The sequence below is a fragment of the Chelonia mydas genome, chromosome 2 (assembly GCF_015237465.2).
Source record: "Chelonia mydas isolate rCheMyd1 chromosome 2, rCheMyd1.pri.v2, whole genome shotgun sequence".
Lineage (NCBI taxonomy): Eukaryota > Metazoa > Chordata > Testudines > Cheloniidae > Chelonia > Chelonia mydas.
In genome coordinates, this window is record NC_057850.1 from 165255638 (window position 1) to 165399816 (window position 144179).

At 42.6% G+C, this 144179-nt stretch overlaps 1 protein-coding gene across 3 annotated transcripts; it reads right to left on the reverse strand.

Moving 5' to 3' along the window:
• Positions 1-8309: 8309 nt before the first annotated feature.
• Positions 8310-111696, reverse strand: RAMP3 (receptor activity modifying protein 3). Of its 3 annotated transcripts, XM_043540500.1 has the most exons (6): positions 111002-111696; positions 108006-108199; positions 79881-79910; positions 71256-71388; positions 11081-11332; positions 8310-10071 (listed from the first exon to the last, which is right to left on the reverse strand). In XM_043540500.1, exons 3-6 carry the CDS (start codon positions 79897-79899, stop codon positions 10029-10031), a joined length of 447 nt encoding a protein of 148 aa, XP_043396435.1. In that variant the 5' UTR covers positions 79900-79910; positions 108006-108199; positions 111002-111696; the 3' UTR covers positions 8310-10028. The 3 variants fall into 3 exon arrangements, with proteins under 3 accessions (XP_043396435.1, XP_043396434.1, XP_043396433.1); XM_043540499.1 differs by lacking the exon at positions 108006-108199 and having other exon boundaries at positions 111002-111595; XM_043540498.1 differs by lacking the exons at positions 79881-79910; positions 108006-108199; positions 111002-111696 and adding an exon at positions 77128-77285.
• Positions 111697-144179: the final 32483 nt, after the last annotated feature.

Below are 144179 nucleotides of genomic sequence, written 5' to 3' on the forward strand. Positions count from 1 at the left end.
TGAGGTCCGGGACGGTGTAGGTCTGGTCTGGGTGGATCACGTCCTCCAGCACAGACCCTAGCCGCAGCGAGATTGCTTTCTCTACAATTTTGTAGTCTGTGCTGAGGAGCAAGACGGGACGCCAATTTCGTAAATCGTGGAGGTCCCTCTTCTTCGGCAGTGCTTGCACGAAAGAGGGAGGACCCCGCTCTGCAGAGACTCAGCCCAGACGGTGACTAGGTCTGGGCTGAGGACATCCCAAAACACGCGGTAGAACTCCTCAGTCAGCCCGTCCATGCCTGGAGACTTACTAGTGGGCATACGACGGAGGGCTTCCGAGAACTCGGCCAGAGTGAGAGGCAACTCTAGCCGATCTCGGTCGCTCGCGCTGACTGTAGGGAGCGCCTCCCAGAGCACTCTGCAAGCGCCAGGGTCGGTCGGATCCGGGGAGAAAAGACTTGTGTAGAAGGCTCGAGCCCTCCCGCTCATCTCCACCGGTTCCGTGAGGGGGGTGCCATCTTCTGCCAGGAGGCAGGTGACGTGTTTCTTGGCCCCCCTTGTTTTCTCCCAGGCATAGTAGAAGCGGGAGCCGTGATCCATCTCCCGAAGGAGGCGGATGCAGGATCGAACAAAGGCGCCCCAGGTCCGATGGTCCTCGAGGGCTCGGAGCTCCTCCCGCTTCTCCCGGCACACTCCGCAGAGGAGCAGGTCCTCAGGGCTGGAGACGCCTCTCCAGCTCTAAGACCTCCCGTTCCAACTGCTCTATCGCCGCATTTCTCCGTCGGCTAGTGCCCCGGGTGCAGTCGCGGCAGAAAAGCCTGGCGCACACCTTCCCCAGGTCCCACCATCGCCGCGCCGAGGGAAAGGCACACCACTGCCCTTGCCAGGCCAGCCAGAATTCCCGGAAGGATGTCAAGAAGCCCTCATCCTCCAACAGGCTGTTGTTAAAATGCCAGCAGGCCGGCCCCGGCCCCGGCCCCGGCCCCGGCCCCGGCCTCTCCGCACAGAGGGAGGCTGTCACAGTGGCTAGATGATGGTCAGAAAATGGGGCCAACTGAATGCTGGAGGAGTGGGCTCATGAGAGATGGAAGCATGATAAATAAATGCGGTCCAACCGGGAGTGGTTCGACCGATGGGCTTCCACCTGGACAAAGGTGAACATGGAAGTGTCATCCGGGTGATAGTCATGCCAGATGTCCACTAGGGAGTGATGTTCGACTATCTTCCGGAGGGTGTCCACGGCAGCCGGACTCTGCTCAGTCCCCGAGCGGTCCTGTTCCTCGAGGGTGGTATTAAAGTCCCCTCACCAGGCACTCGTGAGAATCTAAGGTGCCGAGGAAGGCGGACGCCCGCTGGTAGAATTGCAGCCGCTCCAGGCCCGATGTCGGGGCATAGACGTTAACGCGGTTAACCACGAGCCCCTCCATACGGACCCGGAGATGCAGCAGGTGACCTGGCACGGCCTCAGCGACCCCTAGCACCTCGGGCCGTAGGTCGGGGGAGAACAGGGTCGTCACTCCAGCCTGTCGAACCGTGGCATGGCTAAAGTAGACCCTGTCTCCCCACTCTAGCCATCAACTGTCTTCGGCGGTCAGGTCCGTATGGGTTTCCTGCAGGAAAACCACAGAGTACCCTCCCTCCTGAAGGAAGGAGAGCACTGGGACCTGCGGAGAGCCATCCTACAACCCTGGGTGTTCAACGTTGCAATGGTGAGAGGTGTCATGGGGAGGGTCGGGGGGGTCCTCACTGGCAGGGATGCTCGCATCTCCCAGCGGGCCGTGCAGCAGTCCATGACCCATCCCGTAGGTGAGTAATTGGTCATGGAAGACGCGGACCCGCCAGTAGGCCTCGGCATCCTGCTTCCCCGTCCCTTTACCTTCCCCCATGAGGGCCCTTGTGGCCCGGAGGATTTGAGAAAAGTCCCCCCATCGCTGGAGAGCAAGTTGTACCTTGTTGCGGGAGCCAAGGACATCCTCTAAAAACTTCCGCATCTCTCCTTGCAGCTCATGGGGGGGGTGGGGTTACGGTTTCCCGGTTGTTCCCCGACGGGGCCCTTGGTGCAGCCCTGTGGTCCACTAAAACGGATAAGTAGGGTGCAGACCTCCGACGGGGTGCCTGATGGGTTGGAGCTTCTAGGCCAGCCTCAAGCTCTGGGGCGATAGGGGGCGGTGGAGGGAAAATAGCAGCTGCTAGTGGGTCGGGGCAGGAGAACACAAAGGCCACTCCCTGGGGGTCATCAGTTGGGAAAGGGAAGGAGACAGCCCCGGGGGTGGCAATGACATTGCAGGCGGTAAATTGGATAGGGGTAGGGGCAGGGGCAGGGGCAGAGGTGAGGTTCTGGGTTTCAGGAGGCAAGCAGCTGGATGGTGGCACCTCCCTATCAGGCTCAAGGGTTAAGGGGGTGGGGAGGGAGCTCTCAGTGACACTCAAGTGCACGCTCTTGGTGGACTTAGCGGCCACAGCATCAGGAGGTGGATTATCTTCTGTAGGGCCCCCGCCCGGAAAGGAAGTCGATTGCTCCGCACCAACGGGGGGTGCCCCTGGCGACTCGTGTCCCGGCCGCGTGGCGCCGGCTGTCACCTGAGCAGGCTCAGTGGTCGTCAGCGGGGTGCCATCAGCGGCCGGGTCAGTGGAGGAGTCCAGGGGCTCCTCAGAGGTGGGAGCGGAAGCAGCAGTTAAGGAGAGGGAGCATGGGGAAAAGAGGGGTGGAGTGAGGTCGCCCAGATCGAGATTTGCTGGCAAAAGGTCGTCCCCCCCGGGCGACCGGGGTCAGATCTAAGGCCTCAATCTCCTCGAACATGGAGGAGAGGACACTTTCCGCCGCCCTGGGTTTCTCCCCGCCGGCACCCGCCACGATGGTTGCCTCAGAGTTCCCGGGGGCTTCAGGTAGCGTCAGGACAGAAGGGGCTTCCTCGAGGGCCTCGGAGGGGAGGGTCTCCCACGGAGGGGAGACACTACCCTCCGGTGCTGCCACATCTTTCCCGGCTGACACCGGTGGATGGGACGCACTTGTGGGCAAAGCAGAAAGTTCAGCATCGGTGCCCCCCTTCCTAGTCTTCCGGGGGGCCTCCGCCTCGGGTAGATGAGGTTGAGCTCGAGCCTTCCGCTTGCCTCACTTCCCCTGGACTAGGGCCCAGCCCTCCATGGCATCATCTGGGGGCTGGTTAGCAGGGGTCGTGTCAGGGGGTAAAGGCGATGGCTCAGGGACTTGGTGCGGGGAACAGTGGGGCAGCACAAGAGAGGGAGGATTCTCCCTGGGGCAGGCTCTCTCCCATGCATGGCGGTATCTCTGCCACACCCTCCTCCATAGGCCCCACTAGATTGTCAGCAGTGAGGGTGGGGCTCTCCCGCTCGTCTGGGCATTGTAGAGGAGGTGCCCCTTGGGCCTGAGTGGGAGTAGCGGTGGTCCGAAGAGGAGGGGGGGCAGGTTTGGGTACCGGGTGGTCAGGGGCATCAGCAATGATGGGGCCGATGTCCTGCCAGGTCTCGGGGATTCCAGGTACCCCTCCTTGCCGGGCTAAGTGGCAGTCCCTCTGGACATGCCCTGATGCCCGGCAGAGGTAGCACCGGGCTTCCCCTGTGGAAAAGTACACCTGGTAACGGGCCCCCTGGTGGGGGACTAGGAAGGACCCTTTGAGCGCCACTCCGTCACGTGCCGCCAACGGCAGTAAAAGTTGCACTTGCTGGCGGAAGAAAAAAATGTGACAGAGGGTGAGGTCCTTGCAGCCCAACGGGAGAGGGCTGATAACAGAAACAGGTTTCCCCAGGGTGGAAAGGGCGGGTAGCAGGGCAGCACTGGGGAGAAAAGGAGGGACAGAGGTCAGGACCAGGCGGACGCCCAGGTCCTCTAGTGGCTCTAGGGGGACAAACACCCCCCTCCCCACAGCCAGGCCCCTCTCCACTGCTTCCTGGGCGGCAGCCTCCAATGCTAAGAAGAAAACGACCTTCCCGTACATTTTGGAGGCCGCCACAATGGCCGAGGGCCCCACCACCCTCACCAACGCCCACACGTAGGTCTCCACGTGGGGTGAGGCGGGCACCAGGAGGCATCGGACACTATGCTTCCTTGTCATGGTGGGAAAGGGGCCCCAGCCGCTATTGATGGTGGCGGAGGCGGTGGGCGGGAGAGATGACAAGGCGGCAGGCGGGGGGGCTGCCGCCACCTGGGCATACATCCTGGGGGCTGAGGGAGAGACATCCGCAGAGCTGATGGAGGGGGTAGCGGGGGAGGACGCCGTGGTCGATGGCGGGGCAGCAGCACTGAGGGTGGCCCCTGCCACGGAGAGCCTGGTGGTTTTAGAGGGGCCCTTCTTCTTCCTGCCCTGGCCTTTCCCGCCAGCTGCAGGGGCTTCCCTAGAGTCTGGGGAGGCGATGGGCATGGCAGCGGCGGAGGTCACCCCGGTGCCCTCCATTGCCGATGCCCCAGCGGGGGTGGTGACAGGTGATTAACAGGAGTTGGGGTCAGGTAGAAAGGGACAAGCTGTGGGATGGACAATTCGGGGGGGGGGCACATGAACCACCATACACTTGTCCAGAGAGTCCTGTTTCGTTGGCTGGTGCTTCTGGCCCACGCGGTGGAATCAGGGCGAGCAGCTGAGTCCAGAGGCAGATGTTAGACAGCCAGCAAAGATGGTGGAGTGGGGGGGGGGGTGAAGATCATAGTGTGGGGGTTGGGAGGACACAGATGGATCGGGGGGCAGCTCCGTGCCACACCCCCTGTGTCCCTACAAACACAGTTAAGACACAGTCAAGGCCTCCCCCCACACGAAAGCACAGTTCGAAAGTTACTCAGTCTTAGGCCCCCTCCATGGCGATTTGTAGATTCCCCAGGTGGTGATCCTCTGGTGGACGGCTTTTTCTCTGTCTGTTCCGGTCTTTCTTTTTTGCATTCCAGAAACGCCGGAGCAAGTGATGAGTCCTCTTGACCGGAGACGGGTCTGCAGACAAACAGAAAGCGGCTGGGTCTGGGGGCTGGGTCCTTCCACTCCCACCCTCTGGGGAAGCGGGCCGGCAGGCCCCCCCTCTCTCGGGGGGGGGGGTTCAGCTGGAGCAGCAGCAGCGTCCGAGGGCAGGCGAGGGTGGGGGGGCTAACAGCCAGCTGGCAGCCGGCCAGCACTTTAGCAACAACAGAGAAAGAAAAAAAAAACAACAAAAAGAAAAGAAAGGGGGAGAGCGTCTAGCCCGGTCGGGGGGGGGAAGCCAAAAGCAGGGGCAAAAAGCAAGGAAAGCCCAGGCCAGAGGGCAGCAGCAGGAGAGCAGGCTAAGTAGGTCCCTTTTCCCTGGGTAAGGTAACGGGGAAGTTTCCAGAGCAATCAGGAACCTTCTGGAGACAATTAAGACAGACAGGCTGATTGGCTGCAGGTGTTCTAATCAAGAAGCTGCTAGAATCAATTAAGGCAGGCTAATTAGGGCACCTGGGTTTAAAGAGGCGCTCATTTCAGTTTGTGGTGTGTGTGAGGAGCTGAGAGTGAGAACGCAGACTGTTGGAGGACTGAGGTGTACAAGCATTATCAGACACCAGGAGGAAGGTCCTATGGTGAGGATAAAGAAAGAGTTGGGAGGAGGCCATGGGGAAGTAGCCCAGGGAGTTGTAGCTGTCGCACAGCTGTTCCAGGAGGCACTCTAGACAGCTGCATTCCACAGGGCCCTGGGCTGGAACCCAGAGTAGGGGGCAGGCCTGGGTTTCCCCTAAATCCTCCCAGCTCCTGGTTAGACACAGGAGGAGTCAACCTGGACTGAAAAATGGCCAAGCTGAGGACTGCCGTGAAGCAATAAGGAGAGCAAATCCACCAATAAGCGCAAGACCCACCAATGTAGAGCAGGAACTTTGTCACAATGTATAGTTGGGATTATGTTTTCCAATGTGCATTACTTTGCATTTATCAACATTGAATTTCATCTACCATTTTGTTGCCCAGTTACCCAGTTTTACGAGATCCTTTTGTAGCTCTTCACAGTCTGCCTGGGACTTAACTATCTTTAGTAATTTTGTATCATCTGCAAATTTTGCCACCTCACCATTTACCCCTTTTTCCAGATCATTTATGAATATGTTGAATAGGAATGGTCCCAGTACACACCCCTGGAGAACACCACTATTTGATCCAGCCAGCATGCTATGTGGGGAACCACCTAAGCTAGCCAATAGGAGATGCTGATGAGAGAGGTGTGTGCTAATCCCTGCCCCCTCACTGAGATAGGTGCCTCCCTGCAGATGTAAGGGCCTCTTTTTCAAAGTGATCCACAACCAGGAACCCATCTCCTGAAGTCAGCTGGTTTAGGTGCCTAAAGTGGTTCATGCAGGAATGATTTTGGCATCTGCCCTGTTCCACACAACATGGCTGGAGGAGCAGGGTGTTCCCCCCATTTAACTCTTTCCGCACACAACAATCAGAGGAGGTGTCCACCTTTATGATTTTTAGCCCAGCGGTTAGAACGTTCATCTGGGATGCAGGAGACCCAGGTTCAATCACCTCCTGTCTGCCAGAGTGGAGAGGGGATTTGAACAAGCGTCTCCCTCAAGCATGCTCTAAACACTGAGCTATAGGACATGCTGATGGGGGGGCTATTAAGTATTTATCCAAAGAGGAGCAGTTATTGGGCCAAAGAGGGAGAGAGTGACTGATTCTGTGGCCTGGTGATTAGGGCACCCACATGGGAGGTGGGAGACCCTACGTCCTGCCCCCTGCTCTAACCTCTCTCATTTATCCACAGTGAAACAGCTTCAACAGGAGAGACCCTACCCACTCACCTAACTGTCCTATATGTCAGTGGTTGGAGCTCTCAAATGAAAGGTGTGGGAAATCCTTGCTCAAATCCTCTCCCCCCATCCCTGCAGAGATGCGGGAATTGAACGTGGGTCTCCCACATGCCAGGTTAGTGGTTTAACTACTGGGCTAAAAGTTATAAAGTGGGCTCCTGATTTCTGGCCAGATTTTGAGTGTGACCCCATCTCCCAGCGGGAGCTCCTGCACACACACCCCCACATTCCCATCTGCACCCCTTGCACCAAATGGGAGCCGCCCAGGTAAGCACTCCAAACCCAAACCTCCTGCCCCAACCCTGAGCCCTCTCCCTCATTCTAGCTCCTGGCCAGACCCTGCACCCCAGCCCCAGCCTGCTCCTTCACCCCCAGCCCTGTGCTCAGTGCACTCCCACCCTCAGCTCAGTGCAAAGAGAGAGGAAGAGAATGGGCCAGAACCAAGGAGAAGGTAGGTACCCACTCTATGTGGGCAGGGCCGGGACCCCAGACCCGCAGCGGGCTGAGTGGGTCCAGCAGCTGGGACTCTGGCTGACAGGAGCCGGCAGATGGAACCCCTGAGCAACAGCAGGCTGAGCCGCTCAGCCCACTGCCGGTCTGGGGTCCCGGCCGCCGGCCCCGCACAGCCCACTGCCGGTTTGGGGCTCTGGCTGCCGGCCCCTTGCCAGCCGGGGTCCCGGCCACAGGCCCCGCTCAGCCCGCTGCTGGCCTAGGTGAACGGAACCCCAGACCAGCAGCGCGCTGAGCAGGCCAGCGGCGTAAGATCAGCATTTTAATTTAATTTTAAATGAAGCTTCTGAAACATTTTGAAAACCTTGTTTATTTTACAATACGACAACAGTTTAGTTATATAATATATAGACTTTTATAGGGAGAGAAATCTTCTACAAAACATTAAAATGTATTACCAGCACGTGGAACTTAAATTAAAGTGAATAAATGAAGACACGGCACACCACTTCTGAAAGATTGCCAACCCCTGCAGTAGAGCGTGATAAAACTGTATCACTGCAAATATAAAAGGTTACTGCCAATTAATTACACTACTCTGTGTTGTGCTCAGCTATTCTTGTTAAACAACTGATGCAATAGAAAAGATGCCACCAAATGGACTCAATTCTAAAAGCTCTCCCTGCATTCAGCTGCCGTTGATTTTTTTTTTTTTAATTTATGTCAATCTGGCACCTATTGTACCCATGACCCTGATTGCTGCAGTATGTGAGCACCTGACAGTCTTTAATTATTTATCCTCACCTTACCCCTGTGAGGTAGGGAAATGCTATTATGGCCATTTTGCGGAGAACTAGGATACCTACCATCTATTAAAATCATGAGAGTTGGTACCAAGCTGCTTTTGAAAATCCCATTAAAGGCTAGATGCACAAAAGGATTTAGGGGCCAAATGCCACTTTTAGAGGCCTACATCCCAGAATCAGACCCTGCTGGGATTCACAAAACCCCCCATTCAACAGCCACAGAACCCTACAGGTGCCTAAGCTTACTCAGCACCTACTAAGCATCTGTGTCTGCCTCCTCGTACCAGTGGTACTAGTTGTCTTTTCAAAACTGCTTAGTAAGGATGCTATTCCTCCTCTGGTATTAGCGCTGTCTTCTGATTTTTCTTCTCGGTGTGTTCCCCTGTGTGAACTCTACTCCAATTCTAAACAGGATTTTTGGACTGTGAGTTTGGGTATTTTAGTCTGTCCATTTTCCTCTGAGATTCTGTTGTAATATAAAATTAATTTGCAACTATCAAAAATAGCCTTGGACCCAGAAAAGGGTTGCTTGGCACAGGACCCAGGAAGCTCTAAACAGAAGTGGAAGAGAGATTTTTTTTTTTTTAATGACTTGTCCCAAATCACTTGTAGAGTCAGGGTGAGAACTCAGGCATCCTGACTGTTTCCTTCACTAACCATGGCCCACATTCTCCCTCCCCAACTTAATGTAAGAGAAGTCAAAAGATTTACGTATCTCAGTTGCTTCTTATTAATATAATGGAGTTGCTAGAGGCTGGACAGCCTGCTCTCTGCTTCTCTGGGGGCTAGAAGTGCTTCAGCAGGCTCTTGGCAGTCTTGCCTTGGATGGACTGACTGCCAATGGCATTTCCCACTTGTTTCTTTAGATGCCCTCACTTCATTGTCAACAATAGTGGAAGGTCCTAATCTGTTTGCAAGAGATCTTGAGCAGGATTATATCAGGTTTCACATCCAGGGCAAATTGATATTTCTGTGTCTGCAAAATTGTCTTTTTTGAGCATTATTAGCTGAGAAGCAAAAATCTGTCATTTTTTTTCATACTCTTTTCCTACCTCTCTGATAGGATGGTACCAATTCCGTTTCATTTCAAATGATATAATCTAGGGCATAATTTTCAAAAATGCCTAAGGGACTTGGTCACTTTTTTGAAAGTTTTAGCCCTAAACTATGGGGAAAATGTGAAACAAAACAAATGAAGATAATCAAATGGAATCTGGAAACCAGTTCATTTAAAGATAATTTTTGGTTTAAAAGCATAATAGTTCTCCTCTGGGGAGGCGTAATCCAAACACAACATACTTTCACCATCATGTAGTTTCCAAGGCCAGTCTAGGTTATGCACAATGACAATAACATACCAGGCTCCTTAATAGCTGTTTCTTACCTTTATGTTAAATATAATAAATGTTTAACGCATATCACTTTTCTTCTTCAAACATTTTACAAATATTAACTTCTTAGCATCAAAGAAGAGAATGAATCAGCATCTATTACAATATACATAGGAAATATCTGACCTAACCAGTCATTCCTACCAATATAAGTAATCCAGTAGGAATGCAAACATATCTGCATTATGTTAAAATACTGGGAAAGAATGTGAAAACCAAGATATATAGCTATAGATACTGTAACTTTCCACATATATGCAATTTTCATATAGGGAGCACTTCTGTGTTGAGACCCAGCAACACTTTGTTCACATGGACCCGCATCCCAACCATTAGATCAAAATCTTAAAGAAGACTATCTAACTAATACATGTGGAAGACACAGCTAGCTGTACTTTATTTAAGTGTGTGAGGTATGAAAATGTATATTCATGAACAAAAGATCTTGAACACTTGTACAAATGAAATATTTGGCTGGCAGGACACTTCATGTGACAGACAAGAAAAGTTTACAATAGGGACTAAAGTTATTTTATTTGGAGCATTCTGTATCTAAATATTTCATTACAGAGGAATATGATGAATATAGACTTGTTGAATGGAATCCGTTTCCATTTCTCTGCCCTCTGTCAATTCCAAGCATCATTCAAACTGCCTTGCTGTTAACAACATAAGCTTCCACATTCTGTAAGTGATGAAAAATGAAGTATTCAAACACTGAAAGGCACCTCAATTAACATAGCTTCTTATCTATTTTTATTTACAAGACATCACTTGCACAAAAGATTCAGGGTGAAGTGAAAATGAGGAGCACATAGTGAATACGCTCATCAACGTAAGAATAATAATTAAAAAAATAAAATGATGGGTCTGGCATATGACAGTTCCTTCACCAGCCCTTGGTAAATTCATGGTCAACCCATTTCCTCTCATTTTCCACCTCTGGGGAAAAGCCTGCATCCTTCCTGGAGTGTGTTCTCAAGTCAGCAAGCTCTAAGAAGTCATCTTTAAGGACATTTTAAAAACTACTTAACCTAGCACAGTCTCTTCTCCACAAGGATAATCCACTGGCCATATGAATTGTTTCTTACCAAGACAATACTTCCAGTCCTTGATAGTGTGTGGTTTTTATTCACCACCAAGAGTGTCCCTCAGCAACATCCATGTTAAGTTCCTTTGGTGACGAACTTCCATTCAAGTCACAAGGTTCACAAATGAAAACCTCAAGTGTCCAGCAAAAAAAATTTCAAAAGATCCCCATTGTCAATATTACAAATTAATCACTCATTGTGTATATACACACACACATACTGGAAAACTAAGCTTATTCACAAGCTTTAACTTTGGGTAAGAAACTTTACCTCTGCTGAAGTTAGCAGATTCACTTGCCATCATAAGTCTCCCATTATCCAGAATTAAATGTGAATTCCATTACACATTAGCTGTGATTATCAGTTTTGAGGGGTTGGAAAGTGTCTTTGCATAAGCAACATTGAAAACCTGCAGTACCGAAGCACTGACTTTTGGTAGAGGCAGAACACTTTTCTGAATACAGGGCAGTTTCCTCCCGTAGTACCTGACAGGTTAGAACACTGCAGATCTGATATTTCTGATTCTTCTTTTCTTTATGCAAAAAAAAAGAGAGAGAGAGAGAGAGAGGAATGGGATGAGAAAAGCCAGGAGACATGTCTTACACTAGAATGTCACTTCTCTTACTGCACCACACCACTAGAGATGTCATGGCAACCATCAGCAATACTGGGATTAAGATCAGAGTTATGAGAATTTCATCCGGTGGATCTTCCCAGGGGACTTTTTCTGATGTGCAGTTTGAAAAGAACTGTTTATGAATTCCAATGATGAAGCCCTGTGCGAGTCGGTTTGGCCAAAAGCATCTCGCGGCGCTGGCTTCCCGTTCTGTGCAGAGGCTGAAGTTGTCGTAATACCTAGAGAGAGAAGAAAATCGAAATAAGTCTGAATAAAAAATTATTTTGTTTCTCTTCAAAAAAAATTAGTCTGCAGTAATTTGGGGGTTTTTTTAGATATTTCAGATGGGCTGTAAATAGATCTTCTCCCTGGTTTTCTCACCAGATAAAAAACCTTTTGGAATTCCAGGTTTTTTTGTTCTAAAACATGGTTTATCAAATAGTAATTTTGGACAACATATTGGCATTTGCAATAAAGTGTTTTTGACATTGCCTTTGTATAGGATCTTTGTCTGCCAGTCTGTTCAACCTCATGGTGTTTTTCATTTGATTTATATGGGTTTTAGTAGAATTGACGACGGTTATCACGTCTAATGTATATGGTTGTACCTACAGTGTAGATATTTCTGCTGAAGGAAATAAATTGAATCTCTGGGTGGTCAGCACCTTGGAAAAGCAAGCAGTGTGCGACTTGCCAGAGATGAGAGTGAGTCAGATACAGTGTAGTTGTAGCCACGTTGTTCCCAGGATATCAGAGAGACCACATGCACCTTGCCACAATGAGTCAGAGGCAGAGTTGAGAATACTCTATTCCTAACTCCTAGTCCTCTGGTCAGGCTTCTAAAACAGGCTGAATAAAATCCTGGCTCCACTGAAGCCAATGGCAAAGCTCCCAGTGATTTTAATGTGGCCTGTAGTTCATCCTCTCATTTTAACTCATGTAGAATTAGAATGCAGTTCCCTTGGCAGAGGTATCAACAATACCCATAAAAATCTAATGTGGCAACTGCAACAAACTGTGAGTGAATTATAAATAATTCGTGCATCGTCTGTTGTTGGGCAGGAGGCTGAGGCCAAGTGCAGTCCCAGCATGAGATCATGAACCGCTGAATAATAATTTCAGTCCTGCTGTACATGGATGCAATAATCAGAAAATGGGCAAATAAAAATTAAATAAAGCATTCTTTTTTTTTAATCTTAACCTGTCCCGCATCAGAGTTAGACTCTAATGCCTGTCTACACCCTTAAGAGAGATCTACTACACCCAGTAGCACAGAGCACTTAATTTCAGCACTGTAGAGCATACAAAAAGATGCACCTAATGTTCAAAAGTAACCAGAGTTTGTATTTATGAGTCCAGGCTATGCTAAGAGCAAGGAAACACTAAATTAAATATTTGGAAAGATTGTTGTGATGGGATCGTGAGCCAACGTGATTTGAAAAGGGGTAGCGTGGCCAGAGGTAAGAGGAAATTAAGAAGTTGAATTGTGTCTGGACAGCATATAGAGAGGGGAAGGAAGGAATTATTGTCTGTTGTACTTTGCAATGTTCCCTTCAATGATGTGTGATTTAGCAGAACTATTTCAAAGGGAATGAGAGACTACCTGATGCCTTCAGGGACAGCATGCTGCACTATTGTCGGTGAGCCCCTGCCTCCACCCAATACATGAGTACAGTAATTGCCTTTGAATGACACATTTCCTGCAATAGGAAAATAACGCCCCTGGGAACTGATGGTGACTCAGTCCCGGGTTGTGCAGTAGTGGAGGTGAACCACTCAGCACTGGGGTCAAGGATTGTACTCCATTGTATAAGGATTGACATTGCCATGTAGGGGCAGAACACTACATGGATAAGGTCTATGGCTACCTTCTTAACGTCATGTGCATAGGAGAAAACAGCAGCTTTGTAAAAAGGCACAGGTCAAAGTCCCTACCCCTTCCCCTTCCTACTGGGGCTGGCACAGTTTCTAAATCACTGCCTGTAGCTTCCTATGCAAACACCAGGTCATTTAAGGGCCAGTGTAAGACCACACCCAGATGCCCTGGCACATCACCACTAGCATGAGAGTGTAGGCAGTGGTTCTCAAACTGTGGGTTGGAACACCAAAGTGGGTCACAACCCCATTTTAATGGGGTTGACAGGGCCAGAATTAGACTCGCTGGGGCCCGGGGCTAGCCAAAGCCTGAGGGCTTGAGTCTGGGGCAGCAGGGCTCTGCCCCCCCTCCACACACACACACACACACACGGAGCGGCAGGGCTCGACCAGGATCATGTAGTAATTTTTGTTGTCGGAAGGGGGTCATGGTGCAATGAAGTTTGAGAACCACTGAGTAGAGTATACAACCATTTTAAGAAGAAAAAAGGAAGCTTTTGTGATGGTTGAGAGCAGCAGGGCACTAACAGTAAAGAAGTTAAAAATAAAAGACAAATAATATCCTCTAATTATTTTAATAGTGACCTTCTTCAGACATTCCAATAGCTTCCATCCTTTATGTCCTAGACTAAATTAGAATCTAAAGAGGACTAGCTGTATATGGAAGAGACACTCCCAAAGGACTAGAAGAAGAATACAACAACTCAGTTGTTTCCCCTGTCTGACTACGCTTCAGTGCACCTTCTGAACAATAGAATCCCTAATGGAAAATTGTAGATAATTGAATAGGGATGAAACCAATAGGATTCTATAGAAATTTAGTATGCTACAGAAATGAAATAGATATCCACGGATAGTAAGGATGCTTCTAGAGAAATTACTCCAAAATCCTGGAGATCATAATAATAATTTTGTATAGTGCTTATATCTAAAAGCACTTAAAAGAGGACAGGATCATTATCCCCATTTTACAAATGAGGAAGTTGAGGCGCCGTGAGGTTAAGTGACTTGCCTGCGGCCACCCAGCAGGCCAGTAACAGAGCCAGGAATAGAAGCGTGGTCTCAGGTCCTTAAAAGTACTGAGGTGATGCTCCACTCAGTGCCCCACTGCCTAGTGGACTCATCAGCCCTGAGTTAGGCCCAGGCTGTTCAGACAATGCATGGGGAGAGTTAAGCACATAAGGAAGGCAGCCTCTGAAGCCAGCAAGCTGAGCTGTGAGCCACCGCAGATAGCAGGGACTGAAAGAGCAAGGAGAGGAATGGGGTGAAGAGAGGGGCTGGGGTGCCAAAGCGTATGTCTACACAGCATTTTGGAGCTCTAAGAATTGTGGTGTAGATAGCATTTGAAGGTGTAGTTCAAGCTCTGCAGACTGGGGACAGTGATTGGCCCTAGAGCCCAAGCTCCAGCCTGAGCTGCAACTCCAAAGTGCTGTCTACCCAGCAGTTTTTAGAGCACTAGCGCGAGCCCCGCTAACCCAAGCCCGTCACTCTGGGCTGGACGCAGCGTAGACATACCCTAAGGGGCCAGCCTAGTGTGCCAGGCTGATGAACCAGAGATAGGTGCTTCCCTCTGCTTGGGATCTTCAGCCACAAACCCTCTCATGGAGCTGGGTGCCTAAGCCAGGTCAGCTGCTTAGTTAGCCTATGTCCAAGCAGCCAAAACCATGTCTCTTGCTCTCTGACTCTGGCCCTATGTTTCCCTGTGCTCCCATGTGTATTCTGTGCAGGAGCTGTGCTCCCCAAGCCCCACATATTGATGACCTGCATTCTTCCCTCCTGCCATGAAGTCTGACAGGTATCAGGCTTAGGCAGTTGTAGAGCCCACCTATGGCATCAGGTCCCGTTAGCAGGACTACTGTTCCCCCGCCTAGTCTGAGACTCCACTTTGGGGCTTCCAGGGCTTTGGCTTGAGAAAAGGCTCTGAATTGCTTGTTAGCAGCAGGGCAATCACAGCACTTAGGTGGCTTTACAAATGCCAACAAGTTTAAATTTAGGCACCTTGGGGACTTAGGCACCTATGGAATTAGGCAGCAGCTGAGAGATGGTTTTGAAAATGTCAATGGCAACTTAATGGAGGATTTAGGTTCTTAATAAGGCAGAAAGGTGGCTAAATAGCTAGAAGGACCGGGGCCCCAAGCCGTATCCATTGGGCTATGCACTGCCCCCTAATGGACAATAGTACTTAATAATAATGGAGGTGTGCAGGAATGGGTATGTATAGTGAATATAAATTATTCTATAAATCTAAGTACTATATTCCTACAATCAAATTCTACAGGATGGCTTACAAATTCTATAGAAAAGTTATCATTCTTTTCTAAGTTCTGTAGGACTTTTTCCACTAGTGTTGGCTGATTTCAGCAAAAATTGACCCACTGCTTTTGTATTTGAAGTCTAATACAGTCCAAAGAAATTGAACTAAACAGCTGCTAAGTTCTCCCAAATGGTAAGATAAAAATAATTAGGTTTGGTATAGTGTGTTCAAAAGGTTGAATCCCTAAAAGCCAATCCACACCCACACGTTATCGTAAGCAGAATTCTGCAGAACATTTACTTAACACCTCATGCCTTAAAATACTAATGTTTTACCTACATTATAACTGCTTTTGCAACACATAGTTGTGAGACTGAACATAACGAAAAATCTGAACTACCTGAGAACTGTGTCTGTGAGTAATACTCCATTAACCTAAATACTTGTGTATGCTTTCATGAGAAACTGCATATTTTGTCACTTTTGAAATTATTACCAATATATGCTAGCAAACAGCTTTTCACAGCAACAAAAATCGCCAAATTCCTCCTTGGAATAAATTGCAAGTTCTCAAACATTTGCCATACTCGCAAAACAATTACATTGTTTTCAGAGCACAAATAGCTTTTCTTTTTCTGCACTTGAGGCTTTCCGGAAAACAAAGAATAATACAGATCACAACTGCAATATGGTTAATTTTTTGAAAGACGTGAAAACATGAATTTTCAGTGATTTTTTTTGCCTGTGGTGAAATTTTAATGAATATTCATACATGCAGTCTCAGATTACTGTTTAATTTATATTCACTGGTGCAGAAATGTGCATTTGTCCTGATAAGTGTTCTCAGGAACCTCCATGCGAAGGAACAGAAGATGAAGATGTGTCATGTACAGTGTTATGTGTCAAGCCACATCAGACAAATCCACAAATTTGTTTGTTGGAACTACTGAACAAACTAGCAGAGAAATCCAATAATATTCTATCACACATGCAGCATGCATGCAGTCAGCTAACTCTGTGGCGTCTTCCCATATTTGTGACTATGGACTTACTGTTTGACTATACACCTATGAACCTCAGACACTTTGCAAGAAGCATAAGAAAGTGCTTTGCCTTACCTGGGTAACATATTTTAAGAAAACTTTCACCATAATGTCACAATCTACCTTATATACAATTAGCTTCATCGTTATGTTATGCCCTAAGCTCCCTGAGAGTTCTTTAAATCAAGGCTCTGAAATTGGATAGCAAGGTACATAAACCATGAGCTTATTGATCATATTTCCACTCTGAGTATTCACACATTACAGAATGAATAAACTCCCAAAGTCCTGTCCCAGCATTCTCTGGGTTTACTCTAAGTCTTGGAATGGATTTTCTAGAGACAGTCTCTTCTTTTGTTGTTCCGAAGTCTCTCATGTAGCACTCTTAAATTAACAGAGAAATGAAATCCCTTCTTTGTATTCCTCAGAGTGGACAAGCTTCCTCATTCAGCTAACCTTCAGTTTATAGATAAGTAGTACTAGTATTGTAGAACTTTGGAGTCCTAGTCATGGGCAGGGCCGGCTCTAGGTTTTTTGCCACCCCAAGCAAAAAATTTGCCACCCAAAGCTCCGAGAGCGCAACTGCCCAAGCAAAAAAAAAGGTGACCAGAATGCCGCCCCTGGAATTGTGCCACCCCAAGCATGTGCTTACTTTGCTGGTGCCTAGAGCCGGTCCTAGTCATGGGCTACACTAAGCATTACATCCCGAGGGCAATAGATGAGCTATAATCACCCCAACCATGGCTACCTGCACCTCTAAAAACAGCTGCTTGAAATTCTAGTTACAGCACTGACATCTGTGTACCAATTTTCTTAATTAATCCAAACACTTCATGCCTCTCAACTAACAGTATACGTTAATCAAATACATGAGTCTCCATCCCAGAAAACACAGCTCCAACCTAGAAATGTCATCCTCACATAGTCACATAACTAAAAGTGGGTTTCAAATCAGGTAATCAGGTGACAGTACAAATTTATCCCTATTGCAACTCTATTTGCTTCAGTGGAATTACATCAGGAATGAATTTGGCCAACCGTGTGCCTTTTCATTTAACATGAATTCAAGCTAGAAATGAATTCAAATTAGAAACACAACTATATAACAAATATCTAGCACAATGTTTTCAACTTGCCTTCAAGAAAAAACTTGTGGTTGTCAGAAGAAAAAAGTTCACATGTTTCAAGCCATTTACCCAATAATAGGAATTGCTAAACCAGTCTGAAAAAAATAACAGCTTCCCTTCAAAACAATATTCAGATAAAAGTCTTAATTTTTATTCTTTCATTTTTGCACGTCCCTGCCAGAACTAAAACCAGAAGTACTGAAATAATAATAATTATAAATATCGTACCATGAGAAAGGCTGGTCTTATGTTATTTCCACTGTAGTGGAAGCAGGAAATACCAAAAAAACTCACAAGAAAGCTTCTTCTTGTGTGATTCCTAGCCAAATGTTGCAGAATTAAAGGGTGTGAATAGTTTAGATAAAACTTTAAATTAAGGATCCAACCTTTCAGTTGATTATCTCCTTAGGTTTCCCCATCACGACATAAGGAAAGTTTAATTTTCTGTTTTACAATTCCACAGCTATATTGGACAAAGCAGACACTGTAAAAATGTGGAACGCTTCTGTACTTCTTTCATGTGAACATTTAACCAAGTGAACTTGTGACTGCATGTCACCCTCCTTCACTTAAATACCACCAAAGATAAAGTGATTCCCTTTGGTCAAAAGGAGCAACCTCATACACAAATCCAGATCACCTGCTGCAGGAACTTGGGCAAGTCACTTCCCTGCCTGTGCCTCAGTTTCCCCATCTGTAAAACAAGGATAATAATACTGACCTCCTTTTAAAAGCACTTTGAGCGCTAACATTAAAAAGTGCTATATAAGAAGTGAGGTATTATTATTAGACTGTACTTCCCTAATTGAATCATATCTTCCGTTATGTATCATGGACACAGAATTCAGCCAGAAGAAAATAAAACTCCACAAAGCACAGGGAAGGAAATTAACATGAAAGTGAAAAACAGCCAGGTTAATGAGACAATCATACATTATAGTTGACTGTTACTACATTAAATTATGGATGACATTATGACAGATTTACACACTCGGGTCTGAAAACCATAAATACACTTGGTCTCCTTTTGAGATATTTACACCTGAACAGACTGCTAGAGAATGAAAAGTGGTTGACTAAACCTAACGGAGAATCTTAATATACAAAATTTAGTACCAAACTGTTGTCAGATACCTAAAGATATAGGGGAATATGTAAATATAAAGAGCAGCTCTTCATTTATGCAACATCTCTGATACCAAGTGCCCAATGTCTATTGAACAACAGAAGCGCCTATATTCAGCAAAGGGTAGAATCAGGAAGAAAAATGTTTGATACAAGTTAAGTATCATGGTATAAAAGATAATTTAGCAGTGGAGGGATTGCATTAAAACATCAGCATTTACTAGACCCTGGATTTTGCATTCAAACCTGCCTGAGCTGTATCCTGGTGATTATCACTATTAAACACCACCTGTCAAGTAGGGATCACATGTTTAGATTTGGACTAAGTCAGAGGAGATTCAGATTATTTACTAGGGCCAGTGGTATGTCATGTGGTTGTGGGAGGTCACTGATTCCATGATTTATCAGGTTTTTGACCCAAAAAACCCTCCAAAAAACACATTGCAGGATCTAATTCTCACCTCCTTACACACTGGTGAAAATCAGGAGTAAATAAACTAGAAGTAAAAGGTATTGCATCAGTGTAAACAGATGCAGGCCCCAATCCTGCAAACACTTAAGTATGTGCATAGTTATGCACAAACGGTCCCATGAGAGTTATCACCGCCATCAGATGGTAATGAATGATTGGGGCTAGCAGTGTGACTTGGTAAATGATATGAAAAGAAGTGAGTAGGTCATGAAAAAGGGGAAATTACAGGTTGTATTATTTGAATCAAAACATTCCTTTTTGCCTAATAAAAAATGTTTAAAAACCATCTAATAACCTTTTAACATTGTAGACCATTTAAAGCCCATCACAATGGCATGTCTTGTTTTGATAGATCATGCTGTACATACTTATATCACAGCATTTGATCAGTCTTTGGGCATCCTTGACATCAGTGGGATTCCTGAGGTCAATAAAGTTACACACCTCCTTCAGTGTTTTCATGTGGCAGGGCCCCAATCCTGCCAGGAAGATCAGAATCTGGCCCACAGAAGATTATTTGGCTTAAGAGCCATGTCTACAGAGCTGCTGCCTTTGCAGTTGAGGCAGAGAAGCAGTATGTATTGGACGAGCCGCCACCACTCTATCCCCAGCAGGACTGCCAAGGCTGAGTTATTTTGGGTACAAAATTGAATTCCGTGATGCCAGGAGGTTGATAATACCTTGCAAATAACAATGTTTATTAAAAGAGTGTGCCAGTTTTAAGTGGTTTAAACTTTTAGAGGCTATTAAAGTATCTGAACAGTTTATCGAAAGAAAGGCTATTTTGATTTAAATGAGACTGCTCATAAATTCACTTTCTTTTATATAAATTCATTACAATTGCCTTTTTCTCCCCTGAAGAACTCTCCCTCTCTTTTTCCTACCACTTACCCTGACAGACCACTAGCCCCAGTCATTACCATCAGATATATGGCTATTCACTGACCTGTGTGAAATGAGTTGGTTGTCTCAGGTAAGTTCCTATAGTAGTAGACACAGGGGTGCTGGAACAATTTTTATAGTATGGATGCTGAGAGCCATTCAACAAAATTGTAAACCCTGTATATAATGGCATTCACTTCAAGCTAGGGACACTTCAAGCTAGGCAGCACCCCCAGCAGTCCTCATTCTAGCACCTATGGGCACATGTCTACATCACAATTGTAACTAATTAGCACTCTGGTTGGTAGTTGTAGTAGAGAACACCAGAGGTGGAATAGAAGACTGACCTGTCCTTTCCACACAAAATATGGTTCCTGTAGGTGAGGAGCACTGCTCAGGCAGCTTGGGAGTTTACACTACAGGTATGTTTTCATTACAGCCACGACCGTGCCGCAGTTGTGCCGCTGAACCATAGACACTTCATGCATCGACAGAAGGTTTTTTCCCATTGCTGGAGCTAGTCACCTCTCTGAGAGGCTAGGCCAATGGAAGAATTTTTCCGGCCTAGCTGCATCTACAATGGGGGCTACATCAACCTAACTACGGCACTGGGGCAAGAAATTTTTCACAGCTCGGTCAATTGAATTAAGTATAGACCAAGGCTACTTCTGCATGTGCTACACTATAGATATACTCTTGGCCATCTGTCATTTTGGGGCCAGATTATGGCCGGACCCTTTGTGGGTGTGTAAACCCCGTCTGCACCCTTGAATTCCCCTGAATACAGGTCTGTTCCTGGCTAGCACCCTGACTGGCACTTGCCTTCCAAATTAGGGCAGGGATGAACTGGATGGCTGCCGAGGAGTAAGCAAGCTGCAACAACCTAAGGAGTGATACAGGAGCAATACTGGCCAGGACTTTCCAGTAACTTATGCCCAGGCCACCTCTCTGTGGCACTGCAGTTCCACACCACCCACCACTCAGTCCCATACTTTCATGGCACAGTGTAGCCCTTGGTGACATAACATTATTTCTTTCCAACAAAATGTACAAAGAAAAGAACGTACAAAAATACTTGTGATGGCCTGGAATGCTAAGCATAGCTAGTCAGTCCCATCCCCTTGCCTTCCAAATCAAGGGCTTGCTTTGTTTCTTGGAGCCAAGTCAGGGGTTATAACATTGCAGTGCTACAGGTGCACTCCTCTTCCTTTCTTTATGATGAGACTGGCTGTGACGAAGTGGGGATTTTCCCTTGTTATGTTGTATGTGAGCCTATGTGCGTCTTACCGTTTGACATGAATGCTGTGTGTGCCTCCGTTTCCCTGTGTATTGCACCAATGTCTAGGTGGTGAAAATAAGCATGTGTGACCTTTGTGGGGGTTGCTCCAGCTGTCTGCATGGATGCTATAGCCACCCCTTCATAACCTGAGACCCATGAGGGGGATGCGACCAGGTGACTCTTGGCCTGGGAAGTGAGACAAAGGCCAGAGGAGGAGCAACAGGCAGGGCAGGGGCCAGGCAGCTGAAAGCAAGTCAGGCTCAGCTGGCTTGGGGTTCAAGGGCTCCCCTCCCCCGAAGATGGACTTGGCTGAAAGACACTGATTTCTGTGGTAACAAATTCTGTCCTACATTATGTTCCTGTAGACTAATAAACCTTCTGTTTTAGCAGCTGGCTGAGTCTCACATCTGACTGCGGAGTTGGGAGGCAGAGTCCTCTGGCTTCCCCAGGAGCCCTGCCCGGGCAGACTCGCTGCGGGAAGCACACAGTGTGGAAGCGGATGCTGAATGCTCTGAGGTCAGACCCAGGAAGGTCGAAGCTGTGTGAGCTTCTTGCCTTGGAGATAGTATGCTCAGAGAGAGGAGACTCCCCCAGAGACCTGACTGGCTTTGTAGGGAGTATTTCCAGAGCATCGCCCGGTGACTCCATGACACTGCCTCAAAAGCTTCAGAGGCAATATCTTGATCTAGTTTGAAGCTATTATTTTCTAAATTATTATGCAAACTGTTTCTTTATCACAAGATACAAAGCTTTCTCATGAATTCTGCAGGGGCACAAATAATCCAAAGCAAGGGAGTGGGTTGAGCTACTTCATAAAAAAGAATCTGGGATTAGTTTTTAGGAGAAAAAATGCATCAAGAAAGATATATATAAAAATATACTGTTTAAAGGCACACGCTAGTCAATGAAAGAATTTGGAAAGCTTTATACCCTTCTCCCTAATTATGCCATAACCTGATGGGGAAAACGAAGACTTTTTTTAAAAACTATAAATTAAGATTCTGTGGCCTTGGGAAGCCAGATGATAGGGTTTTTTTCTAGTTTATTTAAATTAAAAATACTTCCTGATATTTGAAAACATTAATTTTAGGCTACACAGAGGTTCACTGAACACACTATTTGTATTAGAAATGTCCATGATCAGACAAATATCTCCCTAATTTATTATATATATTACCCATGATATGTCAGGCTTCTAAACTACACCTATTTCAAAATTAAAATAGTGGCAATGCGTATCTTTCAACAAACAAGGAGACATATATTTCCTGTCTTGGAAAGTTCTAGAACAAATAGTTGTGTCCAGTTCACCTCTATGTATCCTAAAATTAATATTTTCAAAGATCAGGAAGTATTTTTAATTTAAATAAGCAGAGAAAAATCGTCTGGCTTCCCAGGGCAATTGAATCTTAATTTATAGAGAAAAACTACTTTCATTGACTAGTGGGTGCCTTGAATCAGTATATTTTTACATATTTCTTTATAGTTACTTTATGTAACAGTGCTCCTGGTCAAGTTATCTGTGGGGACCAGAGCCATGACACCTGGATCTAAAATCAGCATCTTGAACTGCTTGAGCTAAAGGCCCAGAACCATGAGTTTAGAGACATCTGCAGATTCATAAATCTGTATACGTGGTCCTGCCACAAGAGGGAAATAAGAGCTACACTGTGTCAACATGGGTTACTCGTGTGGCTGATTAAACATAAACACTATAGATATCTTTCACTGCTAAAACAGGGTAAATAAAAATTTCCCTGCAACAAGACATTTCAGCTTCCACATGCCCTATGCCAACATAAGGAAAAGACAGGGTTTGTCTGATGTTAGTTTTAAGTCATGACTTCTCGGGAATCAATGCTTTAAATGCAGCAGAATTAAATCATAATTTGCTTGTAGACCACCTGTGTTCACTTTCAAACCACAGCCTTTTGAAAGTTCAGCTGAAACACCATTTTTGATGACAGAGCAGCCACTCGTCAACCCTCAGTTGAGATTGCAATTAAGTTTCTGTTTCAAGCCTATTTAAAGTTCTGAGGCATACTAACGCTTTTTGGTTGTTTTTAACCAAGATCATTTGTAATCAAATATACTCTGGCACACAGCAGCCACCCCGCTATTTGAATTTAGAAAGAACTTAACATGTAAGACTGAAAATAGGTTTGAGGACTGCATTTGGTACTATTTAACAAAGTCTGTTCTGGTCCTTTACGGGCCAATATTACGGTAATACTAACATTTGACAGAGCACAGAAAATATGGCACTGAGAGGGGAGATGTTACTCAGCTGAATGTTGAAAGAAAGCAGAGTCATTTAAAAAAGACTAAAGTTTGAGAATAGAAAAAGAGTTCCAATTCCTGAACCTTGAGCAGAAAATTTCATAGAAAATGTGAGGACGGCTGAGAAGGGAAGGAGAGAGGCAGAGGGAAGGACGAGGATTAATTAGAACTAAATTAAATTAAAAATACGTTAGCCAATCAGAATGGCAGCGATTCTGTTCCTTTTTCTTGGAGCCCCCCTGCAGATGGATTGCTTGGGGGTTGTTTGTTGGGGTTGTTTGTTTAAATTGTGTACCACACAATGCTTGCATTAGCTGCATGATTGGCAACCCTAAATAATGGAGTCCCCCATTTATTTACAGAACAGCATGGGCAGTGGCCCACAAACTTGCCCCCCACACTGCCCACTTCTGTTCCCCAACTCTAACCCTGATGTAACACTTCTAGGGATAGGGATGGTTCAAATTCCGTGGCTTACTCAATTTATCCTCTCTGCTGAGGCTGCCAATTAGCTGCTATTGTGGCAGGGCCTCTGCGATTGTCTATTGGGAACTGAATGCAAACACCAAACTTCTTTTGCACAGCCATTTCTGTCTGTTCTAGTCACCCCCTTGCCTACCCACCAACATCTAAACCTTCCTGAAAGTAGATCATTCACTCAGAGAACCAGAAGCACACTCATCTGTATTCGCCTAGGACACAGACACTTATTTTTGGACCATCTTTTATAACAAAATATATCTTACACGCATACAATATCTCTCAGCCTGAAGAATCCCAAAGCCCTATATACATATTATATATATGCACACATGCACATACATTAAGGCTTGAGCTACACTTAAACATTAAATTGACATAAATGCTTTGGTGAGGGGGTATGAAAAACCACATCCTTGACCTGTATAGACACAGCTATGTCAATGGAAGAATGCTTCCATCAATGTAGCTACCATTGAGATTGCGTTTACACTATGGGGTTATGTGGGTATAGCTTTGCCAATGTAGCTAAGCCTGTGTAGTCTCCATAGTGTAGGCATACTCATAAGCTTCACAAATGTGATGGGAACATCCATGTGGTAAAGTACAAATGTGATAAACTACTGACTCTGTGACTGCATGATACATTTATCATATACCATCTCACCGGCTCTCTGCCTATTAATTTATTTCCCTGGACAAAATTGGGATATGTAGACTCCACCACAGACTCCCTGTGTGATATGGGTTCCCCCACAGACTTAGTGGGCAAATCACTTAACGTCAGATGCTTAAATGTATTTTAGGGACTGAATATGCAGATAAGCAGATGCAAAAGCACCTAGGTGCCTAACTACCACTGAAATTTATGAGAGACACCTACGTGCTTCAGAAAATCCCATTAGGCGCCTATCTGCATCTTTAGTCACCTAAATACCTTAGAAAATCTGGCCCCAAATCTCTTTGTGCCACAGTTCCCCATCTGTAAAATGGGGATAATACTTCCCTACCCCTACCAAAGGGGTATAGTGAACATAAACCCATTAAAGGCTGTGTGGTACTCAAATACTGCAGTGTTGGGGGTCATATAAGTACCCAAGGCAAATAGTTGAATTTTACCTGACTGTACCTGGAAAAACTGTTTTATACTATGCTCGTCATTCATAGATTCCAAGGCCAGAAGGAACCATTGTGATTTTCTCATCTGACCTCCTTTATAGCACAGGTCATAGAATTTCCCAAAAATAATTCATAAAGCATATTCTTTAGTAAAACATTCACTCTTGATTTAAAAATTGCCACTGATGGAGACTCCACCATGACCCTTGTAAATTGTTCCAATGGTTAATTACTCACTCTTGAGAGCGTATGCCTTACTTCCAGTCTGAATTTGTCTAGCATCAACTTCCAGCCATTGGATTGTTATTCTTTTCTCTGCTAGACTGAAGAGCCCAATACTAAATATTTGTTCCCCGTGTAGGTACCTTGAGACTGCAGTCAAGTCATCGCTTAACCTTCTCTTTGTTAAACTAAATAGATAGATTTAAGGAGCTCAATCAGCATAAGGCACGTTTTCTAATCCTTTAATTGTTCTTGTGGTGGCTGTTCTCTGAACCCGCTCCAATTTATCACTGTGGGATCTGAGTGCTTTACCAATGTTGTAAGTAAGCATACAACAAAGGATCTCTCTTCTCACAACTCCCCCTGCTGTGCTGCACAAGCTACAGGTAACAGGTTAAGCATGAAAACATGTAAGGCTGTCAAGTACAGAAAACAAAGAAAGCCCTATCTCCTACAACTTTTGCTATAAAAGGCATGAATTCAGATTAGTTTCTGCATTGCTTCACCAAAAATCTGTACTTAACAACCCACACATCTAAGCATCCTTGCAGTGCGGGACAGACCAGACACTACCAAAGGAAGAAGAAATAAATAAAAACAGCAGTGGGGACTCAATAGCTTTTGAAGACTCCCAGTTTCAAATGTCGTTTTAGTTAAAACAAAATCATTGCTTCCTAAACAAAGACTGGGGAAATATATTATGTAAAGACACGTGAATGGTATTTGAGATCATCACCTTTATACGCACCATTTCAATAGTTAATATTATTACTGATGTTTATATGTTAGTAAAATAAAACATAAATAATAAAATACTAATAATGTCTAGCTCTTATAGAGCACTTACTATCCATAGATCTCAAAGCAACAGGTTAGTATCATTACCCCTTTTTACAGATGGAAAAACTGAGGCAGAGAGAGGTGAAGCAATTTGCCCAAGGTCAACCAGCAGACTAGAATCCATGTTTCTTGAGTCCCAGTCTAGTGCTTTATCCACTAGGCAACACTAAGGCTAAGTAAGGGGGTGGCTTTTAAAAAAAGAGCCTAAGGGAATTAGGTGTCGAACTCCCACTAGAAATCCCAGCCTAGTTAAATATGTCAGGCTGCTTCTGCTATTGGATCACCTCTTAAATAAGACAATAAAATGAGAATGAAAAAAAATTCACCTTTATCCCAATTCTATGGCCCATTCAGAACTCTGAACGAAACAGAACATTCTTCTTCATGTGGAAGCAGATATGCACGTTGTAGTAAGGTCTCCAAAGCAGAGCACAGAGACCTCACTGACAGATATAGCTGAGCACTTTCAAAAGTATCCTTAGTTAGGGTTAAATTCTACCATTGCTCTGGAGCTGGATGCGGATGTGGGAGCAGAGTGGTGGTTTTCAGTGTGAGGCTTATTGAGCCATTCTGCCTATGCAGGGTCAAACAGCTCAGGCAGAAAGGAGAAGAGGCCTGGAAGCAGTACACTCAGCAGCTCTCCTTACAGTCTCTTCAAAAAGGAGAACTGTGCACTCCCCCAGTACCTGCTGCCAGAAAGCAGAATGTTTTCAGGGAACTGGGAGTTCCGAACCACCAAGCCCTATAACTTCCAGGGGTGTCAGCTGGCCATGGAACTGCTATATCTAGGTTTGGTTCTGTTTCTGCATGGATGAGCTGGAGGGCAAAGTGAAAGACTCCCTGCACACCTGTCATCTTCCTGCCACATCTGCCGTACATACCAGGGGGGAAATTTTGCCCATGGTGAGTCCATAGCAAATTAGAGAGCCTCATCTAAACTTTTCATCCAGAGGCATCAGTGAATAATCCAGGCCATAAAAGAAGTAGTAATAGATTGAAATATATCTATCCAGGTTCTTAAACACAAAAAAAAAAGACAAATCATTCCCCAGGACTAGGTAGCTAAGTGATGCCCCACGTATTAAAACAGAATTAGTCACCATCAAGTATGCGGGAGTCAACCCTGGCAATGTGATCAGATGCAACAAGATTGTCAACTGAGACTCGAATCTGCACATCTGAGCAAAAGAAAACATGAACCCATTTGAACCATCATTTGTAATGTGCTAAATTAAATCAGAATATCATGTATCGTTGTCTCATGATGCCAGTCCAGCTAAGCCAGCCTCTGGATGTCCATCCAAAGAGCATGAGTGGCAAGAGAGGACAAGCTACAAAGAGAAGCCATCCCTAGAACACAGGAAGGAAAAGTAAGCTGCCCACTTCTGAGGCTGGGGCTCTCTCCTGCTACCACCTGAACCCAGCCCCAGAATGAAGGCTGTACTGAGCTAGCATATTTATTATTTATGCATTAACCCCATCAGGGTGCTTGGCATGATTCAAAACACAGAAGCAGACAGGACCCTAGTCCTAAAGAGCTTATAAACACCATCATATTAGGTTCACACTCCACCAAACATTGTGGCTAAACCTTGAATCTGCACCTATTCAGATTCTCTCATTCTTAATTACAGCAACAGCTGAGCTCTCTCATTATGTAAGACAAATTATCTTTCAACATGAGCAGTTAAGATTTTAGAAGAGAAAGCATCTGTAAGCCCTTATCAATTGTGTGTTACATAAAAGCTGAAATCATGACTTTTCAGTATTGCCTGCTGTTTGAGATAGAGGAGGCTGCTCTGTATTTCTCTTGTGTTAAGATGAAAAGGGGGATTGATGGATTCCGTCCAAAGAGAGTTTGTTCAAATTCATTTATGTCTGAGAACGTTCACACACTCAGCTGAACTAACTCAGAAACTTGAAACAAAGCTCAAATGAAACCACCAAAGATTGCCTTGTTCCTAGTCCTACCCCATGCAAATTTATCAAGTTTGATGTGTTTTTCACTCCAAACCAGAAGTCAACCTAGGCTCACACAAAACCCAGCCTAAACTCAATGAATAGGTTGAAAAACTGGAGTGAATTTTGTGTTTCATTGTAAGTTTTGCACAACTCCAGCTGGAAGACTGGTGACCTCCCAAAACTCCCCACAGCATCATGGGTTAAACATCATGTACCTATCCTATACAGTGAAAGTTGTAAATAATTATATGAAAAATAGCATCCAAGACTCTCTGCTGAAATGACTCTCTAATTTCTATGGTACCTGTTTTTTGCCATGGTCAAAAAAAAATGGGAAAAGCCTACAAAAATAAATGTATATTCAATAATCCTTGGGCATTTTGATGATTTGAAATCATGATTTCTAGATCCATCAAAAAGAAGGCAGTAAAGGCAACCAGATAAAGCGAATTTAACAATTAGTGATCCTGCCACAACTATTTAGAACTCAGTTTTCACATCTAGTCTCTTTCTCCCCTCCCCCGCAGCGTCTTGTAAAAAAATTTTTATTTTGAGGTCTGGAAAAATGTATGGTCTGCAATAAAGAAATGAGCTGGGAAAGAAATAATGCAAATGAACAATACACCAGACCTCTGAATTCAGTCACACCTGAGGAAGTGTTCGTGATTTCTGTATATGTGGGGTATTAAAGTTTTTATTTAGATGGAGGCCGGTCAGTGTGCATCACCTCTTCAGAAAAATGGGAGGAAACTTTCAATTTATGCTCAGGAAACACACTCCCAGGCACACACAAAAGGAAGCTGGGGCTTGAAAACCATCACTTATGAAAGATATCTATTCTAGGGTTACTGTTATCGTGGTGAGTGGAAAGTCTAGCTTCTCACATCACATTTCTGTGACCATGGAGTGGTGTCATGAGACATTCTCTCCTTCTTTACATATGACAGGATGAAGCCTGATGTACCAAAAGGAACAACTCTCCTTAATAAATTGAGGGTAGGTCTTTTAGTTAAATACCTAACTTGCTTGTGAGATGATACATTCTTCCATGTTTGAAAGGAACCACATTTATCCAACTATTCACATTTTGCTGATGTGTTCGAGCATGTGATATATAACGTTTCAAATAGGCATCACTACGTTGCACTAGTCTTCCACTTCCTTTTTCTTTGCGCAGAAGCAAGTTTTGACTGTTGGGAAGACATGTTGTGCTGTGTTAGTTTTAGGTTATGCAAGATTTGTGTGGATGCAGCTTCAGTGGAGAAAGGGAGTTATGTGAGCAGCAAGAGAAGTTGCTCTCTGCCTTGGGTTCTGATTAGAGTCTATTCTTTAGGCATTGCTGTTGGGCTGAAATTCTTGGAAGAAGGGATAGCCCTGCATGCTGTTTGACCATCTCATTTCAGGACTGGTATACGTATTAATAAAGCAAATCACACTATCAGGGTGATTTGATTACAGTGTATAAATACCTTCACAGGGAAGAAATACTAAGTACTGAAGGGCTCTTTAATCTAGTGGAGAAAGATATAACAAGAACCAATTGCTAGAAGTTAAAACCAGAGAAATTTAAATTGGGAATGAGGCACACATTTTTAACAGTGAAGGTGGTTAACTGCTGGAACAAACTACCAAGGGAAGTGGTGGATCCTCCATCTCTTGATGTCCTCAGATCAAGGCTGGACAGCTTTGTGAAAGATATGTAATGAATATATATCAGGAGTCCACATTTATGGCCCACTGAACAGTTTTAAACTTAGTCTCTTTAATTTGATAGATACCTTTTTCAGACTGAGACGTCTGCTCCTACTGCAATTTGAATCAGTAACACAACTACATGAGCTAGAGGAAAGTTTCCACTTGGCTGCACTACCAGGATCCTAGAGGTCACTAGAAGTCACCACAACTTTTTGGTAAAATATTTATTTCATTCATTCATTCCATTTTCATTCTTCTGAAGACTGAGTAAGCAGGACTGCCGCAATACCAGGACGGCTGATGCAGTGCTTTGTCAGTCTCATCCTCTTCCAAATGTATTCAAAGCAACACTACTGAAAGCCTGAGGAATGCCTTAGCAGCATTTGCCCAGTATTAAAAAGTTGCATTGTTACAAGGACATCTGTTGTCTCATTGCTTCTTGCATACCAGCACAGCTGAAAGTAAATGAAAATTAACAACAGGAGGAAAAGGGGTCTGACATATTTGTTGACGACATCTCCTGATCAGCAGGGTCAGATACAACAAAACTGAGGGAACCCGAACAATGTGCATGAAGGCTAAATGTCGAGTTCTTATTGTTCCAATATATATGTTTTCCTTCCTGGCTAATTTGTGAATGTGCTAACTGCACAGAATGCTATCTCTAAAAGGAAAACATTCTACATAAAGATTGCAATGCAGCTGCTGACTTTGACTTCTCAAACACCCTACCCAAATATGAACTAACTCATACACTTGTCATCTTTTTCCCTGTTTGCCTTGCTTTGTCCTTCTGGGCTAAATGCAAAAACAGATGGCTATGTTGCAGAAGTAACATTTCCAGTTACACATACATAAGCAGGTATTTATATACACAAGCCTGTTTTGCAAATTGCACCCAACTATATTTTACAGGTATTATACCAATTACCTGTTATCTGTGCATATGTATTTTACACTTGCAGTCCAGTGCCCTTTTTTCCAATGTGGCTTTTTATATTTAAGAATAGTGTTAGGCAGCCATTTAGACACAGTCACTGAAGGATTATGAAGAAGTAGAGTTTTGGGGGCTGTAAAGAAGTGACAGAATCAGGTCAGCAAGGGACCTGATCATCTCAGACAATGTAAAGACGTCTTGTGGTATTACCTCTCAGAAAACAAAATTTTAATTGCTCATGATAATACAAAATAAGTGTTAAAAACAGCTGCCATCTGTTGTCAAAGGACACTATAACTTAAGATGTGCGTTTGTTCACTACAAAAGCCAGGGCCATCCCTAGACCAAATGGCGCTCCAGGTGAGGAGCATATTCAGTGCTGCCCCATCCATTTGTTAAACTTTTGAATACCTGCCCTAGCACCCAAGCCCGGTGCCCCAGGCAGTTGCCTGCGCCTAAATCCGGCTCTGGCAAAGGCCCTGACCCTGCAAGCACTCATGGGCTATAATTTATGCATGTGAGTAGTGTTATTGAAGTCAGTACTTCAGGTTAAGCATGCACTTAGGTATCCAAAGAATTCTGGCCTAAATTCCATTGTAAGTTCATTAGATGATGGCTAGTATTTTCATACAAGAGTGTATCATGCTAATCAATATTGTCTCATTGTTTCCTTATATTCTTCCATCTGTCTCTACCTGTTGTCTCGTGTTTTATACTTTGATTGTAAGCTCTTTGAGGCAGGGACCATCTTTTTTGTTCTGTGTTTGTACAGCACTTACCACATGACCTGTCCATGAGTCTTGGCTCCTCATAACTATGATAATACAAATAAATAATAACAATCTACATTTAACTTGCATGGAGTACTTGATGCGAGCTATCCCAGAACACTTTACGGAACTCAATACCAAACAGCAAAAACTGAAGTATAAATTAAGGAATGAATATGCTCTATGGTGAATATGTTAAAAAAATAAGGGTTGAATTCTGCCTTGATTTGCTGTGTCACATCAAGATTATCAGCACATTTTGCAAAAAGGGTACAGCAAGAGAGCATATCACTCAGCTGATAGCATGGAGGACACCATGGAGTGAACTTGGGGTGCTTGCTGGTCAGTGGAGAATGAAAATACCACCTGAAGATGAGGTGAGGATTCTCAGAGAGAGGAATATTGTCATGGAGCATAAATCATGTCACTTACATCCACATCCACAACCAGGAATGGATGACTAGGACAATCGCAGGGGTCCCTGAAGGTGTTGGATAGACATTATAAGTCACAGCGTCAGGGTGTCTTAGAAAAGGGACAGTGTAATGTCAATATTTTCCCCTCGTGTCAGTGAAATGAATAACTGCCAGAGCCCAGGTTTGAAGTATCTGAGCATAGTCTCTGCCACTATGCTAAACTGGTGCTTAATGCCAAAGATAATTTATAAAGATTATTGGAAATAAACTGTTTTGTAAGTAAACTGATCAACAAAGGATCTTGTTTGTGAGAAAAAGAAAAATTTCTCAGGGACAATTATCGCTAAGAAACAATGTTCTAATTCCTCTTTGCTGTCTCTGGGAAGGGCAGATGTTATCACTAACAAAATCTTTGATAAACAGTGAACAGAATTAATTTGCAGCCTGGCAGCAAGGGAATCTGCTATGGTCCAATTAACACTTTTTAAATCTATCATGTGCTACAATTTTGTTATACCTGCTTTAAGGAAACAGAAGATCAGACTCCTGGAATTAGAGCTGTCAACAGCTAGAACAGAGTTATCGGAAAGAGGTCCTACAAGTAGCCCTAGTAACTGCAGAAGCCTGTTCTGTCTCCTAACCTTCAAAAGTCGCCAAGCACTGAATACACTTTCATGTAGAACAGATAATGCATCACCACCAAATCTGTCAAGGTTTAACATAAAAAGCCCTGGATCAAAACCTAACACCAGTCCTCTCCCCACCTGCCAGAGAAAAGTGAATGCCAACCATCCATAGTAAAAGAGTTTTCCAATTAAATTAGCCTCTGCAGAGACAGCAGCTAGAAAGCACCGACTCTGCTTACAAGATCTATTAGCCCTTGAACCCCTTCTACTGTGGGCAGGGATAAAACACTTTGCTTCAAACAATGATTAATATCCCTGAAGAAGCTTAAAAGACAAAACAGGCCTGTTGGGGATGCAAGAGGTCGGATCAAGGTGCACTTCTGAGCTAATAAATTTTTTCAGTCTATTTCCTAGGGCTTTGGGGAAAGTTTTTTACAATCAGAGCAGCCATAGGGGTTTCCTGTTTGTCAGCTCACTGATACCTTCTTTGGGGTGTGGGGTGGGAGGAACAAATGAGCTATCCCTCTTGGCGACAAGGGAGAGAGGCAACTGTCTTTCCTTGTTGCTTTTCATGCAAACCAGCATTAAATCACATCCCAGAGAAGACCAAAAATGCCTTATAAAGCTCTGCAGAAAAGCCACCAGTGCCAGGAGAGGCTCTGGTAGTCAGCTCACAAAGGGCTGCTGTCAGTTTCTGAAGAGCTCAATCCTCTTCAAGTCCTTCTGCTTGCAAAGCTGAGATCCTCAAGATAGTGCTAGATTTAGACTGATGTGTGCCTCTGCAGAGTTCAAGTCCAAGTGCTCTGAGTGCTAACATCTGGATCCTCACAGGTTCACTTAACCCTGATTCCAAAGGTGCAATTGTCACATGGCTAGTTATCTTCTACTCTGCATGTTTCTTTTCTGGCCCCAAGAAATATTGAGCAGATGCTTCAACCTCCTTAATACTGACCTTTAACAAGAGCACCTTGGGTCTTGCAATCCAACTCCATGAAGATCCATTTCTTATACTTCCAGCACTCATCAAGTGCCTTTTCTGTCTGTATTATTTAATTCTCTCTAGCTCAGGGCTGTCAGATCTTTTGGCTTGTCTACATGAATCCAGACTCCACCCTATGAGTGTGTGATTTGTGGAGTTGCCCTACTGTGGTTCACTCTAACTTCCCCATGTAGACCCTGCTAGTGTGCACGGATACAGTCCTGTTTCAAACAAGACCATGCCAATGTGCACTAAGGAACATTTAGAGCGTGCCAGCAGGGTCCACATGCAAGAGTTAGAGTGCAGCACACTGATGTGCTCTACAGATCTCACCCCCGTAGTCCAGATTCCAGTGCAGCAATCCAGCAAAACCTCGCATACAGGTGTAGAATCACTTAGTTGTGTTTCAGGTGCACTAGAGAGACATAAGTCTGGCAGACGCTTGAATGGATCCACATGAGGGAAAATGGCAGTGAAGAACACTCACCTGGCAGCTGGAAAGCAGATACCAACCTAGCAAGTCAGAGAAAAGGAAACTTTAAATAAGTCAAAGGATGAATGTCTATTGTGGCTGACAGACAGACAGACAGAAAGAAAGCAAGCAGTGATACCCTGGCTTCTACGCTTCCCTTCCTTCAGGTTTTTTATTCAGCTTGTGACAAGTGGCTACCGTGTCTTTATCCAAGAAGAGAAAGTTAGATCAAGAGTGTGCTGGGTTTCAAGAGAAATGGAGAATTTCATATTTCTGTGTGGACGTGAATGGAAAGCCCACAGGTAGCTGTGGTAAAAGAATGCCACATTCAAAGACAAGATGAAGCAAGCCGTGGTGAGAAATGCGATAAGTACACAGGAAAATTACACAAAGATAAATGCACTGAATTTAGCATAATCTTTTAAATCAATCAGTGCTTATTAATACTCATCATATAAGTGATGTTGCGGTTAAGGTGAGCTATGTGACTGTCCATGAAATATCTGTGTCATCATAACTAGTATCTGAAGGAGAATTTTTGAGAAACTGTATGCTAAAAGCTGCAAAAATTGTGTATCCAGATAAGTGGCAAGTTTTTGCAAACATCAGCCTCTCAAGAAACACAATTACTGAAAGAATCAATGATTTAGCTGAGAATTTGAACAGTCAACTCCAGGAAAAAGCAAAGTCCCTTGCTGCTTTTTTCAGCTGTTATTGATGAAAGCCCAGATGTAAGTGACATGTCTCAGCTAACGGCGTTCATTCATGGAGTTGATGAGAACATATGCATAGCAAAGGTGCTAGTAGAATTGGTGCTGATGAAAGACACAACAGCAAATACAACAGCAACTGACCTCTTCAACAACTGGGTGGAAGCTCTGAACAAACTGGATGTAGATTGGAAAGAGCTGTGAGCCTGGCCACCCTCAATGGAGGGCAAAAAAGCTGGAATTGTGATAAAATTGAAGGCCAAATTGCAAACTACCAACCATAAACCAGCAGTTTGGCAGTTTTCACTGCATTTTACATTGAGAAGCTTCTCTTTAAAAATGACTCATGTTAAAACTGTGAATTTTATTTGAGCTGGGGTCTCTACTACCACCAGTTCAGTCAGCTGTCGGGAAAAAGTGACATTCATCAAGAACCGCTGTATCACACTGAAGTTCGGTGGCTAAGCCAGGGAGTTGCGTTGAAGCACTTTTTTGAATTGTGTGGTGAGATCCAACATTTCATGGATCAGAAAGAGAAAGATGTCACTTCAGTACCAGACAATGGCTTCAAGAATTTGCTTTTATGGAAGATATTACAGAGCAGTTGAACTCGCTCAACACAAGGATGCAGGTGTGCAACCAAGCAGTAACAGAATATATGACAACATCTGAAATTAAGTTTCAGCTGTGGGAGAAGCAACTTTCCCAGCATAACTTGGCACCTGTTCCCATCTTGAAATCACTGTATAACACTGTTGGACTCAGTTTGATGATATCATATAAAGGGACCTGGGAAAAACTGATGAACTGAGAAAGCAATTTTAAGAACAATTCTCTGACTTCAGGAACCTGAGTTTACAATTTTCAGCACACCATTTTCTGTCAGTCTGCGTGATGTACCAGAGAAGCTCCAAATGGAATTTATTGAACTACAGTGTGACATTCTGGGGCAAATTTTTTAGTATTGGTGTTCCCGAGTTTTATCGATCCTAGGATAATATTATCCCAAACTGAAATCCTTTGCATCAAGAATTCCTTCCATGTTTGGGAACACATACACATGTGAACAAGTTTTCTCCATCATTAATATCAACAAATCTAAACTATGTTCTCAACTAAGTGACACACACCTGAACTCGATACTCAGGATAGCCTCAGCCTAGTCACTTGCTCAAATGTTGATGCATTGGTTCTAGCTAAAAGGTGCCAAGTATCAGGGAGCAGCAGAAGTAGCCACTAAAGTCTAAAATAAATGTAAGTAATTACCAGCCTGGTTTATCTTTATCTATTTCTATTTTTATAACTTTTGCTAAATGTGTCCCATGCCAAGGGTCAGGATATCAATTTAGGCCCACCATATGAAATGAGTTTGACACCTCTCCTTAACTCTTCCATGCTTGGGTGTGGGCTCAGTGATACCTGTTCTATTTATTGCTAACAAATATATATATTAAAGTGAACCTTATCCCCCACCACCACCACCACCTCAGAGAAGTACGTGGATTTGGTCCCTTCTCCACAAAAAGAGTTAAAACTGTCCAATAAACTATATATAAAGTTTAATATTTAATGTGCCAGTACAGACAATGTTTATGGATGGAGGACAAAATAAAACACAGTAGCCAGACTATGATCAGGGAACCCATCAGGGACAGTGCAATATATTTATGGGATTTTTTTTAAGACATAATGCCCATCCAGCCTTGCTAAAGGAAAACAACTAGTACTGCTATCCACCACCAAGTATATTGTCTCATCAGAGGGTTAAAACTCCTCTACACCTCAACTGACTTGCCAAGCAGAAGACAGCTGGTTAAAACATAATAGGTAAAGTTCTTAATGATTTCTGTCAGTCCCGTCATCAGCTGCAAAATTAAAAGTATCCCTGCTATCAAACCATCATATGCCAGGTAGTTTGCTGAAAGAGCTTTCAGGCCTTCAATGTTATATTCTCTCTCCTTGCCCACAGGAGCATAAACATCAAGCAAAATGAAGTGACCAAAAATCAGCATGAATAATTAATTACCTGCCTCTAAAAAAGTCCCCCTAGGAGCTTCCCCCACCTGGTTGCAGCCTCTAGACAAGCCCAGTTATCAAAGTTGGGTGGACCCAGCTCAGGTCCCTATCTCTTAGCCCTTGTTGTAAGCTCCGCCCCTTCTGAGCCTTCTTATATTTCTTTACCATGGGGAGGGGGAGAGGGATCAAAAGGGAAGCAAATGTTCCAATGTGGCTAAGAATAAACTCTTCTCAGGGCCAAGTCAAGAGAAAAAGGCCAGCAATACCCACTTTTACTTTGGGGAAGCTTATGTAGCAGCTTTACAGGAGTCCTTGTGGCTGGGTAGCTGAATCAGGCTCTCTCTGTCGGCTTACCCTGGGAGTTTGCTGGAGGTCTCCAGCATGGGAGTTCTCCCTGCTGCTTCAGGATCCACTTCCACAGCTTCCAGCTTTGGCTGTCCTTCCCCCCCGCTTGTTGACTGCATGTTCCTCCTTTTTAAAAGCCTCCTTCTTACCATGCATGATTTGCAGGGGTGGAAAGGTGGCGTAACCTCCTCCCTCAGAGCCTTTCTAGCCCCTTCCCCAGCAATGTGGAATTTATACACTTCTTTTGACCCAAATAAACCAGGCTTCACATTTCTGAAAATGTGGGCCCATGACTAAGAAAAGCTTCTGTCCCTCCAGTCAATCAGCAGAAGGATTTGATTCAGGTCACCGATACGTGTTTCTCATGGAAAAGAAATGAATGTGCTTCTAAAATACAGCCATGTGTTTTCTTCGGTCTCTGCACCTGTTCACGTTTGAGGATTCACAGGTAAGCGTACTCACACATCCTGGAACAAAATTACCACCTGTTTTTGTGAAAATGTGCCATTTTTGCACGCCAGTTGTTATCTTCCATTTCTGTTGAGACTGTTGGCTATCTTTCTTGAAAAGATTCATTTTCAGCTGTAATACTAAAAAAACAACAATCCCCCTAAAAAAAAAATCTAAATTCAACTGGCTTTAATCTAATCCTATAACATCTGTGGGAAAGCTGCAAGGGGGATAGGGATTTGTACTCCACCCTTAATGACTGCTCTGACTGAGTCTGTCATTTCTCAGATGTTTTCCATATCACCTCTGCAACTCTACACGTTGTCTTTCTATCTAGATAATATTGGCAGAACTGACAGTCAAGCAGAGAGAGTTTGGCTTAGATCCAGATCAGTACTGCATAGCTGGAACTCCAACCTTAAAGGCACCAGTGAACCGAGTCATTGATCTGACCCAGAGGCAACAACACAGAGGGAGGAAAAGAAGGGGTGGGAGCCAGTGATTAATAAATGCATCTCTGCGCTCATTTTAGTTATCATCCACAAATATACATTTTCAGATCCCATTTTTAAAAAAAAGACATTAAAGTGTCATCTGCTGGGGACATGGCTGTTATTAGACTTCACTTAGTCCAGAGTATCACACACACTTTAAGAAATGATGCTGTAAAGTTTTGTCACTGAAAACAATGGAGAAACTGAGTGAAGATATCCATCTGTGGAACATAAATTACAGGTCAGCCAGGTGTATGCTTTGAGAAATATCTCCACTGGAGCTGGTGAACAGAGAGAAAAAAATCATCCACAAACAGTTCCAGAGCTTCTAAATAAAACTGGCCAAAAATGTCTTTCTTATTTTCTTTTTGTGAGTATTCTAGGAGGTAGGTTTTGTTTGATTGTACGTAGCAAGTGAATTTCAGGTGTGTAGCCAGAATTAATTTAATCACAACATTTAATTAATTTTGGGGAGACAGAGGTTGTTATTTATATGAATTTGGTCATACAATCAGGGAATAGAAATAATGCAATTTGAGAATCAGATGTCCAAACATACAACTTGAATATTATATCACAACTGAAATTTGTTCATACCAAATCCTTACATTTTTGAATAACAAACAAATTCCTAAAAATTGCAGCCTGCTCAGGGACAATTCATAAACAGGAAAAAGTGCAATATCTGCTTGCAAAAATTCAAGATTAGAGGAACAGGATTGTTATAGAAAAGGGGTTTAAAGGATATTATGAAAATCAGATGGGGGAACAGCTGAATATGGAAAAAAGTGCTTAGTTTTTCAAATGTATGTTAGGTTTGCAAAGGTGTTTTGAAGCTGTGAGACATATACTTTGCATAATATGGATATCCCCCTCCGCCCCCCCGCCCACTGTTACGAGAGTGCTCTACACAGGAGATCTGTATATATATACAGTAGAACCTCAGAGTTACGAATTGACTGGTCAACCACACACCTCATTTGAAACCGGAAGTATGCAAACAGGCAGCAGAGACCAAAAAAAAAGCAAATACTGTACAGTACAGTACTGTGTTAAATGTAAACTACAAAAAAAAATAAAGGGAAAGTTTAAAAAAAGATTTGACAAGATAAGGAAACTGGGTCTGTGCTTGTTTCATTTAAATTAAGATGGTTAAAAGCAGCATTTTTCTTCTATATAGTAAAATTTCAAAGCAGTATTAAGTCAATGTTCAGCTGTAAACTTTTAAAAGAACAACCATACATGAGGAGGAAAGGAGTCCAGGAGAGCTGGCTGTATTTTAAAGAATCCTTATTGAGGTTACAGGGACAAACCATCCCGATGTGTAGAAAGAATAGTAAATATGGCAGGCGACCAGCTTGGCTTAACAGTGGAATCCTTGCTGATCTTAAACACAAAAAAGAAGCTTACAAGAAGTAGAAGATTGGACAAATGACCAGGGAGGAGTATAAAAATATTGCTCAGGCATGCAGGAGTGAAATCAGGAAGGCCAAATCACACCTGGAGTTGCAGCTAGCAAGAGATGTTAAGAGTAACAAGAAGGGTTTCTTCAGGTATGTTAGCAACAAGAAGAAAGTCAAGGAAAGTGTGCGCCCCTTACTGAATGAGGGAGGCAACCTAGTGACAGAGGATGTGGAAAAAGCTAATGTACTCAATGCTTTTTTTGCCTCTGTCTTCACGAACAAGGTCAGCTCCCAGACTACTGCATTGGGCAGCACAGCATGGGGAGGAGGTGACCAGCCCTCTGTGGAGAAAGAAGTGGTTCGGGACTATTTAGAAAAGCTGAATGTGCACAACTCCATGGGGCCGGATGCACTGTATCCAAGAGCGCTAAAGGAGTTGGCGGATGTGATTGCAGAGCCATTGGCCCTTATCTTTGAAAACTCATGGCGATCGGGGGAGGTCCTGGACAACTAGAAAAAGACTAATGTAGTGCCCATCTTTTAAAAAGGGAAGGAGGAGGATCCGGGGAACGACAGGCCAGTCAGCCTCACCTCAGTCCCTGGAAAAATTATGGAGCAGGTCCTCAAGGAATCAATTCTGAAGCACTTAGAGGAGAGGAAAGTGATCAGGAACAGTCAGCATGAATTCATCAAGGGCAAGTCATGCCTGACTAATCTAATTGCCTTCTATGACGAGATAACTGGCTCTGTGGTTGAGGGGAAAGCAGTGGACGTGTTATTTCTTCACTTTAGCAAAGCTTTTGACATGGTATCCCACAGTATTCTTGCCAGCAAGTTAAAGAAGTATGGGCTGGATGAATGGACTATGAGATGGATAGAAAGCTGGCTCGATAGTCGGGCTCAACAGGTAGTGATCAGTGGCTCCATGTCTAGTTGGCAGCCGGTATTAAGCGGAGTGCCCCAAGGGTTGGTCCTGGGGTCGGTTTTGTTCAATATCTTCATTCATGATCTGGAGGATGGCGTGGATTGCACCCTCAGCAAGTTTGCAGATGACTGGAAGGAGAGGTAGATACACTGGATAGGGATAGGATACAGAGGGCCCTAGACAAATTAGAGGATTGGGCCAAAAGAAATCTGATGAGGCTCAACAAGGACAAGTGCAGAGTCCTGCACTTAGGACGGAAGAATCCCATGCACCGCTACAGACTAGGGACCGAATGACTAGGCAGCAGTTCTGCAGAAAAGGACCTAGGGGTTACAGTAGATGAGAAGCTGGATATGAGTCAACAGTGTGCCCATGTTGCCAAGAAGGCCAATGGCATTTTGCGATGTATATGTAGGGACATTGCCAGCAGATCAAGGGACGTGATCGTTCCCCTCTATTTGACATTGGTGAGGCCTCATCTGGAGTACTGTGTCCAGTTTTGGGCCCCATACTACAAGAAGAATGTGAAAAAATTGGAAAGCTTCCAGCTGAGGAAAACAAAAATGATTAGGGGACTGGAACACATGACTGATGAGGAGAGGCTGAGGGAACTGGGATTGTTTAGTCTGCGGAAGAGAAGAATGAGGGGGGATTTGATAGCTGCTTTCAACTACCTGAAAGGGGGTTCCAAAAAGGATGGATCTAGACTGTTCTCAGTGGTAGCAGATGACAGAATAAGGAGTAATGGTCTCAAGTTGCAGTGAGGGAGGTTCAGGATGGATATTAGGAAAAACTTTTTCACTAGGAGGGTGGTGAAGCACTGGAATGCCTTACCTAGGGTGGTGGAATCTCCTTCCTTTGAGGTTTTTAAGGTCAGGCTTGACAAAGCCCTGGCTGGGATGATTTAATTGGGGATTGGTCCTGCTTTGAGCAGGGGGTTGGACTAGATGACCTCCTGAGGTCCCTTCCAACCCTGATATTCTATGATTCTATGATTCTATAATGTTTTGTTCTGATTTATGAACATTTCAGTTACTAACAACCTCCATTACCGTGGTGTTCATAACTCTGAGGTTCTACTGTATGTAAATAAAGTTGTTGTAGTCGTGTTGGTCCCAGGATATCAGAGAGACAAGGCAGATGAGGTAATATCGTTTATTAGCCAACATCTGTTGGTGAAACAGACATGCTTTTGAAATACACAGAGCTCTTCTTCACGTCTGACCTGATGTTGGTCCAGCAAAAGATATGACCTCACCCACTTAGTCTCTCTATATGTAAATAGTTGATTGGGGTAGTATTAAGAGTTATTAACTATCTCCCCACTTTCCTCATCACCTCTTCTCCCCCTTCCAATTCATTCCAGACCCAAGAATATGCATCACCCATTTTCTCCACTCAGTAAAGTAGAGATGCATTCCCTTATCTCCTGCACTGATACACTGCTGTGCTGAGTGGCTGCTCTGTTCTGATCTGACACCTCTGGAGCTCAGTGCAGAGGAGCTGAAGCAGGCGGAGGAGCCAGTAGTTATTATTTATTCTTATTTGTATTACCATAGTGCCTAGGAACTCAAGTCATGAACCCGGACCCCATTGTGCTAGGTACAGCACAAACACAGAACAAAACAGTCCCTGCCCGGAAGAGCTCACAATCTGAATAGACAAGACAGACACCAGGTGGGAGAATGGGCAGAACTCACAAGCAAAGTGAACAATGTGATGGCAGCAAACAGCACGTTAGCCCCATTAGCTATAGCTATCGATGATATATAAGTGGATTTAGTTAGCAGGGGATTAGCTAAAGGGAAAGAGGAGAGGACACTGAAGAGAATGGGGGGTGATGGGAATAGGGAAGGAGAGATGAGGGTAAGGGGAGAGACATGGAGGTGAAGAGATTGAGGAAGAGGGGGAGGGTTGAAGTAAACTGCCAATCAGTACAGGACCCATTCTGGGTCCAAGAGGATTCTATGGAGAGGGGTGTTGAGCCCCATTCTCTCCCAAGCAGCAGTCCCTGCTTTGGCTACTTTTGCCCAAACTGGTTGTTGTCTCCTACCCATTCTGCATGCTCATTTGTGATAAGACATGAAGGTTACTTAAGAGACCAATAATGTTTTTGGTAATTTTTAATCACTGATCAGTCCAGTAATTTTTTTTTTTTTTTGCTTTTGATCCTTATCTAATTCCTATTCAAATGATGTAAAAACCAAAGTTACCTCAATTCCACCAGGAATATGTACATCTAACCTTCCTGAAAGTAGATCATTCACTCAGAGAACCAGAAGCACACTCATCTGTATTCGCCTAAGACACAGACACTTATTTTTGGACCATCTTTTATAACAAAATATATCTTACACATATACAATATCTCTCAGCCTGAAGAATCCCAAAGCCTTATGTACATATTATATATATGCACACATGCACACACATTAAGGCTTGAGCTACACTTAAACATTAAATTGACATAAATACTTTGGTGAGGGGGTATGAAAAACCACATCCTTGACCCATATAGACACAGCTATGTCAATGGAAGAATGCTTCCGTCAATGTAGCTACCATCGAGATTGCGTTTACACGATGGGGTTATGTGGGTATAGCTTCGCCAATGTAGCTAAGCCTGTGTAGCCTCCATAGTGTAGGCATACTCATAAGCCTCACAAATGTGATGGGAACATCCATGTGGTAAAGTATAAATGTGATAAACTACTGACTCTGTGACTGCGTGATACATTTATCATATACCATCTCACCAGCTCTCTGCCTATTAATTTATTTCCCCCGACAAAAATCAGGATCAATGACTAACTCGATGTCTCACCGGCTCTGTGATCTTCTTAATCCCACAACACCATCCTTCCCCTTTCAAAATCCACCCTTTCGAATGTTATAAAATGATGCTTTCTTTAAATAGTATAGAATGCTCCTCTTTGCAGTCTGTCCACAGCCAATGAAATGTATGCAGTAGAAAAACATTGATAGGTGTACATCTAGAAAAACAAGCCACAGATTCTTGAACATGGAAACAAGTATTTTTTTAATTCTCAAGCTATTCATTTAGAGAGACAAGGTGGCTGAGGTCATATCTTTTATTGGACCAACTTCTAAACTATATTGCCTCACCCCCGCCTTCCTTGACTCTCTAGTATCCTGGGACCAACTACAACTACACTTCATACAAGCTATTCATTTAGCGTTTGGAGCCCTTCTCTTCACTTCCACTTTCAACTCTTACCTTAAAAACAGTCTGTAATTTTACAAAACTGGTTTCAGTTTTTGAATGTCAGTTTATTTCTAAAAGTAACTATTTAATTTCTTTTATAAATTGTCCACAACCTCTTCTATGCAGCCAACAATATATATTTTTACACAATATATTGGAGAAATCAAGCAATCTCTTAAGAATTGTGAGCAGTGGCTGCATCACAGTGCATTTCATTGTGAGGAACTTACTTTCTCACAGAACTATACACTGTGTTGCAATGGTAACTAGGAGTTTTGTCAATTAACCACATAAAATCATTTTAAAGTTATCATTATATAGTAAACTTTTATAATTTAAACAAGGCACTGAACGTTGAACAAATAAGTACCAACAACTCCTACTTTGTTGTGCTGCCAACAGTTAACACCTCCTATAGCCTGAAATAAAACTCAGTTCTCTATGCCTTTGCACAGCTAATTTGGGTTATAATATATTTGTTGCTGATTGATTTACAGCACAATAATGCAGGAACTACGTCTTCCAGACAGAACAAAACTAGATCAAAAGTTTGTCTCAAGTATTCATTTCATAACAAAGATTTATTTTCTTAAATATTTTTACTGCTTTTAAAATATGCCAGGTATGCGAGCTAGTTTGCATAACAGCTACAAGTCTACACAAACTGTAATGTGAAATGTTACCAGTTAAAAGATTTTCAAACAAGAAAATCACATTGCCCTTATAACATAGTCTTTAATACTTTGTTCCTTAATGATTCTTTTCTTTGATTGACTCACCATAACAAAATCAGCCTTGCCTTTCGCATAAACCACTTACGTCTCATGAATCATTGGACTGTCAGCTGGTATGCCTTTCCAATAACTTATTCAAAAAGTGCTTCTCTGAATCAGTGGTTAGAGCTGGTTAAATTATTTGTTGCAAATTATTTTATTCGTTGGATTGGGTTCTTCTCCTTGTGAACTGTCTGCAAAAAGATCACATGCTTTCTGTTCCCCAATGGGATGGCCAAGCTTTTGTAAAAAATGGAGCGCCTGAAGATACCACTGGTATACTGATTCTGCCACAAGCAGGCAGGAGTCCAGTTTACAGACACCAGCCTCTGATGCCTACTCACTTGCCTCCAACAGCTGTCTTGGCTAAAATCAGGTAAACAGAAAGATTGGCCTTGTCCAGCCTTGACTTCACTACCATGAAGGGAGGTCTCTTACCCAACATGATCTCTTTTTTTTCACTGATGATCTTTCAGTGATATATGGTACAAGTGTCATATTTCAATTTCTTTTCTGTAATCACTTGTTCATAATGAAAGAATGCAACAAATTCCAAGATTAGCTGAAAAGAGCATTGAACAGTTGAAAATTCATATTAAAGAGAGATGAGCTTTTGGTGAGCTGTGATGGAGAGCTCAGTGTTCAGACTGGAGATTTTTCTTGTAGTCAGCAGCAAAGCTGGAGGTATCTGGGGACCCAGCTCTACCCTTCTGCTCATACTGGGTGGGTGAGGACAGGGGTAAATCTGTTCTAATGATTTGAAGAAATCTCGGCAGGTAGAAGAACCTCAGTGAACTTTCTTCCTGCTCCCTCCTGTTAATTCTTCTGTGAGAGGGATGATACCCCACAAAGTTTGGTGAAGCCAAGCTGAGCAGGATCAAGAAAATGACTGTTGGCAAAATGCAATCACCAACACATTGCAATGCCAGACCTGAAGTCTCTTGTGCTCTGATGAGAGCCACACTTACCCCGAAGGGGAAGAGGGTGTTCCAATCACATTTCCTTCTCCCCATTCCTTGGGGATGGTTTCCCTGAGTGCAGGCTCTCGTGGCCTGAGGCTACAGCATGTCTGCCAAATCTGAGCTCCTGGAAGTCTGACACTAGAATGGCTGGACCACAAGAACTTGTATTTCTGCTCCGACTGTTCACGTAGCCCATATAATGATCTCAAAGAAGTTTTGTAAAGAGGAATCTCCAGGTTTCTCTGTGTTTGAAGCTGAGAAGCATGCAAATTAGAGAAAGATGAAAAACTGTAGTAAGGTTTAGCTAGTTTATGCTGCGGCTAGGTCTACAACATGCTGCTGAACTGAGCAAAAGGCTCAGAGTTTATATACAAACTGCTCTTCAGGTTTCATGAAGCTTCTGAAATGAATATGTCAGAACAATGACAGTACCATTATAAAATAAGTGGTTCAATAAGTGTGTTGCTGTCTTCTACATCTTGTCAAGTTACAGCAGTGGACTGGACTTAGGAATGCATTGACATATAAATTTACTGATTTGACAATATTAGTAATAGGTTTTAGGACTTTTACATGCTTACACGATTCACCATATGGAAATATAAAATATGGATTCCCTTTTCATGACAGATACTCGTATAGAAGATTACAATGTATCCAACTTTTTTCAGATCTAGCCTTCTGTGACAGAGAGGCAGCCACTGGTGCCAACTGACAAACGGTTCACTGTTCTTTACAAGCAACTCCTGTCTCAGACCTGACAAACTCACTACACCTGATACAAAACTTTCATGGTTTTTATCCATAAAGAGCAGCATGTGACGTCTCTACTGAAAATTTATAACTTATCGATACTCCTAATCATTGCAAGATGTATGTAGGAGTATTATTTAAGGAATAATGTAACTAAATTGAAAATTAGGCCTTATGGTCTTCAAGTAGAAGTTAGTCATCAGAGAATCATATGTCTCAGTGAATACCCATTCAAGTGGGATGGAGTTGTCATTCCCTCCTTGGTTAGCTGGTGATGTAAATGCAAGGTTTAGTTGTCTACACTTGCCCCAATCCAGAACAGTCAATGGAAAACCATCAAAGTCAACTGCAAACAATCAAAACCACTTGGAGGTTAAAAAGGAACATTATAACAGATAGGGGATTGCCCTGCCTGTGAATAAAGACAAAAACTGATTCATTATATCAGAAGGTGGAGACAGACATTCTGCATCTATTCGCTAAGGCGACACCTTGCTGAGTGGGGGTGTTTCGTGAAAGATTGGATCCTGGTTCCTGGAAAGCCAGCTAGCTCTGCAACAGACTGAAATTTGGGGGGGTGGGAGGAGGCAGAGAAGGCAAGGAAGCTCTTTATTAGGTTGGAAAGGTAACTATTAACTTAACTATAAGTGTAGAGCCTACTTCATGATTTATGATTTTGTTTTATATGGGAACCATTTGTTTCCATCACTCTCTCTTGTTTCTAGTGAAACCTCTATTCTCTTTTAAATAAATGTTCTTATGGTTTATTATAAGTGCTTACAAGTGCTGTGCATTATATGAAAGCAGTGATTTAAGGTAAAACTGGGGTACACTGTTTCTTAGGTGCACAGGATCTGGGATTTCTGGGATTTGCCAATGTCAGGGGCTGGATATCACAGACAAATACTCAAGGGATCTCAGGAATTGGGGTGCACCTCTTGTTAACTGCAAGGCAAAGGTAGGGCTGGCCCAGCTGGAGGAGAGGTCTTGAGCAGCTGATAGGCTGGTGGTGGTAGGGAGCTAACGCTCATGGACCACAAGCAATACTCCCTCTCAGTGAAGGGGGGGGGAACCAGATGACTCACAGTCCTGTGTACCCCAAGAACCATGACACCTTCTAAAATTTAAATAAAACCAAATATTCTATGGGACCCCTCAATGGGTGGAGAATTAGGCAGAGTAACAGAAAGGATAACTAACCAGAGTCCCATGGTCACCTCCAGATGTTGCATCACAATTTGAAAACATCATATCAACATAAAGCATCATGAATACATGGCATTGCTACACCCCCAAAAGGAACTCAGGAATCTAGCTACCTGCATAATTCATTTGCAAGCTGTGGAACAGACCTGTCAAAATCAGTATTCTTGCATGGAAACCGGGTCGGTTTGCAATTCCAGTTTACGAAAAATTCTCCTGCCTACCCAGATTCCTATATCCACTTAGACTATTGAAACCATTTGTCCAATATTGCAGTCATGGTTCAATTGTATTACAGCACATTTTCCTTTTGCCTATGCAGACAGAAATAAATCATAACCATGTTAAGGAACCATATTTCAGCCTCGGTCTCTACCAGGATGAAAGCAAAAACGTGCTTTATTTCCTGTCTACTACATAGGCAAGAAGGAATCCTCACACGGGAGAAATAAAGAAGTTAGTTTGACATTTAGAAATAAAGAAATTAGTTTGACATTGTTGGGCCAGCAGTTCGAGGCGAAAAAATATTCTTACTTGTAAACACTGTTCCCTCTAAGCTGTGCGCGTGTGCGCGCGCACACAGTTCTTAAACCCCGTGCACACAGCAAAACACCACGCACACTCCAGCTTTGGTAGCGGCTCTTTTATTCTTTTTTTTTTGCTTCGGCGGCGGCACAGAAGAAATTTTTTGCGCCCACGGCCTGTTAAAAATTAGAGGGAACATTGCTTGTAAGCTAAGCACATTTTATGTGGAAATAATTGAGAAAAATAAAAATGGAACTCCACAATGTAATTTTCATATAGTCCCTTTTCAGAGTACAGCTGCACTTTAAAAATGACTCCACATTTATTTCTTAGTTAGAATGGCCTGTTCCATACAGTGCCGGGGGCTTATGTATTCACAGATTGAACTTTGGGGTCATTTCAAAGCACAGAATTAAGATCTGGTGAGGGCTCCTTTATTTTTAATTTTTAAATTACAGATTGCAAAGACGGTCTTGCAGAATGCCTTTTGTGATAAAGAATTGGGTGTTGTCAGCAGCCAGCATGGTGTGAGCATGACTGCTCCAACACTAAACTCACTTTTATAATAAAATAATGATGATGATTAATCAATTATTATTGTTGCCCTTGCCTAACTGATTTATAAACTGCTTTTCTTCACTTTGGAAAACAAATGCATATGTTGCAAAAGGAAAGTAATAGGTACTTGGTGGTAATTAGTACCACTCTGCTTTTGTAATTGCTGTCATGGCCTCCAGGATTTTCATGAGGATTTTTTAATATAAAATGTCCATGAGTACTGACACTTGTAAAGAGAAGGAGGGAAGAAGTGAGGACACAGGGTGAGGGATCAACATTTAAACTTCAGCTTGAGAGAGCAGCGTGTAAGCTACATGGGTGGTCAGGAGGGAGGAGGTGATCAGTCCTGATACTGACACAAAGATCAGTTGGTGGATTCACAGAGTTAGAACTGTAATTCCCTAATTCAGCATCAGTCTTGGCACTTACAAGGTTAACCCTGTTGGTCTCACAACACCCCTGGAAGTAGTGCTGTCTATCTGTGTCCTCCCAAGGATGTTACTAAAGAAGCATTTATTTCTGGTGCAACCACTTCTGCCCTCTTGCTCCTTGCATCCTGCCTGTGTGCGCTCAACATGACACAGACCACCAGAAGAGTACCAGCCTACTAAAATGAGGGGAGATGCCAGCACCACGGCAGTCCCTAAATTGTTAATACCCGAGCATCATACATTTCACTGTAAATGTACTGGACATATATGGAGCTACAATAATATGCAACCTTTCTGAACATCCACCTAATGGACACTAACATGGTTAAGAATACTACTGCAATGCGCTTCAGTCACATTGCCATGGTTCCTGATTTGCGACATTTTTACCAGAACTTTATCTAAGATTTAGCATACCGATAACAGATGTATGTGTATTGCTATACCTAGAGATATTCGCAGTGGTTCTAGGCATAAGCAGACTAAGCAATTGCCCTATTAATTATTAGTATGTGTTGGGGGAACCCAAAAAATATTCCTGCTTAGGGCCCCCAATAGGCTAGCACCAGCACTGTTCAAACATACGCACTAGGTGATGAGTGTGAGTCCCTTTCCTCTATACTACTGTAGGTACAAAAGCACAGTGTGCAAGTCACTCAGTAACAAATGTTTTACATTGTACCAGGAGCCCTACAAAAAAAAATTTGAAGCCTTCATTAAGCACATGATCCTATAACATTCCTGATGTTGTTTTGTTATTGTCTTCCGTAGGAGCAAATCTGATACAAAACCAGCTGCAGCTTATGTAGTAACATTCCAAAATTGAATTTGCAGGTTGTTAGAATAAAGCCAACATTTTTTGGCTGTTAAATATGTAATTAAGGGGAATAACTCGCTACACATGAAACTGTGTCACACCTTGGCCAAAGAATGAAGCTGGTGGTCATATCTGAAATTTGTACTCTTTGCCACCCTTTCACAGATGTAGTAAAACCAACTGCTGGATGCGCTCACAGGCCAGCATCTAGGTCAGACTTCCTAAAGTAGTCAATGGAGGAGATAAAAAGGCATAGCCAAAAGCCAATGTCTTGAGCTGAAGAGCTCTCTGCCATGCTCACTCAGCCAACAAGGCCAATTAGCCAACAGCTTCGCTAAAAGGACCATGGATATATAATTTTCTGAAAGCAAAAATAAGAGCTTATCTTAGGTCACATTGTAGTTCTGCACGCTTAGTTTTTCCGTTAATTTTATGTTATCTTTTTCCTTTACTTCATAGTCAACCATGTTCCTCTGAAAATTAGTCATTTTTAATAAACTGAACCAATTATAAGCCAGATGCGCTAAATTCTTACTTAGTTTTGACACCAGCAAAACTCCACTTGACTTTAAAATTGAGCAAAAACTTCAGGTTTTGTCCAAATGATTAGATCCAAACCTGGCTTTAGCGATGCATGTTAATAACTTTAGTTATTCATGTGCATAGCTGAAGTTAAAGTTAAGCTAAAATTAATAAAACTTGTATTTTGGATTCAGAACTCTTTTTTTATGTGGCACTTCATGATGGTCCCTATTATCATTTTAATGACTATTTCCATATTTGACATGTGTTCACTTGTCAGGGTTGGAAAATATGGGTTATTAATTGGTTTTATTTAGCCCTTTAACTTAGACAGTAAGTTAGGGGCAGAGATATTCTCTAAGATGTGTTTGAACAGCAGCTACCACTTATAGGACCGCAATTGGACTACAATATTCTCACACTACTGTCATACAAATAATAATTCAACTATTCTGATTCTTTGGTGGCTGCTATTTTTTCCAACTCTTGATCCCTTTCAACTGCTGAATGCAAGCTTAACTCATGCATGGCATTTATATTTAGTGGCCTTATTAACCCTTTTTTCCCCTCTCAAAGGCACATCAGGTAGCATTGGAGTTGCATTTTGTCCCACAGCATACCTGATACTTTCAGCAGCTTAAATCATCTTATGTATTTAAATTCTCCAGCTCCAATTATAACACGGACTAAATAATTTAATTACATTTTCCCACTTCTATCTGATCTTCACTGGCTTCTGACTTGACAACCCATTAACTCTGAAGTTCCAGTAATTGCCCGTAAGCATTTGAATAGTTTATTCAAAGAATGGGGCAATCCAGTAGAGTTCAGGCTTATGCAAACCTTTCAAACGCATTTTAGATTTACAGACTTACTGAGGGTTCCCTTGTTGTGTAAGGTTAATCAATTAAGGGAATTCAATAAAAATGGACCACATAGTTTTTCTAGTGAAAGAGAATCATCTGCTATGTATCAGTGATAGGGCTGCCAATTAATCACAGTTGACTCACACGATTAACTCAGAAAAATTAATTGTGATTAAGCGCATTGTTAAACAATAGAATATCAATTGAAATGTATTAAATATTTTGGATGTTTTTCTACATTTTCAAATATATTGATTTCTATTACAACACAGAATACAAAGTGCACAGTGATCACTTTATATTATTATTTTATTACAAATATTTGCACTGTAAAAATGATAAACAAAAGAAATAGTATTTTTAAATTCACCTCATACAAGTACTGGAGTGCAATCTCTTTATCATGAAAGTGTAATTTACAAATGCAGATTTTTTTTTGTTACATAACTGTACTAAAAAATAAAACAATCTAAAACTTTAGAGCCTACAAGTCTATTCTGTCTTACTTCTTGTTCAGCCAATCGCTAAGACAAACAAGTTTGTTTACATTTACAGTAGATACTGCGGCCTGCTTCTTATTTACGTCACCTGAAAGTGAGAACAGGCATTTGCATGGCACATTTGTAGCTGGCATTGCAAGGTATTTATGTGCCAAATATGCTGAACATTGTATGTCTCCTGTTCTATTTTACCTGCAATCTGCCGTATATTTCTTGTTATAGCAGTCTCAGTTGATGACCCAGCATATGTTCATTTTAAGAACACTTTCACAGCAGATTTGACAAAACACAAACAAGATACCAACATGAAATTTCTAAAAATAGCTACAGCACTCGACCCAAGGTTTAAGAATCTGAAGTGCCTTCAAAAATCTGAGAGGGACAAGGTGTGGAGCATGCTTTCAGAAATCTTAAAAGAGCAACACTCAGATATGGAAACTACAGACCCCGAACCACCAAAAAAGAAAATCAACCTTCTGCTGGTAGCATTTGACTCATATGATGAACATGCATCGGTCAGCTTTGCTTTGGATCGTTATCGAGCAGAACCCGTCATCAGCATGGACACGTCCTCTGGAATGGTGGTTGAAGCATAAAGGGACATATGCATCTTTATCACATGTGGCATGTAAATATCTTGTGACACCGGCTATAAGAGTGCCATGCAAACACCTGTTCTCACTTTCAAGTGACACTGTAAACAAGAAGTGGGCAGCATTATCTCCTGCAAATGTAAACAAATTTGTTTGGCTGAGCAATTGGCTGAAGTAGGACTGAGTGGACTTGTAGGCTCTAAAGTTTTACATTGTTTTATTTCTGAATGCAGGGGGTTTTTGTACATAATTTTACATTTGTAAGTTCAACTTTCATGATAAAGAGATTGCACCACAGTGCTTGTATTAGGTGAACTGAAAAATACTATTTCTTTTGTTTTTTACTGTGAAAATATTTGTAATAAAAAATAAACATAAAGTGAGCACTCTACACTTTGTATTCTGCGTTGTAATTGAAATCAATATATTTGAAAATGTAGAAAACATCCAAAAATATTTAAATAAATGGTATTCTATTATTAACAGTGTGATTAATCGCTTGACAGCCCTAATCAGTGACAGAAGAACCACCTCTATCCCACCAGAAACTAAGCAGACAAAGTGGGTTATGCCATATACAGTATATATTTAATTCAATCTTTTTCCTCTCTGCTCCTTTTTTTCCCCCAGAGAAACTCTCTGTATTTGTATTTCACTATAGCTGCTCTCTGCTCAATATTCACCCCATAGTTTTCCTCTCTTCCCCAGGCTGTTTAAATAACACTGATCCCATGTGTCCCAGGGAGATTATTCTATTCTGTTTCCCATAGACTTCTGAAAACAGCATTTGTCTGGACCACACTGTTTGGAGCTTTTACTTTCCTCTGCTGGATCCTCTGCTTTGTGAATTTTTCTAGATCAGTGCAGGATAAGGGCAGATTTCCTCCACTGTTTCAAATTTAATTTACTTATCTTTGCTTTTATTTAGCCTAACTTGTTTCTCCATGTGTAATTTATTTTGATGTAAAGTGCTCTGGGGAGTTTAAACTGAGACTACATAGAAAATAAGGTGATTTACTGGAGTAAGCACAAAACCTTGGACCAAATCATAGTGAAAAATAACCCCATTAGCTTTACAATTACTGTGATGTGAATCAGTCTTACACACACACTTGTAGGAATATTGTCTTCATAACAATACCAGGCTAAAGGCAATATCCTGCCCATTCTGCAGGTAGCAAGGGCCCTAAATGCAGTTTAATTCTGTAGAGAGATGAGGATTCTACATCATCTGTCCCAGTGAAGAGCCAGAGGCATGATAATGTAGAAGTGAGCGCATGGACTGATGATACTACAGTCTCTGTTACCATTCACTCCTTATCTCCCCAGCTTAAATTTTCATGGGACATGAGATTGCAGTAGCCCAATACACTGCAGTCTTAAAAAGTGCCAGAGGCCACACCATAAGTAGGATCTGGCAGAAAAGGAGGAATGACAAGGGTGGACAAGGAACGTGCTAATTAAGTGTCTCCCTCAGTGGCTCCAAATGGAAGAATACTTACACAAACCAAGTGTGAAGTAAAGCTGCCCCAACCTGACAGATACTGCAGAGGACGGGGTAGCAGTAACATAATCTACCCTTGGTCAAGGAGAAAAACTCTCTGGAGCATAGGGAGTTTAGTAAGATGTAATTTACAACTTTCTGTGGCCAGCTGTTCTGGATCGGACACCAGATTTGTAGGACGTTATTTGGAACCGATTTCATAGGATGAATTTTGATCACACCAAAGAAAAATGTTTTCTAAAATGGAGAAGCCATTTCTTTTCAATATACATACTCCTTCACCAGATTACTGGTGTAATACACACCAAAGCTCACTCATTAATTGGCGTGTATAATTGGTGGGCCCAGGAGTGATGGGTTGGGGGAACTCCTGTTAGTCCCTCCTTCCTCCTCAGGGGCAGGGAGGGGCAAGTGGCTTGGCTCTAACTTTTTAAACTCTGAGCCAGTTCTCTCTTTCCCCCTCCCCCACCTGCTCCTGCTGCTATTAAATTATTGGGATTAGGGCAGACAAGCTGATTGGTTCACACCTGCAGAGTGAGGAAGGAGAGGTGGTTTCTGCCCTCTGCAATTTGGCTTTTGTTTCTGCTCCACCCTCTCCCACCTGTACTGGGCATACCGGATCTTTTAAGAAGCCATAGTGCTAGGATGATTGCCACATTTTAACTGGGTTCTGGATGAGTTTTGCTATATGGCAAATTGACAAATGACTGTCATCTTCCATCCAGCACCAGAGGTCTAGTCTAGGGATTTACAGTACATTTATCACAATTTTGATGGGTTCCAGTGCAGCTGGTGGACTAAGAAATGGTTTGATGTGAGGTCCAAGTAACCCAATGCGCTGCTTGGGCACAGGGCCTGCATGGTGAGGGGGGTATGCCTCCATGTCTTGCATAGTGTGGGGCTCATCTCATTTCTCTGGTGTCATGAGGACAATGGGTTGGGACTCTAGCTTCTTGCAGGGTCCCCAAGCAGGTCTAGGGGTGTAGAGGGAACATTGTTTCATACCCATTAAACTACCACCCAGGGCCAGTGGCACCCAATTAAATTCTGCCCTGAAATGGCCCTGGCAGGTAGTTTGGGGATAATTGGCTAATATTTTAATAAAGTTGCAGCCTCTGCATTTGCCCATACTCTGGCATGGTATCTTGCTGCTTCCCTGTCTGCAACAAATACAATTTTACCCTCAGCCTTCAGATCTATTGTAATTGCCTGGCTGATATAACCCAAAATGATATTTCCTTTGGGTAACTGGTATGTGCTCTTATGCTTGCAAGATGACTTTTGCAATAGCAGCCCAGGCTAGAAATAACTGATAGAGAATTATACCTTGCACTGAAATATATAATACATGATTAAATCAAGAGACAAAAGATCACAACCAAATCCTACATTCCTATATTTCAGTCCAATAGCAATAAAAAGTTAGCAGAGCTGATATCTTCCCTGAAGAACTGGTTATTGGACTGAAACATTGGGAATTACACCTTAGTACTATTTTCTGTCTCTTGAATTACTATTACCAATTACTGCATTTAGTGACTGCTGCTAGTGTCATAAATATAAAGGGAAGGGTAAACCCCTTTAAAATCCCTCCTGGCCAGAGGAAAAATCCTCTCACCTGTAAAGGGTTAAGAAGCTAAAGGTAACCTCGCTGGCACCTGACCAAAATGACCAATGAGGAGACAAGATACTTTCAAAAGCTGGGAGGAGGGAGAGAAACAAAGGGTCTGTGTCTGTCGGTATGTTGCTTTTGCCGGGGATAAAACAGGAATGGAGTCTTAGAACTTTTAGTAAGTAATCTAGCTAGGTATGTGTTAGATTATGATTTCTTTAAATGGCTGAGAAAAGAACTGTGCTGAATAGAATGACTATTTCTGTCTGTGTGTCTTTTTTGTAACTTAAGGTTTTGCCTAGAGGGATTCTCTATGTTTTGAATCTACTTACCCTGTAAGGTACCTACCATCCTGATTTTACAGAGGTGATTCCTTTACTTCTATTTACTTCTATTTCTATTAAAAGTCTTCTTGTAAGAAAACTGAATGCTTTTTCATTGTTCTCAGATCCAAGGGTTTGGGTCTGTGGTCACCTATGCAAATTGGTGAGGATTTTTATCAAACCTTTCCCAGGAAGTGGGGTGCAAGGGTTGGGAGGATTTTGGGGGGAAAGACGTGTCCAAACTATGTTTCCCAGTAAACCCAGTTAGAGTTTGGTGGTGGCAGTGGATATTCCAAGGACAAAGGATAAAATTAATTTGTACCTTGGGGAAGTTTTAACCTAAGCTGGTAAAAGTAAGCTTAGGAGGTTTTCATGCAGGTCCCCACATCTGTACCCTAGAGTTCAGAGTGGGGGAGGAACCTTGACAGCTAGAAAGCAAGCTCCCATTCTATCTAATACAATGAGAACCTGGCCTTGGACTGCACTCTTCAAATGGCAAACCCCAACCACACAAGCACATATGGGAATTCAATTATATAATTTTATCGGCATGATAAGACATATAAAAATGTTACCCAAGTATATTAAGAGAAAGAGAAAGAAAAGCTGCTGACTGAACATCTTACAGTATTCATATGATCTGTGATCAGTATGTATGGAAATCCTTAATAGGCAGAGGAGAGTAGAAAAACAATTTACATACTTCTAAACCCAGAGGTGTTTTTGTGGTCAGTGGACAATAAAGTTATTTCCCACCATAGCTTCCCTATGAACTGCAGTGAGCACCACAATAGTTTTGATCCTATAGACACCTTTGATAAGTGATTCTTCCAGCAATTATATCAATGCAGCACTAGAGAAGCTACTTAGCTTATGCTGTGATGTATGTTCATTTCAGAAGATTTTCTTCTGAAGTGTTGTCACTGCATGGCATTATTGGATGCACCCCTGAGAAAGAAGGTACTATAAACTATATTAAGATTACCTATAAAAAATACCCGATAGCAGGCTTTTCCATTTTAGGCTCTCACAGTCTGCAGTGGTGATATCCAACTAATGACAGATGTCACTAAAATATCTTCCATGTCGATAGGGTCTACATCAGTCTCAAAAATTCCACCTTAGCACGAGTACTTCTGGGAATGACAGCAGTAGAGAATATCACAGCCACCTGTGCTGAGGTAAGACAGGCTTGGAAAATACCAGCTTATTCATAAACTTCCAAACATCTTTGTGCTTAGAGGTATGCGGTCCAGGATGAACCAGTCGCTAAGGCTGACAGTAATACAGCAAGATTTGATTATATCAGCTGCTAAATATAGACTTCTAATTTAGCAAAGCCTTTTATAAATTCCTTTTTTATGACTATTATTGAAACTGTTACAAATGGCATGCCATGTACACAAATGCATCTTTGCTCCTATCATAGCTGCCAGCCAACAAGACATGCATACATAAAGCATTTTCTTCTTTTATAAACTTTATTAGTATTGTTTTATATAAAATATAAACACAATGAAACAAAACATAGTTATCCATGCACAAGATGGAAATACCATATAAATAACAAAATTCAGTGTTCCCTATTTGTAAAACCTGGAAAAAAACAAAAAGCAAAAACCAACCAAACAAGCAAAACTCTGAACCTGTAGAGGTCCATCAATTGTTGAAGTGACTAAATAGATAAATAAGTGAGAACATAACTTATGAGTGTTGGGGACTAATATCTACTAAACTGCAAAAGCATGCAATAGTTTCATGTGTGACCAGACGTCTTCATATTTTTTCCAACTATTTCTATTACACAGAGTCATTGTTTCCACTAACGCAGTAGTAGAGAGCTCACTAAGCCAGTCTGTGTATGAGGGAGGAATTGCAGATTTCCATTTTCTCAAAATAACTCTTTTGGCCACTAAAATAGTTACAGCAATCCATTTCTTAACTGGTAATACCAACTCATCCAGCACCCATAACATATATAAGGCTGGAGAAGAAAAAAAATAGCAACACAATGTTGTTGAGAGAATATGGTGTGCCAGAACACATGCATTTTTGACAGGTATAGAGGATGCATGAAAGGTTGGCATGGGGCTGTTTGCATTTCCAGCATTCACTATGTGTTCCCAACCTAGCCTTCAACAAATATTCTGGAGTCCAGTAATACCGATTTATTACCTTGTTCTGGAAGAATCGCAAGGATAAGGAATTTGAAGTATATTTCATATTAAGTAGGATATCGCCCCAGGTTTCTGTTGTGATAGTAAGGCTAAGTCCTCTTTCCCATTTTTCTTTGAGACTGAGATTATGCGAAGCATTAAGCCACCTATAAGTAATTCCTACAAAATGACTTTTGTTTCCATGTTTCTTAACGTGCTCTTCTGGAGGTGAGAGAGTTGAAACAGAATAATTGTCCACTATCCTTGCATGAATCCTTGAGCATAGCTGCTGAAAGAAGGAACTGTGAGATTGCGGTAGCTGATATTTGTTGCACATAAAATTGAAGGAGGCCAGTCTGTCGTCTTGTATTGTATCTTTATTTTTTGTTAATCCCTTTTCTATCCAAACTGTCTTAAGTGTGGAGTTTGCCATGATCCTGAGGTAGGGGTTATCCCCTAGTGGTACAAGAAGAGAATTAGTAAGATTGGCTGCTGTAATCATCTTAACACATTGCAGGATGTCACATGTAGATGCAAAGATTGGATTTTTCCTTAAGGTTGTGGGTATATAAAAGAAGAGAGGGAACCAATTGGCATAACTAAGTTTTTTCAATCTCAAACCAGGCTGGTGTGTATACAGAGCTACTGGAGAGGAACCACCTTGCAATAGGAAGCATTTGGAATGCGAGATAATATAGATGCAAATCTGGCAACCTCATGATTTTTAAGGGTATTGTGTGACAAGAGAGGCTGTTTTTTATGCCATATAAATGGCATGATAAGCCTATTTATTTGACCAAAGAGCAAGAGAGAAACCTTGAAAGGCAACAGGCTAATGATATGAGTCACAATTGTGCAGATATTCATTCTGGCTATTTCTGATCTCCCCAGTAAGGATAGAAGGAGGAGATGGGATTGATTCTTCAATCTTACAAAAATGGCATCAGCTACTAAACTGATTTTGTATTCTTTCCTGTTTAGAGTCTCACCTTCAATGGCTTCATGCCAACATATGTACATTGCCAGTGGTTCAAGAGGAACCTTAAAAAGGAGGGGCAGGAGGGGACATCCCTGGTGTGTCCCTCTTTCTAGTTGAAATGTGGGAGAAATAATTCCATTAGTTGATACTGAAGCGAGGGGAGAGTTGTATAATACACTGACCCAGTTCAGGAATATTGGTCCAAAGCCAAATTTTTTAGGGCAGCCATTAGGATCATTCCACCCTATCAAAGGCTTTCTGTGCATCTAGAGATAAGGCTGTGGAAGGAACATCTGACATCTGACCTTGCGGATCAAGTGAGTGATTTTTCTCATATTATTAGCAGCCAATTTTCCTTTAATGAAACAAAACTGATCTGTGTGTATAATTGATGGAATCATGGTGTTCAGTTGTCTCACTAAAATTTTTGCATTTATTTTGCAATCCGTGTTCAACAGAGATATGGGGCAGAAGTTGCTACGGTAGCAGCCATCTTTGTTCTTTAATATTAAAGTAATTAAATCAGTTCTCATCTTACAAGACATTGTTCCTTTTTGGAACGTTTCAGTGAAGACCTTTGAAAGAATAGAAGATAGCTGATTACAAAATGCGTTGCAGAAATGTGCCGGAAAGCCATCCATCTCAGGGGCCTAGCTGGAATTCATATTTTTATATCCTGTTTGATCTCTTGTGTTGTGACAGCTTTGTCCATAAACAACACTTGTTCTGAAGTGAAGGTATTAAAAAGTAGGCCTTCAATTAAATGATCAAATTTATTAGAGTCAAATTGATTGTCTAATTTATATAAAGTTTGATATAAATGCTTAAATTGATTATTTAAATTGATATTTGTTGGTTCAAGGATGGTACTCCCATCTTCTTTCACTACGGAAGAAATATTGTTGTTGGCTAATTCAATCTTAAGTCTTCTGCAAGTAGTTTACCTGCGTTATCTCCCCATGCATAATATCTTTGTTTGACCCCATTGAGTGCAAATTCGACATGGCTGGAAAAGCATTCATTATATTTATATTTGGCGTTGATTACAGAACGTAGGTTTTCATTATTTGTTTCAGTCTTAGGCTTTCTCTGCAACTGATCTATTTCATTGTCCTAAGAGTCTAATAACTTGAGTCTGTCTCTTTTTTTGGGAGGTATACTTTATGCATTCACCCCTTACAGTAGCTTTCTGAGTTTCCCAAAGGAGGGTGTCTGAGGTAACTGAGTGCTTATTTTCTTGTACGAAATTAGAGGTGACCGAATGAACTATGGAACAAAACTTTGCATCATTTTGTAACAGCTTTCACTGAGAACATTTTAATGATATGTAACCAGCATTGATGCTAAGTACAATTGGAGCATGATCTGAAATTAATATATTATCAATAGCGGCTTCTAGGCATGCTGGAATCAGTTCTGAAGACACACGAAAAAAGTCAATTCTGGATTAAGATGAATGTACTGCAGAGAAATATGTATAGTCATGCTCCTTGGGGTGTCTCAGTCTCCAGATACTTTTTAAATCAAGTTTATTCATTAATAGTGATGATTGGTCTAATGTGCTTTGAGAGGTGGGTCTCATGTAATTGGATAGTCCAGATGTCTTTCTAGTGTAGTATTCCAGTTGCCTCCCATTATTACAGGAATGTCTTTTTTGTTAGAAAGAATGTCTGTAGTGTCTTTGAAAAATTTAGTATTACCTCCACTTGGATTGTTAATGCTTCCTCAAATTAACTTTTTTAAGTTGAAACCGTCTTCAAGAAGAATATAGCTTCCTTCAGCTTCAGACCAAAACTGTATACATTGAAAAGTTATGATTTTATGAATTGAGATGGATATGCCTCTGCTCTTAGAATTTAATGATAAATGATACTCAACACCTACCCACCTCTTCTTGATTCTGTGGGTATCTATTTCTCCTAGATCAGTTTCCTGCAATAAAGCTACTAGATAATTTTTTTAAATGAGGTATCTCAGGATTTTAATTCTTTTGGAAGGTTAAGTCCCCTCACATTCCAGGAGCATACTCTTAGGGTATGTCTACACTACGACATTAGGTCGAATTTATAGAAGTTGACTTTTAGGAAGCACATTAAGTCGGCAGAGTGAGTCCACAGTACCGTGGCTAGCGTCGACTTCCAGAGCGTTGCACTGTGGGTACCTATCCCACAGTTCCCGCAGTCCCCACTGCCCATTGGAATTCTGGGTTGAGCTCCCAATGCCTGATGGGACAAAAACATTGTCACGGGTGGTTTTGGGTATATGTCATCAGTCGCCCCTCCCTCTGTGAAAGCAACGGCAGACAATTGTTTTGCGCCTTTTTTCCATGCAGACGCCATACTGCTGTCAGCTAACTGCTGACATCTAACTGCTGAGAGCTAACTGTCGTCATCCACCATTTCCACTGCAACTCTCCTCTCCTGCTCTCCTGCAGACACCATACCACGGCAAACATGGAGCCCGCTCAGCTCACCGCTGCTGTTGTGAGCATTGTAAACACCTCACGCATTATCCTGCAGTATGTGCAGAACCTGCAAAAGCAGGCGAGGAGGCGACAACAGCGCAATCATGATAGTGATGAGGGCATGGACACAGACTTCTCTCAAAGCACGGGCCCTGGCAATTTGGACATCATGGTGCTAATGGGGTAGGTTCATGCTGTGGAATGCCGATTCTGGGTCCGGGAAACAAGCACAGACTGGTGGGACCGCATAGTGTTGCGGGTCTGGGACAATTCCCAGTGGCTGCGAAACTTTCGCATGCGTAAGGGCACTTTCATAGAACTTTGATTTGCTTTCCCCTGCCCTGAAGTGCAAGAATACGAAGATGAGAAGAGTCCTCACAGTTGAGAAGCGACTGGCAATAGCTCTCTGAAAGCTTGCAATGCCAGACAGCTGCCAGTCAGTCGGGAATCAATTTGGAGTGGGTAAATCTCCTGTGGGCGGCTGCTGTGATCCAAGTAGCCAACACAATCACTGAGCTGCTGCTATCAAGGGTAGCGATTCTGGGAAATGTGCAGATCATAGTGGATGGCTTTGCTGCAATGGGGTTCCCTAACTGCAATGGGGTGATAGACGGAACACATATCTCTATCTTGGGACCAGACCACCTTGGCAGCCAGTACATAAACCACAAGGGGTACTTTTCAATGGTGCTGCAAGCACTAGTGGATCACAAGGGACATTTCACTGACATCAACGTGGGATGGCCAGGAAAGGTGCATGACACGCGCATCTTCAGGAGATCTGGTCTGTTTGAACAGCTGCAGGAGGGAACTTACTTCCCAGACCAGAAAATTACCGTTGGGGATGTTGAAATGTCTATAGTTACCCTTGGGGACCCAGCCTACCCCTTAATGCCATGGCTCATGAAGCCATACACAGGCACCCTGGGCAGTAGTAAGGAGCAGTTCAACTATAGGCTGAGCAAGTGCAGAATGGCAGTAGAATGTGCATATGGATGTTTAAAAGCTCACTGGCACAGTTTACTGACTCGGTTAGACCTCAGCAAAACCAATATTCCCATTGTTATTACTGCTTGCTGTGTGCTCCACAATATCTGTGAGAGTAAGGGGGAGACGTTTATGGCGGGGAGGGAGGTTAAGGCAAATCGCCTGGCTGCTGGTTACATGCAGCCAGACACCAGGGTGGTTAGAAGAGCACAGAAGGGCGCGCTCCGCATCAGAGAAGCTTTGAAAACCAGTTTCATGACTGGCCAGGCTACGGTGTGAAAGTTCTGTTTGTTTCTCCTTGATGAAAACCTGCCCCCTTGGTTGATTCTACTTCCCTGTAAGCCAACTGACCTCCCACCTTCGATCACCGCTTTCAGAGGCAATAAAGTCATTATTGTTTCAAAATCATTCATTCTTTATTAATTCATCACACAAATAGGAGGGAAACTCGCAAGGTAGCCCAGGAGGGGTGGGTGAGGAGGGAAGCATTGGGTGGGGTGGTGGATGAGGGGAGGAGGGAAGGACAAGGCCACACTACATTTCAAAACTTATTGAATGCCAGCCTTCTGTTGCTTGGGCAATCCTCTGTGGTGGAGTGGCTGGGTGCCTGTAGCCTCCCAACCCTGCATTTTTGGGTGTCTGGGTGAGGAGGATATGGAACTTGGGGAGGAGGGCAGGCGGTTATACAGGGGCTGCATCAGCAGTCTGTGCTCCTCCTGCCTTTCCTGCAGGTCCACCAGACACCTGAGCATGTCAGTTTGCTCCCCCATTAGGCTCAGCATTGCATCCTGTCTCCTCTCAGCGTGTTCCTCCCTCCTCTCATTGCGTTCATTTAACGCTTTCCTGGACTCTGCCATTGTTTGCCTCCATGCATTCTGCTGAGCTCTTTCAGTGCGGGAGTATTACATGAGCTCTGAGAACATGTCATTGTGAGTGCCCTTTTTTTGCCTTCTAATCTGCGCTAGCCTCTGGGACGAAGATGATAGGGGGAGCGTAGAAACATTTGCAGCTGCGGGAGGAAAAAAGGGAGAGTAGTATTTAAAAAGATACATTTTAGAGAACAAAGGGAAGACTATTTCACTCTGAATCAAGCGATTCACATTACATAGCACATGTGCTTCCCCCACCCACCACCACCACCACCACCACCGCGTGGTTAGTATCAGGGAAGATCCCCCTCAGCCAAACGCGAACAGCTCAGCATGAATGGGCCTCCCCGCACCGCATGGCAAAGGCTTTTAGAGTACCTCCAGGAGAGCTTCATGGAGATGTCCCTGGAGGATTTCCGCTCCATCCCCAGACACGTTAACAGTCTTTTCCAGTAGCTATACTGGCCGCAAATGCCTCCCAAGTCTTCAGGGCAAATTAATCATTTAACACACTTGCTTTTAAACCCTGTATTATATTTACAAAGGTACACTCACCAAAGGTGCCTTCTCCAGCTTCATGGTCCGGGAGCCCGCCTTGGGAGGGTTGGGAGGGTACTCGCTCCAGAGTGATGAAAGTTCCTGGCTGTCAGGAAGAAGGGATTCTCCGCTTGCCTGCTGTGCACTATCCTTAACCTCCTCCTCCTCATCATCATCTTCCTCATCCACAAAATCCTCATCCCTCTTGCATGAGACTTCCCGCTTGCAGGTGTCCACGGACAGGGATGGGGTAGTGGTAGGGGCTCCCCCTAGAATTGCATTCAGCTCATCAAAGAAGCACCATGTCTGAGGCTCCGACCCGGAGCGACCGTTTGCATCCTTTGTATTTTGGTAGGCTTGCCTCAGCTCCTTAACTTTCACGTGGCACTGCTGTGTGTCCCTGTTGTAGCCTCCATCCATCATGCCCTTGGAGATTTTGGCAAATATATTGGCATTTCGTCTTTTGGAACAGAGTTCTGCCTGCATGGATTCTTCTCCCCATATAGCAATCAGATCCAGTACCTCCCGTTCAGTCCATGCTGGAGCTCTTTTGCGATTCTGGGACTCCATGGTCACCTATGCTGATCAGCTCGCCATGCTGGCCAAACAGGAAATGAAATTCAGAAGTTCCCAGCGCTTTTCCTGTCTACCTGGCCAGTGCATCTGAGTTGAGAATGCTGTCCAGAGCGGTCACAATGGAGCACTCTGGGATAGCTCCCAGAGGCCAATGCCGTCAAATTGCATCCACACTACCCCAAATTCGACCCAGCGAGGTAGAATTTAGCACTAACCCCCTCGCCGTGGAGGAGTACAGAAATCGATTTTAAGAGCCCTTTAAGTCAACAAAACAGGCTTGATCGTGTGGACGGGTGCAGGGTTAAATTGACCTAACGCTGCTAAATTCGACCCTAAACTCGTAGTGTAGACCAGGGCTTTGATAATTCATGGCAAAGTTTTAAAAGTTATATTAAGATATATAACCTTATACTAAAGATACATATTTCCCTGTTGATACTGTAAAACCACATCTCTAGAATATGGTCTATATTTATATATATAGGTACTGGTTAGTTTTTATGCCTTCAATTGAGACTCTAAGAGTGTCAGCTATATAAAAATATCTATAGTTAAATATCATGTGTCTTCCAAAGTATATTTATAACAGAAAACAAAAATAATTATCAGACTTAACACAAGCCCAGGTGGACATGCTCAGATCCCTGATGGCTTCAGTTCCATCTTGCCCTCCCCCCACCTACATTATCTAATGTAGTCTAAATGTCTCTAAATACAAATATATTTTAAGTCAAATATTACCCTGTAAATACCAATGGGTATTCTAGAATATGTAGAATACATTCCTACCTCCAGAAAAATTTATGTGTACATACACAGATGTCTATGCATATACATATTTACAGACTCATCACGTGTACATTTACAATTGATTTTGTACATCAAATATAAATTAGTACAAAATCTAAATAGGAAAAATACAATATAAACATCATATTCATAATATGTCAAATGCCCTCCACAAATTGAATATCTAGTTCTATTTTAGGTTAGGAGCATTGAGCATTGAGTGTTCTAAGGGACTTGTGGTCACCATAACACAATCAATCAGTGAAGAGATTCTTTCTAGCAGTGCAAGTTGTGATGATTAGTACGGCTAATACTTCAATCAGTAGATGGTGCTACAAACCCCAGCTTTGTGTTAAACTGTTACTCTATGTATTGCAATGCTATACAGTTGTTATTGCTCAGTTTCAAAGGAGATCAACAGAAGAGTTCAGACTAGCTGGTTATCTGCTAGGAGTTAAAAGGTTATATAAGTGACAGTTACCATATCTACAAGGATACATAGGAAAACAAACTGATTATTAAACTTGTCAAGGTGTGTTTTTTATGATAAAACCATTCTGCTATTTTTGGTCAAATCTGTCTCAGTCTTCGAAGCATCTGTCAAGCAAGTTGTATATTTAAAGCCAATTGACAATAATATTTTTCTTTCTTTCTAAGACAAAGTCAGATTGGAGGTTAAAAGTAAAGCTTACTGTAAGTGAAGCAGCCAAATATTAGAGGTTAACAGAAGACTTAGGATCATAATTAAGATAAAGCAAATTAAAGCCACTCTAATCTGCTTTGTGACATTTTGGACAAACAGTAAATGTAATAATTGCTATGTCACCTTGTTACAACACTGTGCATAACTATGTACCATGAAGACACAAAATTACTTCACAAGCCAACAAAGGTGGGCCAAAATCAGAACCCCTCAAACTTTTGACAGGGATCCAAATTTTGCAAGCTCGGGGCTATTCTTACCAGCAAAGGTTTGTTGTTATGGAATGTGCAATACAGCAATTGCTCTACCCTTTTCAACATGCCTACAAAAAAAGAGTCTCCTCTGACATTCGATTTACATTAGTTTCATTCCATTGATTGCTGTGCCATGACTCATTTTTACCATTAGAGAGGAGATCTGAAATCAGGCTTCACTATATATTGCAGGCTTAGCAGCAAAACATTTGAGCTAAAAGAGACCATCACCAAAAATGACATTTCTTCACAAGTTTATCCTATGTATCTTCACTCCAAATAAAAAATTGACTATCATAACTTTCTCATTATCCAAGGCTTTTCTGTCTGATGAGCTAGAGAGGGGACAACATTTAATTTATAGCTCATGGTGCTTTTTTCATACCCTATGAAGTGAGGTCAAAGCATCGTGTAATTCCTCTGACTACAGGTTAAATTGCTAAAGCTGACACTGAATTTGCTTTAAGGAGAGCATGCAGTCTTCACCAGAAATTGCCAATAAATATTTTATCCATCCAATACGTTTTTAAAGAGTTTTTCCCCTTTGTCTTTGTTGCTCATATTTGAAATTCTTTCTTAGAAAGTTTTTTTACAGTATAATTCCTCCCTGCATATTGTATCATTTTACATTGGAAAAGATTGATACTTTTCTCCCACTGTGTTGTATATTCAGGTAAAATGAATATAGCAGTTCAGCAAGGGTGGCTTGTCAGACAAAATTAATCTTTGTACACAAACATAATTGATCTGATATTGGAAAGATTTATGATGTGATAGGAGAAGAGGTTTTCTATGGCAATTAAACACCCACTGCCTACTGAAAGTTAATGCGAATTGGAGGCCTGAGTCTCCTTGGTGCCTTCTAAAATCTCTCTCAGAAATATTGTAACAGCTCTAGCAAAGTCAGCAAAGGACGCCTGTTGATCCTGCATAAACAGTGCCAGATTCTGATCCTTTACTCACGTTGAACAGTATTTAGTTCTGCAAGTAGTCCCATTAATTTAAGATATTAGTCAACATGAGGTTATCAGAATCTGATTCAAAGTAGTTTATTTTCCCCAGCGGATTATAACATAGTTATAATGCAGATCATACCCTTGTGGGGAGGGGCAGAATGACAGTGTCTCTTTAAAGATGAAAAAATGACCTGTCTGAGTTAAAATGTTAAATTATTGCTCCACGGCTTATTTTAAATTCCTTTTTACAAAAATATGTCAGGATCTTGATTCCAACACTATGTTTTTTGCATACGTACATTTCTCCCATGGGGGTGTCAATGAGATTGCTACCCATGTACGGAGAGGAAAATGGTAGAGAAGGAAATAGATCCATCAAGTGCATGAATTCACCCTTAATTTGTTGCTTTTTGTAGTATGCCAGTATACCCTTATGATAAAATGGGTATTACTGCAAAGTGCTAAACATCTCTGCAATATCTCAGTTCAGAAGAGACCTTAATTAGAAATTGTGCAATTAAGATATAAATCAAAACAGATACTTCCTTGCAAAAGTGCATTAGCTATATTAATGGCAATGCTTAACCTCCAGAACTTGAAGTTTTATGCTCAAAGTTGCAAAACACACTAATCCGTAACAATGATACCCATACTGTGATCGCGGCAAACTAAGCTAACTTCCCATTATAGTGATGGGAACAAGAAAAGACCAAGATCTCCAGTGTGTCAGCCTGCCCAGTATCATATCTTTTCAACACTTGTCCGTATGACAGAATCTGAATCTCAAGGACATACCCAAGGTTACACCATAAAGGTACATTCTCCCGAACTTGCCTTGGAAGGAGACAAGGATTCCTCTGTGTATTTAAGATACTTTTCTTCCTGCCTATTTAATGGGGGAAGGACAACTAAATTAAAATCACAGTTTCTTCTATTGCCTTACAAGCAACTTATTGCCCTCTGCCTCTCCACTGAAAAGACTTGTTATTTCACAGCTTCCACAGGTTTGGCTTCCTCAGGCAAAAGAGCACTTAAAGAGTTTCACATCCTCAACATTTTTCAGAATAAATGCCAACTCAGTGGAATGCTTATTCCTTTATTTTTCTCTTCCTTTTTCCTATTTTTAAATCTTTCAGATGAGCAGAAAATATAGTGCAGCCATCCAACTGTGCAGTTGTCACAGAATGAAAGCTTATTTTTAGCCTGGGCACACAGCATTTAGTTTTATACTCATAGTATAAAAAGCTGAGAGTTGGAAGGGGGTGGAGAGAGTGTAGGGAAGTCAAACAACAAGTCATCAGAACTCACCAGGCTCTCAGCTCCTCCATGCAAGCATGTCTACTGCCTAGTCCTAGAGAAGAAAGCTATACAGATCCATCATTTTCAAGTGTCAACACAGTTTAGGGATAATTGGACATCCAGTTGGCAATGCTGGTCACACTGCTAACATGTATCAAATGCAGCCCTCCAAATACAACATGTATGGGCCTCTGGGGTTAGAGAAACAAGTTTCTTCATTAAGTGAGAAACCCAGCCCTCGCCTCCATCACTACCAAGGTCCCACAACAGCAAAACCAGTGAGAGATTCTGCTGCACTGAGGGGAAAGGAGGAGGCGGCTCTGGACTAAGTGAATGGTACAGGGGGTGTGCATCCCCCTTGCATACCAGATAGCCCAGTTTAGAGTGACGCCCTACTTCGCCCTATGAGAATGTGTGGGTGGGACATACATAGAGGGGAGGAGTGGCGCCAGAAGCTCTGCTGCTTTATTGATTCCTCGTGCTGCTGAAAAGGGATCACATGGGGCTGTGCAGGCTACTCCAGGTACTAGATGGGAGTAGGCTCCATGGAGCCCTTTTGCAGTCATTCCACAGCCTGGAGCAAGTCGATTCCTCCTCCTGCTCCATCCACTTCCCACACATGTCCCCAGTGCCCAGTACAACTATATGGATTTGGTCTTAGGACAGGAGAGCAACTATATTAGAAAAAACTGGTTGGAGCCAGCAGTGGAATGCCTTAATTTTACATGCTTCTGGGACAAAAACAAGAGCATAAGAAGTTGAGTGGGAGAGGCATGTTCCCTCTTACCCCTCCCTCCCCCTCAGTGATTTCACCCATGCCCTAAGAGTTGAAGGAATGTATGTATTTTAAAAAGTGATCTTTAGAATGACCCTGTGCGTGCAAAGGCGAGGACTAACAGAAGATGGTATCTAGGTGATTAATATGCTGCCAGCAGGGCCGGCTCCAGGCACCAGCTTTCCAAGCAGGTGCTTAGGGCGGCACTGGGAATCGGGCGGCAGTCCATGTCCCGCGGCCGCAATTCAGCAGCAACTGCTTGGGGCGGCAAAATTGGTAGAGCCGCCCCTGGCTGCCAGATCACGTGACATTTTAACTCGCTTTGAGGTTTCAGTGTGGGTCAGGATACAAATGCCCGGGAAGCCCCAAAGTGTCACTTGGCAAGCTGCTGCAGTAGGGCACAGAAGAGAAGCTGCATTTCATCAGATAGCTTATCTACTGGTGACCAGAGAGGCAGGGGAAAGAACCATGCTGGTCTCTCCAGGCCCCACAGATGACTTGTTATAGGGCGGGGGAGTGAATCAGAGACCATTTGAGAAAAGAATATGCTGCCATAAGTGGCCAGAAAGCCAGAGTACGGGGAAATTTAAACTGGTCTCAGACCTGGGGGAAAATGTTCATTCCTGTTTAATTCTTACTTTGCTGGAACTAGTTCACCTGAATCTGATTTTCAGAGGTGCTGAACCCCGACAGCTCCCATCCATTTCAACTGGCTTTGTGGATAGCCGGCCCTTCTGAAAACCATAGAATCATAGAATATCAGGGTTGGAAGGGACCTCAGGAGGTCATCTAGTCCAACCCCCTGCTCAAAGCAGGACCAATCCCCAACTAAATCATCCCAGCCAGGGCTTTGTCAAGACTGACCTTAAAAACTTCTAAGGAAGGAGATTCAACCACCTCCCTAGGTAATGCATTCCAGTGTTTCACCACCGTCCTAGTGAAAAAGTTTTTCCTAATATCCAGCCTAAACCTCCCCAACTGCAACTTGAGACCATCACTCCTTGTTCTGTCATCTGCTACCATTGAGAACAGTCTAGAGCCATCCTCTTTGGAACCCCCTTTCACGTAGTTGAAAGCAGCTATCAAATCCCCCCTCATTCTTCTCTTAGGCAGACTAAACAATCCCAGTTCCCTCAGCCTCTCCTCATAAGTCATGTGTTCCAGACCTCTAATCATTTTTGTTGCCCTCCGCTGGACTCTTTCCAATTTTTCCACATCCTTCTTGTAGTGTGGGGCCCAAAACTGGACCATGTTCAACATTACACGAACACACCTCCTTCCAAAGGACATCACCCCCTGTGTCTCAGGCACAGTGACGGATCACACTGGCTGGAGACACCAGGCATAGGAAAACAAACCCAGGACCCAACAGGGGAGAAGCCACGCCCAGCAGCAGGCACCAGGAAGAAGGCTTGAGACCCACCTTGGGGCAGGGGCTACACAAACAAATGACAGCATGAAATATTGCTGTCAATAAAGAGAATGGAGTAGCTGTATTTGAAAATACACCTTGCATTAGTAACTTAATGAGAAAACTATGGATTTAGAGAACATTTGCCTTAAATGTGTTGAACTCTGGATTCACTATAGATACAGTAAGACACTTGACGTATGTTAAATGAATATCAACAACAAGCAGCCTATTGATTAACCTCTATTAATATATTTTAGAGTAGGTGCTCTTCAAGTCAGAGACTGTGCCTCATTTTACCTTTGTGTGGCTTTAAGCCATCTTCGCACACTCACAATCCTCACCACATAGCTGGTGCGGGCTACGTTTCCATACACACACACACACACCCCATGAACAGGGAGAAACTATAAGGTAGACTGTAAATCTGTGTCCAGTCAGTTTCCTGGGCTGCTCCTGGGGCAGGGTAGCCAAAGTTTAGCCCTATGCAATAGAGAATCAAGTACATGGATTTCAGTGTTAGAAACTTTATCTGGAACATAAGTAATTTATAAATATTAAAGATGTGGTACATCTGCTTTCAGCAGGTACTAGATAATGTATCCATTAAGTGCTGGATATAAATCTCAGATAACCAGAAGGAGAGGTGTGAGGTAGATTGAAGCAGATGAGAATGGTAATGGAGCTGCCAGTTTATGTAGCCACTCTTCATACTTCTTTGTTGCTGCAATAAAAAAGACCCAAATCCAGCAGTTTTTACTCAGGCAGAACTCCAATTAACTTCAAAGTGTCATTAATATTTTCTTTTGACTTCAGTACAAGTTTTGCCTCCATACTCCCATCAAATTTTGCAGGATTTGGCCCCAGATTTGTGAGTTTGAATCCAACAAAATAAACAAACTGGTGTCCAAATTGATTCTAGTGGGGAATCACCACATCCTTGGTAGTTATAGAGATGTTCCTGACCCTTGATGCAATTGACTTTTTGAAAGGTTGACACCCTTAAGTGATAAATAATAAAGACAAAAGCATGAAACTTACGTGATAAATTCCGTTAGGTTGCACCATTTTTTAGAGTCCACTTTCTTCATCATCTCTTCAAAGGATTTTCCGCATCTGGGCAACTTTTCTAACATGAGCGATTCATTGCAGACGATCACTTTTTGACGTGCACCTAGAACAAGTCAGATAGTACTTTAAATCCCAAGACACTGAAGATAGTAGGAACATGAATGTGGAATTATTTTCTGCACAACTCTTTGCACTTACAAGGTATCACCCCTTCTACTCAAGCACCTCAGAGGACTTTACAGACATTGATGAATTTAACGTCACATACCACCACTTCGAGTTGTTATTTATTCCATTTTGTAAATGAGGAAAATGGGCACAAAGAAATTTAGGACCAAATTCAGATCTGGTGTAAGATGTTGTAGTTCCCATTGAAGTCAATGGGAATTGGGAACCACTTATATTACAACTGAATTTAGAGCATTATGAATTGCCTCAGGTCACATAAAAAGTCTGTGCTAGAACCAGGAATAGAATCCAGGTGTTCTGGCTAAAAGTCCTATGCTGTATCCAAAAAAAATCCTTCTTAGTTTATTTATAATGCAATAGATATTACAGTTAAAATAGAAAATGTGTTTATATGTCAAGCCTTTAAAACTCTAGATATGTCAAACTATTTTATTAAGGAATAGATTAGAACTACAGTGACTGGCAGACAAAGACAGCAGGGACTATGCTCATGTTAATTCACAAAACCCAAAGAATTAGAAACTTTTTTTACTGAGAGGAAGAATTTTGTCTATGACACTTGGATTTGTGTCTTGGAAAAGTACCGTGAGAGCTGCAGTTTCCAGCTGCTGCTAGAGATGGACAGTAAAGCCACATCTGGAAATACAACAACTCTAAATAGTGCAATACACTCCCTTCCCCACCCACTTGTGTAGAATCATTGGAATAATTAAATACAAAAAGTAATAAATAATAACTAAGTGCAGTAACATCACTGAATGTGAGCCTAAATCCTGGTGTGGGATTTGAACTCATGTATGTCCTTCTGGGCTAGAGGTAGCCAACTGAACCACGTTACCATATATTGCATCATTTTTAGGAGCCCAGCATCGAGGGAACTATCCTGTTGCATTTACAATCGTATAGTATTTCTAAGCCTTATTAGTGAAGACAAAATGGAGTGATTGACCACACAGATTTGTTTTGGGTCAGAGTATAGATTAGGAAAGCATTTGGCAAGCTTTAACACATTAAACTAACTGTTTTGCTGTAGCTATAAAATAATATTTTTAATACCAGGAATGTTTGCACATCTCATCTACAAAGGACTTTAAAATCAATTGTCACCAATAAAAGACTGGGTAGAAGCAGATCTAGGGTGGGGTAGAAGACTCTTCTCTTCATGGGACTGGCTTAGAGGGATTGGCTGACATTAGTTGGCACTGGTGTTATAAGCACATAGCCATGCAGAAAAGAAAATAGTTAACCTGGGCTTACACTTTTGGCTAGTTCTAAAACACCTTTGGGCTGGCACTGTTTAGGACTGTGATCTGTAAATAGGCTATTACGTATGAGAGCACTTCCACCCTGTAGAATCTCAGGAGTTCGAAATGCCAAGGCCTTCAGAGCATTAGACAAGTCTCTGACTGAAGACAGGGGTTTACTAGCTGTCAAGGTCCCAGGAGGCCTAGAAGGCAGGTTGGCTGGGGCTACCCAGTAAGAGCCAAGGCCGACAGTTCTGCAGGAGCATGGAATCAGACAGAGAGAGCCCTATGCGACTGCCAAGTGGACGCAGGTAGGACTTGTGTAACAAGACACAGTTTATTTGTATGAAAGAAGCCCAAGGAAAGGGCTGGCCAGTTGTTGGAGGAAAGTCAGAAGTCACAGTCCTGAGAAGAGACTGTGTTGTCCTACTTACACCACAGAAAAGAGGATTTCTATTTGGATCTGATCTGTAGATCAGGAAGTGGAAGACTTTCACACTTGTGCCTTTTTCCTTCTGCAGCTAGAAAAAGGAGAACTATTATTTGGACCCAGTTTACATCACAGGAAGGGGAGGAAACCTTTGCTTTCTCTTTATTATTGAGTTACATTTCAGGAATGGGCTCCCGTCAGTGCTAGGAAGAACTTGCCACCTTGCTCCAGAGAGATGCATTGTCTATGATTTCAGAGAACCTGCAGTCCTGCTTTCCTCTGTGGAAAAACTCTTTACTGCTACTTAACCAGGAGCTTCTTTAAAGTTGGCACTAGTTTGGATTTTTCATCTCTCTTTCACCTACAAGTTATTTCAGTTAACATTTGCTATAACAACAGCAAATGTTAACAATCTGGGCCTGTCACTAAGGATGTTTTACCACCAAGTCCAGGTGCTTTTTCAATTAAAAAAACCAACCCTGTATTACAGTCTTAGATGCTGTGTCAGATAGGAACATTACTAAATGAGAATGGCATGGGTATTGGAGTCTGCAGTTGTTGGGACTTTGATCATGGATCCGTCTGTAACAGAATGCATATAGCTTAGAGTCAGGTAAACAGACTGATTTCAGCTAAGATGGGGCTGAACTTAATTACAAAAAGGAATATCTTCACTGAGAATGCAAAGTACATTTGTGGAACCCACTGGTGTGTGTTACGCCATACCACGGCATAGATGATAGGTGTTTCTTACAGTGACAGCTAGGATATTGGTTCTTTAGCTCAGGTTGTAGCAGCTCATCTTTTTAGCTCTGGAGGTTCCTTGTTCAGTCCCAAGTGTCTCAGCCAAGATGGTAGCGTTACATTTTCTCACAGCACTGCATTGCTTTCCAAGCACTTTAAAACACCAAAAGCACTGTAGTTCCTATCCTACTTCTTTCACCACCTTCAGTTATCAAAGAAAGATTGCTGAGGCTAAGGGTATGTCTACACTACGAAATTAGGTCAAATTTATAGAAGTCTTTTTAGAAATCGTTTTTATATAGTCGATTGTGTGTGTCCCCACACAAAATACTCTAAGTGCATTAACTTGGCGGAGTGCTTTCACAGTACCGAGGCTAGCGTTGACTTCCGGAGCGTTGCACTGTGGGTAGCTATCCCACAGTTCCCGCAGTCTCCGCCGCCCATTGGAATTCTGGGTTGAGATCCCAATGCCTAGTGGGGCAAAAAACATTGTTGCGGGTGGTTCTGGGTACATGCCATCAGGCCCCCCATCCCTCTCTCCCTCTGTGAAAGCAACAGCAGACAATCATTTTGCGCCTTTTTTTCCTGGGTTACCTGTGCAGACGCCATACCACGGCAAGCATGGAGCCCGCTCTGCTCACCGTCACCGTACGTTTCCTGGGTGCTGGCAGACGTGGTACTGCATTGCTACACAGTAGCAGCTCATTGTCTTCTGGCAGCACATGGTGCAATAGGCCTGATAACCATTGTCATCATGTCCTAGGTGCTCTTGGCCGCCTCGGTGAGGTCGGTCAGGACCGCCTGAGCAGACATGGGCACAGGGACATAAATAGGAGTGATTCGACCACGTCATTCTCTTTAGTCCTGCCAACAGTCCTATTGCACCATCTTCTGGTGAGCAGCCAGGAGATGAGGATGGCTAGTAGTCCTACTGCACTGTCTGCTGCCAGCCGAAGATGGAAAAGATAGATGGAGTGGATCAAAACAAGAAATAGACCAGATTTGTTTTGTATTCATTTGCTCCCCCGTCCCTCTCTCCCTCCGTGAAATCAACAGCCAACAATCGTTTCCATGAGGTCTGTCAGGAGCACCTTGAAGAGTTTAATGGAGATTCAGTCCTGCCTGGAATAGTGGGGAGAGGGATAGCTCAGTGGCTTGAGCATTGGCCTCCTAAACCCATGGTTTTGAGCTCAATCCTTGAGGAGGCCATTCTGTGTAACAGTTGTTTTTGTTTCTCCTTGATGTAAAGCCATCCCCTTTGTTGATTTTAATTCCCTGTAAACCAACCCTGTAAGCCATGTTGTCAGTTGCCCCTCCCTCTGTCAGAGCAATGGCAGACAATCGTTCCGCGCCTTTTTTCCATGCAGACGCCATACCACGGCAAGCATGGAGCCCGCTCAGATCACTTTGGCAATTATGAGCACATTAAACATCACGCACATTATCATTCAGTATATGCAGCACCAGAACCTGCCAAAGCGAAACCAAGCGAGTAGGCGACATCAGCACGGTGATGAGAGTGTTGAGGACATGGACACAGACTTCTCTCAAAAGCACAGGCCCTGGCAACGTGGGCATCATGGTGCTAATGGGGCAGGTTCATGCCATGGAATGCCGATTCTGGAAACAAGCACAGACTGGTGGGACCACATAGCATTGCAGATCTGGGACGATTCCCTTTGGCTGCAAAACTTTCGCATGCATAAGGGCACTTTCATAGAACTTTGTGACTTGCTTTCCCCTGCCCTGAAGCACCAGAATACCAAGATGAGAGCAGCCTTCACAGTTGAGAAGCGAGTGGCAATAGCCCTGTGGAAGCTTGCAACGCCAGACAGCTACCAGTCAGTCGGGAAGCAATTTGGAGTGGGCAGATCTACTGTGGGGGCTGCTGTGATGCAAGTAGCCAAAGCAATCAAAGATCTGCTGATATCAAGGGTCGTGACCCTGGGAAATGTGCAGGTCATAGTGGATGGCTTTGCTGCAATGGGATTCCCTAACTGTGGTGGGGTCACAGATGGAACCCATATCCCTCTCTTGGCACCGGAGCACCAAGACAGCGAGTACATAAACTGCAAGGGGTACTTTTCAATAGTGCTGCAAGCACTGGTGGATCACAAGGGACATTTCACCAACATCAACGTGGGATGTCCGGGAAAGGTGCATGACGCTCGCATCTTCAGGAACTCTGGTCTGTTTCAAAAGCTGCAGAAAGGGACTTTCTTCCCAGACCAGAAAATAACCGTTGGGGATGTTGAAGTGCCTATAGTTATCCTTGGGGACCCAGCCTACCCCTTAATGCCATGGCTCATGAAGCCGTACACAGGCAGCCTGGACAGTAGTCAGGAGCTGTTCAACTACAGGCTGAGCAAGTGCAGAATGGTGGTAGAATGTGCATTTGGACGTTTAAAGGCGTGCTGGCACAGTTTACTGACTCGCTTAGTCCTCAGCGAAACCAATATTCCCACTGTTATTACTGCTTGCTGTGTGCTCCACAATGTCTGTGAGAGTAAGGGGGAGACGTTTATGGCGGGGTGGGAGGTTGAGGCAAATCGTCTGGCTGCTGGTTACATGCAGCCAGACACCAGGGTGGTTAGAAGAGCACAGGAGGGCGCGCTGCACATCAGAGAAGCTTTGAAAACCAGTTTCATGACTGGCCAGGCTACGGTGTGAAAGTTCTGTTTGTTTCTCCTTGATGAAACCCCCCGCCCCTTGGTTCACTCTGCTTCCCTGTAAGCTAACCACCCTCCCCTCCCACCCTTCAATCACCGCTTTCAGAGCAATAAAGTCATTGTTGCTTCACATTCATTCATTCTTTATTAATTCATCACACAAATAGAGAGATGACTGCCAAGGTAGCCTGGGAGGGGTTGGGGAGGAGGGAAGGACAAGGCCACACTGCACTTTAAAACTTAAAAAATTTAAAACTTATTGAATGCCAGCCTTCTGTTGCTTGGGCAATACTCCGGGGTGGAGTGGCTGGGTGGCCAGAGGCCCCCCCCCCCACATCGCATTCGTGTGTGTCTGGGTGAGGAGGCTATGGAACTTGGAGAGGAGGGCAGTTGGTTACACAGGGGCTGTAGGAGCGGTCTGTGCTCCAGCTGCCTTTCCTGCAGCTCAAACATATGCTGGAGCATATTAGTTCGATCCTCCAGCAGCCTCAGCATTGAATCCTGCCTCCTCTCATCACGCTGCCGCCACCTATCATCTTCAGCCCTCTCTTCAGCCCGCCACTTACTCTCTTCAGCCCTCCACCTCTCCTTGCATTCATGTTGTGCTTTCCTGCACTCTGACATTGTCTGCCTCCACACATTCATCTGTGCTCTGTCAGTGTGGGAGGACAGCATGAGGTCAGAGAACATTTCATCGCGACTGTGTTTTTTTCTGCCTTCTAATCTTCGCTAGCCTCTGGGAAGGAGAAGATTCTGTGATCCTTGAAACACATGCAGCTGGTGGAGAAAAAAAAGGGGACAGTGGTATTTTAAAAGACACATTTTACAGAACAATGGGTACACTGTTTCACGGTAAACCTTGCTGTTAACATTACATACATAGCACATGTGCTTTCGTTCCAAGGTCACATTTTTCCTCTCCCCACTGCATGGCTAACCCCTCCCCTCTCCCCCACCGCGTGGCTAACAGCGGGGTACATTTCTGTTCAGCCACAGGCAAACAGCCCAGCAGGAACGGGCACCTCTGAATGTCCCCTTAAGAAAAGCACCCTATTTCAACCAGGTGACAATGAATGATATCACTCTCCTGAGGAAAACACAGAGAGATAAAGAACGGATGTTGTTTGAACACCAGCAAACATACGTTGCAATGCTTTGTTCTGCAATGATTCCCCACTACATGCTACTGGCCTGGCGTGGTAAAGTGTCCTACTATGGTGGACAGAATAAGGCTGCCCTCCCCAGAAACCTTTTGGAAAGGCTTTGGGAATACATCCAGGAGAGCTTTATGGAGATGTCCCTGGAGGATTTCCGCTCCATCCCCAGACACGTTAACAGACTTTTCCAGTAGCTGTACTGGCCGTGAATGCCAGGGCAAATTAATCATTAAACACGCTTGATTTTAAACCATGTATACTATTTAAAAAGGTACACTCACCAGAGGTCCCTTCTCCACCTGGCGGGTCTGGGAGGCAGCCTTAGGTGGGTTCGGGGGGTACTGGCTCCAGGTTCAGGGTGAGAAACAGCTCCTGGCTGTCGGGAAAACCGGTTTCTTCGCTTGCTTGCTGTGAACTATTTTCAACCTCCTCCTCATCATTTTCCTCATCCCCAAAACCTGCTTCCGTGTTGCCTCCCTCTCCATTGAAGGAGTCAAAGCACGCGGTTGAGGTGGTGGTTGCTGAACCTCCTAAAATGGCATGCAGCTGATCATAGAAGTGGCATGTTTGGGGCTCTGACCCGGAGCGGCCGTTTGCCTCTCTGGTTTTCTGGTAGGCTTGCCTCAGCTCCTTAAGTTTCATGCGGCACTGCTTTGGGTCCCTGTTATGTCCTCTGTCCTTCATGCCCTGGGAGATTCTGACAAATGTTTTGGCATTTCAAAAACTGGAATGGAGTTCTGAGAGCACGGATTCCTCTCCCCATACAGCGATCAGATCCCGTACCTCCCGTTCGGTCCATGCTGGAGCTCTTTTGCGATTCTGGGACTCCATCATGGTCACCTCTGCTGATGAGCTCTGCACTCACCTGCAGCTTGCCACGCTGGCCAAACAGGAAATGAGATTCAAAAGTTCGCAGGCCTTTTCCTGTCTACCTGACCAGTGCATCTGAGTTGAGAGTGCTGTCCAGAGCAGTCACAATGGAGCACTCTGGGATAGCTCCCGGAGGCCAATACTAATTGCGACACACTACCCCAAATTCGACCCGGCAAGGCTGATTTCAGCACTAATCCCCTTGTCGGGGGGAAGTAAAGAAATCGATTTTAAAAGCCCTTTAAGTCAGAAAAAAGGGCTTCATCGTGTGGACGGGTGCAGGGTTAAATCAATTTAAGGCTGCTAAATTCGACCTCAACTCCTAGTGTAGACCAGACCTAAGGCTTTTTCTGCATTAGAAAAATTCAAACCCATAATTTATCACTGGTAGTAGTTATTGTAGAAGCTGTGAAGCTGATTTTAGGATTTTTACTCTGTCATATAATTCTGCTCTGATCAGGGTTAGACAAAATGGTGGTAACAAATGCCTGAGCCCTGTCTATACTAGTATTTCCACTTTTCCAGCCATCTGTGGAGCAGCACTGGTGGTAAATTGTGCATCAGAATTTTGCTAATGTTGATGAACACTAGCCCTGAGCAAATTCAAAAAGTGATGTGACAATATGTGTCTGACAACCGGAGATCAGCAGTGATGTGTTCACTAAATCTGTGGGGTGGGAGAGCGCTACAGGCAGGGTATTCTAAGCTGGGGGGGAGTCTAACTTGAAAGGCAATTCATTTTTGATCTGATAAAACCTAAATTTGTTGATTTTCAGGACACAATAAAAAAATCTATCTATTTACTCAGATGCCTAAGTGGGCTGTGTGAGCAAGTTCAATTTTTCTTTTTTGTAGACTTGGATTTTTTGGTTGGGTTTGTTCAGAGATTTATTTTTTTTTACATGTGTGATTTGAAGAAAAATTGAATAGATCCTGATGAGCTCATATCTTCTAAAACTAAAGGGACACAACTCATGAAAGAATCTGATCACACAGTCATTTCAGTCTGATTCCTTGACCACAGGTTTTTGATACGTAAGTTTCTTAGATAAATCAGACCCAAATTGCATTTTAAAGTTTTCCCATCACTATCTAGACTGGTTAAAGACTAGGACATGTTGACAAACCCGCAGATATATTCCAAATTAAAAGCAAACTGCTAATGGACAAAAGTGTCTAGAGTTGACTAGCTGAACCTACTTACGTTGTGGTTTTGTGTGTGCATTTTTTAAAGGGCTTTCATTAACAAAAAAGTAATATATGTTTGAGTTTTAGAACTTTAAAAAGCTCACCTGTTAATCCAAGTGTCATTAGACCATTAACTAGAAGGGGAAAAAAGAAGAGATTGATTAGAATTTCTTGGTTTTATTCCAGCATGATGAAAATTTCTGTAGTATTAGATATAATACATAAGTAATCTTGACCACAGTTAATGATTCAACAGAACATTCCAAGTCACTACATGCCCTAAGTACTGCCATAAGGGTTTATTTTTATTAGAAGTGGGAGGGGAAGATTAACATTTGCTCAACATTTATTTAAAAAGAATCCCCTTTTATCTGTCTTTTAATCTACACAAATCACACAGGCTTTTTAGGAAACTAAGTGAGTAACTTCATGCAAGTGGCTATTTTCTGCTCTCATTTCTTCCCTGTGCAACACCACAGAAGTCAGATGGTTTGCACAGTGTGGGAGGTCTGAATATAGCTCAAATTGCATAGATACAAATTCTACCTTTGTTAATACATGCCCAACCTCCAGTCCATTCAATAAGAATTGTTGTGCACCTATATCTAAGAAGAATTCAGCCCTACTATGGAATAAACTTTTCTTATGATCAAGTACAAACTTCTACTGGACAAGAATTTACTAGAATTCTGCAGAACAGGAATGCAAGTATCAGGATGCTTTGATAGCATAAGGATGTGAGCTTCCAGTATACATCCTAAGAGTTGTATATATTTTGTAAAAGCAGTACATATTTTTCAAGTCTGGCAATGTAATGGTAAACATAGTGAATTCCCCACCAACTTTTTTAAATCTACATTTTAAAATGTGTTTTATCAATTGCAGGCAACTGTGTTATGAGATTAAGTAAACATTTTCTGGGGTGGATAAAACTACCCACTCCCAAGCAACCAAAGTTTTGATGTACAACCACAAGTTCACCCCTACAATTCCTGATTTCCTCTGGAAATCTTACATTACACTTCTTTATAAATTTCTATCAAAGATCTCCAAGTATTTAGCAGTCATGAGTGAGGTATTCCTCACATTACCATTGCAAGGTAAGTCAGAACTTAGCTAACCATAAGAAAGAATAGGTAAAGGAGGTAAGAATTTATCCACATTTTACATGTGGGATAACCCGAGCATAGAGAGGTTAAGTGACTTTCCCGGTGTCATACAGGAGGACTGTGGCAAAGCCAGCAATGGAACATAGCTCCTGGCTCTCAGTCTCATGTTTTAAACACAAGACCATCAGTCAAATGAAAAGGAACCTTAATAGCATTTTTGACCTCACCAAAACAAAGTAATATGGGAAGTCTCACAAGATAGATTGTTTTTGTGCCTATTCTCAACCAAAAAAGAGTCTAGAAACGTTCATGTAAAACCCCAAACCTCTTGAGGTTCACTCTTGATTGACTTAGAAACATCATGTATGCCTCTCATGACAAAGATTTAACCAGGAGACCAAAATAAGAGACATGATTGACGATTTTCTTGTGATTCAACATCATGCCATTCTTTTAGGAAGGGCTGAGTCCAGTATTCCACCTTAAAAAATCCTACTAATTAATTGACTATTAAATTAATTTAGATAATACATATAACTAAAGAAAAGTGTAGTTAAAGTGTTGAAAGATCCTGTAGTATTTCACTAGTAAATGATCATGAAGATACATTCATGAACATTCTTAATTGAACCAATCGTTGAAAAAAAGAGGTTAAGATTGAACACACCAACTGGCTGCTGGTTTAATCACGGATTCCACTAAGTTTTATTTTCTACATATGCAGACAGAAGCTACAGTGGTTACCAGTAAGCAGGACAGAATTTGGAGGCTAAGGGGTCAATTAGTTTGGAATTGGAGATGGGGCTAAAGCAACAGGACAGAGGGAGTGGGAAGTGGCAGCATAACCATCTCTACTGATGGTCATAGCATCTCTTTGCATCAGGAGTCAGTATTGGCACTGATCTGCAGCTCCAGTGCCCCCTTTAGCGACTTCCTCTGTGCTGCACAGGCTCATCCTTTGTCTGTGCTCTGTGGCCCAGTCCTCTAGCCAAGACGATTCTCCAGTCTCATTTCCTCCTGAGATATCAAAAGTCCAACATCACAAGCTCAAATCAGCCATCAACAGAAAGGGCCTTCTGCCCCTCGCTAGGGCTATGTTAAGATCCCCTCACTTCTTTCACAGTCCTCCCTCAGGACTTTCCTTACAAGAGCTTCTCTTGTTCCCTGAAGAAGAATCCTGACTCCTCTACAATCTCCCCCGCTACTGAGCTCCCTTAGATTCCTTATAAGGCCCAGGTATCTAATGGATTATCACCTAGTTCCACCCCCTCTGGCCAGGAGGTAATCAATCAATCACCCCACAGTTGCATAGCACACATCTAATTGAGGATTTTTTCCCCTTCTCTAGCAAATGATGCGGGAAATCTGATCACAGGCAGGTTTGGAGATGCTGAGGTGTTGTAAAAGAAAAATGACAGGGGCGACAGGAGAAAGTAATAAGCAATAAGGAAACAAGTGTTCTTTTATTACCACACATTTAAAAATCATATGCATCAAGGCTTTGTTTTCACTGCCAAAAAAAAAGGTGTGTTTTTACTGTGGGATGAGTGATGTGCATCCTACTGTAAAATCCTAGTGGAGACAAAGCACTGAAGTTTTTACAATGATGTAGGTGAGGTCAACACTACATCCCACCTCCCCACCCCATGGCTGACCTTGCCTATTTACCTCATAGTAAAACTACTAGAATGCCTTATCTTTACTAGGATTTTACAGCAGGGCAGCTAATGCACATTGGTTATCCCACGGTAAAAACACATCTTTCTGGCAGGGAAGGCATACCCCCAGAATGAGATCCTATTCTCAGAGCTGCACCATGGACTTTTATTGCACACACTGCACCCTGATCTTGTGCACAGAATTCCTACTGATGTCGACATGAGTTTTACACTGGGATCTAGGGCAATATAGAAATTAACAGGGTGGATCACAAGAGGAGAATTTTTGCCCTATAATCATGAAAGTGAGGCTATAATCGCTGGGTCCTGGTGACATTGACAAATTGCTCATGGTTCATTCTTACAATTTATGCTATTACTAGAACTCCTTCATGGGAGTATGGTTTTATTATGTACTGGCTTTTTTCCCCCACAGTATTATTTGTATAGTACCTCAATTGCCATATAAATTTAAAATAGCATTTGGACACTCTAATGTCAATCTCTACTAAAGGTGCCCCAAAACACTTTTCAATAATGACCTTCATACCTTTTGAAAGTTCATAAGAGAGAATGTTATTCTGATATTTCCCTCTTGCCTAAATATTTCTTCAGGAAGCTGCAATTTCTGTCAAGACTCAATGATTTTAGAGAATTACATATTTCCCAAAGGATGTGTGACGTGCCTCTTGTTTTATCTGGCTTGTGTATGCAGTTCTTTCCTCAATAATGGTAGCATTGTAATACCCTGTATAGTGTGTCCTGTGGTGTATCTACATTAGTCTTCAAAATTTGTCTTTGCCACTCCAAAAAATCACTTTCTCTTCAATCCCATTTCTCATTAACTGAAGGACAGAAGCAATTTTATTTCCCTATTCTTCTGTTATCACAGAAGTTTTAATATATTGCCATAACTTCTTATATTTATTCCACTTTAATTCCCAAAAAATTCCAAAGCATTTGACAAGCACTGATACAAACATATTCTACACACAAGTGAACTTTAGAAACCAACGAAATCCCTTTATTCACTACTGAAATGCAGCTACAGCTGGACTGAAACCTAGCAGTGTAATACTGCACAACAAAACTAGTATAAGACTAGAGGTGAATATTTTACTCAGTTGAAACTAAAGATGGACGTCAGGTAGACAGAATATAATTACCCAAATTGGTATTTGGACGGGATAGGGATATATCTCTACTCTTACAAAAAGTGACTATGGATGTTTAATGAAGACCTTTGTTTTCTTTTTCTTTTTAAAGATAGCAATCCACCCCCAATGATTTCCCCTTAAGAGCATGCTGGGGTGCTGGATCAATGTTGCATTAGAGGTGAAAATGACACCTACTAAATCACCATCTGCCATTCCCAAAGAACCCATAGCTTCCTGGTGCTGTCCTATCCAAGTACTGGCCTGGAACCATGTAGTTTGTAAAAACAAGCAGGATTACAGTTTCAAGTAACATGGTTACAGGCCAAGAGCTATTTGTGATTTGTAAGACATAAGCTATGATACAGTGTTACAAAATTCTGTACCCCTCTACAATATACGTAATATACCATTACCCACATATTATCTTAATGCTAAATGCTAAGAAGACTGGCCTTACAGAAACAAGTAGGTATGCAGCATGCTGTATATTTAAATTTTTGTCATTAAACATTAAATTTATCTCTTGAGCATTTAGTATTCAATATATAAAATTTAGTTATCTATCCTCTTACTTAAAAGTACATAGATTCAGTTCTTAGATTTCAAGGCCAGCAGGGACCATTGTGATCATCTAGTCTGACCTCCTGTATAACACAGGCCACGGGACTCTACCCCAAAATGATTCTTAGAACGTATCTGTGATAAATGAAAAGGGGAGGTAGCTCCCTTTTATGGACAACCAACCAGCCAGTTAGCTATAAAATCCCTCTTAGTAGCTGTTCTCTACTTGCTTTACCTGTAAAGGGTTAAAAAGTCTCCCTGAGATGCATAGGTAAAAGGAAGGGAGTGGGCACCTGACCAAAAGGGCCAATGCTCAGTGGTTTGAGCATTGGCCTGCTAAATCCAGGGTTGTGAGTTCAATCCTTGAGGGGGCCCTTTAGGGATCTGGGGCAAAAATTGGGGATTGGTCCTGCTTTGAGCAGGGGGTTGGACTAGATGATCTCCTGAGGTCCCTTCCAATCCTGAGATTCTATGATTAGGAAGACACTATTAGGTGTATATTTTTATGGCTTGTGGACTACCCTGTGCTAACCCCAAATGCTTTTGTTTTGCTTGTAACCTTTAAGCAATTAATTTTTCTAGCTTCAATTTCCAGCCATTGGACCAGCTTATACCTTTCTCTGTTAGACTGAAGAGCCCATATTAAATATTTGTTCCCCATATAGCTACTTATAGACTGTAATCAAGTCATCCCTTAACCTTCTCTTTGTTAAGCTAAATAGATTGAGCTCCTTGAGTCCATCACTATAAGGCAGGGGTGGGAAAACTATGGCCCACGGGCCGGCCCAACAGCCATTTTAATCTGGTCCTCGAGCTCCCACTAGGGAGCCAGGTCTGGGGCTTGCCTCGCTCCAGCTGGGGAGCAGGGTCGGAAGCTGCTCCACCCGGCTCCTGGAAGCAGTGGCATGAGCCCCCTCCGGTGCTCCATCCGGGGAGCAGGGTCGGGGGTCACCCCCTCAGCTCCCATTGGCCGGGAACTGCAGCTAGTGAAAGCTGCAGGGGCATTGCCTGCAGACGGGGCAGCGTGCAGAACCACTTGGCCATGCCTTGGCGTAGGAGCTGAAGAAGGGAGATGCTGCTACTTCTGCGAGCCGCTTGAGGTAAGCGCTGCCCGGAGCCTACACCCCTGAGCCTCCCCTCCTGCCCTCCAAACCCCTCAATCCCAGCCCGGAGCACCCTCCTGGACCCCAAACCTCTCATCCCCAACCCCACCCCAGAGCCCGCATCCCCAGCCAGAGCCCTCACCCCCATCCCACACTCCACCCCCCCACCCCAGCCCGGAGCCCCCTCCCACACCCTGAATGCCTCATTTCTGGCCCCATCCCGGAGCCCACACCCCCAACCAGAGCCCTCACCCCCTCCCTCACTGCAACTCCAATTTTGTGAGCATTCATGGCCCGCCATACAATTTATATTCCCAGATGTGGACCTCGGGCCAAAAAGTTTCCCCACCCCTGCTATAAGGCATGTTTTCTAATCTTTTAATCAATCTCATGGCTCTTCTGTGAACCCTCTCCAATTTATCAACATCCTTCTTGAATTGTGGATCCCAGAGCTAGACACAGTATTCCAGCAGCAGTCACACCACTGCCAAATACAGAGGTAAAATAACCTCTCCACTCAGCTTTAGAATCCCCTGTTTATGCATCCAGGGATCACATTAGTCCTTTGGGGTCACAGCATCACACTAGGAGCTCATGTTCAGCTGATTATCCACCAGGACCCACAAATCTTTTTCAGAGCCACTGCTTCCCAGGAAAGCATCACCCAACCTGTAAATATGGCCTACATTCTTTGTTCCCAGATGTATACATTTACATTTAGTCATATTTAAAAGCGTATTGTTTGCTTGGGTCCAGCTTACCAAGCAATCCAGATCACTCTGTACCAGTGACCTGTCCTCTTCATTATTTACCACTCCGCTAATTTTTGTGTCTGCAAACTTTATCAGTGATGATTTTCTTTTCTTCCAGGTCATTGATAAATATGTTAAATAATATAAGGTTCTAGAAACACAGCCATTAGATATGATTCTGCATTTACAGTTACATGATGAGACCCATCAGTTAGCCAGCTTTTAATCCATTTAATGTGTGCCATATTAATTTTATAGAGATAAAAAGTGGTCGAGGTAATATCTTGTATTGGACCAACTTCTGTTGATGAAATAGACAAGCTTTTGAGCTACACAGCACTCTTCTTCAGGTCTGGGAAAGGTACTCAGAGTGTCACAACTAAATACAAGGTGGAACAGATTGTTTAGCGTAAGTAGTCAATGCATATTCTCAGAGACCATTCAAGGTGAAGTGGCCTATTAACACCTTTCCAGTCATAGGACATGAAAAGAGGAGTTAGTGGGTTACAGGTTATTGTAATAAGCCATCAATCCACTGTCTTTATTAAGACCATGATTTTTAGTGTCTAGTAAAGTTATAAATTTAAGTTCCTAGGCTTGTCTTTTGAAGGTGTTGTGCAGGTTTCCTTTGAGGACAAGGACTGAGAGGTTAGATATGAAGTGATGGTTTTGTGAAAAGTGTTTGCCCATGGATGATGGGGTGTTTCTGTCTTTTGTCATTTTGCCTGTGAGTTAATTCAAGAGTATGGTGATAGTTTGGTTTCGCCCACATAGTTGTTATTGGGGCACTTAGTGAACTGGACAAAGTACACCACATGTGTAGGAGCCATGGATCTTGAAAGGTGTGTTATGGGTTGTATTGATCATCATAGTGTGTTATGGAGATATGTCAGCAGGTTTTGCATCTGTTGTTCTGGCAGGGTCTAGTGCCACTTTGAGTTGAAGTGGGGGTTGAGGAAAGATTTCTTTCGGGATGTGGTCCTGGGACCCACTTGGCTACAACACTGCAAACAACAATGTTAACTGTATATCCTTCTAGTTTTTTTAACCGACCTGGTTTAAAGGGGAAGTGAAGGCAACTAGAAAAAAATTAAAAACAATAAATAACAAATGGAAGAAAGGAGAAGTTAATAGTAGTAAATATAAATCAGAAGCTGTAGAAAATTGATAAGGGAAGCAAAGGGACACAAGGAGAAATCTAAGGCTAGCAGAGTTAAGGACAATAAGACCAAGTTTTTAAAGTATATTAAGCAGATAAAGAATCCTAGCAATGGTATTGCTCCATTACCAATTGGAAATGGTAGAATTATCAATCATCATCAGCTATCCCTCAATACAAGGATGATGTCTAACAGAGGGAAAGTCACTGATGAGACTTAAGATGGCTGAAGAGTCTAATTCATGCTCTACAGCTTTTTCCACATATGTGACTATCTATAATAATGCAGAAAAGGCAGAAGTGTTCAATAAATATTTTTGTTCTGTATTGGGGAAAATATAGATGATGTAGTCATATAACATAACACTCTTTTTATTCCACTAGTATCTCCAGAAGATATTAAACACCGACTACTAAAGTTAGAATTTTTTAAATCAACAGGTCTGAATAACTTGCACCCAAGAGTTTTAAAGGACCTGGCTGAGGACCCACTGGACCACTGATGTTGATTTTCAATAAGTGTTCGAACACTGGTAAAGTTCCAGGAGACTGGAAGAAAGCTAATTTTGAGCCAATAGGTAAAAGGGATAAATGGGATGATCCAGGTAATTATAAGTCTGTTAGTCTGACATTGATCCTGAGAAAGATAATGGTGCAGCTGACACGGGACTAAATTAATAAAGAATTGAAGGGGGGTAATATAATTAATGCCAAGCAACATGGGTTTATGGAAAATAGATCCTGTCAAACTAACTTGATATCTTTTTATGTTGGATTACAAGTTTGGTTGATAATAATAATAATAGTGCTGATGTAATATTCTTAGACTTCTGTAAGATGTTTGAATTGAGTACTGGTCAACATTTTGATTAAAAAATTAGAACAATACTAAAATTTTCAGAAGGGATTTTTGAATGCAGCAGATCCTCAGCTGATGTAAATTGTCATGGTCCAATTGGCTTCAATTGAGTTATGATAATTTTCACCAGCTGAGGATTTGCCCTGGTGCATCTTGGCTTAATTTATAAATGAATCAAATATGATGGGAAAATACAAACACCCAGATATTGAACAAAATTCACCCTGCAGCCCTCTGTGCCAGGGGCTGTGTCCAAAGAGAATCATCCTAGGAGGAGAGACAGCAGTGTTTATACCTCTGCCCTCGGTGAGAGTTCTGCCAAGGAAAACAAAGCTTTATATCATGACTGGACTCCACAGACACCCCATAGGCAGTGGCTACCCAGTGGATGCCTGAATTAATGGATTTCCTGGGAGCCCCGGGAACATCTTCTCCCCAGGCACCGCAGCCCACTTTCTGAGCTGCACTGGATGTCTTAAGGCCAGCCCTCCCTCCAGTACACCTGGGTTTCAGGCACTTTGCACCACTGCGAATGCCCTTTCAGACCTATTTCACACCACCCCATGCTGTGGCCTGGGTTACACCAGCAGCTGAACATAGCCAGTGATTTTACAATGCTTTTCTGAGCCTAATTTTCATTTACCCACAACATTAAGATGTTAAGCTGTAAACGGAGATGATGCACCTGATAAGACTGAATCGTAATTTAGCAAAAGCCTGAGAAATGGATTAGACCTACAACCATAAACCTGCAAGATGTTAGAGAGAAAATTGGAACAGGCTCATGGAAGTGAAAACTGATGATGCCTGATGTTTCCAACATGAGCTCCCATCCAGACAGCCTAGACACAGCTCACTAAAGAGACAGCCCTTTAGGGCTACTCATGAGCACTGTCGTTACAAATGGGTGTCACTGAGGAGCCAGTGAAAAGTAGTTGGCCCTCAGGTTAAAGAACATCTGAGGAGGAGGAATAAGCAGTGGGAGGTATAGGGGGTGGGGGAATCGACAGTAAAACAATCTAGCTTCAGGCACTCTCTAAAATGCTTCCCATTTATTTTAAGGGAACTGTGGCTTAGTGTTGAGAAGAGTGTCTCAGCTGATCCTAGAGTAAAGCCCTTCTTCCCCTTCCCAGAGGAGTTCAAAAGTTGTACATTGTGATCTAGTTTTTCGAAACATGTCATTACACAGCAACAGCTAGACCGGTCTTCAAAGCATCTGCTTGCATCTCAGCTGTACTAGAAGGTTTGCTTGGAACAGATAGAGGAAAAAAATCTTTCCCAGGCTACAAACAACTGTGTCCTCATGTACTCACTCACAGCTGAGAATTTCAACAGTTTGCTCATGTCCATATGCCTGGTTCTAGTCAGGTCAGTAGTAACCAATATTCAATCACTGCTCAGCTGTTTGATAGCCTATGTGGGGTGGGTGCTGTTCCTACTACACATGTGTTTGCAATCACATCACAGAAACATTAGCAACTGGCATCATCTGCACCATCAGCAGAGAACAGACCATGAAGGCTAAGTTCCCATCTGTAGATCTCTCCAGGTTAGGAGTGGGGAAGCATTGCCAAGCTTGTCCTTCTGCCACCTACGTTGTACCTGTTCTGCGCCCATACCAAGAACTTCAGCTTTCACAGCTGTCATTGTCATAGAATTCATTTAATTTTTTACTTTAAGTAGATTAATTTGAAAATCCAGTTCTTGCTCACCTTAGAGGATAAAGTGCTTTTTAAAATAACTTTTTTGTAACATAGATCAAGCTCAGCATGAGACAGCTCAGTAGAACAGCCATGATGTTCAAAAGTCACTCATGATTAAGGGTGTCCAAATTAAGAATTCTTTAAAGGGCCCTTATTTTCAGAAAAAGCTGAGCATACACCCTCTGAAAATCAGTCCCAAACTGTCTGAAGTGGGGCACCCAAAAACCCAGGCACCCAAAAATCACTAGTCACTCTGGAAAATCTTGATCAGGGAGATTGTGACTCTAGCTTAGTAGGAAGAGAAAATGGATGACCTCACAAGAGTCAACATGCAACCTGAAGGGGCTGAAGCAATGAGAAACCAGTCATAGTTGACTAAAAATGAATTAAACTCAACCTTCCTGCAATCAGAACTCTCACCTAAAAGTCCAGGCAACATGGGAAAGCCCACATGCAGGTAGCTTGCTGGAGCTTAAATAGAAACCACCACCTTCTCAAGTCTTCATAAGAATTCAGAATTTCCTTTACTGGAAAACCCCAGTGTTTGTACTAAAACCGTTCGGTCTGGGAATTCATGTTTACAGTGTAACAATATCAAAGAGCATTGCCCACAATGTCTAACTAAGTGCTCTTACTTCTGCCTAAACTTTAAATTGTTTTGCATGAAATGTGAACCAGTTTTCCTGAAAAACTTGGGAATCTGGCCCAAATTGGAAGGTTCATAATAAAACCCAAAGCCAAGCTAGTTTCACCTGGCTTCAGTTTCTGTTACAAAAACTTTGCACTACAGTAATTCCTAGTAGCAGGGCTAGAATTTCACTAATGCCTGAGCTTACTTCCCTTGGATGTGTTCTTACATTATATTCCAGTACAATCATTGATGACTGTAGTTGGCACAGGCATACAGTCAGTGTAACACTCAGAAGTAATATTCAGCATGAGTATGGGGGGGGGAGGAGTTAAGTGTGGTGTTAAGTGTCCATTTTGTACATGACTGGTTGGAATGCCAGGGCTGTATTTCCATCACTCTTTCTCTGCTGAAAGGTTGGCCGCACATAGCACTGGTGAGCAGAGCAGGTTCTAGCATGGGTTTTGGGTGTTAGGCAAACAGGTCAGCAGTGGGTCACACAAGCCATGTTACGGGATTCTTACAAAAGTTACAATCAAATGTTTCTGTTTGAAATGTCACCGTGGTCTGACACCAGCACCAACTTCCTCACAGGCCTTTGGAGAGTGGACAACTCTGTGGAAGAGTGAGCGGTGTCTTAGAATTAGAGCTGAGAATCAAAGAGTCAAAGATTTGACTGAAGATTGAATTTTCCATCACAGAAGCAACTAAAAATGACACTCATGGTTCAGTTGATCATTATGATTAGCAGCACCTAAAAGGAGCACCATAGAGGAGTATGGCACTTTACAAAAACTTATGAAGTCACAGGGCCTGATGGTAGCTTCAACTTTGGGCCCAATACATCACTAGCCTGCAAATTATTTACAAGAGTGCGAAGTCCCCACCCTGAAGAACTTATACTCTGAGGCCTCAGACCGGGAAGTTGTTCTGAGGAGGCAGAAACCATTGCATGCATGGTGCAACATTGGAAGTCTTGGGGGGTCTACTGTGTGGATATCATTGAAGGATTTGAGTCTAAATTAAGATGAAAGCAACAGAGGTAAGGGGGAGGGAGGCAAAGGTAGCCCGTGGGCCGTTTACCTGTCTATATGCCTGACATTTGTGCATACATTGGGTATTTGCGCCGAAAAATAGGTGGGTACAAGTGAATGTGTGCCACTGCATCCACCTCAGCTTTGAAAAACGGAGCCTGTACTAAGTCCCTGTGTGCTAAATAAGATAAGAAAATATATCTGGTGCATGGGTGTGGAGTAGGAGAGGCGGTTATAAGGCAGCCTACCCTCAAAGAGAAAATTAATATACAATGTCCTTATTTTTGACATGTATGAAGGTTACAGTACTGGGAGGAAAAATGACATTATGAGAACAAAAAGGTTGCCTCCCACCTCCAATAATTTTAATAACCCAAATTAAAAGTGCCTGTGCATGGTTCAGAAAGTCATCTTTTGTTCTCATTGGTATTAATTGTCCATTATGTGTTTGTCCTTTATAAAGAGGAGCAGACTACTGAGAAATAGAAAAGAGAGAGAGAGAACAATCATAATGTACTGTGAAAACAGCAAAGGAAATGAGGCAAATGAAGCTCAGAAATCTGGGCAATGGAAGGAACACAACACAAAGGAAGGAAGTCGGAAACAAACAGAAGCTGTAATAAATATAGCGCATGAAAGAAATATCACAGGCACAATTTAAAATAGTTTCGTGGCGGGGAGGGGAAATCCTACATCAGAGAGTGAACAGGGACAAAAGGGAAAAGGTTAAATAAATCTATAAGGGCAGGTGTAGTGAACTTGTGCTCTAGAGGAGGTCCCCTCACCCCTGCTGTATACTGCCCCTACTACAAGGCCACATCCAAGCTAGACAGCAGCTTCGGTTCTGGGGGGGTTACTCCCAGCACAGGTTCAGAGGCTGCTCAGAGGAGCACTCACTTCTCATTACCTCCCAGCCGTATGTAAGCAGACTCTCCTTAGGGTCAGCACTTTAAAGAAGGATCACATATTTCCCACAGTGAGTGGTTTGTGCTCACTAAAAGTGGGAGTTTGGAGGGAACTCGGCTATAACCCCAATCTACTTTGTATTTTTTTAATAATAGTAGTAATAAATAATAATAATACCTATCTTCTGTGTAGCTCTTTCATTGGTAGAGTTCAAAATGTTTTACAAAGAAGGTCAGCATCATTTATCCCCATTTTACAGACAGGGAAACTGAGGCACGAGAGGGAAAGTGAGTTAGTGTTAATTGTTTGTAGGCCACATGCAGAGAATGCAGCCAGAGATGGTGTTACCAGTTTACTATTTTGGCTAAGCCAAAATCTGGGAAGAAAGAAAGAAAGAAAGAAAAACAAACCTACGAAGAATTTAGTGGAGATCCAGGTTTAAATGAAAAACCATTTTGCTTTGACCCTTGCCCTACTACCTGCCTCTTTTATTTACTTCCCCCAATCAATTTTTGTTCCTGTAGAGGTGGTATGAAAAACAAGTACTAAGTGATGTATTTTAATATTTGGAACTAACAGTCCGATGCAGTGCTATATTATGTCAGAGTCTGAAATATCGTTGTCTGGTTTTTGAATTGGTAAGGGAATTTAGGCAAGTTAACAACCCTGGGCACTGGCATTCTCCTTCCACAGAGCCGGTAAAGCAGAAGATGGAGTAATTCAAACTTCTCTTATTCATCCATCAGTGCATCTCAACAAGGAATACTACTAATGTTACTAGTTGCTCAAGTCTCCCTGTCCGTTCAGAACTTCCCAACCCTTTCTGAGACTCCCAAGAAGCATGCCAATTATTCTGAAATCTTACTTCAACTGTGCCAGAAACACTGTCCTCCCACTTATTTGTAAAGCACTTAACTTGCTGCTGGCAATATATAAATACTTGACAATTTCTGAATAACCACTATGTATTCCCAAAAGTCTCTGAGATAGATTTTCTGCTTTTTAACTTGTACCCAGTAAGTAAAACAGTTTCATCTACCCTGCAATAAAAGACCTTTGACACAGACACAGCAGGCCAGATCAGCTGACTCGGGGTCGCAGGGCTTTGTCTGCAGGGCTAAAAATTACAGTACAGATGTTCAGGCTCAGGCTGAATCCCAGGTTCTGAAACCCCACAAGGGAAGTGGGTTTCAAAGCCCAGGCTCCAGTCTGAGCCTGAATGTCAACACTGCAATTTTTAGCCCTGCAGCCCAAGCCCCAGACTCTGATATTCAGTGCCGCAGGTTTTTTACTACAGTGTAGACATCCCCACTGTTAGACCACTGCATGGATACCAAATTTATATCCGTGGATGCGGATACCCACAGATATAAAGCAGATATCCAAGGAGCTGCAGGACTTCACCAGGAATGGCAGCAGTGAAAGCTGCCACATGTCCGGCTGCCACTCGCAGGAGCCAGCACCCCACACATGCAGGCAGGTCCTCTGGTGTGGCTGTACTGCCACCAACCCCACCCAATGGGGTGGGCGCCAGGCTCAGCCAGTCCCAGGTTTACAATGGCTCCAGTGGCTCCATGGAGCCGGGCCCATGCTCAGAAGGGGCCCTGGCCTGCTCCGCTTGCACTGTGCCCCGAGACCCCTCTGGGTCCTCCCGCCCACCACTTGCTCCTCTTGGCCTGCCCGCCAGCTGCCTCCTCGGCCCCACCTCCCCCGCTCCTCTCTGCCCCCTGACCGAACCCCAGCGCACTTCTGGCTCCTGGCAGTCTCTGCTTCCCACCACCTGTAGGGCCCCACCTGTCTCCCCGGAGCTGAGCTGCCTGGGACTGGTGCAGAAGCCTGGCCAGTCTCAGCCAGAGTGTGGTGGGGGGAAGGGGACAATGCAGGGAGCTTGGCTGGGTCCCTCCAAGGGAAGTGCATCTTGAGGGAACCCTGGCTGATCACACCACTCCCGAGGGACCAGAGCGATTCCCCGCCCCGGGACCAACTCTGGTTGCACTGCCGCTCAGCCTGGCAGACACAGTTACCTCCCAGCAGGGCAAGTGAGTGCGGCTGGGAGGGAGGGCATGGGGGAGTGGGTTTCTTGCAGTGGGGGTGCTGGGCTGTGAGGGGGCAGGGAAGATGTGTATGTTGGGGCATTAGGGAGTGGGGGTTGTGTGGGGGGTGCTGGGAAGTTTGGTGTGGCTATGGGCAGGGGGGTGCTAGGCAGGGGTGGGTATTGTGCACGGAGCTATGTATTTGTGGGAGGGGGCTGGGGGGGCGCTGGGCATAGTGGGGCAGGGGGGGCCCTGGCCATAGGGAGTCGGGAGCATATTGGGTGGGGGGCTGTGTGCGCGGCATGGGCCTGCCCCCTGCGGGGAAGGGGCATGCTGGCAGCACAGGGACGGGTGGGCCATTATGTGTCTGGCAACTGCCGGTTTGTAAATAGTGCCCTTGCACTGGGCTGGGAGGAGCAGGGCTGCCCCTGCCATGCCATGTCGCATTGCCCTTGGCTGGCCCCTCGCTCTGGGGACTGACCTCCATGTGCCATGCTCCATTCCCTCCATGGGGGCCCACAAATAAGTTTGGCGCCAGGCGCACAAAAGATTAATCCAACCCTGGGTTCAGCAACAGCTGTCCCTGGTCGTGCTAGTCCAGGAGCGTGCAAGCCACTGAGCCTGGTGCCCAGCCCATTGGGCAGGGCTGGAGGCAGTACAGCAGTGCTGGAGGAGTTGCTTGTGTGGGGTGCTGGCTTCTGCGAGCAGTGACCAGATGTGCAGCTGCTTTCGCTGTTGCCATTCCTGGTAAAGCCCTGCAGCTCCTCGGCTATCCGCTTTATAGCCGCGGATATCCGCATCTGCGAATATAAATTTGGTATCCATGCAGGGCTCTACCCACTGTTACTGTTCCAAGCAGAGACTTTCAAAGGTGACTAGTAAGTTATAGACACAACATTTCTATTTTATCATGGGAGCTGTGCATCTAAATCCCCTACTCAGCAACAAAAACTTAACCAGAGATGTTAAATTATGATTCCATCATAACTTTTCTGTCTTATTCAAATTCTGTAAGAATTAATTCATCTAAAAGAAATATAAAGTGACAGTCTTCACAACAACTAATCTGTAGCTGGCAGAGAAACTAATTATTTAATATCAGTATCATTTGCATGAAGTAAACTCACTTCACGTTCTTAAATGGATGACACAAACAATTATACAAATTAGTTCTCAAGTAGATTTTTACCCTCCTGGAAACCATAGCTCAAATCCTTCCCAGAGGAACACTGTTCCATAGAGAAAAAAAATCCCTTTGTTTCAAAAGTATAACTGAGCTCATAGAATCAGGAACTGCTTTTGGCTGACTCCCAGCACCACATGCAGGGAGTCTATGGTGCTCTCTCCAAAAGGTCTGCATCAATCCAAGTCTAGCAGGGCAGAATTGCAGAGAACTAAGCTAGTCAAAAAATGATCCAGTGTAAACCTGTTAAAAGGCAAACAGAAAAGCCTTACAAACACAGAGAGGAGGGATAGCTCAGTGGTTTGAGCACTGGCCTGCTAAAGCCTGGGTTGTGAGTTCAATCCTTGAGGGGGCCATTCAGGGATCTGGGGCAAAAATTGGGGATTGATCCTGCTTTGAGCAGGTGGTTGGACTAGATGACCTTCTGAGGTCCCTTCCAGCCCTGATATTCTATGATTCACTCCTAAATTGCTAATTGTTGAATTCATATCTGCATGCAGGCCCCTTGTGTGATACACAAGAATCACCCATTAAGGGTACAAAATAGTATGGAGAGCCTTAAACAAGCTCTTTGCAGTGGGATGAATTTTTCCTTAGCAGAAAATATGTGTATGCACTTTAAAAATACAGATAATTATAATTTCAAATAAAATGGGGGGGGGGGATTATTTCCTCCTTTGCTTACCACACAAGAGCACAGACCAATGATCCATGTTTCTCCTACAACATAATGGGCCTGATCCTATGCCCGCTGATGTTACCTTGGCATACCCTGCAGCTGTCTGCAGAGCGCTGTAATCTGCAAGTGGTTGTGTTGTGGGAGAAACGTTAAATCTTAAACTTAGATCTTGGCTCATCATAAGCTGTTCAATTCAACTTTAAGGCCATATAGGTGTTTCTCTCTGTGTTCATGTGTTGCCTTGAACAACAGAGTCCTGGTCTTGATTGGGATCTTTAAGTGCCACTGAACTACAAACACTAATTCTTGAGTGCACATGCACCTTATGGAAAAGTTCTATAGAATTTAATTAAAATGAGGACATTCCTATAGGCTTTTTGGACCATCCCATGCAAAATTCTATTTCAGCTACAGAATTTTAAAGGACAGTTTAAAAAACTGTAGAAAGAGATTATTTTCTATTACATTATATGGGTTTTTAGTGTAGCTTCTTTAGAACTCTGATGGTTTCATCCCTAGTATATTCTGCACAATTTTTCAAGAGTATGCCTGGATGTTTAATTTTTAGAACATAACATAAGAACGGCTTGCTGGGTCAGACCAAAGATCCATCTAGCCTAGTATCTTGACTTTCGACAGTGGCCAATGCCAGGTGCCCCAGAGGGAATGAACAGAACAGGTAATCATCAAGTGATCCATCCCCTGTCGCTCATTCCCAGCTTCTGGCAACAGAGGCTAGGGACACCATTCCTGTCCTTCCAGTTTTACACCAAAACTGTTCTTTAAGAGATTCATTTCTTTAAGAGACCTTTATTTTTAGGATGGCTCTGCTAATTTATAAAATATAGTTTGACAAAAACATCAAAAAGTCACTGGATAGTTACATTTTCTGGCAATCTTAACAACCTTCCTTTACCAGTTAAATTTTCTGTTTTGTTTTTGTGACTGGAGCACTAAAAGTTGATTATTTTAAGTGCTACTCCTTTAACCATTTCAGTGCTGCCTAAGATGGAGATGCATTTTGCCATATGTGCTCCCATATCTACATAGTAAATCTTTTCATGGGCCTTTATAGAACACCAATCTGTGTAATATCCAGGTGCTAAAGTACTCAGTGAGCTGTTAACAGCACGTGCATTACAGGTTGCCATGTCCTGCTATGGTAGATGCCAGCAGCAAAAGGGTTAAGTGGGCATGATTGTTATACTCGGCCCATACCAATAAAGGGGCAAAAGCCAAAGGTTTGAAAAGACACCATAATGTTTTGGATATTTTATTTTCCAAGCATTTGAACTTATACATCATCACATCCTTGTGAAGTATTTTTTTTGTTGTTCCCATTTTACAAGCAGGGAAACGAAAGCAGAGTATGTTAAGTGATTTACACAAGACCACAGAGGGAAGTCAGTATCAGGTTTGGGATAAAGCATTTCTAACACTAGATCACTAGATCACAGCTCCCTCTGTCTCAAAGAAACAGTTTCTGTCCAAATGAAGTGTGTTATAGCGACGAACTTCTCTATCTAAAAGGTGTATGTGAGGTGTGGCTGTGCAACATTATGGTTAAGGTGCATGCAAAAAAAAAAAAAAAAAAGGTAACAGCTGAGGTGGAGTACAAAAAATGTCAGCTATCTAAATTATTCTTATGGAGCTTATGCCTTCAGTCCACAGATTGCAATGGAAGATGATCATGGGACTCTAGGATAATATATGACTCTTAGCCTACCAATCTACAATGCACCACACCATTACCAGGAAGCAAATATTTTTAGCATGTGTGATGCTACATAGTCTTTAGCCAAAGAAGCGTGAAAAAACTAAAGCAAAGGTGATGTGGCATAAAGTGTACTTATAATACGGAAATATAAAGGTCAGCCCAATACTGGCTTAATTCAACATCTATTCACCTGTAAATGGCAAGTACAGTATGAGTCCCTCAAGGCAAATAAGGACTTTAATCACAGGAACTGCATGGGAGAGCCAAAGGAGCTTATATTTTTTTAAGCCTTGGGAAGGGGAAGTGACCCACGTAAGTTTCACACATGAGGGTCACAGCACACTCCCTCCTGAGGAAGTGTTTATAGCACGGGATACTTAAAGATGTTTAAAACTTCTTTTTCCCTTGAGAAGCAGAACCTTTAAATCAAGATCCTGATATCACAGGAGATCAGGGAAATGTTGTTTTTCCCTTGCAACAAGATTACCACCCTGATTACCTCGCCCACCCCCAGTTTATTTGTGCTCTTCTTGCAGCCTGTTCATGCAGCTAACCAGTAACCGGTTAAATGTCCTAATGTTGATGTGATTTCATCAAAGTCAATTTCCCAGTAAAGTCCATATGTACCATAAGACAATAATTGTGCCTGAGGTTCTTGAAACTGCCCAAGCGTTCTGTCCTGAATTCCAGGTTGTCAGGTCACATATGAGCACATAAGACTTTTTATGACAGAACAGTACTTTCACCATGGCAGTTACAAAGTAGCAACCAGATCCCAGACCTTGGCACATATTGTTATTTATATAGCATCATACGGTAGGTATGCATTGCACTCCATAAATAAATAAAGTAATAGGTCCCTGCCCCAAGGGAAGAGCTCTGTGTAAGCTCATCAGTTGTCTCTCTCACCAACAGAAGCTAGTGCAATAAATGCTATTATCTCACTCACCTTGTCTCTCTAACATACTAAAGTGACATTGGGGGCGGGTGTTTTTGCAACAATTCTCATTTGCACAAAAGAGAACCCATGTATATGAAATGACTTGAGCCCAAATGACAGAGCCCAATTCCGTTACACTGGTGTCACTCATTAACTTCAGTGGAATTTACACATGTCCAACTGAGGGCAGAACTGGGGCTAATGGGATTGAGTTTCCCCACGAAGGGAAAGTTGTGCTGGTTCTTTTTAGAGGAGGCAAAGGTTCAAAGCTCTATATTTTCTTTGATCTTCCTGTTTCACAAAATACCACCAGTTCATTTTAAAAATTTCAATGGTGAAGACAACACTACAGGACAAAGAGACATTAGATGGAGGGTTAATCTTGTCACTTTTTTTCTCTACCCCCCTTCTTATCTTCATGCATAAGAACTACACTGCAGATTTATTACAGATATGACTGAAAATAATAAAACCAAGGCCATTCACAGTTAAGTGTTCCATAAACATCTTCTAGCCCTTAAGTTATACTGACAGGAACAAGATGACTTAGTCTGTGTTTCACCTTTAAACTGTGGCTTTCTTTGCTTTTGTCAATTTACCTTTCTGCTATATTTTATCTCAACATGTTATTAAGAAAAAAATCAGAAGGAAGGTAACATGTACAACACCACCCAGCCCAAGCGCAAAAAGACATTCTATTTGAAGATGATCTGCAGCCACACTGTAAACTGTGGGAAACCAGGGCTGTGTTAGGGGGGAAGCCAATGAACATGCATGGGAAACAAAAAAAGAAAACACTATATGGGAAAACATGAAACACAGTTCTTCCCCTGGATCCCTGGAGGTAATCCAAACTCAGTGAAAGCGTACAAGAGTCCCCAATGCCTTATATTCTAGCTCCTAAAGATCAGGCTGGAAAACAGAAGTGAGTTTGCTCTCAAGGACAGGCTTTGAGATGGCTTCTCCTTTGAGCTCAAAGGTAGTGATCCCTTGATCCAAAGCAGTATCATCAAGCACCATAATTATTGCACAGCAACTTCATTTTATACAATATCCAAACCATCTTCAAACATTTTTCCTCAAACTCTCATAGGGCACTAGTGTAGATTAAATAGTTAAAATGTCTACAAAATCTCAGATTTTAAAAGAAGCTTTGTGTCTGGTTGTACTAGAACAATACACGTTTGTATAGAAGTCAGAAATCAAAAGCAAAAGTATGTTTTGTTTTTCAAAAAAGCATCAGAACTAATTGTATACCTATGTTATTCCCACCTAGGCTTAGAACTTCTATTTTACAGCTGCGCCACAGATAACAGGGTTGGAACTCACTGCTTAGTTTAAGGTAGCCAAACTCCCTGCATTTTTGCAGGAGACTTTTCATAATTCTTTATCGACAGCACTAATAGCATGCACTTTACTCTAGCCTTGACTGCTTTGAAAAAGGATTAATCCGTAAGCTCTCTGGTCACTTGATTGAATGCAAAGAAGTTTCAGCTTGGCAAATACGATTTAAAACGGAAGTGTTGACACACTCTGAGACAGGTGTTTATCATCTCTCTTCACAATGCAAGATATGTTTGGTACAAATGCTATAATTAAGGCTGCAAATCAGTATCTGTAATCTCTGTGCTTTCACTTGCCCCAAAGCGTTCTTCTTGGACTGACATTTTCTATGCTTGATCTCAGACAAAAGGCAATTTTTTTGGTGAAAGTTTGAAGGAAGCCCTTTTAGCCATTGTTGAGTTATATGAAGCTGGAGAATAAGAAGCAGGGGAACTTCTCCATCCTTCCCCAAAAATGAATCAACCATTTTTCCTATACAGAACTGAAAATGGCTGAGCTTTGAAAGCATATGGAGTCTCAGATTTTAAGGCCAGAAAGGACCATTATGATGGTTTAGTCTGACCTCCTAGATAACACAGGCCATAGAACAGGGGCAGGCAAACTTTTTGGCCTAAGGGCCGCAACAGGTTTCTGAAATTGTGTGGAGGGATGGTTAGGGGAGGCTGTGCCTCCTCAAACAGCCAGGCATGGTCCGGTCCCCGCCCCCTATCTGACCCGCCCCCCACGCTTCTCACCCCCTGATGGCTACCCTGGGACTCCTGCCCCATCCAACCCCCCCGTTCCCTGACGGCCCCCCAGGGACCCCAGCCCCATCTATTCCCCCCCGCTCTCTGTCCCCTGACCACCCCCAGACCCTCCGCCCCATCCAACCCCCCGACTTCCTGACTGCCTCCCTCAGGGACCTCTGCTCCCATTCAACCCCCCTGTTCCCCACCCTCTGACCGCCAAAACCCCTATGCACACCCCCGGCCCCTGACCAACCCCCGAACTCCCCTGCCCTCTATCCAAACCCCCACACACACACCCGCTCCCTGCCTTCTTACCGCACTGCCTGGAGCACCGGTGGCTGGCGGCGCGTTTGCACCAGGACAGGCAGCCGCGCTGCGCAGCACAGAGCACTGGGTCAGGCCGTGGCTCTGCAGCTGCCTGGAGCTTGTTGCTCCGCCACCCAGAGCATTGCGCCGGCGGCGCAGTGAGCTGAGGCTGCGGGGGAGAGGGGGAACAGCAGGGGAGAGTCTGGGGGTGAACCTCCCGGGCCAGGAGCTCAGGGGCTGGACAGGACAGACGCGTGGGCCAGATGTGGCCCGCGAGCTGTAGTTTGCCCACCTCTACCATAGAACTTCACCCAGTAATTCCTGCATCAAGGCCATTACAGCTGTCTGAGCTAGAGCAGAACTTTTAGGAAAACATCCAGTCTTGACTTAAAAACTGCAAGTGGTGGAATAACCACCCCATCCCCAGGGAAGTGTCCATTCTGGAGCATGCCCCCGAGTTTTAAAGGTATTTAGGTGTTGCTCTGCTCTGCATTGCAATGCCTAATTGACTTGGAGCCTAAGTCTTTTTTTCAAAGGCATCCTAAACACTTAGGAGCATAAATCTAATTGACTTTCAATGAGACTTAAGGACTCCTCAGTACTTAAGTCACTTTTGAAAGTGAGACTTAGGGCCCAACTTTAAAGGTATTTAGGCACCTAACTCCCATTTATTTCAATAGGACCTAGACACCTAAATAGCTTTAAAACTCTGGGCACTAGTTTTCTTAGTCAGTTATGCACTGAAGGACTGAGTGGAGCCACACCTACAAATCTGGGCCTATGTCTACAAACAAGTTTTTAAAACAAATTGGTTTGGTGATAAAGTACAAAGCGGTTGGGTGGAAAAACAATCCCACATCTAAGCTTGCTCAGTAGGCAACAGCTAAGATCTTAAGCAGAAGACCCAAACTCTTTTACAACATCCCAATCCTGCGTCAGAGCCATAAGGGCACCGCACAACGGGAGTTGGGCACCTGATGCCCTTAGACCACTTTGGAAATCCCAGCCTTGAAAAGGTACTGTTATTGATTAAGCACAGGAATGTTCTTCCACTCTTAAAATCAAATGCAAACAACAAAAAACTACATTCATATGACATTCAAATCACTGAACTAAAATAAAGAAAGCCAGGAAATTTTAAGGGGCCTGATTCTCCTCTCACATCACTTACATGTGGGTATAACTGCATTGGCTTTGATAGAACTATTTCTGATTTACTCTGACGTGGGTGAAAGAGAATCAGGCCTGAGGTTCCTCCAGCAATATTCACTCTGCCCCATTGCTCATTAGTGTGTATTCTGTGGCAGCAGTTTTCACACTGTGGGAACATGTAGCATTGGTGAGATGCACGCCAGTCAGATGGGATGCAGGTTGATTTATCAGAATAAAAATCCCTTCTAGGTCTGCTGATCAAAATGAAGTTGGAATGCCAGGTGGGTTTGAATATTCAGTGTGGTACACTACTTCTTAAGTTTAACAATAATAATACCTAACTCTTATCCCCCACTTTCCATCAGTAGATCTCAAAGCTCTTCACAGTTTTTAATGTCTTTATCCTCGCACCACCCTGTGAGGTAGATAAAGTACTACTGTTCCCATTTTACAGATGGGAAACTGAGACACAGAGAGACTAAGACCCAGATCCTGAAAAATGTTTAGACTCCTAACTCCCATTGCAATCAGTCAAAGTTAGGAGCCTAAATACCTTTGTGGATCTGGGCCTAAGTGACTTGCCCAAGGTCACACAAAGTCTATGGCATAAATGGGAGTTTGAGCATTCCTGTTTTATGGTATATATTTAACAACACTATATTAGGCTGCTCATTTAACAGTAAAACAGGAATAGGTGAGGTTACGCATGTGCCATGTGACAGAGTTAATGTTGCTGTAAGAATTTTAACTTCTATTTCCCAGTTTGTTTTTTATAACTGTGCAAGCCTAATACTGCATTAATATTAAGGATGCAGTTATATGAATGTGCACATTTATGCTATTAAATCCAGTAATCTAATAATACAATATAGGGAACATCTGGCCACATCTCTCCTGTGACATGAAGAGCTCTGTTAGCAGCAAAAGTGGAGTGGTTCTACTGCTCAGGGAGTGGGGCAGGGGCCCACGCTGGGGTTGCTCTCCCTGTGTGCTAACCAGACACCTGCTCCACAGAAGCTCCCTGTGCACTGCCAAGCAGCAGAGATTTGGTGATAGGGCTGAGAGACGAACAGAACAAAAGGCCATCCCCCTGCCCCAGCGCAGGGCAGGCAGATGCTGCAAATGCTACTTCAGCCCTCAGAATGTAGGACAGGCCGTGAAGCAGCAAACTCCTGCTGCTGCACTGCCCGCTCGGGGGAATTTCTTCCTCCCAGCCTTCAAAAAACTCCCTAGTGCACAACTCTGCCACTCGGCAAAAGACAGAATTGGGGCTGTGTATGTGCATGCATGTCAACAACTTCTCTGTTCTTGCTCTCTTGTGCCCAATCCCATAAAGACTTAGCCAAAGATTTTAAAGGCTGAAGGATCAGGGACTTTGTCCATGGTCCTTTTGGTGCCTTGCTTGCCCTTAGACCATGCCAGGAGAATTTCTGGAGGGCTTGTCTGCATGGATGCTGGAACTAGGGCTGGTGCCACACCCTGTGGCTTGAAGTAGTAACAACAATCCATGGTTTCCTCCTTCAGCACTCCCCCTATAAAAACTGTTCCAGCATCACTGCTTGTCAACTAATCCAGCAGTTCTCAATATGCTCAGACCAGCAACTTGGCAATTAATCCCCTTTTCCCAGTCACCGCTTCTCCAGAACTGAAAACAGGTGGGCAACACACTGAGAACATGATACCCTTTACTTTAAGATAAAGTAGAGAAAATACAGAAAATAAAAGGATAGATCCTTAAACATGTAGCCTTCAACAGACAAGAGGATGCAAAAAAATGTCACAGAGAATTTGGCAAACATAGCTCTGAATTCCCATCAGAAATGAAGGCCATTACTAAGGGACACCACTGAGATAAGGTCAAGCTGTTCTCAAGACAGAGGCTGTCTTCCTCTCTGGCCATTGAACCATTTGTAACAGCTCTCACACATTTGAAATTCACTTCAGGGAAGAACAAACTTCTCCCTGGTACTTTCTGGATTAGTTTCAGGGAAGACATTAAGTCAAGATATTATCTTAGAGCAGTCCTGTAAAGTTTTAGGAAACCTTTTGTTGGTTCACATTAACTTTTCCTATTGACTCATAGAAATGTAGAGCTGGAAGGGACCTCAAGAGGTCATCTAGTCCAGCCCCCTGTGCTGAGGCAGGACCAAGTATATTTAGACCATTCGTGAGAGGTGTTTGTCCAACCTGCTCTTAACAACCTCCAGTGATGGGGATTCCACAGCTTCCCTTAGAAGCCTATTCCAGAACTTAACTACCCTTGTAGTTAGAAAGTTTTTCCTAATATCTAACCTTAATCTTCCTTACTGCCCATTAAGCCAATTACTTCTTGTCCTACATTCAGTGGACATAGAGAACAACTGATCACCAATCTCTTTGTAACAGCACTTAACATATTTGAAAACTGTTATCCGGTTTCCCTTAGGGTATATCTGCAATTAAAAGCCCGCAGTTGACCCATGCCAGCTGACTTGGGCTTACGAGGCTCAGGCTGAGGGGCATTTTAACTGCAGTGTAGATTTGTAGGTTTGGGCTAGAGTCAGGCTCTAGGACACTGTGAGGTGGGAGGATCCCAGATCTCAGGCTGCAGGCCAAGCCTTGAAATCTACACTGCAATGAAACAGTCCCACAACCTGAGCCAGCTGGCATAGGCCAGCCATGGGTGTCTAACTGCAGTGTAGACAAACCTTCGGTCTTCTTTTCTCAAGACTAAGCATGCCCAGGTTTTTCAACCTTTCCTCATAGATCAGGTTTTCTGAACCTTTTATCATTTTTGTTGCTCTCCTCTGGACTCTCTCCAATTTGTCCACATCCTTCCTAAATTGTGGTGCTCGAACTGGACACAGTACTCCAGCTGAGGCTTCACCAGTGCTGAGTGGAGACGGACAATTACCTCCCGTGTCTTACAAACAACATTCCTGTTAATACACCCCAGAATGATATAAGCCTTTCACAACTGCATCACACTGTTGACTCATACTCAGTGTGTGGTTCACTGTAACCCCAGAGCCTTTCCAACAGTACTACCAACTACCCAGTTATCCCCCATTTTATAGCTGTGCATTTGATTTTTCCTTCCAAAGTGTGGTACTTTGCAATTGTCTTTATTGAATTGCATCTTGTTGATTTCAGATCAATTCTCCAACTTGTCAAGGTCATTTTGAATTCTAATCCCATCCTCCAAAGTGCTTGCAACTCCTCCCAGCTTGGTGTCGTCTGCAAATGTTATAAGCATACGCTCCATTCCATTATCCAAGTCATTAATGAAAATATTGAAGATCACCAGACCCCGGACAGACCCCTACAGGACCCCACTAGACTCATCCCTCAGTCTGACAGTGATCCATTGATAACTACACTTTGAATATGGCTTTCCAACCAGATTTGCAATCACCTTTTATTAATTTCATCTAGACCACATTTTCCTAGTTTGTTTATGAGAATGTGAGGAGTATGTCAAAAGTCATGCTAAAATCAAGATCTCTCCCTCATTCCCACCTCTTTTCTGGGGCTAGTTATATAGCTTTCTTAGGGCTGGCCTACATATAAATTTGCGCCAAAATAACAACCTTTTTATTTCAGTGCCAGTCTGTAGGGACACTCTTATTTCAAAATTAAATTGTATTTTGGAATAAGTATCCTATTTCAATTTTGTTTTTTATTGAAATAGGACTCTTATTTTAAAATCAGAAAGTGTCCACGCACAGACTTCCACCAAAAGTGTGAATTAAGACTTGTGTCATTATTACAGTGGAAACGTGCATGTGGACAAGCACTATGGGGGAAGGTAGTCTGCTACGAGAGAGAGAGATGTGAGAAGTAAACAAAGCCGCAGATTGATCACAAATGGTATTTAGCAAGTGAAGTTTTTCACTGACCGCTTTGCACAATTTCTTTTTTTTTTTCCTTTCTTATTTTTGGTGGAAGTAGGTGAAATTTGATTTACTTGCAATTAGGGCAACCAGTGAATAAGCTGTGTAATCAGCACTGAGGTGGTGGAAAGAAACAGCATCTCAAACAAATAACAATTTGATGGTACAAGAAAGAAATATGGCTTAAAAAGCAGAACCACCACAGCTAGTGCACTTTTTACTGAGGACATGCCATCCTACACCAGGAACTCATCCACAATAATATCCTTATAAAATTGTGTGTGTGTGTATACACAACATATATATATATTTTTAAATCACACACTATGAGACCGTTTCATCCCCATGGAAAAAAAAAAAAAAAGAGTAAGAGCCAAGTGCTGGTCTCACTTAAACTGGTGTAAATCAGGAGTAACTCCACTGAATTCAATGGAATTGCATCAATGTAATGGGATCAGAATCAGTCTGCCAATTTGTGTGTGTCCCTCTATTTCCTATCTTTAATCTGGAATGTACCTCTAATCTTGTAGGTGTCATTCTTCTTGACTTCTGGGACCAGCATGGTTTTGCTTGAATATTTGATGCTCTCTGCTGCCACCCACAGCACATCCATGTACATTCTCTCATGAACACAGTACATTTTTTCCAGAAACCTTAACTGTACCGGTCTGAGTCGGTACACTGGGGTCTGGGTAGATCTCAGAAATCTTCAGGTTATGGGGGGAGGGGAAGAGGGGGAGAAAGGACGATGGAAACGGTGAAGTATGGTGGAGCTGTGCCAGGATCTAACAGCAACTTGGAAGCACAGGCTGCATCAGCATTTGTCTGCTTTGCTTCAAAAGTGATGGCAATAGCGTCCATTAATTATATTTCCTGTTGATTGCTGTTTGAAAACATGCAGGATGCCTAACAAACAAGAGCAGCGCTTTGGCAGAGTAGTGTATTGCTAAGCTGGTCTGGTCTGTTTCAAAATGAGATGTTCTCATTTTAAGAGTACACACAGACTCATACTTATGTCTAACTGACTGACACCTGATCTATTGTATTCAATGTCATTCCCACGCTGATTTACACTTCCTTCATCCCAACCCTTTCAGCCACAAAACAGTGGACCAGATTCATCAGTAAGATGATATGGAACTTTTTTTCAAATTTAATCAATTTTTTAAAAAATCATTCATCTGTTTCTCTTTCTCACTAGAATCCAATCTTACATGGAGTTGAACTCGAGGGGACTCTGTATTTACAAAAGGCACGCAAGTACCTTGCAGGATTGGGTCCTTCTTATAAATCTCTAGTGATAATTAGCAGTGTGGATTTGTAGTCCAGAGCATGAGATACAAGAGAGGGAGCGGGGAGCCATATTCAGTTTTCAGATTTGACACTGATTTGCTGGGCAACTCTGGCAAAATACTTAGCTTCTCTGTGCTACAGTTCCCCAGCTGTAAAATATAGTGGTAATGATACTTTACAACTTTGTAGAATGTTTAGAGATCTGGGCATTAAAGTGCTAAAGATCATGATAGTTATCACGTTTCTACTTTAACATGTTTTGCTGAGACAGATGCCTGTACAATTAAAAAAAAATATGAAGTTTCACTTTAAATGATAACTTCTTACACTTATATAGCACCTTTCATCCTTACCTATGGACACAGCACTACTAATAAGCAACCATCTTTACAGGATGGAGGGGGAAATGTTTGGAAAAGGATGCCAGAACAATTACTCTTGTAAAATATGCTACTGGACTGTTAAATCGCTGTTCACTCAAATCCCTGCTCCACCACTGACTCCATGTGTGACATTGGGCAAGTCACTTAGCTTCTCTGTTCCCCATCTGTAAAAAAAAATGGAGATAATAGCATTTCCCTGCCTCACAGGGATGTTGTGATGAAAATACATTAAAGACTGTGAGGCACTCATATACTAAGGTAATGGGTGCCATGTAAATTAACTAAGATAAATAGATGTGCAGAACAGGCTCTCAAAATATACACTTTGAGTAATTCAACGGGAGCATTGACTGATCAACCATAACAACATTTGACTGAAAGAGAAAGGGCATAAGGGTCAGTCAGTGTTTAAACTGGATCATACAGAAATAAAAACAAGGAGGAACAACCATGGTTCAAAGTGTTCAATTAAAGTCAATATCCCTAGGGAATCACTAATTCTAGGAACCATGTTTGTATTACTTGCCGTCAGAAGAATCAGTGCAAACTGTAGTTGGCTTACACTTACGACAATTATTGAGTAATATTTTAAATAGTCAGATTCCACATTGTGAATTTTTTAGTAATCATAAAAAGTTTGTTTTAAATCAGGGAATTAGTTTGGTTCCATTTAGATCTTTGTTGTTCATGCAAAATCCATTCCTTCGCTTCTGACCAAAAGCAATCCATTGTAGACCACCATGAAAATCAGTTCTTCAGTGACATTCAGTTAGGTGAGCAACTGGCCTAGGCAAGAAACACTAGTCTGGGACTATACCTATTAGTGTCTCTGGTGAGAACTGTGTGTAATTGTTTGAGGTACAGGAAGAGTAGTCCTCAGTCTGGGAATAAATCCTTAAGAAACATATTTCACTTGTGAGAGTCATCGCAAAGTCTAATGCTGGAAGTTTCTCATACTCAAAAATAACTGATTCTTTTTCTATGTTCAGCCGGGAAAAAATCAACCATTAGGTGTCAGGAAAGTTTGTATTCTGAAATGCATTTTAAATAGAAATGTACAAAACATTTGACTGCACAAGGTAGGTTTCAAACAATGTTGAGAGAAAAAGCCACCAAAATGAACACTTTACTTTTTTTAAAAGCAAAAAATGTTATGAGAGGGCTGTCATTTCTGAAAATTGTCAGAACCAGATGTTCCTCTTATTTAGAGGCCTTTTCATGTAAAGATCTCTAACTTCTGGTCTCGCAAGGTTTTATCCCCTATAAAGTACTTGGAATACCCTTTTAAATACTCTGGGCCTGATTCTCCTCTCACTTACATCTGTGTAAATCAAGAGTAACTCCACTGTGATCACCTGAGTCACACTGGTGTAAATAAGATCAGAATAAGACTCGGTCAGTAACTTTGGATTTGACTGTAAGGTTTTAAATCTTAAATTCCTAAAGACAGCTACAAGGGGAAAAAATGAAATCTCAGTGATTAACAATATAGTGTAAACTGAAGTTAAAGAATGAGAAAAATCTGAAAGGTATCTGCACAATTACAAGTAGCTGTTTGAGCAAATCCTAAATAGAATCATCCAGCCTCCGGACCATGAAAATTCCCTGCTTCCCAAAGAGAGGAGAGGGAGCCCACACTGAAGCTAGTGTGAAAAGGATGAATATAATTCAGAAGTTAATTCATTCATTCTTCCTGGAAAGTGAGCATATATAGTAATGTATTTCTTGACTCATCTCCTGGCAAAATTGGCTTACGGGATGCTGGGCTGGTGGTCAACACCTAAGTTACCAATCTTGCAGCTCTCATTCAAGGAAAATGAGCCCTGTGCCTGAGTGAGGACTTAGGGAATTGGCCAAATCTACAAGAAGCCAGCTACCATGGCAAAGATTATTATTTTACAGAAAAATGTGCTCCCTTAGTTAATATCAGTGCAAGAAGAAAGGGGGAGAAAGCCATACAGTTCCTGGGTGCACAATCAAGCTAACCCCAATTCAGTTCTCAACACTTTTCAGGATTTGGTGTCTTATTTTTACATTTATTCACTCTTGTTCTCTAGTTCTTACAGCAGCCATCTGCGGCCTGGCTGAGAAGGAGGTGGTTCCGTGCCTGTCACGGTATCACCAACACCCTGGGCGAAATGTACACATCTCTCACGCTGTAACTAATTGATAAGGCGTGTGTGGGGAAACAAGGAGAGGGCTGGAGACAGCTTCTCCTTTCTCACCGGGATACTATCAGAGGTCTGTTCCCAGATCTTGATATCACAGGAAGAGATTCCTTCTGCTCTTAGAAAAATCCTCTCCCCAAACAGACGATCTGTTCTTTTATAACCCAGTCGCCTTTCCCTAGTTTTTGATTTTCACCTCATTTGCTGGAGCTGTATATTAAAAATAGACTTCAGCTAATATGGTCTCACAAAAATGCCAATGACACTAAAAAGCCACTAACCTTACAAAATACAACCCTGCACATCTTCCTTGAGGACAGCCACAAACTCATTAATGCCTTAGGGAAGGGCTTCTTTTCAGGCTCCCTTACTCAAACTGTTACTGAATAATTTAAGTGAGGTGGGAGTTAGGGAGGGAGAGGTTGTGTATGATTTTATTACATGCCAGAGAGAAAACACCCTTATTGAAATCACCTTTCTGGAAGGGCTCTGCTTCTCCAGCAGAATCAGGACTTGTAGAAAGGGTTTACATTTCCACATTTACATTCAGCTAAAGATGCCTGGCAAAAATCGATTCCTTTTATCTTGTAAGGGAAACCCACAAACCAGTACGTTAAACACTTTTGTTGCTAGGGTAATATAATAAATGCTTTAAGTTATTTAAGACAAAACACCTTCCTAGAACAGCAAAGACTCATAAATGCTAGTAAGTTAGGAGTGCTAATAACTTCTCCAGGTGCTTTTACTGATCATTTGCCCGAGATGGTCTGAGCATCAGCTTGCAAGCCAGCTACTTACCGCAGAGCGCAAAAAGGAAAAGTTGCACTAGCCAGAAAGCATGCGTCTCCATCCCGCAGTAGGAGCGACCAGGACTCAGAGCCTAGGGGGGAAAGCGCCCGCATGGGGAGGAAAGAGGGCGGCAGGTCTGCAGCCACCAGCAAACACACACCTCGGATCAACCACACGCTTTCCTGTCAGGAAACCCCTCTTCATTCCTTTGCATCAAAGCATAAGCAGCAGCAGCAACTGGGGGTGGGTGGGCGCCCGCAAGCTTTCCCCCAGCTCCGCTCCTCCTCCCTCTCCCTACCCTGAGATGCGATCATCAGCCTCTCAGCAGCACCAATCAACTCCAACTTCCATTTCCCATTTTTGCCCACCCCCGCTCCCCCGCCTTGTTTCGTCCTCCCCCTTTCTCCGGCTCGCCTTTGGACTGGGAGGAAGGAGGAGGAGGATGTCGTTGTGGCTATTCTGGGATCCTCCAGGGCAGCCGATGGGAAGTTTCGCGCAGCTGGAGGTTTCTGAGAAGGAGGAGAAAGGGGGAGGCCCACCACGGAGGCGTTTGCCTGCACAGCTGTCTGGGGCGAGAGTGAAACTGACCAGCAGGGAGCTAGGGTTGTGTGTGTGTGCGCGCTTGTCTCTCCGCGTGTTATCTGAGCCCCTCGCTCTCTTTGTGTGGCTCCTTGGGTGATCATCTGCAGCGTGCCTTTGTGTCTGTGGGTCTCTCTGCGTCGGCTTGTGTGTCCATCTGTCTGCCTGCAGTAATCGTATTCTCGTCAGTCCCTCCTTCCACACAGAAAAGGGGCGGGCCCCGGTTGCCCATTGATCAGTAAAATTGTAGTCGCAAACCTCTCCTTTAAAGTGGGAAGTTTGGGCATTTTCTCTCTTCTCTTTGGCAACTCTCACCCATAGGGTGACTAGGGCAGGTACCATCTTGTTCGGCGCATAGTTGGCGTGAGCTAAACTTCTGCTGAGATATGTTCCTCGATGCCTTTTCTCATGGACAACATGAGTTATCTCAAATGCCAGAGTGTTATTTAAAATTTAGTATCTATAGATCGGCAGCCGCTACACTTTTAAAAAATATATATTCCAGGACAGAACAGCCAGTAGCCTTAAGCAAGTGCTGGATGTGTTTTAATGCTGCCATTTCACCTCTGCGTGACTGTGTCCAGGGGGGGAACCATACATTGCTCATTTTCATCAATATTTAAACCCTATTTTCCTCGATCCATAAGAATTTGAAGTTAGCTTCCTGATTTAAAAATGCCAGGAGGCAAAGCAACAAGGAGAGCCTTCCTGGAGACCTAGCAAGACAACTAAAAACCATGTATGCTGTTCAGTTTCATACACAGCAGGAAAGTATTTCTAGATAAGCAGAAAGATTGCAGCTAGGGAACTACATTTCAATAGTACATGAAGTCGCTGTCACTGATAAGGTCAGATTAACCACACCATTTAGAATTTTTAAAAAATAAACTTTTATAAAACCGAATGTTATAATATAGTGCATGTTATGTGTGTGCCTGTGTATACGTTTATTTTTATGAATACTATGTGTGTGTAATGTTTCAATTGATTGGAAACTCTGCCAGGGAAACAGCCTTTCAAAACAATTTGGAAAGGCCAAAGCAGTGTTTGGAAAGTCCAAACATTGCAGCATGGTGCTATTTATTGCAGGTGTAAGGCAAGGTGAACTGGACTATAAATAAAAGTGAAATTGACTCCCCAATTTTTATTGTCCAAGCTGAGAGAAATGGAAAATGTAAACAAATCACATTAAAGGTTTTAAGTCTTCAGTACTGTAATATAGCTATGGGAATTAAGTCTGTAAAGATATTGTATTGAATTTGCTAGTGTGTGCATGCCACTATTTTCTCCTGGATGGAAGCATATCTGGTGAAATATCAAAGTCCCTAGACAACTAATAGCTATTGGAGATCATGCTTTAGCTGCAGTGATTAGCACTTCTGCTTCTAAAGGAGGAGCTGAGTTCTATTCCCACTATCCACATGAAGTTTTGAGTGACCACTGTATGCATAATGATAACCATGAAATTCTATAAAGGCACAGGCTTGCTACCCCATGATGTTTATTGATTGTTTCTTTTTTTAAAAATTAGGATTTTGGCAGATGTTAATTTTCCCTTATAAATCATAATATTTAACAGTACAGGGACTTAGAGGGGACATGATCTACACTAGCATTTAAGATATGTTCTGCTTACTATACTGGTTATCAAAGTGTTTTGACACAGGATACAGAGATGTGGCCAACGCATAAGAAACATTTCAAATAAAGAATCAAGTTTTGTTTTTATATAATGTGGCCAGTGTTTCTGGTCACATGTTCATTCCCTTTATCTGCTTCAGAGTGGAAAAGTCACGGCACAAAACACATAGCAAATATCTTCTATGAAAGTAATTGTTTTCAACTTGTAAAATTCAGCAGATCTTTCCCCCGGTCCCACCCATTTTAAGCTTACTTCTGAAATACCATAATGCAAATAAAACCCTATGGCAGAATAATAGCTGAAATTTAGAGGAAGATGCACTAACTTGGAAATAGTGAAGCTATTTTAAATTCATCGGCTAACTGCTTAAACTGACATTTTCAGCAAACTGAACAAAAATGAATAATTCTTAGAAGCAGATGTATTTGTGAACACCTTGTGAGCAAAAAGGCTTTAGGATTAGCACCTTCGATGTGATGTAACTAGTTATAGATGGGCTTTCAGTTACCATCCTGACATTCACTGTCATAACCATACAGCTCCGTAGCCTAGAATTCCTCCTTCCCTGTAAGGGGTTAAGAAACTCAAATAACCTCGTTAGCACCTGACCAAAAGGACCAATGGGAAAGAAGATACTTTCAAATCTGGGGGCGGCGGGGGGGGGGGGGGGAGGAAAGGCTTTGTTTGTGTGTTCTCTTGGGAAGCAGAGATGCATCAGGTCAGACAACTCCTCCTCCTATAAACCATCCTAAAATGAGTCTCAATATCAAAAAGTCGCAAAAAGAGTAAGAAAGTAAGGCAAGGCTCATTAGATTATCTTGCTAGAGGGAGGTTTATTCCTGTATTTTGTAACTTTGAAACTAAGCCTAGAGGGAGTTCTGCTGTGTTTTTGAATCTTTTGTTACCCTGTAAAATTATCTTCCATCCTGATTTTACAGAGGTGATTCTTTTACCTTTTTTTAAAATAAAATTCTTCTTTTAAGAACCGGATTGATTTTTTCAGCGTCCTAAACCCAGGGAGGTTGATCTGTGCTCACTTTGTAACCAATTGGTTAGGATATTATTCTCAAGCCTCCCCAGGAAAGGGGACGTAAGAGTTTGGGGGGATATTTGGGGGGAATAGGAACTCCAAATCAGGTCCTTTCCCTGATTCTTTGTCTAAATCACTTGGTGATGGCAGCGTACCCTCCAAGGACAAAGGATTTGTGCCTTGGGGAAGTTTTTAACCTAAGCTGGTAGAAATAAGCTTAGGGGGGCTTTCATGCGGGTCCCCACATCTGTACCCCAGAGTTCAGAGTAGGGAGGGAACCTTGACACTCACTAATAATGTTTCACGCCCATCAACAGCTCTATGAAATTTACCTCTTCAGGAAAACTGAAGTTTATATTGCGCAGTTACGGTTCAGTAACAACAACATGACAGTAAAAAGCTATTACACTAGGATATGAGAGATCTTGCAAATACCAATTATCCATGTATAACTCCATACCCCTCCACCTACAATATGTGATAGCAGTACTCCCAAAAGTACAATTTGTTATAGTTCCCTGAAGTACTGCCTTGACAGATCACCACCATAGCGTGAGCCATCCAGCATTTTCAAATGCTCCAATCCCATTTCTGGAAGTCTGACTTTTAGTCCTACTTCTCAGTAAAATAATGGTAATAGCATAGCAGCTTGGTAGTAGTTCCAATACCAAACTTCCAAGGACCTATTGTGACATAACACAAGATCGAGTCAAATAAATGGCGGGATTTATTTATTTACTTCATGACCTATGGCAGGTAACAAGTATCAGAGGGGTAGCTGTGTTAGTCTGAATCCACAAAAACAATGAGGAGTCCAGTGGCACCTTAAAGACTAGCACATTTATTTGGGCATAAGCATCTGAAGAAGTGAGTTTTTTACCCACAAAAGCTTATGCCCAAATAAATCTGTTAGTCTTTAAGGTGCCACCGGACTCCTCGTTTTTATGCCAGGTAAGGTAATGAAATATCATGCTTCAGGGCCCAGGGTTAAGCTGATCCACTGTGGATGTCAGGGAGAAATTGATTATATCTAGCATGTTGTGGAAGCTGCTGGGTTGCTATTCGCCTCTGACAGAGCAGTATTCTAGTCTAGATGGACTGATGGTCTCATCTGGTACTGAAGGGTACTTCCCTATACCCTAGGGCCAATAAATCATTTTATTTGTATCCAAAGGTACATTAACATTTTCAAGATAGATTTTAATTGGGCCACTCATTGAAGTGAGGGCTGGACGACTGGGCCTAAGTTCAGCTCATCTCTATTTTTAGCTAAAATAGGTCAATTTGCACAGAACTTTTTAAACTTTCGGTTCCCATTTCATGCTTCTGAAAGCATGCCTTTTTTGTTCTACAAGTTTAAAAAAAAACGAGACATAAACAGGTAATTAAAACTGTGTTCTCCTCTGAACACTGTTTGCATAATTTCGTACAAATGTTTTATCCAAGTCTTTTTCACCAGAGAAAATATCAAACACAATGATAAATGGACTACTACTATGACCAAAGAGAAATATTCTTCAAAGACTTTGTATGCATTTAAAGATTATGTGAATTTTAAGCAAAACAAATTCTATGGTCTTAAATTCTTTTCTCCTCTATGATCTGGTCTGAGCAGAGAGAAAATGAAGATAGATTTGTATGTAAATATCTTGATTCCCAGATGGAAACAGACACAGACTGGGAAAACACCCACAAACACTCAAATCAACTTGGACTCCTTTCTTGAAAGAAGAAACATATGAGAAGATCCCTGCACCTGTGCAAAGCCTCACTCACTTCAGTGGATTCTTGATGCCTAAAGTTGACACCTAAATCCAAAATGTAAGTATCTAAATATAAAAGTGACCTGATTTTCAGTGGTGTTAGATTGTGAACTCTTGGCACCTCTGAAAAAATAGGCCAGTTTACCAAAGGTGATAAAATATGATCGGGCTGCCTAACTGTAGGCAGAAAATATTGGCCTTAAATTGGAAAAAAAACAAAAACAAACAAAAAAAAAACCCCACACCCAACCCCTCAAATATTTTTATTATTTCAATATTTTGAAGTGTATTGAGATCAGTGCTTAATTTTTGCCAGGGCTGAGCCCCAGCACCTCTAGGCTTGGCAGTTCATAGCCCCTTCACTCCAGGGCTTGCTGCATCAGTTATGAATGTAAAAAAATTGCTTGAGCCCCAGCACCTCTTTCATTACAAATTAATAACTGATTGAGGCAAACAACGTTAGAGACATTTAGATACTCGGCATCATAAAGCCAGCAACTGTGGGTAGTAAAAATGGATTCACAACTGTAACTTCTTAGTTCTGACAGCAAAGGAAAACAGAACAGATGTGTGGGGAAGAGAGGGGATGTCTCAATTGGAGGTTCCTGTAACAAATAAATAACTTGGGAGACTGGTCAGGTCTTAGCTTGGTTGCTATAACAAGAGGGGAAGGAGTTGTCATATATTAATTTTTCCAGTGTATAAAAATGATCCCATTCTAGGCACATGAAAAAAAGAATCTTTCAAACCAAACAAATGCATTAATCCTTTCACACAAAAGGTCAACCACCAGTGATAGTAAAGACTCTAAAAACAGCCACTCTGACCCCTTCCTCATCTACTCCTCTTCAAATCACCTCAGAGGAAGAGTCCAGGCAAACAGAGAAGTCAAACAACATTCCTGAAAGTCAACACATGCAATCTTTGTTTTACTGGGTGGGGAAGTGAATTCCAGAGTCAAGGGCCGTCCATGGAAAATGTCTTCTGATTTCTCCCAGACGTACTCATCTAGTTAACTGAGTGCTTGAGCGTGGCAGCACAGTCCAGAAGAGGATGGGACTGGGAGTCAGACAGGATTCTATCCCCAGCTCTGCTACTGAACCACTGTACGGCTTTGGACAAATCACTTATCTTCCCTGTGCCTTGCTTTTCTCAACTCTATAATGGGAACACCACCCAACACTGTGAAGAGCTTTGAGAACTGCAGATGAACAGTATACTGGAAATACTAATTATTACAAGTCTTAACTCAACTGATCTGAGTTATTTATGTGCTATAAAGAGGATATTTACAACACACCTGAGATCTAGACCATATCAGTTAAGATTTGCAGTTCTTTCCCACTGTTTTTTCCTCCTGCAGCAAGAAACATCCTAAAATTGTTCTCTTGTTTGTGTCATAAGCACCATGATCCTTTCCTCCCGTTGTACATGACTATTCTTCTCTTTCTACATCAGGCAGAAGCTTTAACTTAAAAAAAACAACAACTTGGCTCAGGCACAGAAAATAAATCATGTTTTAATTTTCAAAGTGATAGCCTAATGAAATACACAGAATTATATTTCATCTTCAACCAAATAAAGCTAAAATTCATTCATAATTGTTTAAGATAGTAAAGAGTTTATTCACTGTCACATGTGCTGTAGCCATTGGGCTTTTTACACAGAAAATGCATTGAAAGCTGTTATGATAGGCTGCTGGAGTGCCTTTCAGAATGCCAGTGAGAAATTTGCAGACTGTTCCACAAGTGATTGAATTCTGTTAGAATAAAAGGAAGTAAGTCAACGAGGAAAATGGGAGAGGTGGGATGGGAAATGTTTTAACAATAAAAATACTCTGTAATTACATATAAGAACTTTTGGATAAAAGCTACTAACAATTCAATTACACCATCTTGGCACTATCAGTAAGGGATATAAAAGGATCATTTTATTGACTTCTGTAATGCAGCTGGCTCTGCGGTGAAACAAACACTACACAGCAGCCTAGAATAGAAAATAAAGGCTACCCAAATTTAATTTGAACTCAGGAGTTCTGACTTCCAGCCTGATAGTAAAACCATTCTTGCTTCTGAATCATTCTACTTCTAAGATTTTACTAAACCACCTTGTGCTGTGATCTTGTATCAGTTCCTGTATTTACTTGTATGAAAATGGACAAATTAGCCTTCTTAGACACATGAAAGACACAGTCTTAGGCTGTGAACTAAGCAGGATAAAGCTGGTTCAGTACTTTCATGAGAATCTTCCATAAAAAATGGTCAGAAAGAAGTAGTACTATGCAAATATAAGGGCATTACCAGTGCAAATAAAGTGATTCGGGTACACAATGTGGGCTGCAACATCGTGTATTTAAATGTTTTCAGATCTATATAAAAAAATTTCTCCTTTTAAAATAAGAAATAGAAAAAAAGACGCAAGTTTGCATTAAAGTGATTTCAACTAGCTATTATATTCACACAGTTGTGACTCTGTTGTAACAAATAATCCTCTTTTTTAATCACTAAATCTTTACCGCCCCAAAGCAACAATTTGTGCACAATTTACGCCTCTTTACTCAAACTGATGAAAACAGTCACAATTCCCACAGCATTTGCCACAAGATTACCCTGACATATTTAAACAAAAATAAAATCCCTTTACAGTATATTATGCAAAGTTCTAAATATTTCAGCTTATTTGCAGACAATGATCTAAAGAGACTGTCCCCAACACTATGCATTACTGCTATACAAATCACACATAAAATTCCTTTTTTCTTTTTCCTGTTTGAAAAACTTGTGTGTGCTAGGAGGAGGAGCTTCTGTTGGTGTAGGTATACCTCCCCGAGCAATGGTAACAGTAACAGAAACATTAACATTCTTGTATTGACCTAGTTACATCCACACTAGGAGTTTGGTCAGCATAGCTGTGAGTAGCATAACCTCGATAGCATTTATCACCATGTATTTTTGACAGATTTCCACGCCCCATTTAGGGCTTATATCCTGCCCTCCATTCCTGTTTCTATTAGTGTCGAGGTTTGGCACTGTCGGCCATTTTGAAATTTTGAATCCGCATGGTACTCTTAGCCAATAGTTTAGGACTGCCATTGCTTTCCCTACCTAAGTAAGGAGGAGCTCTATTTAAATGGATCTGATGATTAAAGATGGCTGCACGTAGAAGGCTCTGGCCAACATCGGCAGTCAAGCCTCTCATGAAGAGACGTTATACGGTTGCTGCTATGGGACCTGAAGAAACAAACACACAGTTGTGGCAAACAGTGTTTGAGATGAGTCATGGGAGAGGGGAAACAGGGATAGCTAATGATGTCTGTACCCACAAGAACGACACAGTGGAGAAACAAGAGGCCAGACCACTGGGCCAAGATTTCTTTGAGACTCCGGACCCAGGGTGGGAGAACCTAAACAATTCAAACAAAGGGCTGTATGGAGACGAGGCACAGGAATGTTCTATGTAAGAACGTTCAAGGGATGGCTTGGCAGGGACCCGGTCACTGGTGCTCAGTTAGCTAGAGCCTTTTGGATCAAGCCTGCCCAGAGACATATTGCGTTTGTTGTTTTTAAAAGCTGCATATGGAAGGGGTCTCTTGATACATGGTGTAAAAGGTTTTAAAATCATGTTATGAAAAAGTACAAAGATGCCTTACACGTATGTCTTACTGTACATTTTTTCAGCAGCTGAGCGATGGTTCTTCAGAGGGCTTGGAGGTTCTGGACCATGGGGCCGGAAGAGTTGCATCCGAGAGTGCTAAAGGAATTGGCGGCTGTGATTGCAGAGCCATTGGCCATTATCTTTGAAAACTCGTGGCGAACGGGGGAAGTCCCAGATGACTGGAAAAAGGCTAATGTAGTGCTAATCTTTAAAAAAGGGAAGGAGGAGGATCCTGGGAACTACAGGCCAGTCAGCCTCACCTCAGTCCCCGGAAAAATCATGGAGCAGGTCCTCAAAGAATCAATCCTGAAGCACTTACATGAGAGGAAAGTGATCAGGAACAGTCAGCATGGATTCACCAAGGGAAGGTCATGCCTGACTAATCTAATCGCCTCCTATGATGAGATTACTGGTTCTGTGGATGAAGGGAAAGCAGTGGATGTATTGTTTCTTGACTTTAGCAAAGCTTTTGACACGGTCTCCCACAGTATTCTTGTCAGCAAGTTAAAGAAGTATGGGCTGGATGAATGCACTATAAGGTGGGTAGAAAGTTGGCTAGATTGTCGGGCTCAACGGGTGGTGATCAATGGCTCCATGTCTAGTTGGCAGCCGGTGTCAAGTGGAGTGCCCCAGGGGTCGGTCCTGGGGCCGGTTTTGTTCAATATCTTCATAAATGATCTAGAGGATGGTGTGGATTGCACTCTCAGCAAATTTGCGGATGATACTAAACTAGGAGGAGTGGTAGATACGCTGGAGGGCAGGGATAGGATACAGAGGGACCTAGACAAATTGGAGGATTGGGCCAAAAGAAATCTGATGAGGTTCAATAAGGATAAGTGCAGGCTCCTGCACTTAGGACGGAAGAATCCAATGCACCGCTACAGACTAGGGACCGAATGGCTAAGCAGCAGTTCTGCGGAAAAGGACCTAGGGGTGACAGTGGACGAGAAGCTGGGTATGAGTCAGCAGTGTGCCCTTGTTGCCAAGAAGGCCAATGGCATTTTGGGATGTATAAGTAGGGGCATAGCGAGCAGATTGAGGGACGTGATCGTCCCCCTCTATTCGACATTGGTGAGGCCTCATCTGGAGTACTGTGTCCAGTTTTGGGCCCCACAATACAAGAAGGATGTGGATAAATTGGAGAGAGTCCAGCGAAGGGCAACAAAAATGATTAGGGGTCTGGAACAAATGACTTATGAGGAGAGGCTGAGGGAACTGGGATTGTTTAGTCTGCAGAAGAGAAGAATGAGGGGGGATTTGATAGCTGCTTTCAACTACCTGAGAGGTGGTTCCAGAGAGGATGGTTCTAGACTATTCTCAGTGGTAGAAGAGGACAGGACAAGGAGTAATGGTCTCAAGTTGCAGTGGGGGAGGTTTAGGTTGGATATTAGGAAAAACTTTTTCACTAGGAGGGTGGTGAAACACTGGAATGCGTTACCTAGGGAGGTGGTAGAATCTCCTTCCTTAGAAGTTTTTAAGGTCAGGCTTGACAAAGCCCTGGCTGGGATGATTTAATTGGGGATTGGTCCTGCTTTGAGCAGGGGGTTGGACTAGATGACCTCCTGAGGTCCCTTCCAACCCTGATATTCTATGATTCTATGGACACCGACGCCGAGTGGATTGGGCCCGATCTGTTTTTGCCCAGACCCAAAACCAGATGCTCAACGGAATGCTGAAACAGAGGAGGATGCTAATTCTATAGGCCTGTACTATCTAAAGTTGAGGGAGAAATTCAATATTAAGCCTGTGCAAGTTCATAACCGTAAAACCGTGATACATCCAATTGTACGAGAGGCTGTGCACGGAATCATCAAGAGCTGCCTGAAAGAGAAACAAAATGAGGATTTTCCTGGGTGTGCCATAGATGCCCCCAGTCAGAGGCATCATGACTGTATGTACTGGTCTTTAGATGATGTGAACTGTAAAATTAAAGAAATTAGCAGTAGTTTGTGTATGAAGAGTGTGTTACATATCATCATCACCACATTGGCATGCGCTGCAGTGCCTCTGTTTAACCCAGGAACAGTTAGCTCTAGGGGCAGAATTGGTGGACAAAGTGACAGAGGCCGAGGACCCAAATAGCATTTTAAATGAAATCAAACCGACAGATAAATGTTTAATGCGAAATGTTGAACGTCTTCTTCGTTCAGCAAATTATAAAATCTTGCTAAGAAAAAACACTAACAGTTAGAACATGTTTTGGGAACAAAACAGGGCGTGTTATAAAATAAAATAGTTGAAAATAACTGTGTGAAGCGTGTTTTTATGGAGTTCAAGGGGTGTGGGGTTCGTCAAAAAGGAAGTAGGCTGCCCCCATAGTATGCGTGCAGTTAGGTTACAGTTTATCACCAACAAGAAGAGGTATATGAGCGGCCTGTTCCTCTAACAAAGGCCCACCCACCCCATCCAGTCCTGGTGCTTATGCGTGACGGATATAGGCTGTTGGGGCATCTGGACCATTGCAAAGCAGCCCCAGAACCCCTCTTAAAATCATACCATCTTCCGCTTCGGCTGTACCTTTTCATTTTCCACCCCAGGCCCTCTGCATTAGGACTTAATCATAACCCTCTGATTTCAACAATGTCTCAGGTCTCTCCTCTACTGTTTCATATTATTTAATGCTGTACGGCATCTAGGGTTACAGTTTCCATAAAAAAGTGTTTTATAAAAACAAAAATATATTCTCTAGGCAAGATAATGATCAACAAAATTGTAATTGTTGCTTTGCAGGCACTGCCACAAAAGTACCTTTAAGTTTGTTTTTGTTAATATTTCTGATAGGCCATAGGATGGGGGAGATAATACCTCATAAAGTGGGAAAGTGCTTCCGAATGACAAACGCTTGCCCTTGCTAAAGCATAACAACTAACACAGAATGGCTGCCTACAAAACTGTTTCACTAAAAAGACTTATCAACATTCCCCCTAAAACTCAGGACAACTTTCTTACCCCCATGGCCTGATTCCTGTGGCTGTGGCTTTTTTTAAAATTTGTTTGTCCTTGGTTTAGATTTTTAAAAACATTAGACAAGGGGGGGGAGGTTGAAAAGTCTCGGGGGGGAGCAGACTCCTTATCTCTGGAGAAAAACGGATAAGCTAATTTTTTCTTGGTTTTTTTTGGTATAAAACCCAACTTTAAAAAGCAATCTTGTTTATTTTTTTGTTAATTTTGGGGGGGGGGGGGTCATTAAAACACATATGTAAACTCCCCTAAAATGCCAGTTTTCATATTCTTACCTAGCTGCTGTTTTGGTACTTTAAAAACACTATTTTTTAAAGGATAGGCTAGTATTTTAAGCCTTTTTAGTTCACTAAACTTCTACAAAATATCCCTAAGAGGGGCCTTGTTTTGTTACAGCTCAGTCAATACTGCTTTTTATGTTAAACTTTAAAAAAAAAAAAAAACATCATGCTTCAAATAGGCCTCACTGCATCAAGAATATCCTTAAAAAAGGTCATGTTATGTTACATCTCAGTCAATGTTGTATTTTCATGTTAAATGTAAAAAAACCCTGTCTATAATGAAATATGGCATGTTTAGAAAGTGCTAAAGTATGGGGGGAAAGTCTAGGAGTGGGGGTGCTCTTCAGATAATCTATCTCTGAGCTTCATGCAGTCACAAAGTGATGGTTTTAATCTTTAATCTTTATTAAAGCACCTATGTAAAAGTGCTACGTGGCGGGAAAGATGCTTGGGGTCTGTTTTTTTAGATAAGAATAAGGCAATTAAAGGAGGGGGTAGGGAGGGGAAGAAGAGGGAGATGCCTCTTGTTTAAAAATCTTGGGACTGTAGGATTGGTTCAGGGAAATGTATTCTATGACGCAGCTGTAGAACAGCATCTGATTGGTCCGATCCAAAGGCGGCGATAATTAGTCTGAGGGGGTTCTGACCCTTGGAAGCACTCTTTCCCCAGGAGGGGCCGCAAGGGTAAGTAATCTCTCTCTCTCTGACTCAACCACGTGCTATCTTTGCCCTTTGCAAAGGGGCTTTCTTTTCCCTTTTCTTGCCGTGTTCTCTTTTAACCTATCTTTATATGTTTCTCTTTTATTTAACTCTTTTTAAATGCTCTTTTAATCTACCCTTATATTTAATATTTTAAATGCTTTTCTATTAACCTCCTTTATACTTTTTACCATCTGCTTACTAAACAGTCTCCACTTTATAAAATTCCCTTATTTTGCCATGTGTTTTTTTAACCTAACTTGATATTTTAAAAGTGTTTTAAATTTATTTCAATTTTTTTATTCTTTAATAACATGCTAAACTAGGCCTTTAAAATCATCTCTCCTTACTAAATCTAACCAAACAATCTTTCTTCTCTTTAATAACCTCTTTCCTTTTTTCCCCTCTAAACCTTACCAAAGCTTTCTTTTTTTTTATCTTTAAGCTCTCTCACTCGATGCTTTCAAGCTTTTTCTCTAAGCAATCAACCAAATGTATCAAAACACAAGCACGCAACATTCCCCCTAGTCAAACATAAAAATAGTTTAAAAAAAAAATTCAAAATGGCCGACGGCACCAAGCCTTGACACCAATGGGAACAGAGGGCAGGACATAAGCCCTAAATGGGACATGGGAACCTGTAAAAAAGACATAGTGATGAATGCTACCTAGGTTATACTTCTGTTACGGTGTTCAGGAGTGTGGATTTTTCATACTCCTGAGGCCAGGTCTACACTATAATAAATGAACATGGATATAACTCTGTTGATCAGGGGTGTGAATCCACACCACAATAGTAGATAATATAGTAGTATCTTTTTTGTTGTGTTATAGTCACTAGGGTGATCATGACAAGTTAAATTTACAGCCATTAAAACTATCCAACTCTACATGGAAAGGAAGTGAATAACCTACAAATGAGCAGAAACTCTGAATAGCTCAATTAGATGAGATAAGCAGCTATTTTAACTTCAGATGTAAAAAAATTCCAACTCACCAGAGCTATCTTTATCATATTCTCTTGAGATTTCTAAAACAGAGCAAGGATATGAATAATACAGACAAGAGTAAGACAGGCCAAGCAGGTGTTGTACTGATGACTCTGTCTCCTTCAGAGATATTGGCTGATTAATTGGTTGTAGTCCAATGGCTACAAATGTAGCAAACTACAGCCTACTAGGTAGAGTAACTGGATGGTCTGAAATGAAATAAAGCCCAATAAATTAAATGAATTAAAAATATGAAGTCACAATTGGAAAGTTGATCACCACACTAGTAGGGAGAAGATGTTTCATAGAACTTAATTGTGTAACTACTAGGCCCGATCTTGAAGCCTGCAAGATCAGGCCCAAATGGAAAGCCAGACAGATGATTACAGGTCTACACTAAATCAATTAATTTTAAATGGGTACAAGGTACAACCTGAATTTCTATAGAGATCATGTCATCTTCCTCTTCATCCAGGGAAAGTCTAATTGCAATTACAAATTAAACTACTGCTTATGTTTCTGGAATTTCAGGCTCTGTTTGAGTAGCCAAAAAGACAAGAATTACCCCATTTTCAAAAACACTTCTAAACTGCATGTGTAAAACATGCACAAACAGTTGACTGTATTAGACCAAGATTTAAAAAGCCAACACAGGAAAAAACACAAAAAAAGGAGTTTTGAAACATTCACACAATGTTTTACAAACACTTTTACATTTAATTGAAAAAGTCACTCAATACATACAAAAACCTCTGATTTAAATTGTCCTTTTAAGTGATATTTGTGAATATGATTACACAAGGATGAGAGGTATTTTAATATTAGTTGAAAGTAATACAATCAAGCACTATGTTGACTCAACACTGCTGTCTTACATATTATAACTTACGCTGCATTAGCACCTTAGGCTTTACATCCTATGACTCACTTTACAGTTTGGAATAAATGTCCATCATCTCCCAGAGCAGGAATGAAAAAGCCTCATGCATTATTCCACCCACGTCCTGAACTTTTTCAGACTAGCACAGAATGTATACATTCTTTAACTTTCAGCTCCCTCTGCTGTGCAAACAGTTTAAAGATAGAGTTTTTGTGTTTCATTTTTAAAACAATTTACGAGTGAACTGAATGCAGAAGGTCATTGACCTGACAGACTTGGAGACCAAAGTCCATGTGACAGCATAAGCAAATGCCCAAATGTCTCCTACTACTTTCCTCTTCGTACTGTTCACGTCAACCGGTACTACAGAGTACGGCTCAGGGCTACCCTAGTGCCCTGCAGACAGTGTGAAACCAGGCATAATGATTCACCCATGTGACAGGGGAGAGCCCCTCGTCCCCCAAATGGAGAACTGATGCATACATCGCAGAAAAGAAAAAAATGCCACAGCCCCAAGACCATTAATGCTAATTTTCAATAGCTCTTGGAACACTGTGGAAGTTCCAGAAGACTCAAAGAAAGCTTAGGTGGTGCCAATATTTAAAAAGGACCAATGGAATGACCGAGGTAACATAGGCCTGTCAGTCTGACATCAATCCCAGGAAAGATAATGGAGCAGCTGACTCAGGATACGATTCATAAAGAATTAAGGGAGGGCAACATAATTCATGCCAGTCAACATGGTTTTATGGAAAACAGATCCTGTCAAACTAACTTGATATCTTTTTTGATAAGATTACAAGTTTGATAGCTAAAGGTAATAATGTAGATGTAATAGAGTTCTGTAAGGTGTTTGATTCAATACAGCGTGACATTTGACTAAAAACCTGGAATGATATAAAATTAACATGGCACACATTAAATGGATTAAAAACTGACTCACTAATAGGTATCAAAATGTAATTGTTAATGAGGAATCATCATCTTGTGTTTCTAGTGGGGTCCCACAGGGATTGGTTCTGAACCTTATACTATTTAACATTTTTATCAATGATGTGGAAAAAAACAAAGTCTGATAAAGCTGGCAGAAATATGAAAATTGGGGATTATTAAATAATGAAGAGGACAAGTCACTAAGACAGAGTGATCTGGATCACTTGGTAAGCTGGGTCCAAGCAAAAAATATGCATTCTAATATGGCTAAATGTGAAGGTATATATCTGGAAGCAAAGAATGTAGGCCACACCTACAGGATGGGTGACACTATCCTGGGAAGCAGTGACTCTGAAAAAGATCTGAGGATCCTGGTGGATAATCAGCTGAATGTGAGCTCCCAGAGCAATGTTGTGGCCCCAAAGGGCTAATATGATCCTTGGATGCATAAACAGGGGACTCTCAAATAGGAGTAGAGAGGTTATATTACCTTTGTATTTGGCACTGGTGCGACTGCTGCTGGAATTGTGTCCATTTTTGGTGTCCATAATTCAAGAAAGATGTTGATAAATTGGAGAGGATTCAGAGAAGAGCCACAAGAATGATTAAAGGATTAGAAAACATGCCTTATACTGATTGATTGAAATAAATCAATCTATTTAGCCTAACAAAGAGAAGGTTAAGGAGTGACTTGATTACAGTCCATATGTTATAATTACAGTCCATATGTTATAATTGTCTATTAAATCTAACAGAAGAGAAAGGTATAAAGCAATCGAATGGCTGGAAGTTGAAGCTAGACAAATTCAGACTGGAAATAAGGTGTGAATTTTTACCAGTGATGGTAAATAACCATTGAAACAATTTACCAAGGGTCTTGGTGGATTCTCCATCACTGACCATTTTAAAATCAAGATTGGATGTTTTTCTAAAACAGAAATTCTCTAGGAATTATGTTAGGAAAGTTCTATGGCCTGTGTTCTATAGGAGGTAAGACTAGATGATCACAATGGTCCCTTCTGGCCTTGGACTCTACGAATCTATGAGCCCTCAATGCCTGGGCTCTCTCCCTCAAGTTCCAGGTTTGCCCCCTCGGTCCCTTTATGAGATTTAGCTCACCACAGGTGTTGGTCAAGCAACCCCAGAGCACGGCGTACACCTCAATAGAGCTGTGGATGCACAGTACCAGATGTGTGGTCACTAAGACCCATGTCATCACCTGTGCAATCCCACAGTGCAGCTCCCCACCACCCTCTCAGCAAACTGCACACATACCCTTTCTCCATGAAAATCCCAACCTTCCTGGATCCCAACCCTTCTGCACAGCCACAAGGTCCACACACTGAGATGGAGAAAAATCAGACTGCTCACGACAGCTACTATACACGCTGTCACAGAGAGTCAAATCAGGGACCTGCACATGCAACATACAGTATAGATTGAGCAACAAAGCAAACCTCTGTAACTTGGTGAGTACACTCACAGCTGTAACTTGGTAACTTGGTGAGTACGCTCACAGCTGTCAGGGATCACATTCCGATTGTGGCTGGTGGAAAGGCCACCACAGTGGCCATGGCTTGCTCCAGAAGAAATACAGTAGCATCTTGTACCACAGGGGCAAACCAGTCTTGATCCTGGAGTCATTCCCACTGACCTGCACACACCCCAACATGACCTCAAATGCATGCGCTGACAGAGTTATGGATCATAGAGAGAACCACAGCAGGAACCCATAGCTATTCCCCAAGGTTGGCTAACTCAGTTGCCAGTCCCCACTACACAGGTACCCACAAGCAATGCCCCAGCGGTGGCAGGTAGGGCAGAGGCCAAGTCTGCACTGACCACAAGCACTAATGGAAAAGCACTACAGTTAGGACATACTGAAGCCCATATGGCCAGCCAGCAAATCACAGCAATCCCTGGTAACAATTGAGAGGGTTTGCAGACAGCATGACAGGCATGCGGAATCACACCAACAAGACAGGCATCCCTCTCCAAACACAGCATGAGGGCTGAGACAAGCCACACCCATACATCAGTTGAAACACTGTATCAGGTGCAGTAGGTTATGCTAGACAAGTAGCTGCAAATGAGAGACATCAAGTGAAAAGATGCCATAGTAGCCACATGTCCCAGGGGAGTGACAAAGATAGTGAGGGGCAGCCACATAGCAAGGGCAATGCCCACAGCAGGCTGCCAATAAATTGGTCCACTGCAAAGGCAGATATGTTGGTTGGCATGGTCATCATAAACATCAAGGTTATCCAAGGGCAGAAGACAAGAGATCACCAGAAGGCAAATGGTCTGAAGAAATAGTGCCAACAATGTGTCATCTTTGGGGTGGATAGCCATGCTACCACGGTGTAAGCACAAGTGGCAGGATCTGGTCAGGGACAAGTTTCATGAGATGCCTTGCAGACTAGCTGTGGGCCTTGACCACTTTGCAGCTGCCAGCAGTGAAGAAGTGTGTGTCATCAACACCATCATTAGCATTCCAGGGCTCTTAGAGACTTCAGCAAGCATGCCATATTGCCTCATCTATCCCCATAACACCCAAAATAAGAGGTATTGTGCAGTCATAGGGTGACAGCTTTTGGGTGGTGGTGGGGATGATCACTGTTGCCATAGCTGTGTGTTTGTAGTGGCATCCACTGAGGAAGTTGTCCACTAGGGAAGGCCACCAACGTAATGTCCTCCACAGAAGCATGAGCAAGTGTGATGGGTTGTCACGCCGGGGTACAGTCAGGGAGCCATGGGAACCACTGTGGGCTCTAACCCCCTACCTGGGCAGGCCGCTCTCACACTGCTTTGTTGGAGATTCAGCCAGCCTCATCAGGCCCTGTTATCACCCAATATGACAGCAGGTGGCGCTACATGCCCAACTGAGTTACCTGAGTGCTTTACCTAAGCCACTCAAGGACATACAGCCAATTTCTCAGCTCCCCTGCTGGAGTATAAACCCAGAATTATACCATCTTACCCTACACAGGGATCTGTACAAAGTGGGCTCATTAATATAGTTCACTTTCTCATTGATGTGGGAAAGATATGCACAACAAGCTTGTGTTAACCAAGCTGAGATTTTCCCTAGACAATTCACTTAAGAACACACTGGTTTAGATAAAACATAAAACAAAAAGATAGATTTTAAGTGATTATAAGTGACAGCAAACAGATCAAAGCGGATTACCTAGCAAATAAGCAAAAATGCAAACTAAGTCTTTCATACTAGATTGATAGGGTTTGAATTAGCAGTTTCTCACACTGACTGATGATACAGGCAGTCCACCAAGTTTCCATGCACAGGCTAGAAATCCCCTTAGCCTGGGACCAGCACTTCCCCCGGTTCAGTCTTTGTTCCTCAGGTGTTTCCAAGAGTTCTGTTGTGTGGGGAGTGAGCCCAGAAGTGATGTCACTCCCCGCCTTATATAGCTTTTCCATATGGTGGGATCCCTTTGTTCCAAACTCAGTTCCCAGACCAGCTTGTGGAAAAATACGGTACCAAAATGAAGTTCAGTGTCATGTGGTCTGGTCACATGCCCTTGCATGCCTTGCCAAGTCACAGCAGCCATTATCCATAGGCTGTCTGGAGCATTCTCAGGAAGGCTCACCAGGTGGGGGAATAAGCTTCTGTTAAGGCTTTTTGTTTCCCCTAACTTAACTTGAATTAACTTGAATAGGCCCTTCTCAACCAGCTGTCTAGACTGGAAGATTTTGCCTAGTGGGTGTCGCCACATTTGAAATACAGATACATAATCAATATTCATAAATTTAGATACAAAAATACATGCACACAAATAGGATAATCATATTCAGCTAATCATAACTTTTCCAATGACACCTTGCAAGATGCATCTGGTACCAGATGCATAAGTGTTATAATCATACAACTCTGAAGAATATGGGATGCAGTGTGACACCAAGACAGACCTATGCCCAGACAGGACGGGAAACGGCACAGGAGGGGAAGCATCAACTGCTGCATTCCACCTTGCTTTGCACAGGATGCACAACTACCTGTCAATTAATGGCCCATATTGGTGGGGTGGCTCACACAGCCAAATGGATCCATGTTTTCACCTGGTAGGGACCCCCCCCCCACTGCTATACCAGTGTCCACAGGGGCTTATACAGGTGTGGGGGCAGAGCTTAGGAGGTTGTAGTATGGCAGCCAGTGGAAAGGCACTGTTGCCCTACTTAGGTGTGGTTACCACCTATCATCCTCTGGAGCTCATGAAAAGCTGAGAATGTTCCCCCCACCTGCCAGATGGAGAATCACTGCCACCCACCTACTGCCACCTCATCCAATGCCTTCCCCTTCTTGGGATGAGTCCATAATGGGGTGTCCATAATGCACAGTGTGGCCGAGTCGGTGGCACCAGATTTTCAAATAAGGAGGAAAAAAATAGGTTTGTGTCCCTCTTGTTTCTTTATAATGGACAGATGACTCAGAAGGGCTTTTTCTTTTCCTAGAGGATAGAAGGGGGGAAAAGGGGGGAAAATTATGTTTAACTTCCTTCAAAGCCAGAAAGGAAATCCTACCAGTTCGTCACCATCCATAAAATCTTCAGAGTAGACAAGACAAGTATTTAAGGTAAACATTATGCACACTTTTTAAAAAGTCAACATTTTTGTGGCTTTTTTATGCATCATAAAGTAACAAAAGGAGTCAAAGCTCATTTTTCCTTTGCAAATTATCTTTAATACAGACAGAAAAGTATCTGGCTCAATCATAAAATACTTGAAAATCTGAGTTAAATACCATATATGCAAAGGTCATGGTATAACCTTTAAGATGTAGCTAAATGCCAGCAGCGGTATAAATATTTGACACCCCCTTCCCCAAAAAAATCAACTTGGGAAGCTGATTCACTTCTTCAGCTGTAGGGGGATGGTTGATTTTTCTCCCCATTGTTAATGTGATATGTTTGTGATGGGTTATATCACAGAAAACCCCTTGGGAACTGCCAACTGATGTGTTGAGACTACTTCTGCCCCTGCTTTCTTGCCCTGGCAGCTTGGGACTTCAGTGCCCTGCCTGGTTTGAGCCAGACACCGTAGCCTGCTGCAAACCCAGACCCAGGTCTGAATCACATCCCACAAACTGCAGGCTTAATTGAAAGCAGTTTAAGAAGTGTTCCTGTCTTTAACACTCAGATGCCCAACTCCCAATGAGGTCCAAACCCCAAATAAATCCATTTTACCCTGTATAAAGCTTATACAGGGTAAACTCAAATTGCTCGCCCTCTGTAACAGAGAGAGATGCACAGCTGTTCCCCCCCCCCCCAAAAGTATTAATACATACTCTGGATTAAATAATAAGTAAAAAGTTATTTTATTAAATACAGAAAGTAGGATTTAACAGACAGAACAAAGTAAATTACCAAACAATAAAATAAAACATGCAAGTCTATGCCTAATACAGGAAGAAAATGAATAAGATAAAATATCACACTCAGAGATGTTCCAGTAAGCTTCTTTTACAGACTAGTCTCCTTCTAGTCTGGGTCCAGCAATCACTCATACCCCCTGTAGTTACTGTCCTTTGTTCCAGTTTCTTTCAGGTATCTCTTGAGCCAGCTGAAGACAAAATGGAGGGGTCTCCCAGGGGTTATAAATAGACTCTCTTGTGGGTGGATACCCCTTCCCGTGTAGAATTCCAGCTCCAAGATGGAATTTTGGAGTCACACGGGCAAGACACATGTCCATGCATGACTCAGAACTTACCGGTAGCAGGCACAGTTCACATGCTATCTTGAAAGTCCTCAAGTAGACTTCTTATGGGGATTGGAGCCTTCCAAGATCCATTGTCCATTAAGTGTTTCTTGATTGGGCACTTAACTTGCACATCCCTTTCTCAAGAAGCTGACCAAATGCTTTACTAAGGTTACTTAAAATCAAGCAAGTACACAGCCAATATTCATAACTTCGAGTACAAAAATGACACATGCATACAAATAGGATGAATATATTCAGTAGATCATAACCTTTACAGAGATATGTTACATGGTATATGTTGCATAAGACATACTCCAGTTTTGTCATATATACATTCATAAGCATATTCCCATAAAGCATTATGGGGTGTAATGTCAAAATGGTCCAAGGGAGAAAAAAAAGCTCTTGCTCTCGTTATTGTGGATGTGGCTTCTTTTCCTCTGAAATGAGCATTCCTGAGTACTTGAGCTAATATATTTGTCATCTAGGAAACACATTTATGGGGTTAATGGAAACCATAGAAAAAATTCTTCCCCTCACTTCGTACAATATGCTTCATGTATATAGAGAGTGTTCTTTCAGTGATCTCAGAGCTTTGACTTTTTTTGTCCTTTTAATTTTATTTTGCCGCAAAGTTATTTGGTACATTTTTATCAAACTTTAGTGCAGGGTAGTCAGAGTAAAATTTCATTAAGTTGAAGTGGTCTTTGAACTAGTTACACAGCAGCTACTCACTAGGACTATACAATTCCCTGGCTTCTCATTTGTCTTTCAAACCCACTCTTGAACATCTAAACATTTTACTTTTTTTTTTAAAATGAGCTAATGATGCTTAATAAACTTTATTAGAAATGGTTGTAAAAATTTGGAAAGTGAGTCCTTTTGGTGTGCAATGATTTTGATTCATGTTGCTTTTTTAATTCAGGGAAGTTAGTGATGGGAAATTTTGCAAAAAAAAATCAGATTACTAAAATCTGTGACTCAGCCACAATATATCACAGAATTGTCTATCACCCACCTCCACATACACAGTCTCACAAGCTGCTTCCTAGGCCTCCCTTTTCTTGGTTCAATGTCACTCTCTCCACTGTGTGCACAGAGTTGGGGGCCATGATCTTGGACCAGAAACAATGTCACATGCCTTATACAGCAGAGATGGAACTCAATTACAAAGTGAGATACAGATACAAACTTTCGCTGAAGTTCATGTTTGGATCCAGGGTTTTACTGGCTCCAAACTGCAAAATTCAGCTGTATATTTAAAACTCCCTAAAGTATGAGGCTGTTCAGGTTAGGCCACGTGCTGTAGGGAAGACCAGACATAGGAGAAGCTGCCTCCTTTTCAGCCGCCTAAGGGAGTTGGATACGCAGCAGCAGGAAGTCAAAATAGCTGGGTAGTAAACAGAATCTTTGACTTCTGCAGATCTCAACATCAATGAAGGGGACACTCCCCAAAGTGAGTAATCATCAGTGGGTTTTGATCAAACACTGACCAGAATCATCAGGCTGTCTACCCACTCTGCAGAGTTCAGCTGCTCTCAGGTTATTTATTTTTTTTAAGCCTGCACAAGAGCAATGGCATAGGACTTCAAAAACTATACCAGAATTGGTCAGACTCAGACTGTGATGACCTCCATCACTGATACTAGAGCCTACACCCAGGGCCAGCTCTACAGTTTTTGCCACCCCAAGCAGTGAAAAAAAACTGCCGCCGCGGACGGCAAAAGGGAGAAGCTGCCGCCAATTTGCTGCTGCGGGTGGCGGAACAGAGGAGCTGCCGCCGAATTGCCAGCGCCACGGAAACACTGCCGCCCCTTTCTAACTGCCGCCCCAAGCCCCTGCTTGGAACGCTGGTGCCTGGAGCTGGTCCTGCCTACACCCCATTCATTTTACTTACCTCAGGTCAAATCTATACCAAAAATGTGAATGGCAGGCACTCATAAAAGCCACTGTATTAATGGTGAAAGTGATTCGGCCTTCTACCAGGACATTAATAATGTAGATCTCTATTTGCTTGGAGTCATCTCTTGGAGACGTCTGAAATCCAGAGCAGACCTGTCTGCCTCTAAGAGAAGACTGATAAAATAGGTCCTGTGCCCCGTAGGGACTATTTAAAGGATACAATCGTCAAAATTTCTGTTGTTCCAGGAATTTCTAAGGCACCCCCCTTAATATAGGATCTAAGCACCAATTAAATCAAATATATTATCCTATGCAGGGCTTCTCAAAGATTTTCATGGCATGGGCCACATCTGAGCGTCTTACATATTCCAGCTTGCGCAGACCATCTCCATCCCCTCCATCAAGACCAAATAACAGCTCTGTTGCAGTTAATATGAAAAAATAAAAATGTTAATTTCCTCATACTACATCTTGTGAATTAGCAGCTGGAAACAAGGAGGAAAGTCAGTGCCTAGTGACCAGCCAGCTCCCCAAAGACCACCTCCAAGTGTTCTGTGAATCACAGCTTTGATATCAATTGTCTAGAAAATCTACCTACCTCTTTGTATTTGTAAAACATTTCAGTATCCTTCAGGATGAGCAGCACTTTATACTATAAATATACAAAAATCAATCACTATTTGTTGCCTAGGTGAGCAGATTAAACTATTCTCCTTTCTCCTATTTGCATAAAACACACCTCATTTCAAGTCATCTCTGCTTCACTGGTAGTAGCTATCAATTTTGGGAGTAGCTGGGATAGAATAAATTTTTCCCATCTCTTTCAGCCACCACATCAGGAACATAAAATGAATTGTGAAGTGCAAGAACTGATATTGAATGTGTTTAAACTTCACTAAAATGTGTTCATGAAAAAGAATACAAAAGGTAGTCACAATACTGAAACAAAATCCTAAGTATTTCAGCATTTAAACAGATATTACACACAATCTCTACATGATCATCTTGTCACGTATCAGAGGGGTAGCCGTGTTAGTCTGGATCTGTAAAAGCAGCAATGAGTCCTGTGGCACCTTATAGACTAACAGATGTATTGGAGCATAAGCTTTCGTGAGTGAATACCCACTTCATCAGATGCACGCATCTCATTTTATTTGGAGGGTTCGTTATGTCAAGGGCAAATGAAGTTAGTTCTTCATCTCCTCTATAGTGGAAAAATGTCATACAACCCATCAAAGATGAATTGGGCCAAAGCAAGATGCAATTACTGAACAAGAATGAGTGACCCTTGAATAGTTTGGAGGTTCAGCTAGAATGAACACTCAGAAGTAAGGATGCCTATTCAAACCTGTAAAACTGGGCCTGAACTCTCACAAAAACAGGCTGTTGTGAGATTTCAGTTGCTTGCGCCTTCCATTTAGGTCTGAAATATGAGAGCAGCCCCTCTTTAGGCATTAAAATTGTTAACTAGGTTCCCATCAGTAAGGGGTAAGAGGCTCTGGTAAGGGCAAAATATAAAAATCAAGGGCATACTTGGGCCTATAGAATATCTTATTGGGGATAACCAATGAGAAATAAAACCTCAGCTTGAATCTCAGTTCCTACAATAAGAAACAATCCCTACCCTGAAATGCTTAAAGTCCTAAACAGTCAAAACAAACAGGGAACAGAGATGTGAAGTGATTGGCACAAGATCACATGGCAGTTCACTGGCAGAGCCATTAGAAAAAATCAGTCGTCATTTGATTACATTTAATCTAAAAACCATTGAAGCAGAACCCTACAGGGCCATTTCCACCATCATTTCTTGGAGCAAAACTGTACTTTAGAAGTAACCAAAATATCTCACTGCTAAAAAAAAAAAAAAGTTTAAGTTGGGGGTAAAAAAAAAAATGGAGACTGGTTCCTGTTTCATGCAAGCCACATCTTTAACCCATCCCTGTCCTGGTAGGGCAATGGCACTCCTCTTCATGCTTGCGATATTACTGCACACAGTCTCATAACATTGGTTCCAGAGTGGAATAATCTGTAATTTTTTCGCAATACAAATTCACAAGGGCACTAACCCTCAGGTGATGCAGCAGGTTGTTTTTGTAGTATTGCAGTGGTATCCCAGACCACAAAGGAGCATCTCATGTACTTTTCTTTCAAAAGTAACAAACACTGTACTGGGGGGCAAATAAATTAAGCATGGGGATGGGGAAGCTGGATTTACTTTCTCTTGCAGGAAATCAGTTTCCAGAAAGGGCATAGTCTCATGCAGGGGCCAGGAGGCCATGGCCCCACCACTTTTAAAAGTGGGAGGGCTATGCCCTCCCTCTTTTTACTGGCCTTCAGGGCAAGCGAAGGGGGAGAAGGGGCAGAGAGGAGCAAGCGGGGGCAGGGTCTGGGGTTGGGGGGGGAAGAGGCAGCCAGGAGTGGGGCCTCAGGGAGAAGGGGCAGTGCAAAGGCAGGACCACGGTTTGGGCATCAGTGATCCCCCCCACTTTTAAGAAGCTTTCACTGCTCCTGGTCTCAGGGTGAAATGAGCACTTCACAGGTGACAGACTGTCTGCTAGTTAACAGCACATCATTGCTTCTGAAGTGAAAAGCCAGAGAATCTGTGTTCAAATTACAGCTTCACAGGAGTACAAGGACTATGCAGAGAGCATGCACTAGGTGGAAAAGCTGATGAGTGAAGAGTGTGAAGTTAGAGTTGGCTGAAAGCCATCTTCTATTCTCTATTATTTGAAGGGGGTGGGGGAAAAGCCATACTGATGATTGTCATTGAGCCTGTGTCTACACTGCAATAAAAGACCCGCTGCATGGCCAAGGCTGGCCTGGGTTAGCGGACTCTGGCTCATGAGGCTCAGGCTGCAGGGCTATAAAACAGCAGTGTAGACATTCAGACTCCAGTGGAGCCTGGGCTCTGAGTTCCCGCAAGGTGGGAAGGTCTCAGAGGCTGGGCTCCATGGCAGTTTTATAGCACCGCAACCAGAGCGTAATGAACCTGAGTCAGCTGACCTGAGCTTTGAGAGTCAGTGCTAAGGGTTTTTTATTGCAGCGTAGACATATGCAGAGAGAAAGGTGGTGAGTCAGGGAGATCTAAAATGTACTAAAATGTACCAGCTGTACACAACATGAAACAGAGAAAAATCAGGCAGATCCTGCTGTTGTTTAAAATGCAGGAAATGTTTAAAAAAAAAAAACAGGGAAACTACGAATGATGAAAAAAGCTTTGAATACGTCCAAATGCCAATCCAAACACTGAAAGGTCTCCCTTTCTACTTGTCTCCACCTTCTATCATTCCGGCTCAACCAGATCTGATCATACATTCTTTTCAGACAAATTCTGACTCAGAACGTATCTGAAGCTACTCTCAGTGGTTTGTGCACTGGCCTGCTAAACCCAGGGTTGTGAGTTCAATCCTTGAGGGGGCCATTTGGGATCTGGGGCAAAAATTGGGGATTGGTCCTGCTTTGAGCGGGACGACCACCTGAGGTCCCTTCCAACCCTGGTATTCTATGATTCTAAGATATAGAGGGAGTCTAAGTTGGTATGGCTTACGCCTATTTCCTGTCCCATCAACATGTGTGCTACCAACAAAGGATATGTTCCCTTGGACTCACCCATTTGCCAATGAATAACTTATACCTCCTTGCCCCTTAGCCAAACTGTTGATGAGTTTCTATTTCTATTTCCAAAAAGGCTCACCAGATTCCCCAGCTCAATCTAATCAATATATCTCTAGGTATTTATACTACACTCAGCTTTCTCCTTCACCTTCAACAACATGCCCCCTGGCACTCAACTCTATCTTAATGACATGCCTTCATGATGAGGGCATGTTCTCACATCTTGCAATATATTCTGGGCTCTAGCAAGCTGTTCTATCTAAGTCTCATTAAATGTTGTGCTCTCCCAGGATATACAGAACCTAGAATTCATTGCCTTCTCTTTGAAGCTCCAGTTCATGTGAAATTTAGAGGCTTTAGCCAGTTCCGCAAAGTTTGACAGACTTATAGAGAAATACAGATTTCAGCAAAGATCGTACTAAAATATAGGCCCAGGTGTTCCTCCAGATCAGCACCTGGAAGGGGACCCATTGCACATGGATGTATTTCTGGTCTCTGTGGAAGGGGAGGGTCAGCAGCCCCCAGAACACTGCCTTTTCCCCTTCTCCAGAGCCTACAGAGGATTCTCTGTGGAGTTCATAATCTATGACAGAGGCCTCTCTTCTCCAAAATTTGGGGTTTTGCTTTTATGAAAAAAAATTAAAATGTTTTTCAACAAGCTCTATTCAGGAGTGGAAAGGCTCAGCTTGTGGAGAAAGCTATAACTAACCCCATGAGGAATCTCCTCAAGGGTTCACAAAGCCCAAAGATGTATGAATTATGGTGTGGAGCCACCTTTACACAGTAAAATCCTGTTATGCTGGGGAATCCAGAGTCAGCTGCTGGCAGACGAAGCTCTGTCAGCAGGAAGCTAGATCTTGCAGGATCCATGGAATCTGAGGACTGAACTCCTGACCCTATAACAGAGAAGAATGTAGAGGAAACACCACACAGAGGGGAACATCAAAGAGTTTTCTCCCTCCTGTGTTGTTGTTAGGTTGGGGAGGAGGGTTATTCTCCCCACACAGGGGTAGGCAATCCACCTACTTTACACTTTCATAGCCCCTTTCATCCAAGGATCTCAAAGCATGATATGAATATTTACTAATGAAGCTCCATCCACATTCCTGCAACGTAGGTTAAGAATATATGGGGATCTGTTTTCTGTGCCACTGAAATCCAGCCTCCGCTATAGTGGAATACAGCAATTGTTTAATCTCACTAAACAATACCACTAATTTGGAGAAGGAAGTAAAGAAGAATACCAAATACAACTGAAACTGCAAGGGGAAGTTATATGGGCATAACATAATTACCTGTGTTGGAATTTGGGCAGGATTTCCACTGATCACAAGTAATCAGGAACTCGGTTTCACATCTCAATAAAAATTCAGCAACCCATTTTGAAAGAGGACCCCTTCCAGGAGCACACTGATCCTCAGCATCACTCTGGGCACTGGCTCAACTACTGATTGAAAAGTAAGAGTTCCACCTACTAGTGAATCATCAACACCACATCCTTCTGAACCTACATTCCTTTGTCCAAGTACTGACCCTGTCCAACACAGCATAGTTTGTGAGCGATACCACCACAGGGGGATTCAGAGGCTGCAGCAAAAAGATCTAGGAAAGAATTATTCCAATTCTTCCCCCCCCCCCCCCCCGCCCCCCACCATATTGTGCTGGGTTTTGGGTTTTTTGAATGGTGTGTCCATCCTATGAGAGAATGTAAAATTGCAACATGCTTAAATGATACTGACTAGGAAGGGGGAAATATTTTTTTCCAAATATTTTCCTGGCTGACATAGAAGGAACAGACAGTAGTTTCAACTACAAATACTAATACAGATAAGAGACCAGCTGGATTGCTAAGTAGGCTGCATTTGTCTTTGGTACAATAAAGATAAAGGCATTAGAGACAACAATTAAGTTTGCTGAGGTAAAACGATTGTTCAAATCAATCATAATTAACAGAGACAGTGCCCTAAACAGACAGGCTGAAAGACAGACAAATATTAGATGAGAAAACATACAAGATTAAAAGAAAATGAATACTAAAAGGAAAACTAAAATCTTGAATATAGGCTAAGGTTTGAAGAGGCAACACTTAAGCTCACTAGAAAAGAAGGACATTTTTGGAAGTACTGCATATAAATAGCATTAATGAGATAAAATTAAGAACATTAAAGGTTGAGTATCAGGAAGAAATCATAACAGTGGGATCTATATAGCTGTTGAATAATCTTCTAAAGGGAAATGGGTGAGACCCTCATCTGTTCAGACATTTAAAAATAGACTGAACAAAATACTGAAGAACATAGTTTAGGGAACAATCCTGCACTGATATGGAAGATGACCTACATGAATGACGGGGTCTTTTCCATTTCTTACTTCTATGATTTTAGGATATGCAGTTTAATGATGAATCTCTGAACAACAGGACAAAGAACCCAACAGGAAGAACATAAAAGATACTGGAGATAAAAGCCAAGTGGCTCAGTATCTGAATACAAGGACACTGCCCTGATCTTTTTAAAAATGATTTCACACAAATTACTGAAGACTAAGGAGGAACGCTTTAGTACAGGGGAAAAATTGTTGTGTAGTTTCTAAATCAATATAGCAGAGCCAGGAGAGTGTAGCAAGTCATGGTAAGAATGACTGCTTTTCAAAACTGACACAACCAAGTTTGGCCCAAAGATTATAAACAAAAACTAAAGATAAAACAAGACTACAGAATAAATTGCAGTAAGATCTCAAGAGATATGGTTTTAAATCACTCTCCCAACTTGAATCATCAACAGTTCACATTTTAAGCACAGAAATTACACATTTCAATTTTAATTTGGCAAACTGAAAAGAAACAGCAAAATTAGACATTTTCTCATAGAGCAGAACCTCATTTATCTGAGCCGCCATTATCCGGCTCTCCGTATTAACCGAACAACCAGCGCACACATAGAAATATGGGAAATTGACATCACCTCCACGGCAGCACTACTGTAACCACTGTGTCTTTTCAGCCTTGTAAAATGACTGTGACTACAAAGTGAAAACATGTAGTACTGTCCCTGGCCATCAGTTACTGGAGGATGCTGAAATCATATAGATGGTACTACATGTTGACAGCGACGAAGAAGGTGAAGATTCTGCCAAGGAAGAAGGGATGGAAAAAATTTCTTACTGTGATGCTGCAACAGCAAGAAACGTCTTCCTTCAGTATTTGGAGCAACAGGCTGATAACGACCTCACTAAACAGTTGTTCAAGCCATTCCATGATCGCGCAGTGAAGAAGAGAACTTCTCATCTAAAAACAACACAAACTGTCAGATTTTTTTCCAGCCATGATAAACGTGAGTGTTGCTGTACCTACCACTGTTCTGTATACAGGACTGATTTTAATTTGATACTTTATGCATATTACGTATTGTTATTGTTGTTACCATTAGTATTGCTGTTGTTGCAACTTAAAATGACCATTTCTGCATTTTTAAAAACTAGTACTGTTTACTAGTAATGGTTTGTATGTGCTGTAAATAAAGAAGGGAGCTGTTTTAATGCTTTGTAAGGATTATCATTTTTGCATTTTTTTAAATGCAAAAATGTACTGTTTGTGATGGTATGTGTAAACAAGCTGAATAGAGATGGTGCCTTGTATAACATTAAACAGACTTGGTAGATGGTCCCTATAATGTTCAGGGTTAAACAGTAAAGAGTGTAAAAATGATAATACTTGTTAAAAATTCACATCTGTTTTTCTGTTAATAATGAACAAAACATTGTTTGCAAGAACTAATGGTTTGTATATTCTGTTATTAGATAAGAAAGGGAGGGAGGGGTCAGTTAGTTTAAAAGCTTTTGGGGAGGGCGGGGAGGTTCAGTTAGTTTAAAAGCAACTCCATGTCTTAAGATAACGGATAGAAAGCTCTTTGCCCATTCTCCTGATTATCCAAATTTTTCATTATCCGATCTGGTCCTGGTCCCAATTAGATCGGATAAATGGGGTTCTATTGTATTTTGCCCCTTCACTTTCAAGGGTTTTTTTTTTTAAATTGAAGGTTATTGGTATTTATTAGTGAATCTCCCATCCAGAGGGAACAATTTTGGGCTTGCAATAAACTGTGGGCACTGAGGATATTTTTGAAACTTAAAATAAACAATAATGAGCTATTGATGAAGTGAAGTAGGAGCAATGGCTCATTTTACTTAAAATGAGAGAACAAGAAATGGTCACATTCATTAACTGTTTATGCCACAGGTATCCTAAATTTTACATCAGTTATCCAGAAAAATCATGCAACTTCTGTTTAACTCACATGGAAATGATGTTCCATACAGGTATCTTGACACTCAGTGGAACTGTTGTCTAGGATACTGCCAGACAAGACAAGTAATGTTCTACATTTATGTAGGGTGGGCTTTTTTAAAAATTTTCTGATCTTCCAGATTTGAAAAGTTGTAATATTGGATATTTGCATAGTTCTAGTGGAAATCCTGTGAAGCGTGCAGTATTTGGAAACATATACAATCATTTGCCTTTTTGTACTTTTCATTGTCTGCTACTTCATGAAAATCAACAAAAAATAATTACAAAAATTGAAACTAAGAATTTGGAGCAGGGCCAGAGGAAACAGAGAAGTATCAAAAGAAAAACATACTGACACATTAACAAAAAGGTAGAAACCATAAGAAAAGTCAAGCAATGCATGCACGTTGGAGTAACTCCACAGTAAATCTAACTGGTAGGAGCAGAAAAAATTGAATTACCAGGAGATTCAAAACTGGAAAATCTATTTAGACTGAATAACAGAGGAAGAAATAAGCATGTCACAGAATACAAATACTATTTTGTGTGAAGAGCCTGGAGGTCCAACTGATACTTACTTACTCTAACAAAGGAATAGCTGTCAAAGTGATGAATGCCAGAACCATTCAGTACCATTCTGAGGCTGGTATAATAGGAAAAAGTATCCAATTTTTACCAGATCTGTCTCAGACTCTGAAAGAATGTTTGGAGCCAATTAAGTACTCAGTCTATTATGCACTGGAGAACAGCAATGTGAGCATGCAGTCCCGACAGCTGTAAAACCCATGAACATATGGATATTCATTAATGACCAGGAACCTTTGAGCTCGTCCACTAAATTTTGATGAGAGCCTTCCTTGATAAACTCTTCCTATCTCCCCCAGTTTATTTACACACAGAGAGTCTTTTTTCACTTAGGATCCAAAAGTTTTTATGTTCCTTTGGAGAATTCACATTTTCATTGAAAGGTGTAACCAGGCAATGACTGACTGGCAGCGTCTCCTGCTGGTCGTCTCAGGGAATTAACATTCCAGCCTCCAGAGCGCTCTCTTCAGGCCGGTGTCTCGCCTTGCTGCTGGCTCCTATGTCCCTCCTAGGACCCCAGTGCCCCTTTCACTGGGTGCTGCCCCCTGGCAGTACCCCACAGTACTGGGTCTCCCCCTCCCAGGGGAACCCCAACCCACTATCCCTACGTCATCTCAGTCGTAGGCTACGCTCCTGCCAGTCACCAGCTAGCCCCACGCCCTGGGGCAAACTGCAGTATGAGCCACTCATCACAGGCAAGGTTGGGTTTGGACCTGCTGCCCCTGCCTACCCATGGCTGCCCCTGCAACCCCCATACCTAACAGGCCTTCCCAGGCCTGCAGCCTGGGGCTTTCCTAGCCCAGAGCTCCCCGGTTCCCTTAGCCTTTCCCCAGCCCTGCTCCAAACTAGGTCCTCTATTCAGCCTGCAGCCAGGTCCCACCCTCTCAGAGCGAGAGAGAGAGAGTGCTCTTCTGCTCCTGGCTTCCCTGGCTTTTTATAAGGCCCCCTGGGTCTGTTTGGGGCATGACCCCCAGCTGCGGCTGCTCTGCCAATCAGCCCAGCTCTTCCCCTGCCCCAGCCCTCTCCCAGGGCTATCTTAAATGCCTCTGGGCCCGAGCGGGTGTCCATCCCACTACAAAGGTCACTGGTCTTTGGCATACTACAATGTTGAGTGAGCTCTTATTTCCCATTAGCTGCTAGTGTCAATTTTGGAACTCTCTGCAAAGTTTGTTCAAATTTTACCATTATATCCAATCCCTTTCCACCACATGTGCACCTCCCTCTTCCCCCTGCCACAACCCAAAAGTATCAAATTTACTTTATTGCTGTGGTGAAGGTGGTAGCGAAATGCATGTTGCTAAATTCAGAAATGAGTATTTTACATGAAACACTATAAAAACAGAGGACCCAGACAAAATAAATTTTAATATATATGAGCTGGCTTCTGCAGGTACATCCAATCAGAATCCTTAAAAGACATTCTCTTTTAGTTGGCTGGAGAATCCCATTTCTAAAGCTTTGTCTACACTGTAACTTCATTGGCAAAACTTGTGTCGTTCAAGGGTGTTAAAACACACACCCCGAGCGACAAAAGTTTTACTGACAAAAAGCACCAGTGTGAACAGTGCTTTGTCAGCAGGAGTGCTTGCCTGGGTTGGAATTTTTTTGTGGGCAGGAGAGCTCTCTCCTGCCGACAAACAGCAGCTACACTATGCACCTTTTGGCAGCACG

Coding starts and splice junctions, on each gene's coding strand:
- RAMP3 (XM_043540498.1), bottom strand. CDS start 77,251: ATGTTCTCTGACCTCATGCTGTCCTCCCACACTGACAGAGCACAGATG. Junction 71,389..77,127: donor GAGGTGGAGGGCTGAAGAGA/GTAAGTGGCGGG, acceptor GACTTGTTCTAG/GTGCACGTCAAAAAGTGATC. Junction 11,333..71,255: donor AACCTAACGGAATTTATCAC/GTAAGTTTCATG, acceptor TTCTCTCTCTAG/GTATTACGACAACTTCAGCC.